Source organism: Bos taurus, chromosome 2, assembly GCF_002263795.3.
Source record: "Bos taurus isolate L1 Dominette 01449 registration number 42190680 breed Hereford chromosome 2, ARS-UCD2.0, whole genome shotgun sequence".
Taxonomy (NCBI): domain Eukaryota; kingdom Metazoa; phylum Chordata; class Mammalia; order Artiodactyla; family Bovidae; genus Bos; species Bos taurus.
This window is the reverse complement of record NC_037329.1, coordinates 130,269,589-130,412,693: the sequence shown is the minus strand read 5'-3', so window position 1 is coordinate 130,412,693 and position 143,105 is coordinate 130,269,589. Positions and strand designations below refer to the sequence as shown.

Here is a 143,105-nt window from a genome sequence, read left to right as displayed (position 1 = left end):
AACAGAGACTGTAAGGCCTGCAAGGTCTAAGACATTTATCATCTATCCATTTACCAAAAAAAGGTGGCCAGCTCCTGCCACTGAGCAGGGATTCCCAGGTCTCAGCTGCACAGATTTCTCCCCCATTCTTGGGAACTTGTTAGAAGCATACTCTCAGGCCCGCCTCAAGGCTGCCATTCAGTAGCTCTCGGGCTCGGCCTGCGTAACTCCTTTTTGACAGGTGTTTCTAGTGATTCTGATAAAGGGAGGTTCCCAGTCCAGATTTTGAAACAGACTGGGGTAGACAGAGCTGAGATCAAAACCCTACTTCTCTGCGTCCTGTCTGTATGACGGGGCACAAGTTATTTAAGTTCTCTGAGTCGGCATTCTCATCTACAAAATGGGGATGACAATGCCTGTCCCTTAGGGCCCCTGGGAAAGTTAAACACAAATCTCTATGAAGTGCTCAGTTGGGTCCGGGTCCTCAGTAATTGACAGTGTTCTTTTTCTTTGATGGGGACAACTTTTAAAGTGTTTGTTGAATTTGTTACAACCTTGCTTCGGTTTTATGTTTTGCTCTTTTGGCCCCAAGGCTTGTGGGATCTTAGCTCTCCCAACAGGGATCGAACCTGTAGCCTCTGCATTGGAAGCGGAAGTCTTAACCCCTGGACTGCCGGGGAGGTCCCGACAGTTTTCTTTCCTTCCTGCATCCCGATACCTTCTCTTTTAACCCCTGGGCAAGCTTCTTCTCAGTTCTCCCAGAACTCTCCTAGGGCCCGCCCCCCAGCCCTGCTGCAGCTTCGCTGAGGGATCCTACTCCCCCAGCATTTTGTAAGAGGCAGCATCAGGGGGCTGGTCTGCTAGAGCCTGGAGCTCTCGGCCTGTTTCTGACACTGAAACTGCTGCCAGCTGTGTGTTTACACATTTACTCTCATAATATTTGCTTTCCGTGGCCATTATTTGCCTGACGTCAGATGAAAATGATCAACTCCCCACGAGGGCTTTCAAAAAGCAAGGTCAGCACCTCCCTATCCCCCCTTCACCGTCCCATCCCTTCTCTCCGTTTCCTAAACTAACCACCCTCCAGGCAACGAGTAACTTAGCAAAATGTGTTGACACGAGACCAAGAGAACAGGTACATTCTGATCCCTGCCTATCACTGACTTTGGCAATCTTGGGCAAGTCTGGTTCTTTCCCTTAGCTTCGGTGCGTCATCTCTGCCCTGAGAGGTCTGGCTTATCTGGTCTCTCAGGAGCCTCCCCGCACCACGGTTCTGTGACTCAGGGACCCTAAGATCCTTCTAGGTGGGAAGATTTCAGAGTTTACCTGGCTCTTCCCTCCCAAGCTGATGGAAGGATAGGAAGAAAAGAGAACAGCGATTGTGAAAACAAAGCCACACTTCTCTTTATCTTCAACCTTGCAAACAGCACAATCTTTCTCTCATCAAGATAGAAAAGAAAAACAGAAAAACTACAAGCTCTCCTATTAGATCATCTCCTGGAGGCATGTTCCTCCATTACAGCAAATACTCCGCACCCCCAAATATCTTGGGGAGACTGGGGAGGGACCATAAGTTGAGCTTCTCCCACCCATCTGCCACTTACTCATGCTTGCTTAAGTCACAGGTGAAGCCAACTACTCCCCAGGGCCAGCTCTGTTTCCCAGGGAGGAGGAAGGGTTACACACAGGTTCAAGAGAAGAGAAAATTGCCAAAGTCAAGTCAGGGAGTCCCTGATCCCAATGACACGTCCGTCTGTATCAAGTACGCAGTGAGAGTGCAGTGAGGAGGGGACCCACACCTCCAGAGGACTAAACAAATCTTCACCTGAAACCTCAGCCTGAAACACTGTAGAAAGACGCGGGGAACCCCACGCGGCCGGGCACAAGGCAGGCGGGATCGGGCAGTGGTCGAAGGAGCTCCGTGAAGTCAGACAGACCCCGTGCAAGCTGCGTCATCCTGCCAGCATGGGCTCTGCCAACTGTGAAATGGAAATTGCTTAGGAGTTATCCCTCGTGGGGCCATTGGAATTTCAGGAAGGTAGTCAGGGGAAGGGCCCAAGCCAGTTCTAAGTTCACCTAGGGCTTTATCAAACGTTCTTCTCCTGCCTTAAGAAGTGTTGCTGAATGATGTTCTGAGGGTATTGTGTGTGTGTGTGTGTGTTAGTCGCTCAGTAGTGTCTGACGCTCTGTGACCTCATGGACTGCAGCCCGCCAGGCTCCTCTGTCCATGGAATTCTCCAGGCAAGAAGACTGGAGTGGGTTGCCATTTCTTTCTCCAATGTGAGTTTTAGTAGTAGTAGTTTAGTTGCTAAGTTGTGTCCAGCTCTTGCAACCCCACAGACTAGCCTGCCATGTTTCTCTGCCCATGGGATTCTCCAGGCAAGAATACTGGAGTGGGTTGCCATTTCCTTCTCCACTGAGGGTAATGATACCTTATTCAGGCATACAGAACGTCCGAGTTCAGAGAAGCACTCACACAAGCGCTCTCATTACAGCGTCGCTTACCACCGGCCCACAAAGCAGACACCATTGTTCCCATTTTACAGCTGCTGAAGCGGAGGCTCAAAGAGGCGAAGCCGTGTCGAGAGCTCACCGTGATTCAGCAGCAGGCTGAGGGCCACGGCCTGGCCTCCGGTCAGGGCTCTGGCACGTCCTCTCACAGGGCAGGGCCTGTGTGGCCTGAGAGGGTCTAGCTGTGCTCAGGGGCCCACCCCCAGGCACTAGCCCCCGGCCTCCCAGATCCTCTCCGGCCTCAAGTGGACGTTCTGGGCCGTCGGCGGGAGGCTCATGGAGAACTGTGAGGACACAGCGCCCTCAAGTGGCTGCTGTGCAGCAGTGAGAGAAGCTGAGGTCGCAAGTGCGTGCCTGCGCACTCAGGAGTCTGACGCTTTCAGAAAAACCTCAGTTTCAAAGGGCTGCAGCCCAGATCAGGCGCACAGCCCCATGACTGCCCGCACCTGTCCCAGCTGAGTCCCTGGGTCACTGGCTCCTTGACACCCAGTAGTCCCTCTATCCCAAGGCTCTTAGAATTTCATTATTTTAACCTGGGAAGAAACTTAATCACCACCTAAACGAACGATTTCTTTGCACAAAGGAAATTCTTTTTTTTTTTTTTTATGTATTTCATTTTTAAAATTTTATTTTGTTTTTTAGGCCTTGCCAGGAGGCACGCGGGATCTTGGTTTCCTGTTGTTGTTGTTCAGTCGCCTAATCGTGTCTGACTCTTTGCGACCCCATGGACTGCAGCATGCCAGGCCTCCCTGTCCCTCACCATCTCCCAGAGTTTGCCCAAGTTCATGTTCACTGCATCAGCGATGCCGTCCAGCTGTCTCATCCTCTGACGCCCTCTTCTCCTTCTGCCCTCACTCTTTCCCAGCACCAGGGTCTTTTCCAATGAGTAGGCGGTTCGCATCAAATGACCAGAATACTAGAATACTTGAGCGTCAGCTTCCGCATCAGTCCTTCCAGTGAATATTCAGGGTTGTCCTCCCTTAAGATTGACTGGTTTGATCTCTGCTGTCCAAGGGACTTTCAGGAGTCTCCTCCAGCACCACAGTTCGAAGGCATCAATTCTTTGGTGTTCTGCTTTCTTTATGGTCCAGCTCTCACAACCGTGCGTGACCACTGGGAAGACCATAGCCTTGACTTAGTTCCCTGGCCAGAGGTCAAACCAGCGCCCCCTGGGTTAGGAGCATGGAGTTTTAACCCCTGGACCTTCAGGGAAGATGCCAACACAGAGGAAATTATTGAACGCAGAGTGGAGATGGCACATCCAAGGTCACATAGGAAGTGAGTGGAGACCAGAGCCCAGATTGCCCGTCTTTTCATTCAGACCCGGCCGGAAGTTCAGAGAAGCTGGGCTCATCAACCCTGCACCTGCCTCCCACCTGCTTCCTTTCTCCCCTCTGCCCCCAGGGTTGCCAGACACACCAGGCAGAGTGGGGCAGGTCGAAGAGGCAAAGCGCCAGCAACAGGCACTCACACTCTTGATGACTGTGTGACCTTGTGCAGGTTACTTGACCTCTCTGCGCCCCAGTTTCCTCCTCGGTGAAATGAAGAAATAATAAAATAATAGCGCCCACGTCACAGGGTCGCTGTGAAGACCAAAAAGATGCCAAGCAGAAAAGACCAGCGGCACATTCCTGGTGGGTAGTGGCCAGCCCCCAAACATGGAACCCCTGCCACAATTTTTATTTTATATCGTTGGTGCCCTTAATTCACTGGCTTACTTCTAGGGGGCTAAAAGGTCTCCCAAGTACATCTCTCCTCCTCCCTTCTCTCGCTCATTTCTTCTCCTCAAACCTTAAAGTGGCAAAGGAGTCCCCAGCCCCTGAATTTCACATCTCTCCCATGTGGGGTGCTGCAGACGAGGTGGCCTGGGTGGGAACTGAAGCGTGCACACTGCTCCCTTGCGGGTCATCAGGCCACGGTGAGCTGGGCTGAATTTCAGAGATGGGCTGAAACCCCTCAGGGTTCCTCTGGGGCCAAGAAGACACGAGCACGAGCAACACCTTCCAGGGCTTCTGGAATGATTCGAAAGGGCCCAGCTCTATCAGTCAGATGTCACCAGGCTCCGCTTTCATGATGGAGCCTTGAAAATCCCTCCTTGTTTTTTTTTTTTTTGCTTCCCAACAGGCTTGGAGGCAGGCAGATGTAGGGTCAAATCCTGGCCCTACTGGTCACAGAGCTGTGTGATGTTGGGAAGAGACTTGACACCTCTAAGCCTCAGTTTCCTCATCTGTAAAGTGGGGTGATGACAGGATTGCACAGAGCTGTTGGATCTGGAAGAAGGTGGACAGCGCAGTACACAAAGTGTGGCCCTTCGACTCGCTTTTGAACAGCAACTCAGGATAAAGTCAGCATTTTGCCCCCAAAGTCTCATCTTTCTCTTGGAGTCCCTGTCCTGGTAGGTGGCAGCATCTACCCAGTGACCCAAGGACACGAGACTCATGTCCTCCTACCTCGCGTCAGCTCGGTGAGTGAGGAGGTCAGTTCATCACGCCTTCCTTGCCGGCCGACCCTGTTCAGCCTCTTCAGCCACGGCTCTTGATCCAGAATTAGGTTCTGACGGTTCCTCCTTCCACATAGCATGAACAGTAGCTACTCAACAGATGGAAGTGGTTCTTTTTATTCCCACGCCCCGCCCCCCGCACAAGATGCAAATTCTCCGAAGGCAAGATAGATCTTATTTGGGCTTCTCAGGTGGCGCTGGTGGTACAGAGCCTGCGTGCCCATGCAGGAGACATAACAGACATGGGTTCGACCCCTGGGTTGGGAAGATCCCCTGGAGGAGGGCATGGCAACCCACCCCAGTTTTCTTGCCCAGAGAATCCCATGGACAGAGCAGCCTGGAAGGCTATGATCCATAGGGTCTCAAAGAGTCAGACACGACTGAAGCAACTTAATACGTACATGTCTTATTTATCTTTGTATCCCCAGAAAAAATCATGGGCCCTGGCCATAGCAGAAGTTAGTAGACTTTTTTAACAGAAGGATGAATGGATGTGACTGAAAGAAGAGAAAAAATATGTAAGAACTGCCATTTATCTGATAATGAGGCAGTGACAGAAACATGCAGGGCACTTTACAGAGTGATGTCTTTGAATTCTCACCCCAACCATGGAAACAATTTCTTTCTCCCTAGTTTACAGGAGAGGAACCTGGCTCAGAGAGGTGAAGACACCTGCCAGAAACCATGGTGATGATGTTGGTGACACAGCCCAGATCCAGGGTCACTCCTCTCTGGCTGTAAACCCCATGTGATATCCACTTCTCCACACTTCTTCCTAAGAGGGGGGCAAGTCAGAATAGCAGCCAGCACCTGAAGGAAATAATAACTGCATTTATTTAGAGCTTGTTAAAGTTGTCAGGGGACTTCCCTGGCCATCAGGTAGTTTATACTCCACCCTTCCAATGTAGGGAGCACGGGTTTTATCCCTGGTCAGGGAAGTTCCATGGGGTGTGGCCAAAATATGAATTAATTTTTAAAAGATTAATGAAAAAGAAAGCTTGTAGGTGCTTCACTTACTATCTCATTTAATCCTCACAAGAAGGGAGGCTGCTATTTATCACCCCCATTATACAGATGAGAAAACTGAGGCAGAGAGAGCTTGGGTAACTGCCAGCAGATGCCTGACTCTTTACTGCTACATAAGCCATTCTGTCCCCCAGATGCTCGGGGTACCTGTTGCAGCACAGAAGGACAGACCTGGAAGGGGAGTCTTGGGTCTGAAAGTCAGAAGCAGTATAGACAAGGATGCACAAATGTCTCCAGGCGTTCAGGACCAGGGTATTAGGACGCCCAGGAGATGCTGCTGTTATTACTGGTATTAGTAACATACTCTGTTATTACAGATGCTATGTAGGAATATACTATCAAATTACTTACACTGTCCTGGCAGGTTACAGTCTTCACAGCCCTTTCGCATGCACAAGCAATTTTTCCTCACCAAAGTCCTTCAAGATATACAAGGCAGGGGATAGTATCACAATCTTACAAAGCAAATAGCTTCTGGTAAAGAGTCCACCCGCAATGTGGGAGACCTGGGTTCAATCCCTGGGTTGGGAAGATCCCCTGGAGAAGGGAAAAGCTACTCACTCCAGTATTTCGGCCTGGAGAATTCCATGGACTGTATAGTCCATGGGGTCACAAAGACAGACACGACTGAGTGACTTTCACTTTCAGAGGAGTAAGGCGAACACCTTAAGGTCATGCAGCGAGGAGGTAGTCATATGGATCCGGACCTACGGTGTTCTAACTCATCTGTGTGGTTTCTCACGTACCTGCAGCCTCTCTGAGACCCTACATGGTATGGCACAGGTCTTGTTTAGAAAGTTGATGGCGTGTCAGCAGAGGAGGATGGGAGGAGAGAAAGCAGGACCATTAGGGATCTCAGGAGGGCAGCTCTGCCCTGCACTGCGGCAACTGGACAAGACAGAACAGGAAAAGACAATCCGGGCCTCCCGGGGCCCCCTCCCGGGGTCTTAACCTTTGCTCTGCGTTGCACGCCATCCTGGCAACCCAGAGGCTGACGCAAGGTGGCGCCCTTGGCCAGGGAGCTGACTGGAGTGAGCCGAGGCCCACGGTGTTTCCGCCCAGCGTCTGATGAGCCAGCTTTCCATTCGAAAGGCTCTTCCAAGCCTCCTCTACTGAAATCCTAGGTCAGTCCTCTCGAATCCACTGATAACCGAGCCACATGCTTAATCAGGGGTGGTGCACAGTTACGGCTAGCCCGGTGCATCCAAACAAGGGCGGATGCAGATTTTAAGGACCGTCCAGTGGGTTTCAGCAGATAAATCTTTCTAACGTTTATTGTGCACTTCCAATGGGACAGGCATGATGCTTCCTCTGCATGTAAGGTTGTCAGATAAAATTCAGGGGCCCCACTTAAATTTGAATTCCAGATAAACAAGGAATCATTTATTAGGATAAGTATTTCCCATTTACTGCACAGGGCATATTTGTACTAAAAAAAAAAAAAAAATCCCTGCTTATCTGGAATTCAGATTTCACTGAGCATCCTGTATTTCTCTTCGCCAAATCTGACAACCCTATCTGTATTATTTCATCCTTACAGCCACTGAGAAGGAAGATTCTGGAACCATCTTCACCTCAACCTGCATCGTAACCAAGGTTCCAAGTCACTTCTGACTTGCCCAGATTGCTGTGCAGCAGGTGAAGTGTGGGGCTGTGGTTCCAGCTCTGCCTGATGTCCAAATCTGCACCAGTTTCCTCTCTGATCAACACAAGGGGCAGAGGGGGGAAAAAAGACTGCATTCCTCTGTTCTGTCCAGGAAGTGACCAGTTAACATGGTCTTTGAAGGCGCCAAATGGAAATGTTCTCCATGTGATAATAATAGAGGTTCCATTGTAAAACGAGAAAGGGTCTTAGAAAGCATCCAGCTGAGTAGGCAGCTGAGATTTGGGGCTAAAACGTGGGCTCTGGAAACAGACTGGTAAAAGCCAAGCTCTATTCGTCATCAGCTGGGAGACTTGGAGCAAATGACCTTGCTTTGCTTTGCTTTCACTGTTAAGAATATGAGGAAATGCTATCATGGTAGGGTTGTTTAAGGATTAAATGAGCTAATACATATACAGCACTTATTTTTTGTTTTCATTTTTTAAAATTGGAGAATAATTGCTTTACAATGGGGTGTTAGTTTCTGCTGCGCAACAAGGCAAATCAGGCATATGTGTACGTATACCTGCTCCCTCCCGAGCCTCCCACCCTACTCCCATCCCCCCAGGTCATCACAGAGCACCGGGCTGTGCTCCCTGTGCTGCACAGCAGCCTCCCACCAGCTGGATATCTGCACTTAGAACAGTGCCTTGTGCTTGTGAAAGTCGCTCAGTCACGTCCAGCCTTTTGTGACCCCATGGACTATACAGTCCATGGGATTCTCCAGGCCAGGAGACTGGAATGGGTTAGCCTTTCCCTTCTCCAAGGGATCTTTTCAACCCAAGGATCGAACCCAGGTCTCCCGCATTGCAGGGGGATTCTTTACCAGCTGAGCCACCAGGGAAGCCCAGCCAGGCACTTGCAAACACCCTTATATGTATATATACACACTTACATAAATATAAGCTCTGTATATATGTAGCCCACCCACTTTACTTCACAAAGGGGATCACTGGAGCACCGAGAGGGGGCAGTCTCGCTGGGGCCACACAGCAGGTAAGTGGCGAAGCCAACCCTCAGTCCCAGGTCTCCACACGGAAGGTGAGGATGTCCGTCTCAAAGGAAGGAGAGGAATCAACATCGCGCAGCAGGGAAGAGTCCATTTCTCGACCTTCCAACCCTGGTTTCTCCCATGACAGCTGGTACAATGGGATCATTGACACATCTGAGATCATTGACACAGCTGAAATCTTCTGGTTCTTTTTCTCCAATACAGTAGCGTAAATTCACTTTATTCCCTCCACGAACATTTACTGGAGAGGGGGCGTTGGGGTAGCGGGGGTGGGGCGGCCACATGCCAGACACTGGGTTAGGCACACAGGACAGAAAAGCGAGTATATACTAAGAGACCCTGGTGTGATTAGTAGCAGGAGTGGGGACCCCAAGGCCTGTGGAAGCCAGAGGAGGGCCATGTGGCCAGCAGATGAGAGTGATGGAGAGGCAAGTGAGAGCTGATCTGAGCCCCTCAGGACAAAGGTGGCTGGCCAGGTAAAGAAGGGGCAGGAAAGACCTTCTAGGTTGAAGGGACAGCACAGGTGAAAGCCTAGTGAAGTGAAAGTGAAATTCGCCCAGTCGTGTCTGACTCTTGGCCACCCCATGCAGCATACAGTCCATGGAATCTCCAGGCCGGAATACTGGAGTGGGTTGCCATTCCCTTCTCCAGGGGATCTTCTCAATCCAGCAATCGAACCCAGGTCTCCCACGTTGCAGGCAGATTCTTTACCAGCTGAGCCACAAGGGAAGCCCAAGACTACTGGAGTGGGTAGCCTATCCCTTCTCCAGCGGATCTTCCCAACCCAGGAATTGAACCGGGGTCTCCTGCATTGCAGGAGGATTCTTTACCAACTGAGCTATCAGGGAAGCCCTGGTGAAACCCTAGAGGCAAACCCCAAAACATGCCATCCTCTGCTGGGCCCATCACAAAGAGACTGGGGTTATATGCAAGTGAACCAAATGCTCCCCACAGTGCCCTGAGCGGGCAGGGTAGCAAGCTCCCTCCAGTGGGATGGCTGCCCCATGGTTAAGAAAAAAAAGGCCAAAAAAGCTTTCATGTCATAAGGAAACCACTGTTCGCCCAAACTGCCAAGCAGGACCCAAATCAATACACTTAAGGAGGGCTCTGCCTTGGAGACAGGCTTGGGTTTGCCCTTGGTGCTGTTTTGAATATAAATTCATCCACCATGGAATGGAGGCCAGGTATCACAGCACATCCTGAGAGCCACCAGAATCAAAGCTGGGTGAGGGAGGAAGGCAGAGCTTCGGCAAATCTCCATCTGTCTCATCCTGACTTGTTCGACTGACACAGAAGCACAGTTCTGATTGCTACCAGGTCGGAGAAGCAGGCAGCTTTGCCCTTTGCAGTTGGTGTGGCTACAGCCCCTGGGTTCCGGACTTTCCCCCCAGATGGCCTTGTGCTCACTTGGACCTTCCTCTGAATGTCATCGACACCAGGGTCATTGGCAGCACTGCATCTCTGAGGGGCCAGGGGTATTTGCTGGTTATTGGATGATATTTCTTCCTGGGTCCTAAGGGAGCCTCCATTGTGTGAATGCCAGGAAGTCTGAAATCCTGCATTGCTAAAACCATTGACATCATCTATGCCCAGCAGCTCCCTCTCCTGCAGGTGCTCGCCGTTCTGCTACTGGGCACGAGTCTTTAGTCAGCGTCTCCTGGCCTCACCAGGGCGACCCCAACATCATTCTCACAGGCTTGAGGTTTCGTCTCTGGCTGAAGGCAGGTCACAGCCACAGGCCGTAAATGGCCACAACCCACCAGCTGTCCGAGTCAAAATGATGGGGGACCATCTCTGACTCTTGCCTGTCCCTCAGCACCCCCTTGGCCATCAAGTCCTGCAGCTCCTTCCCTCCCAAGCCTCTCCCTGCCCACTTTCTCCACCACCCCTCATGACCACTCTGGTCAAAGCCACCATGATCGCAAGCCTGGGCACTCTTAGCCACCTAGTAGCCTGTCCGGCAGCCTATGGTCCTAGGTGATCTATTTGCTGTTCTGCTGCTAGAGTGACAATTCTAAAATTAGAATTGGATCTTCCTGCTTAAAACCCTTCCAGTCACTCATTCATTCAGTCAGCCAGTTATTCACCTCTTCAATAAATATTTTGGTCTACCACATGCCAAACATTATTTATTATATGGTTAGGAATACGTCAAGACGGACGAAACCCCTGCCTTCATAGATTTACCGTCTAGTGCCTGTGTATTGAGAAATATATATGGAAACGGGTGAAAGTTGTCAAGTAGTGGTAAGCGCTAGGAATAAAAATAAACCAGAAAAGGAGATTTATTGATGGAGGAAAACGCCACGCTCTCTAGGGTGGTCAGGAAGGCCCCTCTGAGGATTGTTTGAATAGAAACCTGAACGCAGTAGGGGCCCAGAGCAACATGAGATGTGTCCTGGGCAATAACAGGATACTTCATTCCATAAAAAACAATATCCCATAGCAAACAGTATGATATTTTCTGAGCGCATAAAACTTAGCCAAAGAGAACTGGTTGGTCATCTTTGCAAAAACCTAGGAGATGTTTAGAAAAGCTTTCATTAGCTATATAACCTTCAGTAACTGACTTACCAGGCTTCTCTGGTGGCTCAGATGGTTAAAAAATCAGCCTGCAATGTGCAAGACCTGGGTTCAATTACTGGGTTGGGAAGATCCCCTGGAGAAGGAACAGCTCAGTATTCTGGCCTGAAGAATTCCATGGACAGAAGAGCCTGGCAGGCTACAGTCCATGGGGTCGCAAAGAGTCAGACATGACTGAACGACTTTCACACAACTGACTTTCCATGCCATTTCTGTTTTTCATCTATAAAATGGAGATTCTATCATTAATACCCACTCATCAGGTTGTTCTAAAGATGAAATGAGTTAATGCATATGACGTGCTTTAGCATGGCTCCTGGTACTTGTCAGCTATGATTCGGATCGTCATGTCATCACTTGTTAATGGGGATCAGGATCCCTTTGAGATTATGAAAATGCACACGTATACACACACAATTCAACCTACCATTTTGGATGTTTACAGATTCCCTGAGGTCCATCCACAACTCTCCCCAGTGGTGGGGGAGGACCACGTGTCCAGAACTCCAACTCCAGATTCAACCAGAGAAGCTCCATGTTAACACGTTTTACATATTTGCATATTGTGTTTCTACATGTGATTTCATTGGAAGGAAAATATGAAAAGGGCTCTTTTCCATCTCATTTTGCAGATGAGGAAACTGAAGGCCAGTGATGGGTAGAAACACAACCCAAAGTCACAGAGTAAATTAGAGGCAGAGTCAGAAGGGAATCTAGATCTCTTGTCTTCCAAGTTAGTGGGGAATATGAAAGGGAAATTGGCAGAGGCGTCACTGGGTAAAAATGGTCCCGCTGGACTGGGCATAGCTTAGTGGACGAGAGCATGGGTTTGGAAGACAGGCCTGGGTAATGAATCCTGAACTGGCCACTTATTCACCTTGAGTAAGGTTCTTAACCTCTCTGACCATCAGTTTGTCCTAAAATGATATAAAAAAATACTCAAAAGTCTTTATATTGTGAAGGGGTAGTGCTGAATGTGGGATGGAAAAGCAGTTTATGTAAACATGTTTGACATCAGGTTCAGATATGTCTCAAAGTCCTTCTGACCACGCATGCCTGCATTTATTCTGGATGAAAGTGATAAGATAGTCACTAAAAGAATCTGTGAGGTGGAAGGGAACGAGCCTTTGCCGTGCAGAGAGCATCAGGCCTGGGTGTGGGTCAGGGAACTGGAGAGGCTCTCCGCGGGGCTCGGCACCTGTTCCAAGTGCAGTCCTCAGTGGTGGCCAACTCTGTGACCCCGTGGACGGTAGCCCGCCAGGCTCCTCTGTCTATGAAAGTCTCCAGGCAAGGATACTGGAGTGGGTTACCGTTTCATTCTCCAGGCGATCTTCCCCACCCAGGGATCAAACCCAGGTCTCCGGCATTGCAGGCAGATTCTTTACTGTCTGAGCTACGACATGTAGCTGTGCCCTGTATGCTACTTCCTGGAAAATTCTACCTGGGACAAGATGGTTCTGTTGTTGCATTTACTGCTCCTCAACTGCATGCTTAGGGGAAAGAAATTTTGAGACACACTAATAATACCCACGTCATAGAACTGTTGTGACATTTGGAAAAGACAATGGATGTAACAAGTTTCACTCTGTGCTTGGCACGGAGTAAACTTCTGATGAGCGTGTGCTGATTTTAGAAACGTGAGGTCACTGTCACTGTTGAAAGCAAGAACAAAAAGTGATGGGGTGTGGTCCGTGTCATTTATCACAGAATCCCTCAGACTTGGCACAGTGCCTGGAACACAGTAGGTGCTCAATAAATTTGGGAAGAATGACTATAGACTGGGTGGAAGGATGAACAGCAAAATGGAAAAATGCTTGTTGGATTCATTACAAAAAATATAGAAGCATAATGGAGAAGCCTTTACAAAACTCTTGAGAAAATTCCTTCCACGCAGTCAGTGCACATTTAGCGAGCATGTTCTCTGTTCCAGGCACTGTTGCCCGTGTGGGGACTGAACCATGAACAAAGCGGGCTGTTTTGTTCCTTTGGGGTCTCTGTTCTCATGGAGCTCACATTTAAGTGTGTGGAGATAGCTAATAAATGAATAAACGTGATTTAATAATTGGGGCCATGAAGAAAAATAAAGCGAAAGAAAGGATCTAGGGAGTAATGGAGATGCTGTTATAAATAGTGAAAATCTCTCCAAGAAATGACATTTGAGCAGACACATGAGTGAAGCCATGTGGATATCTGAGGGAAGAGCTTTCCACACTTGAAAACAGTTGAAAAGAGAACACATGCGTTTTATCCAGTACCTAGGCCTCATTCTCAATCGACTTAAGCAAAATAAAGACTCTTTGTAGTGCACTGCCTAAAAGTTGAACAGAAATCTACTCCACATGAAAGGCAAACCTTTAGTTAATCTGTTTTTGTTGTTATTGAAATCTTAAGTACCTCCTTTATCGCAGATGGCTCAAAACCTGCAGGGAAAGAGATGCTTTAGAAACACAATTCCAAATGAAAAACAAAAGAACCCAGCAATGATAATGGCCTCACAAGAAATAACTTCAAATTGTGAGTGCGCTGCTTGATGAGATTAAACAGTTGGAGGCAAATGATGCAAGCCCCAAAAAGGAAAATATTCCTATGAATCACTTCACAAATCCCGTGCTGGAGCACATCAAACTCAGCAATTTTCTGTTTGGGGAATAGTCATCCACTTACTCAAGAAACATTACAGAACATCCAATTATTGTGCTTCATGGCTTGAAAGATTACTTGAACCCAGATTTAGTTTATAGAGCTTTCATCTTGCCCCAGGTTGGCACATATTTATTATTTTTATTTTATTTACTATTATTTTATTTTTCAATTTAATTTTTGCTTTTATTTCCAGTCCATTCACCTTTCCCCCGTAGGCCCTGTTCTCAGGTTCTCGGTCCCTTTTATTTATATGTATAAATTCATTCACATAAACAAGATGTGATGTTGCTATGTGTGCATATTAATGTACGTAAGTGATATGTTGCTACATATCTGACTCTGCTTCTTTGAGATCTATTCATGTTGATTAACGTAGAGCTAGTCTTCTTTTTGATGGTAGCCTTATATTCCATCATTGACATGTGTTTTATTCAGTTATCCCTTACCAGGGCTTCCCTGGTGGCTCAGAAGGCAAAGAGTCTGCCTGCAGTGCAGGAGACCTGCGTTCAGTCCCTGGGTCGAAAAGATCCCCTGGAGAAGGGAATGGCTACCCATTCCAGTATTCTTGCCTGGACAACTCCATGAACATAGGAGCCTGGCAGGCTACAGTCCATGAGGTTGCCAAGAGTTGGACACGACTGAGTGACGAACACATACTTGGGAGTTTAACACATACACACTGCCATAGTTAAAATAGATAACCATCAAGGACCTACTGCATAGGCAGGCTTTAACAGAGATTTAACAGAGAACTCTGCTAAAATTCTGCAATAACCTAAATGGGAAAAGAATTTGAAAAAGAAGAGATACATGTATATGTATAACTGAATCACTTTGCTGCACACTTGAAACCACCACAACTTTGTTATTCAATGATACGCCAACATAATACAACATTTTTAAAAGACAAAAAAGAACATTTAAGTTATTTCTAATTCTGTTAGTATAAACTAGTGCTGCAATAAACATCCTTGAATATTTATATCTCGTAATGTACTTAATCAAGAATTTCTCTGGTGTTTACACTCAAGACAGGATTTTCAGTGTACAGTGATATGCATTGTGTCCATATCACTAAATATCCCCCAAATTTCTCTCCTAAAGACTGTACCAATGTTCACTCCCTGAACAGTGCCTAAAAGTTGCATTTTCCCCACATCTTTGGCACTTTGATATTATCCCATATTTTCCCTTTGGCTGTAAAGTGGCATCCATTTCTTTTTGGCTTTCTTTGATCATTAATAAGGTTAAACACCTGTATCTGTATATTAGCCATTCTAGTCTCTGGTTTCCTTTTCTATGAATTGCTTACCCATACTTTCTTCTTTTCACATTTTTATATAAAATTCTCCTCCTCCTTTTTTTTTTCCTATGTTGTACATTTAGGATATTAAAGTCAGTCATATATGTTGAAAACATATTCTCCCAGTCTGTTAATTGCCAGTTAACTCTGTCTCTGGTGCTCAGTTTTTTCCGTTCTTAATTCAAAAAACAAACTCTGATTTTAATTGGACACCAGGCCTCCTGGCATAAAGACTACACTTTCCAGCATACCTCGATGTAAGAGAAGGTATTATGGGAAATATGCAGGAAATATTCTTAAAGAAGAAGAGCTCCATTCTGTCCTTTTCTCCTTCTCACCAGTTGGAGTACCGGGTCATGAGTTGGGAGCCACCTGCTAAGGATGGAAAAACTGTGATGGAAGGACCCAGATTCATGATGCCAGGCCCTGGACTGCTTACACATCTCAGAGCTAAACCTAAATCTAACTGATACAAGCAAAGTCTCCTTCGTCAAATCCATCTGTTTCCTCCTTCAAGATATTCTTGCTGATTTCAAAGTCATGGTGATATTTGCCTACACTTTTCTTCTAATAGTTTTTGTAGCGTTCTTTTTCACACGGTTCTTAATCCATCTGGAAATATTCTGATTTGTTTCAGGAGGCTACCTTCATTTTCTTTACAATATGAGCCAATTCTCCCCCCACCACTTATTCAACAGTAATTGTTTCCTCACTGAGCTGTGATACCATCTCCACCATTTACCAAGACAGGATTTTCAGTGTACGGTGATACGCATTATCACTGGTTCTCAGCTCTACTTTGAACAATAGTGATATTGGGAAGTATATGTCGCATACATGTGGTATACAGAAGTAAATGTGTGGTTTCCATGTTAAGTGGATATCTATTTTTTTTTTTTAATATAGTGTCTGCTGGCTCAGTGGTAAAGAATTTGCCTTCCAATGTAGGAGATGTGGATTCAATCCCTAGGTTGGGAAGATCCCCTTGAGAAGGAAATGGCAACCCAATTCAGTATTCTTGCCTGGGAAATCCCACAGACAGAGGAGCCTGGTTGGCTACAGTCCATGGGGTTGCAAAGACTCAGACAGAACTTAGTGACAGAACAACATCTTTAACATTAGATCTTAGTTTCTCTTGTCACGTCATCTTTATCCCATGGATTATTTAGAGAGATGATTTTTAATTTTCAGACACACGTTCATTTTGTTAGTGATTTCTGGTTCTATTGCATTTGATTTAGATAGTTGTTCAATATGATGTCACTTCTTAAAATTTATTAATCATTCCTTTGTAGCTTAATATATGATCCCTTTTTACACATTTCATGTGATTTTGAGAATAATTTGTATTCTGGCTGTGTGGGTATATATAAAAGCTTAAACTCATAATTGTTCAAAAATCCTTTGAACTTTTTAACAAACTCTGCCCTCCTTATCAGTTTCTGAAAAGTATATGTTAAAATCACCAGCTACTGTTGGAAATTCACCTACTTTGCCTTGTAAGTCTATCAGATAAAAATATTTCTAAGGTATATTATTAGGTGCATATATGGTTATACTTGTTATGTTTCCTCAGTGTAAAGTTCTTTTTACTGATATTTGTGGCCCATTTTAGTCCGTATAGATGCCTTGTTGGTCTAGCTTTCTTCTAACTTGTATTTGCTTGGTATATACTTCTGATCATCTAGGTTTTAACTTGCTGAGTAAGGAGCATGTTTACATGAAATGATGTTTAAAGGCGTACAGTGAATAGTTTTGCTCGTACCCAGTTTCCATCCACCGTATGCCAGTCATCAATCCATTGTCTCTCGGCTCTAAATGCATTCTTTTTTGTGTTGCTTTGTGATACTAGAAGTAGACCCTGTAAACATTTCTCCTTTGGCAGATGGTATCACGCTACACCTTGTCAAGCAGAGAGGGCTGAGGGAAACTGCAAGAGGAAAGGGCTTATCTTCTGTTTCTGATGCTTTTCTTTCTGGCTTTTATAGCGTGGCTGCCAGCAGATGGCTTCCTTGCTAGCCAGTGGCTTCTCTGTCAGAGATGTGCAGGAAACAGTGGTGCACACGCTCCAGCATCCCATGGCCCTTAGAGGCAGCAGCTTACTCTCTACACCTGTGTCCTATATGGTAGCCAGTGTCCAAATGTGGGAACTTAGAGTCAAATATAATTAAACTAAAATCGATTTTAAAATTCAGTTCTGCAGCCTCCCTAGCTACATTTCAAGTCTTTCACAGCTGCACGTGGCTGGTTGACTATTGCACTGGACAGTGCAGATGTGGAACATGTCCATCGTCGCAGAATGTTCACCTGGTTGGTGATGCTTTAGCAGCTTCTCTATTTCTCTTAGGAGTTAGTTTCCTTTATTAGCTAGTAATTCTTTACATTGTTCAAATCAATTTTATGCTAGTCACATTGCTGTGCTGTGCTTAGTCGCTCAGTCGTCTGAGTGACTCTTTGCAACCCCATGGACTGTAGCCGGCCAGGCTCCTCTGTCCATGGGGATTCTCCAGGCAAGAATACTGGAGTGGGTTGTCATGCCCTCCTCCAGGGGATCTTCCCAACCCAGGGATTGAACCCAGGTCTCCCGCATTGCAGGCCAACTTGTCACCATCTGAGCCACCAACATAGCCCAAGAATACTGGAGTGGTAGCCTATCCCTTCTCCAGGGGATCTTCCTGACCTAGGAATTAAACTGGTATCTCCTGCATTGCAGGCAGATTCATACTAGCTGAGCCACCAGGGAAGTCCACTAGTTGCATTACCAACTAATAATACTTTTTATTATTTCCTGTTCTGATTTCCCTGGTTTCTGGCTGCTGGTTGGCCCGTGAATGATACACATTCTATGTTTCATATGTAACTTACCAATATGTTTATGCAAATATGAGCAAATACAAATATATATTCCTTTTTTAAGCTTTTTATTTTGTATTGGGGTATAGCCAATTATGGGTTTCCCTGGTGGCTCAGAGGGTAAAGAATCTGCCTGCAATGCAGGAGACCTGGTTTTGGTCCCTGTGGTGGGAAGATCCCCTGGAGAAGGGAATGGCTACCCACTCCAGTATTCTTGCCTGGAGAACTCCATGGACAGAGGAGCCTGGTGGGTTACGGTCCATGGGGTTGCAAAGAGTCAGACACAACTGAGCAACTAATACATACACATAGCCGATTAACATTGTGATAGTTTCAAGTGAACAGCAAAGGGATTCAGCCATACAAATATATATATCCTTTCTTCCCCAAACTCCCCTGCCATCCAGGGTGTTACATAACATTGAGCAGAGTTCCATGTGCTATACCGTAGGTCCTTGTTGGTTATCCATTTTAAATATAGTAGTGTGTACATGTCCACCCCAAAGTCCCTAAGTAATGCTTCCCCTCATCCTTCCCCCAACCCCGCAACCATAAGTCCATTCTCTAAGACTGTGAGTCTTTTTCTGTTTTGTAAGTTCATCTGTATTAACAAATATATGTTCCTATCTCTATCCACTCCAACACATACACTTATTTACACAAAGACAGCAAACTACGTATATAGAGCAGAAGTCTGACAAACGACTGCCAGCAGGCCAAATCTAGCTAAATCTGTCCACACCCATATGTATTATCTGATTGCTTCCAGGCTACAAATGGCAAGTTGAAAGTCAAGCAGCTGCGACAGAGATTGCATGGCTCGCAAAGTCAAAAATATTTACTGTCTGGTCTTTTACCAAAAAAAAAAAAAGTTTGTTGATCTCTGTTCTTCGTCTTGCTTTTTAAATTTAGTAATATATATAGGAGTTCTTTCTCTGTGAGAATGTTAGTGCTTCCTCACTCTTTTTGAAGCTGTATACTATTCAACTGAGTGGACACATCACAACATACTTAAGTTTGTTCCTTTGGTTTAAATCCCATCTTTTTTTCCTATTTCAAGGGTAATTTCAGTGAATAACTTTGTATATGCATCATTTTGTACATCTGTAGGTACATAGACAAAATAAGCACCTGGAAGCGAAATTATTGATCAAAGGGAAAATGCATTTGTGAAGTTTGATAAAATTTGTTAGTCTTGGGACTTGTCTGGTGGCCCAGGGATTGAGTCCACCTGCCAATGCAGGGGATGTGGATTTGCCCCCTGAGCCGGGAAGATTCCACATTAGCTACATAGTGACTAAGCCCATGTGCTAGAGCCCACAAGCCTCAGCTACTGAAACTCGCACGCCCTCGAGGGCTGTGATCCACCGCAGGAGAAGCCCCGCAGTGAGAAGTCTGCACACGGCAACTAGAGAGCAGCCCCCACCTGCCACAGCTGGAGAAAGCCCGTGAGCAGCGACAAGGGCCCGGGGCAGCCCAGATAAGTAAATAAATAAAAGTCTTAAGTCCACACAGGAATGGTACTAATCTACATTCCAATCAGCGATGGAGTGCCTGTTTCCCATCTCATTGTCAAATTTCCAGAATTTTTTGAAATTTGATAGGTTAAAAAAAAAAAGATATTTCAGAGTAGTTTTACTTTGCATTGTTCGTATCATGAATGGGTTGAGCACATTTTTGTGTTTATAGGCCATCTTCATGTCTTTTTGTCTGAACTATCTCTTGATGTCTTTTTTTTTTTTCCTTTGATTTTTAGAAGACTTTCAGTCTTGTTCTTATTAATTTCTAGAAGCTCCTTTAGGGAAATTAGATCTTCATCTATACTATCTGTGGCAAATAAATCCTCCCAGGTTGCCATTTTTGTTTAAATTTTATTTATGAGCCTTTTAAAAACTCTGGCTAAATTGATCAATCTTTTCTTTTTCAGTTTTTAGATTTTGAATCAATTAGAAAGTCCTGCAGTACCTCAAGGTTATAAGGAAATTTGCTCATTTTTTCCTCTAGTACTTTAATGTCTACAATTACATAGCCTTAGTTCTTTGATCTATTTTTAGTTTATCCCAGCATAACATGTGAGGTATAGATAAAACTCTTTTTTCAAATGATTATCCAGTTATCCTCAAACCATTAATTATAAAGTTTAGAATCTGTATGAATTTTGGTCTAATCTTGGACTTTCTATTTTATTCCATTGGTCTGTCTGTTTATGTGCTAATTATTCACTGTTTTAATTGTTGAGGCTTTACAATGCAATTTAATATGATAGGTCTGGTTCTTCATATTCTTTGTTGTTTATTTTTTCCATAAGTAATTTAAAATCACCTTGTCCACTTGCAGAAAAAAAAATATGTTGTTGTGTTTGCTGAGAATTAACATTTTTATATTTAGTCTTCTTGATATTTAAGAAATGATGTATCTTTCCTCTCAAGTTTTCTGTTGTATTCTGCATCAATATTTGAAGTTTATACTTAAAATTAATTGATAATTTATTTTTTGTTACTATTGTATGTATGGTCTTTTCTTCTATTATCTCCTCTAAGTAGTTTCTGTATAAAGTTTATTCATCGGTATATCAGTCAGAGTTCTTCAGAGAAACAGAATCAAAAGGATACATATAGACATGAAAGAGTTTTATTTTGGGAATTCAGTTCAGCTCAGCTCAGTCGCTCAGTCATGTCCGACTCTTTGCGACCCCATGGACTGCAGCATGCCAGGCTTCCTGTTCATCACCAACTGCTGGAGCTTGCTCAAACTCATGTCCATTGAGTCAGCGATGCCATCCAACCATCTTATCCTCTGTAGTCCCCTTCTCCTCCTGCCTTCAATCTTTCCTAGCATCAGGGTCTTTTCTAATCAGTCAGCTTTCACATAGCTCACCTGGAATTCCATCACCTCCACTAGCTTTGTTCCCATAGTGATGCTTCCTAAGGCCCATTTGACTTCCATTCCAGGATGTCTGGCTGTAGATGAATGATCACACCACCATGGTTATCTGGGTCACGAAGATCTTTCTTGTATAGTTCTTTTGTGTATTCTTGCCACCTCTTCTTAATATCTTTTGCTTCTGATAGGTCCATACCATTTCTGCCCTTTATTGTGCCCATCTTTGCAAGAAATATTCCCTTGGTATCTCGAATTTTCTTGAGGAGATCTCTAATCTTTCCCATTCTATTGTTTCCCTCTATTTCTTTGCATTGATCACTGAGGAAGGCTTTCTTATCTCTCCTTGCTATTCTTTGGAACTCTGCATTCAAATGGGTATATCTTTCCTTTTCTCCTCTGCTTTTTGCTTCTCTTCTTTCCTCAGCTATTTGTAAGGCCTCCTCAAACAACCATTTTGTCTTTTTGCATTTCTTTTCTTGGGGATGGTCTTGATCACTGCCTCCTGTACAATGTCACAAACCTCCATCCATAGTTCATCAGGCACTCTATCAGATCTAATCCCTTAAATCTATTTGTCACTTCCACCCTATAATTGTAAGGGATTTGATTTAGGTCATAACTGAGTGGTCTAGTGGTTTTCCCTACTTTCTTCAATTTAAGTCTGAATTTGGCAATAAGGAGTTCATGATCTGAGCCACAGTCAGCTCCTGGTCTTGTTTTTGCTGACTGTATAGAGCTTCTCCATCTTTGGCTGCATAGAATATAATCAATCTGATTTTGGTGCTAGCCATCTGGTGATGTCCATGTGTAGAGTCTTCCCTTGTGTTGTTGAAAGAGGGTGTTTGCTATGACCAGTGCATTCTCTTGGCAAAACTCTATTAGCCTTTGCCCTGCTTCATTCTGTACTCCAAGGCCAAATTTGCCTGTTACTCCAAGTATCTCTTAACTTCCTACTTTTGCATTCCAGTCCCCTATGATGAAAAGGACATCATTTTGTTAGTTTTAGAAGGTCTTATAGGTCTTCATAGAAACATTCAACTTCAGCTTCTTCAGCATTACTGGTTGGGGCATAGACTTGGATTACTGTGATATTTGGTTTGCCTTGGAAGCAAACAGAGATCATTCTGTCATTTTTGAGATTGCCCCCAAGTACTGTATTTTGGACTCTTTATTGACTATGAAGGCTATTACATTTCTTCTAAGGTATTCTTGCCCACAGTAGTAGATACAATGGTCATCTGAATTAAATTTGCCAATTCCAGTCTATTTTAGTTTTCTGATTCCTAAAATGTCAATGTTCACTCTTGCCATCTCTTGCTTGACCACTTCCAATTTACCTTGATTCACGGACCTAACATTCCATGTTTCTATGTAATATTGTTCTTTACAGCATCGGACTTTACTTCCATCACCAGTCATATCCACAAATGGGTGTTGTTTTCACTTTGGCTCTTTCTCTTGATTCTTTCTGGAGTTATTTCTCCACTCTTCTCCAGTAGCATAATTGGGCACCTACCGACCTAGGGCATTTATCTTTCAGTGTTCTATCTTTCTGCCTTTTTATACTGTTCATGGGGTTCTCAAGGCGAGAACACTGAAGTGGTTTGCTATTCCCTTCTCCAGTGGACCATGTTTTGTCATAACTCTTCACCAGGACCTGTTCATCTTTGGTGGCCCTGCACGGCATGGTTCATAGTTTCATTCAGTTAGACAAGGCTGTGGTCCATGTGATCAGTTTGATTAGTTTTCTGTGATTGTGGTTTTCATTCTGTCTGCCCTCTGACTGATAAGGATAAGAAGTTTATGGAAGCTTCCTGATGGGAGAGACTGACTGTAGGACAAACTGGGTTTTGTTCTGCTGGGTGGGGCCATGCTCAGTAAATCTTTAACTCAGTTTTCAGTTGATGGGAGGGGCTGTGTTCCCTCCCTGTTGTTTGACCTGAGGCCAAACTATGGTGAAGTTAATGAAGATAATGGTGACCTCCTTCAAAAGGTCCTGTGCATGCACTGCTGTACTCAGTGCCCCAGACCCTGCAGCAGGCCACCGCCTCTGCACCCTGTACCCACACCTCTGCTGGAGACTCCTGGACACTCACAGGCAAGTCTGGGTCAGTTTCTTGTGGGATCACTGCTTCTTTCTCCTGGGTCCTGGTGCACATGAAGTTTTCTTTGTGCCCTCCAAGAGTCTGTTTCCCCAGTCCTGTGTAAGTTCTGTAATCAAATCCCACTGGCCTCCAAAGTCAAATTCTCTGGGGGTTCTCAATCCCTTTGTCAGATCCCTAGGTTGGAAAATCTGTTGTGGGTCACAGAACTTTCTTACCAGTGCGAGAATTTATTTGGTGTAATTGTTCTGCAGTTTGTGGAAACAGTGAGAGATTCTATTTGGGGGCGGGGGGTGGGCTCCAAAATCACTGCAGGTGGTGACTGCAGCCATGAAATTAAAAGACGCTTACTCCTTGGAAGAAAAGTTATGACCAACCTAGATAGCATATTCAAAAGCAGAGACATTACTTTGCTAACAAAGGTTCGTCTAGTCAAGGCTATGGTTTTTCCTGTGATCATGTATGGATGTGACAGTTGGACTGTGAAGAAGGCTGAGCACTGAAGAATTGATGCTTTTGAACTGTGGTGTTGGAGAAGACTCTTGAGAATCCCTTGGACTGCAAGGAGATCCAACCAGTCCATTCTGAAGGAGATCAGTCCTGGGATTTCTTTGGAAGGAATGATGCTAAAGCTGAAACTCCAGTAGTTTGGCCACCTCATGTGAAGAGTTGACTCATTGGAAAAGACTCTGATGCTGGGAGGGATTGGGGGCAGGAGGAGAAGGGGACGACAGAGGATGAGATGGCTGGATGGCATCGCTGACTCGATGGACGTGAGTCTGGGTGAACTCTGGGAGTTGGTGATGGACAGGGAGGGCTGGCGTGCTGCGATTCATGGGGTCGCAAAGAGTCGGACATGACTGAGTGACTGAACTGAACTGAACTGAACTGAAGTGTGGTGAAGTCGCTCAGTCATGTTCTGACCCATGGACTGTAGGCTACAAGGCTCCTCCATCCATGAGATTTTCCAGGCAAGAGTACTGGAGTGGGTTGCCATTTCCTTGTCCAGTGGATCTTCCCAACCCTGGGATCGAACCCACGTCTCCCGCATTGTAGGCACCTGCTTTTACCATCTGAGCCACCAGGGAAGTCACACGATACACTAATTAAAAGAGATCATAATAACATACAAAAATCAGTATGCTTCTAAACACTAACAAGAAACTATTAAAAAAGATAATTAAGAAAACAATCTTATTTACAATGGCATCACAAAAATAAAATGTGTAGGAATAACTTTAACCAAAAAGATGAAAGGCTTATACACTGAAAACTAAAACATTGATGAAAGAAAATAGACAGAAATAAAGAAACACATCTTGTGTACATGGATTGGAAGAATTCATGTTTTTAAAATGTCCATATTATTCAAGATAATCTACAGGTTCAGTGCAAACTTTTTCAAAATTTCAATGGCATTTTTTTTTTTCAGGAATATAGAAACAATCCTAAAGTTCATATAGAGCCACAAAAGTCCTCAAAGACCCAAAGCAATTTTGAGCAAGAAGAACAAAACTGGAGGCCTTACACTTCTTGATTTCAAAATTTCAATGTATTACAAAGCTACAGTAATCAAGCAGGATGGTAGTGGCATTAAGAAAGACATATAGACAAATGAAACAGAATTGAGAGTCCAGAAATGATAACCTCTTCTAATAAGTGATGTTGGACAAACTGGATATTCACATGCAAAAGAATGAAACTGAATCCTGTCTTATACCATACACAAAATCCAACTAAAAATAAATTCAAGACTTAAATACAAGACCCCAAACCATGAAACTCCTAGAAGAAAAGAAAAACATAGGAAAATTCTTTTCTTGAAATTGATCTTAGTGATGATTTCTTGGGTATGACAACAAAAGTGAAAGCACACATGTGGGATTATGCCAAACTACGAAGCTCTGAAGAGCACAAGAAATACTAACAGTGAAAGACAACCAATTCTACAGAATGGGAGAAAACACTTGCAAACTATATATATAATAAAGGGTTAATAACTGAGCTATTGGGGAAGCCCATACAACTTAGTAGCAAAATAATAATAACAACTACGTGATGTTAAAATGAGATGCGAGAATTTTGTCAAAGAAAGAGATACTGCTGCTGCTGCTGCTAAGTCGCTTCAGTCACGTCCGACTCTGTGCGACCCCATAGACGGCAGCCCACCAGGCTCCCCTGTCCCTGGGATTCTCCAGGCAAGAACACTGGAGTGGGTTGCCATTTCCTTCTCCAATGCAGGAAAGTGAAAAGTCAAAGTGAAGTCGCTCAGTCGTGTCCAACTCCTAGCGACCCCATGGACTGCAGCCCACCAGGCTCCTCCGTCCATGGGATTTGCCAGGCAAGAGTACTGGAGTGGGGTGCCATTGCCTTCTCTGGAGAAACTCTGAAAGTATAAACCAATAAAAACTTCCTAGAACTAATAATTATATTAAGGTTGCAGGATACAAAGTTAACATTAAAATGTCAATACTTTACAACATGCCGTCAATGAAAAGTAAATTTTGAAATTAAAAATACAATACTACTTAACAGCCCACAAGATTAAATACTTAAGTATAGACCAAACAGAATGTTTAAGATCTTTATGAAGAAAACTACAAGATTCTGGTAAAACATAAAAGTAAATAAATGGAGGACTATGGGGCTTCCTGGATGGCTCAGACGGTAAAGAATCTGCCTGCAATGCAGGAGACCCAGGTTCGATCCCTGGGTTGTGAAGAAACCCTAGAGAAGGGAATGGCAATCCACTCCAGTATCCTTGCTTGGAGAATTCCAAGAACAGAGGAACCTGGTGGGCTACAGTCCACGGGGTGGCAAAGAGTGGGACGTGACTGAGCAACCAACACTTTCACTTTCATTCCATGTTCATGGATATGAAGACCAAACACTGTCAAGATATCAGTTCTTTCAAACTAGATCTATGTACCCTATGCAATCTCAAGGAAAATCTCAGTAAATAATTTTGTGGATTTTGACAAACTGATTCTAAAGTTTTTATGGAGAGACAAGAGACCCAATGGCCAACACAATATTGAAGGAGAAGGACAAAGTTGGACACTACCCAACTTCAATACTTACTATAAAACCATGGAAAACAAGACTGTGGTATAAGCAAAAGAATAAATCAGTAGAACAGAATAAAGAGCCCAGAAATAAACCCATATAAAGTCAACTAATACTTGACAAAAGTAGCAAAGGTAATACAACGGAGTGAAGATGGTTTCAACAAATGACACTGGAACAACTGGACATCCACATGCAAATAAATGAAGCTGGACACAGACTTTACTTTTCACAAAATCAATTCAAAATGGATCACAGACAGAAATGTAAAATGCAAAGCTCCTAGACAATAACATAGGAGAAAATCTAGATAATCTTGGCTATAGTGATGACTTTTTTGGATACAAACCAAAGGCAGAATCCATGAAAGAAAGAATCAAGCTGGGCTCTGGCTCTGCAAAACACTATGTTAAGAGAATGAGAAGACAAGCCACAGACTGGGAGAAAATATTTGCACAAGACATGCCTGAAAAGAACTATTATTCAAATTATACAAAGAACTCTTAAAACTCAATGATAAGAAAACAAACAACCTGATTTTAAAATAGACCAAAGACCTTAATAGATCCCTCTCCAAAGAGGATAAACAGATGGCAAGTAAGCATATCAAAAGATACTCCACAACATGTATCATCAGGGAAATGCACATTAAAACAACGAGATACTGCTCTATACCTCCTAGAATGGCCAAAATTCAGAACACTGACAACACTAAATGCTGGTAAGACTGTGGAGCTGTGGGAACTCGCACGCCCTGCTGGTGGAATTCAAAATGGTACCGCTACTTCGGAAAATAATTTGGCAGTTTCTTACAAAACTAAACAGATTTTTCTTATATGATCCAATAATTGTGCTCCTTGGTATTAACCCAAACAAACTGAAAAGCTATGGCCACACAAGAACCTGCACACAGATGTGTATAATACCTCTATTCATAATTGTCAAAACTTGGAAGCAACCAAGACGTCTTTCAATGGGTGAATGGATGAGTAAACTGTGGTACATTCAGAAGATGGAATATTACTCAGTGCTAAAAAAAAATAAGATACCGAGCCATGAAAAGACATAAAAGAAACTTAAATGTATATTACCAAGTGAAAGAAAGTAAAAGTGAAAGTTGCTCAGTCGTGTCTGCCTTTTTGCGACCCCTTGGACTATACGGTCCATGGACTTCTCCAGGGCAGAATACTGGAGTGCGTAGCCTTTCCCTTCTTCTCCAGGGGATCTTCCCAACCCAGGGATTGAACCCAAGGCTCCTGTATTGTGGGTAGATTCTTTACAAGCTGAGCCACAAAGGAAACCCTAAGTGAAAGAAGCCAATCTTAAGAGGTTATATACTGTATGATTCCAGCTATGCAACATTCTGGAGAAGGAGCAACTATGGAGACTGTAAAGGCCAGTGACCTTTAGGGGTCTGGGGGCAGGGAGGATGAATAGAGAGAACACAGAGGACTTATTTATTTTTCAAGTTTTTTTTTAGCTTTAATTTTTACTTTTTTATTTTTTAGTTTTTATTTTATTTTTTAACTTTACAATATTGTATTGGTTTTGCCATATATCAAAATGAATCCGCCACAGGTATACATGTGTTCCCCATCCCGATACCTCCTCCCTCCTCCCTCCCCGTACCATCCCTCTGGGTCGTCCCAGTGCACCAGCCCCAAGCATCCAGTATCGTGCATCGAACCTCGACTGGTGACTCGTTTCATATATGATATTATACGTGTTTCAATGCCATTCTCTCAAGTCATCCCACCCTGTCCCTCTCCCACAGAGTCCAAAAGACTGTTCTATACATCAGTGTCTCTTTTGCTGTCTCGTATACAGGGTTATTGTTACCATCTTTCTAAATTCCATATATATGCGTTAGTATACTGTATTGGTGTTTTTCTTTCTGGCTTACTTCACTCTGTATAATAGGCTCCAGTTTCATCCACCTCATTAGAACTGATTCAAATGTATTCTTTTTAATGGCTAAGTAATACTCCATTGTGTATATGTACCATAGCTTGATGAATATAATTTTTAAATTATAAACATAGCATATGAACACATTTATTAGAAAAAATCAATCATTACCAAATACATAGCAGAAAAGTGAAAAGCCATCTGCAAGTCTCAGGCTCTGCCTTATATACAGATGTCAAGCAGTTAGGTGGGTTTACAAATTTTCATTTTTACAATAATTTTTGAACAGGAAATATATGCTAATAGTTCAAAATTCAAAAGTTACCAAGTAGTTTATAGGAAAAATTGTCTCTTTCCCTGTTTTCAGCAATTAAATTCCCTCCCTTGAAGAAAATCCTATTAACAGTATATATATTTGTGGGATTTTTTAAAACTGTTTATTTTATAATGGGGTAGTGATCTCTGGAGAAGGCAATGGCACCCCACTCCAGTACTCTTGCCTGGAAAATCCCACGGACGGGGGAGCCTGGTGGGCTGCCATCTGTGGGGTTGCACAGAGTCGGACACTACTGAGCGACTTCACTTTCGCTTTTCACTTCACGTATTGGAGAAGGCAATGGCAACCCACTCCAGTATTCTTGCCTGGAGAATCCCAAGGATGGGGGAGCCTGGTGGGCTGCCATCTATGGGGTCCCACAGAGTCGGACACGACTGAAGTGATGCAGAAGCAGCATAGTGATCCCCGGTGGCTCCGTGGTAAAGAACCTGCCTGCCTGCCAATGTAGGAGACCCAGATTCAATCCCTGGGTCACTGAGATCCAGTGGAGGAGGAAAGATCCCCTGGAGGAGGGAATGGCAACCCACTCCAGTATTCTTGACCGGGAAATCCCATGGACAGGGGAGCCTGGCTGGTTACAGTCCATGGGGTCTCAAAAGAGTCGGGTACGACTTAGCGACTAAGCAACATTTGTGTTTTTTTAACACTTTTTATTTTATATTGAAGTATAGGTAATTAACAATACTGTGTTAGTTTCAAGAGTACAGCAAAGGGGTTTTAGAGCAGTGAAACTACTCTGCATAATGCTACAGTGGTGAATACATGTTATGTTGTTGTCGTTCAGTCCCTAAGTCATGTCTGACTCTTTGGGACCTCATGGATTATAGCTTGCCAGGCTCTTCTGTTCATGGGATTTTCTAGGCAAGAGTACTGGGGTAGTCAATCCCTGGGTCAGGAAGATCCCCTGGAGTAGGATACATATTATGCATTTGACCAAACCCACAGAATGTACAACACCAAGAGTGAACCCTAATATAAACTTTGGGTGATAAGGGTCTGTGAATGTAGGTATACCAAGTGTCACAGATGCGCTGTTCTGGTGGGAGATGCTAATGGTAGGAAAGGCTATGCATGCGTGGGGATAGGGGAACACCGGAAATTTATATATTTTCCTCTCAATTTTGCTGTGAACCTAAAACTGCTCTTAAAAATAAAAATATTCTATATCTTGATATAGTGATGGTTACATGAGTGTATGTACTTGCCAAAATGCCACTTTAAATGTGGAGAAGGAAATGGCAACCCACTCCAGTATTCTTGCCTGAAGAATCCCATGCAGGGTATAGTCCATGGGGTCGCAAAGAGTTGGACACAACTGAAGCAACTTAACAGGCACACATACAGGCATTTTAAGTGAGTACACTTTTTCTTTTATGTAAATTATATTTAATAAAGTCCATTCTCGATGAGATGACAGAATACACTGGCCTCTGTCTGCAGAACAAAGTAAAGGATAATTTTATTTTAATAAAACTGCAGGAGGAGGATAGGTGAGAGATAAAATTCATTCAAACTCTGGCCATGGAAACAGAGTATATTTAGAGGTAAAATCAACAAGACTTGGTGACTAGTTGAGGGTGAATGACAATCGTGTCAAGGACAATTCCCAGCTGTCTTACCCAAGCGATCAGGTAGAGAGTGGTGGGTGGGCTGTTCTCGCTGAGCTCAGGAGCTGCAGGGGAGAAGCAGACTGGGCTGGAAAATTACAGCTTCTGTTTTGGATTAGATGGATACGATGGGCCTGTGAGCCATCTCCAAAGATGTTGATTCCGTGAGGCTGAATACAATACAGCCTCTTGTCTCAGGAGAAATTGAGATTCACGATATAAGACATAAGCAGACCAGACCCCACAGAAGTACCCTCGACTCTTACTGGCTGGGAGCCCCTTTGGATCGAGGTAGTCTCTCCCTTCTCTTGGTTTTTTTGTCATCTCGGATGGATGAGCAAGCTGACCTTTCTGAGTCATTTGGCAAATTCCAACAGCATCCTCATCTGAGACTCTCTGGCCTCCACTGGGCAAGATCTGAAGACAAGCTTCGTTTGGATTGAAGAAAAGGGTAGTGGAATTCTAACACTTAGAAAGCCAGGGAAAAGAAGGCTAAGGCCCAGATACCTACTCTAGCAGATAAAAAGCATATGCTGAGCCTCTAGCAAACTTCACTTCTACAAATAACACCACCGCCTTGGGGAACAGCAGAGACATTTGACCAGGCGGCAGCTGTGCAGAGAGTGCTATTTAAAGACACAGCTTTTGCAGCCCAAGGACTCTGGGCTTAAGATTTGATTGGAAGGCGGAGAGAAGACTGAGGAAAGAACCAGATTTTGGGAAAAACATCACCAGGTGGTTGGCTGCTGATATGAACTCTGAATATGTTAAATGAGCTCATTTTAATAAAATTATGTCTATCCATCTCTTTCTGAGTAAATTAAATGTGTTAATTCACAGAAAGCAGTCGAAACAGTGTCCAGCTCATGGTGCTTATTGAAAGGAAACTGTCCTTATTACCGTCATTATCTCCCCATCTACGTACCTACATATATTTGCTCAGAGATGGAGAAATACTCATCTATAATGATATGTTACTGCTAAGTGGTAGGATTTAGAGTGATTCTGTTTCTAACTCTCTTCTTTATATGTTTCTCTAATCCTTGAACTCTTTATAACAAACATATATATTTTGTAAAACCCACATGTCATTATTCTGGGGGCTGAGGGAAGTGAAGGCTCTGGAGTCAGACTTGCTAGGTTTTAACCTCAACTCCACTGATTAATCGCTGTGTAACCTTGAGCAAATGATTTACCTCCTCTGAGTCTGGTTTCTCCTCTTTAAAGGAGGTAACAATATTACTTACCTCATTTGGTGGCTATGGGAATGAAATGAGATAATCTAGGTAGAACGTGGCATGGCACCTGGCAGCAAATAAGAGGGAGATAAATAGTGACTGTATCACTAGTGGTAGCAGTGGCCCTGGCTGTGTTATCTCCTACCGGGGCAAGGCTGACGTTCTACTTACCTCAGTGTTCTTGGCCTGAAGTAGTCATTCTGGAGACAGTTGGCAGTTGAACTGGGGCAACCTCAGGCATCGGCCTGGGAACATTTTCTGTTAAGGTAGAAAAGAGAGTGAAGAAACCTCAAGCACCTTCCCCCTGATGGTCAAGAGCTAGGTCCTTTTTGGTGATTGAGAAGTACAATTTCTCAAAGTTATTTCTCCAAAACTCTTGAGACTCTCCCAAGAGAGGAGGTCCTTAGAGAATCCACCTTTGGCTTCTTATTCTCCCATATGATGGCTGGCCAGAAGCCAGGAACACTGCTCTCCATCTCTTTATGCTATTCTTCATGGGCTGTAGGCAAGTCATTTTCATGAGAATTTCTAATAATACAAAACATCAAGGGAACAATTATGGGGGAACTGCTGCCATTTTCCATTGACCATGTGTGAGTATGTTGGGGAATTGCATTCATTGTTATGTCTAAAGCAATCCTTCAATATACAGATGACCAATGGGCACATGAATTCCAGCTGATCTATTTAAAATCCTGAATGATGATGCTGTTGAAGTGCTGCACTCAATATGTCAGCAAATTTGGAAAACTCAGCAATGGCCACAGGACTAAAAAGGTCAGTTTCCATTTCAATCCCAAAGAAAGGCAGTTCCAAACAATGTTCAAACTGTCATACAATTGTGTTCATTACAAATGCTAGCAGGGTCATGCTCAAAATCCTTCAAGCCAGGCTTCAACAATATGTGAACTGAGAACTTCCAGATGTACAAACTGGATTTAAAAAAGGTAGAAGAACCAGAGAGCAAATTGCCAGGATCTACTGGATCATAGCAAAAGCAATGGAATTCCAGAAGAACATCTACTTTTGCTTCATTGAATACTCAAAAGCCTTTAAATTGGTGGATCATGGCAAACTGTGGAAAATTCTTAAAGACATGGGAACACCAGACCACCTCACCTGCCTCCTGAGAAACCTGTATGCAGGACAAGAACCATCAGTTAGAACTGGACATGGAACAACAGACTGGTTCAAAATTGGGAAAAGAGTCTGTCAAGGCTGTATATTGTCACCTCCCTTATTTAACATATATGCAGAGTACATTATGCAAAATGCTGGGCTGGATGAATCACAAGCTGGAATCAAGATTGCTGGGAGAAATATCAAAACCCCAGATATGCAGATAATACCACTCCAATGACAGAAAGTGAAGAGGAACTAAAGAGCCTCTTGATGAAAGTGAAAGAGGAGAGTGAAAAAGCTGGCTTAAAACTCAACATTCAAAAAACCATGATCATGGCATCTGGTCCCATCACTTCATGGCAAACAGACAATAAAGAAGTGGAAACAGTGACAGATTTTACTTTCTTGGCCTCCAAAATCACTGCAGATGGTGACTGCAGGCACAAAATTAAAAGGCACTTACTTCTTGGAAGAAAAGCCATGACCAACCTAGACGGCGTTTTAAAAAGCAGAGACATCACTTAGCAGACAAAGGTCCATATCATCAAAACTTTTTTTTCCCCATTTTTTTTTTTACACTTTTCCTGTGAGCATCCCTTGTGGCTCAGCTGGTAAAGAATTTGCCTGCAATATGGGAGACCTGAGTTTGATTCCTGGGTTGGGAAGATCCCTTGGAGAAGGGAAAGGCTACCCACCCCAGTAGTGGGGTCACAAAGAGTCGGACACAACTCAGTGACTTTCACTTTCACACTTTTCCTGTAGTCATGAACAGATGTGAGAGTTGGACCATAAAGAAGGCTGAGTACTGAAGAATTGATGCTTTTGAACTATAGTGCTGGAGAAAACTCTTGAGAGTCCCTTGGACTGCAAAGAGATCAAACCAGTCATTACTAAAGGAAATCAACCCTGAATATTCATTCATTGGAAGGACTGATGTTGAAGCTCCAATATTCTGGCCACCTGATATAAAGTGCTGACTCATTGGAAAAGATCCTGATGCCAGGAAAAATGGAAGGCAGGAGGAGAAGGGGGCAACAGAGGATAAGATGGTTGGATGGCATTAGTATCAGTTATCAGTTCAGTCGATCAGTTTAGTTCAGTTCAGTTCAGTTGCTCAGTCGTGTCCAATTCTTTGCGACCCCATGAACCGCAGCATGCCAGGCCTCCCTGTCCATTACCAACTCTTGGAGTTCACTCAGACTCACCTCCATTGAGTCAGTGATGCCATCCAGCCATCTCATCCTCTGTCGTCCCCTTCTCCTCCTACCCCCAATCCCTCCCAGCATCAGAGTCTTTTCCAATGAGTCAACTCTTCGCATGAGGTGGCCAAACTACTGGAGTTTCAGCTTTAACATCATTCCTTCCAAAGAAATCCCAGGGCTGATCTCCTTCAGAATGGACTGGTCGGATCTCCTTGCAGTCCAAGGGACTCTCAAGAGTCTTCTCCAACACCACAGTTCAAAAGCATCAATTCTTCAGTGCTCAGCCTTCTTCACAGTCCAACTCTCAATCCATACATGACCACTGGAAAAACCATAGCCCTGACTAGATAGACCTTTGTTGGCAAAGTAATGTCTCTGCTTTTGAATATGCTATCTAGGTTGGTCATAACTTTTCTTCCAAGGAGTAAGCGTCTTTTAATTTCATGGCTGCAGTCACCATCTGCAGTGATTTTGGAGCCCAAGAAAATAAACTCTGACACTGTTTCCCCATCTATTTCTCATGAAGTGATGGGACCAGATACCATGATCTTCGTTTTCTGAATGTTGAGCTTTAAGCCAACTTTTTCACTCTCCTCTTTCACCTTCATCAAGAGGCTTTTTAGTTCCTCTTCACTTTCTGCCATAAGGGTGGTGTCATCTGCATATCTGAGGTTATTGATATTTCTCCTGGCAATCTTGATTCCAGCTTGTGCTTCTTCCAGCCCAGCGTTTCTCATGATGTCCTCTGCATATAAGTTAAATAAGCAGGGTGACAATATACAGCCTTGATGTACTCCTTTTCCTATTTGGAACCAGTCTGTTGTTCCATGTCCAGTTCTAACTGTTGCTTCCTGACCTGCATACAAATTTCTCAAGAGGCAGGTCAGGTGGTGTGGTATTCCCATCTCTTGAAGAATTTTCCACAGTTGATTGTGATCCACACAGTCAAAGGCTTTGGCATAGTCAATAAAGCAGAAATAGATGTTTTTCTGGAACTCTCTTGCGTTTTGCATGATCCAGCAGATGTTGGCAATTTGGTCTCTGGTTCCTCTGCCTTTTCTAAAACCAGCTTGAACATCTGGAAGTTCACGGTTCACGTATTGCTGAACTATGGACTGAGGTTCATGACATTGTACAGGCGACAGGGATCAAGACCATCCCCATGGAAAAGAAATGCAAAAAACCAAAATGGCTGTCTGGGGAGGCCTTACAAATAGCTGTGAAAAGAAGAGAAGCGAAAAGCAAAGGAGAAAAGGAAAGATATAAGCATCTGAATGCAGAGTTCCAAAGAATAGCAAGAAGAGATAAGAAAGCCTTCCTCAGCGATCAACACAAAGAAATAGAGGAAAACAATAGAATGGGAAAGACTAGAGATCTCTTCAAGAATATTAGAGATACCAAGGGAACATTTCATGCAAAGATGGGTTCGATAAAGGACAGAAATGGTATGGACCTAACAGAAGCAGAAGATATTAAGAAGAGGTGGCAAGAAGAACTGTACAAAAAAGATGTTCACAACCCAGATAATCACGATGGTGTGATCACTCACCTAGAGCCAGACATCCTGGAATGTGAAGTCAAGTGGGCCTTAGAAAGCATCACTACGAACAAAGCTAGTGGAGGTGATGGAATTCCAGCTGAGCTATTTCAAATCCTGAAAGATGATGCTGTGAAAGTGCTGCACTCAATATGCCAGCAAATTTGGAAAACTCAGCAGTGGCCACAGGACTGGAAAAGGTCAGTTTTCATTCCAATCCCAAAGGCAATGCCAAAGAATGCTCAGTCACTCAGTCGTGTCTAACTCTTTGTGACCCCATGGACCGCAGCATGCTAGGCTTCCCTGTCCATCACCAACTCCTGGAGCTTACTCAAACTCACGTCCATCAGGTTGGTGATGCCACCCAGCCATCTCATCCTCTGATGGGGTCACAAAGAATAAGACATGACTGAGCAACTAAGCACACATACTTGCACTCCTATGTTCACAGGAGCAGCATTTACAATAACCAAACATGGAAATGTCCATTGACAGATGAATGGATAAAGATGTGGTGTATGTGTGTATACACACCACACACACACACACACACACACACACACAAGTACCAATGGAATACTGAAAGAAAGTGAAAGTGTTATTCACTCAGTCGTGTCCAGCTTTTTGCCACTCCATGGACTGTAGCCTACCACGCTCCTCTATCCATAGAATTCTCCAGGCAAGAATACTGGAGCGGGTTCCCATGTCCTTCTATATCCAATTGAATACTTGCTTGCTTGCTAAGTTGCTTCAGTCATTTCCGACTCTGTGCGACCCCATAGACGGCAGCCCACCAGGCTTCCCCGTCCCTGGGATTCTCCAGGCAAGAACACTGGAGTGGGTTGCCATTTCCTTCTCCAATATATGAAAGTGGAAAGTGAAAGTGAAGTTGGTCAGTCGTGTCTGACTCTTAGCAACCCATGGACTGTAGCCCACCAGGCTCCTCCGTCCATGGGATTTTCCAGGCAAGAGTACTGGAGTCAGTTGCCATCGCCTTCTCCAAATTGAATACTACTTCACTATAAATAAGAATGAAATAATGCCTTTTGCAGCAACATGGATGGATCTAGAGATTATCATACTAAGCAGAGTAAGTCAGAAAGAGAAAGACAAATACTATATGCTATCAGTTGCATGTGAAATCTAAAATATGACACGGAGGAACTTTCTATGACACAGAAGCAGAAAGAGAGTCACAGACTCATGGACATAGAGAACAGACTCGTGGTTGCCAAGCAGTGGAGTGGGGGTAGGGGTAGGCATTGGGAGTTTGGGATTAGCAGATGCAAACTATTACATATAGACTGGATAAACAACAAGGTCCTACTGTAACGCATGCGAAACTGTACTCATTATCCTATAATAAACCATAATGGAAAAGAACATGAAAAAGAATATACATCAGTATTTATAACTGAATCTCTCTGCTGTACAGCAGAAATTAAGACCACATTGTAAATCAACTATTCTTCAATAAAATTTTAAAAAATAAACAAACCTTTAGGTGGAAAGAATTCTTTCTGTATTTTCTATACTTTACAACAAACGTATAGTCCTTAAAATAAGAAACAAAAACTTATTTAAAATCTCATCCTATTCTGTATAACCATAATCCCAGGAATTCAACATATCCACATTTCTCTTGCTTTCTCCTTCTTGTCTCTGCAGGATTCAATCTTAAATAGGGAGCATAGATTGTGTCTGCACTTATTTCTGTTGCTTGAGAATAATAAACCTCAAGCCATCCACATTTCCATACAGTAACTCGGGAATAACACTGCTCTTTAACAATTTGACTGATTGGATAAATATTTTGACAGCACCTACTATGTGCCAAGCAGCACTCTACGTGTTTGTTAAATCTGACAATGTGGTATTGAGTGCTCCCACCAAAGGAGAATGCAGAGATCGTGAAAATAAGCGATTAGGAGACACAATAGCTATAGGTGTGAGTCTAGTGACTACAAAAGTGACTGTCATCTCCATTAAATTTGACTCTTAATGTGACAGTTCCACATGACTATACTAGTGAAAGTGACTAAGTGGGCAGGAACGAGGACCCTGCACACCCAGTTGTGTGTGTTGGTCTCTCCGTCGGGTCCAACACTTAGCAACCCCACGGACTGTAGCCACCCAGGCTCCTCTGTCTATGGAGTTCTCCAGGAAGAATACTGGAATGGGTAGCCATTCCCTTCTCCAGGGGGGATCTTCCCGACCCAGGGATCTAACCGGGGTCTCCTGCACTGCAAGCAGATTCCTTACTGTCTGAGCCACCAGGGAAGCCCACCTATCCAGTTGGGGTCTGTAATTGTTGACTGTGTGGCAGTGAAAGTAGCTGAGTGATAATGATGCTGAAAACAGCTGAAAGGGTGACAGCTGAGCACACATTCCAATTGCTGCAGTGCACAGGAACTGTTACAAGTTTGTGGTCACAGAGAGGGGAGGCCGCATACTGGACAGTGACTGTAGAAGATGATGAACTGGGTGGTAGCAACAATGCAAATGACAGTTTTGCCCAGTAGATTGAATTTATGATTAAAAAGGTGACGGGAGTGGGTCCAACAATGACATCCTTCAGAACGACTGAATTTTGACACTGGGGATGGAACAGCTGTAACCGAAGAGGGAACTCGGCCTTGTACTGAGACAACTAGATTCGAGCAGCATGACTGGCAGAAAGAAAAATCTGCTGCCTGTCAGGGACAGAATGACATTGTGGGGTTCAGTGGGCCGGCATCGATGTGACTTAATTTATCTGACACTGTTTGGATATGATTTCATCTGTCCAGCTGGCACCCCACTCCAGCACTCTCGCCTGGAGAATCCCATGGACGGAGGAGCCAGTTGGGCTGCAGTCCATGGGGTCGCTAAGAGTCGAACACGACTCAGCGACTTCACTTTCACTTTTCACTTTCATGCATTGGAGAAGGCAATGGCAACCCACTCCAGTGTTCTTGCCTGGAGAATCCCAGGGACTGGGGGAGCCTGGTGGGCTGCCGTCTATGGGGTCACACACAGTCGGACACGACTGAAGCGACTTAGCAGCAGCGGTTTGGATATGATTTCATCTGTCCAGCTGTGTGAAGGTGGCAAGAGGAGCCCCCAACTGGAATGCATAGGGTGCGACAGCATGTTAACAGAAAAACAGAGCAAAAGCAAAGTTATCACTTCACCCCCAAACCCATGGATCCTAAAATGGCCTCTTAACGTCCGAGCCAAGCTTCTCCACCAACAACGAGGCGTTTGGGGACTCGGCTTGGGTCACGTCTCTGTCTTGCAAGTGAACTTGTCTTTGGAAAAGTGGAAAGAAACCTTTGGTGCCTAATTCTCTCCGTGGTTTGAAATGAGAGAACCTTAGCGCGGCCTCACCCAGGCTGGTGGAAACCCGTTAGAATTTCCTCAGAGAGTGTGGGGAGGGGGGCGAGGGGTCAAGGGTCAGAGGTCGGAGAAGGAGTTAGCAACCGGCGGGTCCGAGCGAGTTTGTATTGGTAGAGTGCACGCGCGCGCGCGCGCGCGACGCAGGCCACGCCCCCCGTAAGGCCCGCCCCTCCCCCAGCACGTGACTGTGGCGCGCGAGGCAGGCCGGGCCGCCCCTTCCCCCTCTTCATACGCCTTCAGCGCCGGCCTCAAGATGGCCGCCCTCTGGCGTCTCTGGCGCTGTTGAATGGAGAAAGCTTTATTGTTCCCTTCGGGTAGGAGTGTTCGTGTCCTCTATGGCGCTGTCAATAAAGAACGGCAGTTTGAATCGGTCCTGAACAGGTAACCATAGAAACGGGGCCGGGACTCCGCGTTGGAGACCCCTTTTGCCGCTGAGGGCCGGGAGGCTCCCCAAACGAGGGGCGCGCAGAGACCCTTCGGCCTGGCGAAGCCCGCTGCGCCCTGCCGAGTTTCCCAGCCGCCTGTTCCCGCCCCGGGGGGAACTTGGAACTCCCCTACCGCACCCCCGGAGCGGCCCACACTCCTGAGCGCAGGCCCCGCTCTCGTCTCAGGCCGAGGGGTTTGCCCCGGGGTCCCGGCCGGAATGCTCGGCCGGGCCTAGGCCCCGCTTGGGGCCCGCCCTCCGCCGGGGACTTGCCCTCGCCCCGCATCGCCGACTGCTCGGCGTGATCCGAGGCCTCCTCGCAGCTGCTCCTCGCACTTTTTCCCCCCGCCCCCCTAAAATCCCTACCCTTCTCCGGGCCTCGGCAAACTGTGCCCTTGGCCCAAAGCCGCCGCTCCCCTCCCTTCCCTTTTTTTTTTTTTTGTCTGCCGGGAGCTAAGAAGGTTTTACTTTTTTCTTTTGTACTGGTTGAAGGAGAAAGTATTTCGCATAACTTGTGACAGTTAACAGGAAATCAAATTCCGGTGTCCATCAGTGAAGTTTTCTTGGAACACAGCCGTGTTCGTGGTTTCTATATTTGTCCATGGCCGCTTTCCTCGTGCAAGAGCGAATTTGAGTAGTTGCAAGAATTAAATCTGATGCCTTGATCCCCAAAGCCGACGCTGTCTTTGGCCTTTTCGCAGCAGTGTGGCAGGACCAGCTGTAGACACAAGTAGGCTGGGTTAGTGTTGTCCTTCAGGCTTCAGGGACTCCTCAGGCCCCTTCCCACCCGAGTGGGAAACTCGAGTTACAACTGCCCTGTGCACCCCAGAGCTCTGTAGTTAACCACACACTCTGGCTCCCATTACTTCTGGCTTTATTGGTTTATTATTCAAAATGGAATTGTTTCCCCTCCTTTGAATAACAGTATCATCTACTGAGCACCTGCAGCAAGCCAGATACTTATTTATATTAATGCACAGCGCTTTTGTGCCAGCAACTTTTGTCCGTCCATGTGTCCGTTTTGCGTGGGTTGAAAGCCCAGGTTCTGAGAGGTTAAGCTGTTTTAGAGCGTCATAGATTACGGCTCTGGCAAGTTGCTCCTGGGTGCCACTTGCCTGGGGACCCATCTCATTCTGTTCAGATTTTATTCTTTTAGATCTGTCAACCTGGCACTATTGATTCTTCCTTGGAATGGAAGCCAAATCTTTGTATGGTTTGTGGATTTTAATTACAACCTCAAAATGAAAATTTCCTCTTACTTGGCTAAATCATCAAACTTCTGCTGCACCCCCACTTTCTAATTTAGACTTTGTTCTTTTATAGGAGTTGTTCCCAAACCCAACTATTCATCACTAGTTTAACTAACAAGTAGACTCAGAGTACCCAATGCTTGTATGCATGCATTAGTTAAGCATTCAGTATTTGTGGAGTGCCTACAAAATACTAGCAATGATTCAGACTCCTGGAAATAGAAATACAATGGTGAACAAGATCAATGTCATCTCTGCCCTTCCGTGGAACTAAATTCTGTAGAGGCTTGGACAGATGGCATACAGGTAATCAAAGATAATTTCATATACAGCTGTCATAGCGTCTTTATAGTCAAATTAATAGTTAATTTTTATTGACTGATTCCTGTGTGCCAAGGACTGCATTATGTGCTTTATTTCCATAGCCTGTCATTTACTCCTCACACCAACACTATGGCATAGGTTGTATTGATAGTCCTATTTTAAAGATGAGGAAGCAGTTGGAAGAGATGCCCAAGGTTCCATAGCTAATGCCTAAGGGAGCTGGGGTCTGAACCTAAACTGATCACACTAACCACCCTGCATTACCCATCTGTTTACTAAATCTTTCCTACTGCTTGGGAGGTCTTCAAGGGCAGGTGCCACACCTTGCTTGTTTTTACATCAGCTGCTAGCCAGTGCCCACAACCTGGCATTTGGTAAATATTAAATAAACACAGGTCATTCATTGAGCAAATATTTGCGTGGCTGCTGTTTACCAGACAGCAGTGTGCCTGGGATTACCAGGATGAAACATGGACTTAAAACCAGTGTCTTAACACATTAAAAGAATAGCCAAGTCATTCCAGGTTGTGGCAGCTGCTGTAAAGGAAGCGAAGCAGTGCTGACTTGGGAGACCGCCTGTCCCCAGAGGCCTCTCTTCTGGGTAGTTTAGGCTGAAACTTGTGCAGTGACTAGGATCCAGTTCAGAAGAAGGGAAAGGGGAAGGAGTTGAGGAGGAAGAACTTATCAGCAGTTCAAGCACTGTGAGACGGCACCAACTTGGAGAGCACAGGGCTGAAAGAAGCCGGTGACTGTGCTGGGTCTCACAGTTCTGTGCTCTGAGTCCTGGCCCTGTTCCCAGCGTTATTGCTGAAAAAGGGGCATCTCTTGGGCCAGTTACAAGTCATCATCTTATCTGATACATGTGGATAATGGATAATGGTACCAGAGGACTCTTGTGTGTGTTTTGTTACATATGTTGCTGAATTCCAGTTAGAACAGCCAAGTTTGGCCCCAAATGGAAACTTACTTAAAATGCTGGAAAGTGAAAGTGTTAGTGGCTCAGTCCTGTCCAACTCTGTAACCCCATGGGCTGTACTCCACTGGCCCTTCTATCCATGGAATTCTCCAGGCAAGAATACTGGAGTGGTTAGCCATTCCCTTCTCCAGGGGATCTTCCTGACCCAGGGATCAAAGCTGGGTCTCCTGCATTGCAGGCAGATTCTTTACAGTCTGAGCCACCAGAGAAGCTCACTCAAAGTGCTAAAATAATAACAAAAATTTAGAAGTGCGTTACAGTTGAATTTGAGGGTGTGTTTGTGCATGGGTATATGTGTGTATGTTTTTATCTTTGCGGGAGGGGACAGGTCTCATTTTTTTCTTTATGTTAAGAGGGGAACATTTCCAAATGGGGTTTAATTTTTTTAATAAAATTGCACAAGTGTCTGTAGAGTGTATTTCATCGTTTTGGTGTTTTAAGCTTGAAAATATTTGCATTCCTTCATTCTAAGCAAATGATAGGCTTATTCTAGTTGGTAGTAATTTTAGAATTTGTTTGCAAATGATTTGGGGTTTCCTCTAAAAGTTTTCAAAATAATGTTGCATACTATAAGCAGAATGTTGAATGCTTTGAAGCAGGTAGATTTTTTGCACAGGTAAAGACACATGATGATGTTTGGGCTCATAAACAGGAAAATTCACAGAGGCAGTAATACACCAAGCAGAGTATATAGGAAGGTCAGCAGTGTCAAGTTTTACTTTTACTTTCACTCTCTCCAGTAAGCGTGCTGCGTAAGTCACCAGAAGATGGGATCCAGCCCAGCAAATGGAGCAGGGAACCCAACAGAGAGTGGCGTGTTAATGCAGTGTTAACCAGCAAGCCCTGAATTAAATTGCTATTTTAGGTTTGGGTGGGACTTTCGCATTTAAACTCTTGCAGTTTTACTCTGTGAGTTGGGTCTGTTGGGTTTCAGTAAAGAGTAGGTGGTAACACTATTTGAAGGATAATATAAAACTGCAGGAAAAGCCAGGGTATACCAATTTGTTTTTCAATCTATTTTATTTCAGTTCAAAGCATCATTGCAGACAGGCAGTGCAGGGAACCACGCCACACTTGGGCAGTCCTCACCTGCTTTTGGAGATTGAGGAAGACTGAGTATAACCACAGTGTGGCTTGTTTTCTTGGACTATCTGTCTGCAAAGATGCTTTGAACTGAAATAAAATAGATTGAAAAACAAATTGGTGTGCCCTGTTGCCTCGTACTGAGTATTTACATTACCCTTCTGGAGTACTGCCTGTGCCAGCACCCTGGGGGGAGGCGGTGACCCTTCAGCCTCTTTCAACTCTTCAAGAGCGTGAGCTCTTTGATTTTCACGAGGAAATCGAATTGGGATATGTGGTTTTTCTGGATCTCCAATAGCCTGCCTTCTAAAGCCGTCATCCTAATAACGTGGAGAAAGCAAGCTATAACCACAGAGAGGAAAGACTTAAGTATTAAGGGCATTTAAATTCAGAGATGAGGCTGTCACTTGCTTTAAGTTGCGCAGTGGGTGTGGTATTCCACTCACACAGGGCAGTTTTAAGACTCCTACAGCTCTCAAGGGAGAGAGGGGTAGGGAGAGAAAACTATCTTTCCCAACATTGCCCTAATAGTGTTATGTAACTGCGTATCCTCAAAATCATGACATCAAGTATTTCATTTCCATAGGTAAAGTAAATATGTTACTGCTGATCCGCATCAACTTGTTAATCTGGGGTATCTGGTCAGGTTGTAGGGGACCTATGAAGCCTTTGAATTTGCCTGCAGACTTGTGTAAATGCCATTTTTAATTCTGGGAAAAGAGCCCATTACAGGCATAGCGTGGAGATACGGCAGGTTCAGTTCTAGGCCATTGCAATAAAGTGAGTCACATATATTGTTTGATTTCTCAGTTTCTCAATTTTGATTTCTTAATTTCTCAAACATGACATGTAAAGGCTATGTTCACACTATACTAGTCTGTTAAGTGTGTAATAGCATTATGTCTAAAAAAAACAATGTACATACCTTAATTTTTTAAAAAACTTAGTAAAAAAATGCTAACCATCATCTGACAATGCGTGATTACCACAAACCTTCAATTTGTAAAAAATGCACTGTCTTTGAACCACAATAAAATGAGGTATGCTTGTACTTTAGTCAGATCTCAGAGGGGTGGGTCCTAGACCCCTCCAACGGTACAGAGCCGACAATGAACATACAATACACCACTGAACTGAAACAGCGAGGAGAGTCCCCCTAAAACCAGTACTTTCTGTTTTTCTTTGCCCTTGACCTCAAAGATGGAAAAGTATCTTTTCTGGCTTTGTTTCCTGTCTAAACCGGTTGAGCATAGTTGAATGTTTGTGCAGAAGCCTTTACCCAGTGAAGTGCTTCAGAGATGCTTTAGAGATCCTTGCTGTTGTTTCACGCGAGGCTGGTGAGTGGGGACACGTTGTCTCGGCTGCCTGGTAAGCAGATAAAACAGTCATTTCTTCCGACAGGTAAAGGGAAGAGCATAGAAGCCCAGTACTTTGGCTCTAGGCATCAACTTTCTGAAGATAGAATCAGTTTCTCAGGATTAGAAAGCAGGGATAAAGGGGAGAGAGGAGGAGAAGGGTAGATTCAGAGGGGCAGCACAGGGGGAGAGGGCACTGCCCTGCATTTGTCTTGGGGCCCCCCTGTGACAGCAGAGCTGCTCTCTGAAACCAGACTCATCTCAGACTTTGTGGCTCAGACGGTAAAGCGTCTGCCTGCAATATGGGAGACCCAGGTTCGATTCCTGGGTCGGGAAGATCCCCTGGAGAAGGAAATGGCAATCCACTCCAGCACTCTTGCCTGGAAAATCCCATGGATGGAGGAGCCTGATAGGCTACAGTCCATGGGGTCGCAAAGAGTCGGACACGACTGAGCGACTTCACTTTCATCTTTCACTTTTCATCTCAGACTTTAGCTAGTGTTAGGACCTCTGAAAAAGCCAATTTGTGGACATGTTTTCTGGTTTTATTAGTACCCAAAGCGGGGTGGGGAACAGGGAAGAAGGAAATATCTTTTACATCTTTATGTTCTGTGTGTGCATGCTCAGTCGTGATGACTCTTTTCGACCCCATGGACTGCAGCCGGCCAGGCTCCTCTGTCCGTGGGATTCTCCAGGCCTGAATGCTGGAGTGGGTTGCCATTTCCTCCTCCAGGGGATCTTCCCGACCCGGAGATCAAACCCGCATCTCCTGCATTGGCAGGTGGAATCTTTTACCACTGAGCCTCCTGGGAAAGCCCATCTGTATGTTAGGATATATATTTATTTAATGGGACCTTAGTAGAAAACAGTTTAAGCCAGAGTTTGGCCCATGTAGCATTTACCAATTAGTTGCTTACTTTTAAACATCAGAGATTTTACGTCTGTGACCCCTGAAGGTGTTTGCATGGGTGACCTCTGCTGTAACTAGAATCTGATTCTGGGACATACCATAGAGTATGTTTTGTGAAGGAAAAGACCCAGGAATGTTGAGGGAGATGAGAAACAAAGGATCACAAGGCTAAATAGCTTTTTAGGCTCCAAATACTGGTTGGTTGACTTTTTAAAAAATATAAAATCATAAGTGAACAGTATATGGTTCTGTTTCTAACTTTGAGAAAATTTTACTACAGGTAATCTAACTCTCCAGTTCCACCTGTTTCCCATCTTTCTAGGACTGTGGCCTGACAGTTGGGTCTTTCTTCTTGACTTCCTTAGCTCCCTGCCCCCACAAGGGGCTCCATTCTCCTTGCCATTCTTTCATCTGCCACTTCTCTTGGGCTCCTCGTCTCCGTGGATGGCGCCACAGTGTTGCCAGAGGTAGAAACCCGGGAGTTGTCCAGTGTTCTTCCCCTTCTCTTCAACTCTCCTTCCCCTTCTACTCCCCATCTACAAATGGCACCCACTTATTTAGACTACAAGCCCATTGAAATCCCCTTTCTCTTTTGGCCAAAGCTGCTGTACTCTCTTGTCTTGAATTACTGCCACAACAGTCTTCTAGCTGGCTGGCCAACTTCCCAGCTTTGTTTCTCTCCAGTCTATTTGTACATTGTTGCTTGTGATCTTTATAAAGCACAGATCTGAACATGTTACTCTCCAGGCTAATCCTCTGCACGGTTCCTTGGCATGGCTTGGGCTGCCCTCAAACCCTGGCTGTGCCTGTCTCAAGCCTCAACTCTTAGCACTGTCTCCACTCACCTCTCACCCTTCTACTTGAGCATTAGTCATTAACACTCAGTGGGCCATGCTCTGGGGCTTTGGGGCTGTTCGTTCACTCTGGATTTCTCTGGTCACGTTATTAACCAGGCAAGTAGCAATGCTGTTATCTGTACTGACCATTAGATTGCTGAATGTTTTAGTTTTTTATATGGTTTCTTTTGTCCTTCAAATATACACTATTTGAGAAGGCAATGGCACCCCACTCCAGTACTCTTGCTGGGAAAATCCCATGGACGGAGGAGCCTGGTAGGCTGCAGTCCATGGGGTCACTGAGGGTTAGACACGACTGAGCGACTTCACTTTCACTTTGCACTTTAATGCATTGGAGAAGGAAATGGCAACCCACTCCAGTGTTCTTGCCTGGAGAATCCCAGGGATGGGGGAGCCTGGTGGGCTGCTGTCTATGGGGTCACACAGAGTCGGACACGACTGAAGTGACTTAGCAGCAGTAGCATCAAACACTGTCCCAAAGTCTCTTGATATAATTATTTTCTCTACGTGGTTATGCCACCAACTTGATAATCAGACTGATTTTTGTTTTAAAATTTAAGAATTGCCTTGTAAAATTTAATTTTGTCTTTTTAACTATGAAAACCATGTACATGGTTCCAAAATCAGAACTGTGTAATAGGGGACATTCACTGAAGTTTTTATTTCCTGCCTGACCCTTCTTTTCTTTTTCTCTTAAGTCTTGCTGCCAGAGTTTTTGGGGTTCTGTCAATCTGATAGGTAAGAAATAATATTTCAGTGTACTTTTAATTTGTTTTCTCCTTTTATGAGTTCAGAATATCCGCCCAATGTCTGTGGTATAAGTTACAAAGGTATTTTTTCCGGTTTGTCACGTGCCTGACTTTTACATATGTTGTGTTATTGCTGTGAAGTTTTACATCTTTATATAGTGCTAATTATCAGCCCTACAGCGTATTACTTTAGATTTTGAGTCAGAGTTAGGAAGTTTGCACCATTCTCAATTTATGAGGAATTCATTAATGTTTTCTTCTAGAAGAATATATGGTTTCACCTTTTTTAAAAAAAATCTAAGAGTCTGATCCATTTGGAATTTATCTTGGCATTTGGTTTGAGGAAGGATCGAGTCCTATATTCTTTCCAGTGGCCAGCCATTTATTGTAACACTACTTATTAAAGGCTCTTATCCTTTCTTCACTGGTTTGAGATGCTGTCTTTAGCAGATACTACTAAACTCTTATGTGCGTTTGGGTTTCCTACCGGATTTCCAGTTTTGTTCCATTGGTTTGATTGTCAATTAATACGCCATTACAAAACTATCTCAATTTTAGTGGCTTGTAATTTGTTTTGCTATCTGGAGGGATTAGTTTTTCCTTGTCAGAGTTTTCCTGGCTGTTTTGCTTGTTTATTCTGCCATATGAGCTTCATAATAAGTTTGTCTAATTTCCAGATGAAACACTCGGTGGTATTTTTATTGAGATTATGTTTTAATTTATAAAGTAGCTTAGGGAGTACTGCCATCTTTATGAGGTTGAAATTTTCTATCCAAGGATCATGGTCCATATTTCTATTTCCTCAAGACTAATTTTGTGATTTTTCAAGAGTATTTTATGTTTTTGCTTATATAAATTTTGTTTGCTTCTTGCTCAGTTTATTATACTTTTCATTCTTTAAAAAAAAAAAAATTCATTTTAGAATCCCTCCAGAACTTCTCAGAGAAGTTGTATACACCCACATACTCAAAAAATTTTGCATATCATTTCTGATGGTTCATAGATACCCTCCTCCAAAAGCCCATCTGATTATATTGTCCCCTCAGAATCCCTCCTCTTCTCTCTCTTTCCCATTCTCAGTACTTAGCTCTGTGTCCTACATACTGTAGGCAGTCAGTGCATGTTTGTTGAATGGAATGAATAAAGCAGTAAGGGGAAAGGAAAGAGAATAAAAGAGTGGGAAGGAAGCCTGTAAGACCTACTCTAGGGAGGTTTTCCTTCTACAGATGCTAGATGTCCCTAACATTCAAAAAACAAAGATCATGGCATCCGCTCCCATCTCTTCATGGCAAACAGATGAGAAAATAATGGATACAGTGACAGACTTTGTTTTCTTGGGCTCCAGAATCACTGCAGGTGGTGACTGCAGCCATGAAATTAAAAGGTGCTTGCTCCTTGGAAGAAAAGCTATGACCATCCTAGACAGCATATTAAAAAGCAGAGACATAACTTTGCCGACAAAGGTCCACCTAGTCAAAGCTATGGTTTTTCCACTAGTCATGTATGGATGTGAGAATTGGACCATAAAGAAGGCTGAGTGCCAAAGAATTGATGCTTTTGAACTTATGGTGTTGGAGAAGACTCTTGAGAGTCCCTTGGACTGCAAGAAGATCCAACCAGTCTATCCTAAAGGAAATCAACCCTGAATATTTATTGGAAGGACTGATGCTGAATCTGAAGCTTCAGTATTTTGGCCACCTGATGCGAAGAACTGACTCATTAGAAAAGACTCTGATGCTAGGAAAGATAGAAGGCAGGAGGAGAAGGGGACGACAGAGGATGAGATGGCTGGATGGCATCACTGACTCAATGGACATGAGTCTGAGTAAATTCCGGGAGTTGGTGATGGACAGGGAGGCCTGGCGTGCTGCAGTCCATAGGGTCGCTGTGAGTTGGACATGACTGGGCAACTGAACTGAAGTCCAGTCTTAATTCACTGGTTCTCATTTTGTTCTCCTCTAATCCCCATCCCAGAACTTAAAAAGTACAACAGAATACCATGTTGGTGACGAGAGCTTCCGCTCACTGAACAGCTAGAAAGCGCCAGGCACCGCGTGAGGTGCTTCACCCAATCACTTCCTGTGATCCTCGCAGGGACTGAGCAATAGATGCCGCTATCCCAATTTAAAAATTATGATGGAACTTTCAACCTTAAAAGTCAGCTCCCATATACATGTTCACTCATTTTGCACTTGAGAAAACAGATTGTGAACGGTTAAGTAACTCATGGTTTCAGAGCTAAGGTCAGGCTTAGAACCCAACTCATTTATTTCCTTATTAAGATTGTTTTTTATATTTTCAACTGCAACCAGCCAGGGAAAAGCAGAAGCGAGGGAGACGGTCAAGAGCCACGCTTCTAAACGCCTGCTGGTTGTCGTCTGGTCCCTAAATCATGTCCGACTCTTAATACCTGAGGGACTGTAGCCCACCAGGCTCCTCTGTTTATGGGATTTCCCAGGCAAGAGGTTGGAGTGGGTTGCCATCTTCTTCTCCAGGGGATCTTCCCAACCCACAGATTGAAGCCCTGTCTCCTGCACTGGCAGGTAGATTCTTTCCCACTGAGAGCTGATACTGAGGTGGGTTCTGTACCACTTTACATTCTAATTCACATCACAATATTTCAATCAATCCACTGTTTGCCAACGGTAAGCCCCCCTCTCTCTCCCTCTTTACCGCTTCTCTTATGTTCTCTGCTTTTGCCCTGCCTTCTCTTTATCTGGTCTTATTAGTGCAGTCGATACTAGTTGATTTTTAAAGACCTGTCACTGTTTTGAGTACCTAGCTGCTAGCATGATGTTGGGAACATAGTAAAAACTTATAAATTTAAATAACAGTGAAACTTGCTGTTCTTACTCATTTAGCCCATACCCATAAGTTCGGTGCGGTGCTATAACTTTTGAGTGATGCTCCGAAGCCCTGGTAGTCATTAAATCTGACCACCTAGACTCAAGTTGCTCTTCTAGCTGGTACTTATAGCTGCTGTCAGCTGCCCTCAGTTCCAGTCAGATTTAAACCAGAGGGAGATTTTCTAAGGTCAGAGTCCAAGACAGCAGAATAATTGGCCCCTAGAGTTCTGGGTTTTGTTTTTTTTTATCCTGGGCAGCAAAATGTTGAGGATGAAATTTTCCATGTATTTCTTTGAACATTTTTGAGAAAATATTATGGAATCCCATAGGCTCTTTACAAAAGTTAAAGGCAAGAGAGAAGTTACCTTTTTTTTTTTTGAGTTAGCTCCTTAAGTTAACCCTCTTGTCATAATCCTTGGTGATGAGTGAGAGAAAGATTGAGGCGAAAATAATCGCCACTTCTTAAAAGACAAGAGAAAAGGCTTCCAGCACTGAGAGGAGAGGCAAATGGAGTTCATCTATGAAATAGACACAGGGGTGTCAGGTCACAGGGTGGCCTGAGTAGCGGAATAGGACAGTCTTGCAGGAAGTTAGGGCTCCACAGTCTGCCGGGGTCCAGCCTCAGCAGAGTCCAGGGATACCCTCAGGATGAACGGTGTCGGCGAAAGATGACACGGGGAGACCAAGCTTAGGTGAAGCGGTGTCTGCAGCTTTATTTTCAAAAGGAGCTTTTATACCCTGAGTTACACATTTCCAGAAGTGAAAGATGCAGAGTCAGCTCAACATTCCATCAGTTTTGACCTTTATCGAAACCAGAATGTTTTCTGCATACCTTTCCATTTACAAGGGTCTTATGTTATGTACATTATCTTCTGACCTGGAGGCCTATTGACATTTTATGACCCTTTTCTGATAAAGGTTCGTCAACCAGAAAACTTGTTTTCCCTTAAAGTGTTTTTTCTTTATTTTTCCAATCTGTGTCACCCTCAGAAAGTACTAAAGTTACATTCTTCTGGAGCAAAGGTGCAGTGGGTTACAACAAAGAAAGAACTTATTAAGGCAAAGGTTCAATGTTGCTAATGCCAAGGCTACTACTTGTTTTTCCTGCATTCCAACTATATTAACTAATGCACTCCCATGCACACAATGGATAAGGGATATGGAGACTTGGCAGCAAGCGTTGGCTCAACAATGAAACCCTTCACCAGTACTATTCTAATAATTTTTCACCCCTCGAAGGGCTCTATGCCCGTTAGGACTTTTAGAATGCTTAGGCTTCCTGTGCCTTTCATGGTTGGGAAGTTGTGAACAATCATGTGGGTTAGTTGCAAGAGTATGAATAAACCTGCCAAGCAAGCTAGAATGCCAACAGAGGGGTTAGAATTGAAATACTCCTTTCAATACTCCTTTCATGCCCAGGAGACTTATTCACTAGAGCCCTAAGTTGATTTTCTTCAGAGAAAGGTGGTCGGGGATAGCCCCCTGTTAATGTCAGAAGAGTTGGTGAAAGGCATAATATAGTAAACAGTAGACAGACTGACTGGTTTCAGGGTCAATGCTGAGCAGGTCCAGGGAGCCCCTCGAGTCCTAATCCGCCTTGCCTGTCAGGTCTCCTCTGCATGACCTTGTCATGGGTGGGATCTCCTGTGCTGGCTCCCAGCACATAGTCTCTTCAGTGTTTCTGCTGCTTAACTACAAAGTAGAAGAAAAGAAGGATCTTAAGCCGAAAGTGGTGTCTCCTTCCCAGCTTTGCCATAAACTCCTTGAGAGCAAGGAGTGTGCTGAACTTCTTACTCTGTGTAGTTCCAAGCCAGTTAAGGGCCTTTGGCTGAGCTCAGTGAAGATCTCCTGGACAGACAAGCACACACTGTCCACTGACGAGTCCAGGAAATGGGTCTTGGAGCTTCGCTGGGGCGGCATGGGGTTCGCATCCTCCAGTGGCACTTTTACCAGCTATGTGGCCTTGAACAAGTCAGGGGACTAGAGTGATGTGTGTATGGCGCTTCTTCAAATAACAGGGAATAAGGGCTTCCCTCATGGTTCAGCTGGTAAAGAATCTGCCTGCAATGCAGGAGACCTGGGTTCAATCCCTGGGTTTGGAAGATCCCCTGGAGAAGGGAACAGCTACCCATTCCAGTATTATGGCCTGGAGAATACCATGGACGCTATAGACCATGGGATCACAAAGAGTTGGACACGACTGAGCGACTTTTACTTCACGTAGGCTCTAAATCAAGGTCATCTGTTCTTCCTTAAAAAACCACTTCATTTGCTGTCTGTCTCTGCACTGCCTCTGAACAGAGAAGTTACTAAAAAAAAGTAGGAGAAGGACTCAAGGATCAAGAGCTTCCATGCTTTTTAAATTCTCAAGCTTGGGCAATATCCAGTGGAAAAGGTTCTGGCTCCAGAGTCAGACAGCATGGGTTCATTTACTGACTCTCCCTCTCACTGGCTTTGTGATTTGGGGCCAGTCATTTTATCTCTCTAGGCCTCCACTTTCTCAGTTAAAAGGGGAGTTAATAATAGTAACTACCTCGCAGGTTTTGCAAAAATTATATAAGGCCACCCATGCAAAATGCTTGTCACAGTGCCTGGGCTATAATCCTCATAAAACGTTAGCTCCCGTTGTTAGGTTGCTGCCTTAACCCTTCCAAACTACATCAGTCTTCTCCCTTTTCCATCATGTCTTCCTTGTTGCTTTCCACTTAAAAAATACGTATCTGAGTCAGAGGAAACACAAGTGTCTGATTTCTAACATTAGTGAACTGGAAGATCTTGAAACACTTCTCAGGGCCTCAGTTTCTTCATCTACAGATGAGAGAATTGGAGCAGGTGGTTTCAGTTCTTTGTATCTGCTATTAATTTTCAGTGAATTAAGGGCTTTCTGTGAAATCTCTAGGATTACAGTCCAGCATGCTGTTATGAGAGGCCCAACTCTCTCCCTTTCTTAGCTGATTCAGCTGTGAAACTAGCAATGTGATTGTCTAGAAAATCTTTTTTAGAAATAATGTAATATTTGACATATAGCATATAGAAGATACTGATAACATGTGATTTATGTAAGTGATGAGGCAAAGTGATTAAAAACAAGTAAATCTGTGAACTGACCACACAACCAAAAACTGTAAAAAGAATATTTGGCAGGTATATTTTTATGCTTCCTTTTAACATTTACTAAATGTTTACAATGTTACGGGAAAGGCTTTCATGTCTGTTGACTCATTAACAGTGACTTATTAATGCTTGGGCTTCCCTGGTGGCTCAGATGGTAAAGAATCTGCCTGTAGTCAAGGAGACCTGGGTTCTGTTCCTGGGTTGGGAAGATCCCCTGGAGAAGGGCATAGCTACCCACTCCAGTATTCTTGCCTGGAGGATTCCATGAAATGAGGAGCCTGGCAGTGTATAGTCCATGCTTACAGCTACCCCATGAGATATGACTAATATTATCCCCATTTTACATATGAGGAAACTGAGGCCCAGAGGGTTAGGCAACTGGCCTAAATTTGTATAGCTGGTAAGAGAGACTGGGCTGTGATGAATGCCCTGGGCAAGCTGTCTGTCTGTACAGCCTGTGCGCCAAACCTTTGCTGGTAAACACACAGCCTCTGGAGTCACACGGCCTGTTTTGGTGTTCTTTAGCTGCCTGAGCTCTCTTACATTAGATGGGTATCTTTGAATTTGAAATTTGTTCCTGAGTGGTCCGGACTTACTCCCTACTGCAGAAAAGTGTATTCTCATAATCAGATTGACAAAAACCTCAGAACTCATCCACATTTTCAGATCAAGGTAGAAGCACAGTGACAAAGCCGAGGGTCCTCTGTAACACCTAAGAGGTTGGCTGTGAAAGCGCTGAAGTGGTGATTGCTTGTTGAGACTCTGCAGGCTGGGAGGGTCGGCATTAGATGTAATGCAGTCACAATCCCCAGTCACTCATTCGATGGCCATGTTGCTCGGGAGATTTTGCAGTTTGGCCTGTGAAGAGTCATCTTGGGTGAACGACTGGATCAGAGCAGCATGGCCCAGAAAGGCAGGGGAAAGGCAGATAAGCCTCTCAAAGCTGCCTTCCATTACAATAGCCTTGAAAAAAATCACTTGTTTCTATGAATTAGACAAAAGATAAGAGGACACAAGCAGTTTGTTATGCCGAACAGTTGGATGTTGTATTTTACAGAACATCTCAAAAATAGAGTTTCATTAGAGATTGAGAGAATCTGGAAAAAGAAATTAGTTGAATGTAATAGTTACTATAGGCTTTAAGAAGCAGATGCTAGCCGCCAGTTTGAGATGTAGAAAACAGCCTTTCCAGTGGTCCTTAGTCTTCTGTGTCTCTGCCTCCTTGAGAGTATGCTGGTGAGGTGGTGGTAGTGATGCTGACAGGGAGGCTGATGCTGGCAGCTAATTTATTGAGCACCTACTATGTCCCGAGCGTATAATGCTGGTGCTTTAGCTGTGTTAATTCTTTTGATCTTCCAACAGCCCAGTGAGAGAGGTACTGTTATCACCGCTATTTTGTAGATGAGGAAACTATGCTGCATGGAGTTTAGGTGATTTTCCCAAGATCACACAGCTTGTAACTGGGTGTTCAGGCTTCACACCTAGGTAGTCTGGCTCTGCTTCCAGCCTGTAAGCAGTGAGCTACGCTGCTGCTCGTGACTGTCTCCCAGAAAGTGTGCAGCTGAGCGGTGTCGTGTGTCCGGTGATGTAAAGACCCTATGGATGCCTCTTCGCCTTCCTTGTCCCTGGACTTGGGCTCAAACCCCACACTAGACATATGTCCCTTCCTGTGGGCCCTGACGTCATCTCATTTAACTTGCCTGGTACACGGTGGTGGTGGTTGCAGTTGTTTAGTCGCTCAGTCATGTCTGACTCTTGGCAGCCCCATAGACTATAGCTTGCCGGGCTCCTCTATCCATGGGATTTCCCAGGCAAGAATACTGGCATGGGTTGCCATTTCCTTCTCCAGGGGGATCTTCCCAACCCAGGGATTGAACCCATGTCTCCTGCATTGACATGGGAACTCTTTACCACTGAGCCACCAGGAAAGTCCTGGTGCCTGGTAGGAGATAAATAAATATCTAATGAGTGTATAGTGTGTCAGAAGTGACACTAGCTTTGAAGCCAGGCAAATATACCTGGGTTTTTTTATTTGCAGATTATAAAAATAATTCATGTTTTTTGTAGAAAAATTTGAACTATGTGAAGAAGAAAATAAGTCCCCCATAGTGACACTACCTAGGGATAACCACTGTTAGCATTTTAATGTATTTTCTGTCTTTTTTAATGCATATGTATATATGCATTTACATATATTTTAAAACCACATTGCAATTATATATACAGTTGCATGCTGCTTTTTTTCCTTTTAGTATGTTGAAAGCATTTCACCATGTTATTAAAAATCTTCAAGAGCCTAATTTAAAAAATTTATTTAGATATAATTCACATACCATACAATTTACTGTTTTAAAGTATACAATTCAAAGCCTGTGTAAGTATCACCACTTTCTAATTCTAGATCATTTTCATCACTCCAAAAGAACCCCCACACCCATTAGCATTCCCTTCCCAATCCTTCCTCCTCCCAGCCTCCAGCAATCTCTGATCTACTTTCTGTCTCTGTGGATTTGCCTATTCTAGACATTATATAGAAAAGGGATCATGCTCTGGCCTCTTGTGTCTGGCTTCTTCAACTTAGCATAATGTTTTCAAGGTTTTCCCCTGTTGGTAGCACTATGAGTATTCCATTCCTTTTAATGACTGAATAATATTCCACTGTATAACTATACACAATTTTATTTGGTTATCAGTTGGTGGACGTTTGAGTTGTCTCCACTTTTTGGCTGTTTTACATTCTGCTACAGTGAAAATTAGTGTGCGAGTTTTTGTATAGACATATATTTTCGTTTCTCTTGGGTATATACCTAGGAGTGGGATTGCTAGGTCATTTGGGAACTCTGTCTTTAACTTTTTGAGGAGCTGTCAAACTATCCTTCACAGTGGCAGCACCGCCGGACGTTCCTGCCAGCAGCGTGCAAGGTTTGCAGTTGCTTCATGTCCTCAGCGATGCTTAGCTTTTCTGTCTGTTTTATCACAGCATCCCAGCAGGTGTGCAGTGATGTCTCGTTGTGGTTTGATTGGCATTTCCTCTGTGACTACTGATGTGGGGCATCTTGTCATGTGCTTCTTTGCTATTTTGTATGTCTTCTTTGGAGAGATATCTATGCAAATCCTTTGCCCATTTAAAAATTGGCTTATTTGTCCTCTTATTGTTGAGTTGTTATGACTTCTGGATACTTTGTTCTGATATGCTATGTTTATATATTCTGGGTACTAGACCCTTATCAGATATATGATTTGAGAATATTTGTGCCTATTTTGTGGGTTGTCTTTTTACTTTCATGATCATGCCCTTTGATCCACAGAAGTTTTTAAATTTGATGAAGTCCAATTTACTTTTCCTTTGATTACTTATGCTATCTATAGGTATCATATACTGAGCCTGATTTTTAATGGCTGCATACTATTCCATAGTATGCCTGTATACCATATTTACTTTAAAAATCTCATACATCTAAGTTTCTAGTTTCTTTACCATTAAATCTATTGCTCTGCATAAATATTTTATTATATCTCCAATTGTTAAGTATGTCGTTATAGATAGATTCCTAGAAGTAGGTCTAAAGGAATAAACATTAAAAAAAAAAAACCTTTTTTCTTCTAATATCATGGGACTCATTCTTTTTTTTAATCTGTAATTATATAGCTGATTTATATTACAGATATATTCTGTAATATATCCTGGTAAAACATTCCCAGTAAAACATTCAAACAATGCATGTAAAGTATATTCTCCCCAGTCTACCCAGATTCTCATGGCTCTCTCCAAGGACATTTTTTATAGCTTTAGATGAGCAGATTACTTACTAGATTACATCCCTAAAAGATTTTTACCAGTTTAAACTTCCATCAGCACTGTATGGGTACCTGCCTCATTGCTCCTTCCCTCTGTTACACGTGCAAATATTATTTTTATCATAATAGGTAACACATATTGAGCGTTTACTGTTGACAGGCACTTTGTTAAAACATTTCAGATGCATTGTCTCATTTCGTCTTCACACCAAAACTGTAGGGATGTTGAGGCTCACAGTGATTGAAGTGAGTTGCCCAGGATCACTGATTGAGTGTCCAAGTTAGGCTTCAAACTGAAGTCTAAATCAGTCCATGGTCTAAAACCACTGCTTCACACTGAAATACTATCATCGCAAAACTTTTCCAAATTGATTGCCCCTAAATAGTATTAATGTTTTAATTTGTATTTCTTTGTTCATCAGGGTGAACTTGTCTGTTGGGTTGTTAACTGTTTATTTCTTTAGTGAATTATCTGTTTTTCTTTGTCCATTAAGAAATATAAATGTTGAGATTTTTCTTATTTTTGTATCATCTTTCTATTCTAATATTAACTGCTTAGTTTTCACTTCATGTGATATGAAGTGTTTATTTATGTTTTAATTTTGCTAGTGCTGATTTTCTTGGAAGTTTTCATTTATATGTAGTCAAACCTATTGATCATTTTTTATTGTTTCTTGTATGCATAGAAAGGCCTTCTCCACCCTGACCTTAGTTAAGTATTCATTAATATATCTTTTAAATATCTTAGTCACTTAAAATTTTTTTGTTTTTTGTTTTTTCTTGTTTTTGTTAAGTCACAAATCCACCCTACTACAGCTCTCCCTTGGGCAGTAGATTGGGAAATTTGCAGTTATGTATCCCCTGAGATACTTTTGGACAGTTCTGTGGCTTGAGAATAATTATTTTCTCATTGTTAGAGCTGTCAATGATTGATATTTAAATCAACATTCGAAGAAAAAAAACAGTAAACCAAATAACGTACCTACTACTAGCAGCTGCCAGTCTGTCAGATACACAGAAAGCCCCCCCACCACCCCGCCCAATGAGGGCCTGTCTGTATACACTTAGGAGTCTGGTACTTGGTTCATGTGCTAGCTTGAAAACCCAGAAACCTAGATCCTGGCTCTAACCCTACCATTGCCTGGATAACATGACTTGGCAGGTCACTGAATTTCTATCCATTTCTTCACCTGGAACATGAGAGGGCTGAATTACATAGTCTGTACAGATAATTCTCATTGTAAAATTCTCTGATTTTTTATTATCCTTCTGATCAGGAATCATTCGTGTTTGTTATATATATATATATATATTTTTTTTTTTTTTTTTAAGTTTTAGTGGTTTGTGGCAGAGTGGTCTGAAAGAATGCAGAATAATAGGTGAACGAAGTGCATGGGAGGAAGGAGGAGGTGAGTGGACCAAGGGAAAGGGAGTAAGGACTGAATCTGGTTCAGCGGTGTAAGGCAGATGACCCAGATAGAAGTTAGAAGGTGGGTGAGTTCGAAGTTGAGCACTTCCTTGGGAATAGCCTCCTTGAAGGAGGAGTAGTTCTGATCTGCTACGGATAGAGGTTTGGAGCATCAGAAGAGAAGCCTGTGGGTGGGAGCAACCAGAGGGCACTCCCTATGTTCTACAAGACTGAAAAATTAGCCCATGGTCAGTGCTATTAGATACCTGCACAGGGTCACCTCAAAGGCAAAGCTGAGCTCAACTGTATCGGAACAGAGGCTAGAGCCACAGTAGAAACCAGGAACTTGATAGTGGAAGGGACAAGCCAGAATGTCAGTGGCCATGCAGTGGACTCTGACCCCCAGACTCTACCTGCCTGGTCTGGGGGCCACACATTTACTTCATCGCAAAGACAGATAGGCCAGGCCACCACTGGATGTTGAGAGATACAGTGTCTTCTGGGATTTCTCATTGTACTTGACCTTACTGCTGTAATTCTTTCACAGATGACTGCAAAGAGTAGGCATATTTCACTAATAAGTGAACTAATAAATTGACTTTCTGATTTATATTTCTTCTCTTGTAAGTTTAGACAGTGCTATCCAAATTCTCAGATGCCTTTGAACTGTGGTATTGGAGAAGACTCTTGAGAGTTCCTTGGACTGCAAGGAGATCCAACCAGTCCATCCTAAAGGAAATCAGTCCTGAATATTCATTGGAAGGACTGATGCTGAAGCTGAAACTCCATTACTTTGGCCACCTGATGCGAAGAACTGACTCATTGGAAAAGACCCTGATGCTGGGAAGGACTGAAGGCAGGAGGAGAAGGGGACGATAGAGGATGAGAAGGCAGGAGAAGAAGGGGACGATAGAGGATGAGAGTAAACTCTCAGAGTTTACTCAAACTCACGTCCACTGAGTTGGTGATAGACAGGGAAGCCTGGCGTGCTGCAGTCCATGGGGTTGCAAAGAGTCAGACATGACAGAGCGATTGAACTGAACTAAACTGAACTGATCCAAACTCCCCAAGTCTGATTAACTTTGAGACCTAGGGTGTTTGTATCTGTGCGGTTGATAGTCAGACTAGACCTTTGGTAAATGAAATTCAAACCATCGAGGGGAAGTCCCTTGTCAGTCTCTTCCTGGCAAGCCAGCTGGTCTGTTCCAACCTCACTTTTTCCCAGATACGAATTTCCATCCATCTTTTAGCAGAGATCACCAAAAGACAAGACGTCTCAAATTCAGGTGATCCTGTTGGACCTTCCAGCCTGTGGGAGGGGTTGAGGAACAGTGTCATTGAGCCCAGAAATCCTCTCAAGACTAAGGTAGTAATTAAGAACAGGTGGGTCTGCGTTTGAGCTCTGCTCGGACCTGTATGGTCTTGGACAAGGTCTTGCATAACCTTGTTGGGTAGTTTAGTTTCCTCTGTGTGTTAGGAATAATAATGAGATCTACCTCATCGGGATGTTAGGGGGATTAAGTGGGAAAGCCTGTGGACAGAGCTTAGAACAAATGCTGGGTGTCCTTATCGTCATAGAGCAGTTGATGACCTTGCCAATTAAGAGGTTCAGGGGTAGAGAAAAGGGCAAAGACCAGTGGATTGGGTAAAAAATAAATAAATACATAAAATGGTTTAATCACTTCCTCTTCACCCTGTTGAGGAGGGAGGGATTCCTACCCTAGGGTTGTGTGGATGGCTGAGCGCACAGCAGTGGACACTGGCAGATGAGACTGACGGCATGTAGAAGTCACTTATACTAACAGCCCAGGGAGGACACAGTGGGTATACTCAGGAGCAGAGTGAGCAACCAAGGCTGTGGGAGGCAGGCTTGTAAGTATCAAAAAAAAAAAAAAAAAAAAAAATTGATTGCTTTTCGGTTATGCCAGAGGATGTGATTGGCTTGTTTGAGTAATTTTGGGGGCTGGCAGGGAACTGAAACCCACTGCCCAGGAATAAACAGAAACAGTACCTGCCCTCTTTGATAAGGAAGATTGTTTGGCTAGGGGACTGTGTCCACGGGAGCAAAGTGGGTATTGGAATTTATGGTTAGGACATTTGAGGCCCTCCTGATTTTACCAGATGTCAAGGCAGCACAGATTTTTAAGCCTTGATCTTTAGACTTGATACCATAAAAGAGAATATAGGCCTTGAAATGTTGTTTGATACAGCTTTCAGGGGATTTGAGTAGAAGGCTGTGGAAGACAAGCACAGTTGTCTGGTTCAGTGGGGAAGACAGATGGGCAAAGTAGTCAGAATGGAAATGTCACAGTAGGTCACACATGGTGTCATGAGCCCAGAACTGTTCACTCTGTCCCGTTCAGCCTGCATTTATGGATTGGCTGTACCATCCCAGGACATGACAAGGCTTAGCCAGGTTCAGTTAATCACTTCACTCTAGATCAGGAGCAATTTGACTTCCATTTACTTTGGCAGCAGCCAAGGAAGCTTGTCTATCCCTGAAAGTCCAGGTCACTAGAATGCATTCTAAAGGAGTTTGGGTTGGTTCCAGGCCACAGAGCTGTTCTCCTAAGGTTATTAGAATCCTCCATGTTTTGCAGGTTTTATTCTTAGAGCTGTCCTGACTGGAGAAAAGGGCAGGTGCAGAAGGGAAGGTTTTGAGGATGACTTAGAACTCTTTAAGGATGAAGGGTTGCATTAACATATTTGATAATTAGATGTGAAAAAATGTGATGTGAGAAAAATGTAGTATAGTGTTTTGCTAGTCAGAGAAGATTCCTTGGGCAAACAACATCTGAATCAATTCAGAGCTTATGAGAAATTCAGAATTCAGATCCCATCCTAGGCCTTCTGGATCAGAATCTTTTTTTTTCTTTGCAAGATCCCAGCTGATTCTTACGTACATTGAAGTTTGAGAGACTGTTCTAATGGGTAGAAGGGCACGAGCTTTAAAAGGCTCAGGCAGACTGGATTAAAATGTCAGTTCTTCCACTGACTTGGCCCTGTTGCTTGACCTCTCAGCTCTTGCAACTGAATTGTAAATTGGCTTTAGCTATCTTGCTGGGTTATTAGTTATTAAAGAGGGTAACATGTAAAACATGCTTAGAAGCATAGTAAGGTACTTTATTAGCAGCTCTTGTTTGTGGTTATTTGATAAATAATATCCTTGTGAAATTTGGTAAAATATGAAAAGAGAGAGCAGGTACCATCAGAGCTAACTCTGTTCATGAGACATGCATTGGCAGTTTAGAGAACACGGTCTCCTGAGCTGACAGGCCAGTGGCTGTGGTGGGCTCACTAACCAGTTCCCCTCAGGGCGCTGCAAGTGTCCTTGTTAAGTAACCAAGAGTTGATAGCTATACTTCTTAATGGCCACTGAGCTCTTAGAAGGGAGAATAATCTGCAGAAGTGGTAGCTAAGTCTTGGCCTCCAGAGAGGCCTTCACATTATAGAGAAAAGAGCTATGTCTTGAGAATAGTTTTTCTGAAGAGACCTGGGCTCGTTTATGCCCCTTGTTAGCTGTGTGGCCTTCAACAAGCCATTTGACACCCCTGAGCCTTAGTCTGCATCTGTAAAACAAAGATAAATGGAGTGTCGAGGTTCCCAGTAGACAGCAAGATCCTATCCCTGCTTGGTATGTACCATAGAGCTCACTCGACAGCCTCCCAAATCCCCGAAGGTGAATCTTAGGCCTGATTCAGCTGCTTTAGAATCTTCCATACAGTAAATCCCCTACACGCAAACCTTCAAGGTGCAAACTTTCAAAGATGCAAACGTATGCCCCTGTATGCCAGCTGTTGTACAGTACTACTGCACTTTTCAAGATACTGTACTGTATGATTAAAATGTTTTATTTTTTGTGTTTGTTGTGTATTATTTGTATGAGAAGTATTATAAACCTGTTAGAGTACAGTTCTATTATAGCCAATTGTGTTAGTTGGGTACCTGGGCTAACTTTGTTGGACTTACAAATTGGACTTGTGAACATGCTCTTGGAATGGAACTCATTCAACTGTAGGGGACTTGCTGTACTGCAGTTCTTCAGAGCTGTTCCAAATCCACACCCGGATCTCCCAGTAACCAGATTGTGCCTTAGGAAAGCACACAGGCCATTCAGGCATTGCCACAAAGCTGAAAGGTTGGAATAGTAGTAGACTAGCATTTGGGATGGATTGATGATGGTAGTGATGATAATATTAGAAACAGCAATGACAATATGTATAAAAAGATACTGTCATGAACCCAGGAGTGTCAAATATAAAATCTCCATCCTTTACACTATATATTGCTGCCTTTCAGGCCCTCAGTGTAAGAAGAGACCAAATGACAGCTGCTTTTGAACTCGAGAAATGTGGGCCCGCTAAAAGCTACAGTCACCCTTCTGTAACCTCACCAATCCTACTTGCGTTCTCAGAAATAATTGCTAGTGGTTTTCTTTTAACTTAGCTGATTCCTTAGATACCTTACATTTTAAATCGTCTTTTTGTGTGTAGCAAATGCCCCATTTCTTGTCTCTGAATGTGTGATCTTTGCTCTAATTATGTTGAGAGTGCCTGTTATTTCACCTGACTCTGGTTGTTTGTGAGATACTAAATAGCCATGGGGTTCAAGCTGACTTGGATCAAAGAGCAGCTCAGCCTCCCAGGACCTCAGTTTCCTCCATTAGAAAGGGGAGGGATTGAACTAAGGTCATTTGGGCGTGCAACAAGAGTACGTGAAAGATAAAGTAATGAACTTGTGTTTGCTGAAAGCAATAAATAGGGCTCTCCAAGGTCCCTTTCCAGCTCTCTGGTTCCAGCAGAGCCCAGAAATTGAGACAGAAATAAAGATTTTATTCTGGAGATGGGATTATCAATAGCAACAGTAAAAGCAGAACTTTAGGCAGATAAGGTTGCTTTGAGCCAGACCAGAGAGAGAGATCTCAGACCGTGAGAAAGGTGTTCCCCAAAGAGAGTGCAGAATGGTTAGGAGAACCAGAATATAGGACCTTGACCAAGTCTTAGAATGGCTTTTCTTTCTTGGGTATTGGGGATACAGAAATCCAGGCAGAGATGGGTCCAACTTGTGTTCCATGGAACTTTCTTTACTGTTAGACAATATATATAGCATCCGTGTTCTTCCTTCCCGTTGCTAGTCACTTTTCCCTCTTAGACCGTGCCGTCTGTCGCTGGAAAAGCTCTGCTTTAGTTGTGCTGTTTCTCTTTCAGAAGCTTCTCCCTCAGTGCAGGTTAAGTTCGCCTGCTCCTTTTCTGGCCTCCCTAGCCTAGGCAGTCTGGTGCTCCACATTTCCTCTTACATATGGAGACCCACCGCAGCTCGTGTCCTAATGACGACGAGTCCCTGGAGGCCTTTCCTGGGGGTGCAGTACCAGTTGCCTGTACGCACACATGATCCCAGAATATTCTCCGTCCCTTCTCACCCTTGCCTGGTGAAATTGTACTTAACTTGCATTTACCAACTCCAGGCCTTCCCTTTTCCTTTTCATTCACTGAGATCAATCTGTTTTTTCCCCCTCTTCTCTCTTTCCCTCTTCTGTGTCTGGTGGATTGAGTCTTTTTAAGGCTTCCGTTTTCAGTCATTCCAGTTGAAATAAGCTGTCAACTTTATTATAAACTCCCTGTGGACAAGGACCTTGTTTTATATTTCACTTGGCTTCCACATGGCACCTAACAGTGGCCTGAGTAAATGGTAGGCAGTTGACCCATAAATAGTTGTTGGTTGACACGTGTATTGCTGGCTGAAGACCTACTGAGAAATAAGTGCAGTGAATTGGGGAATGGCATGTCCGGTTCCTGAGGCCACAGAAGAGTCTTCCCCTCCAGCAGTGGCAGCGGAGGCCTTGGTTTGAGCCTCACGAAGGACGTTGCCATCAGTTGTGGATTTCAGAACATCTACTTTAATTAAATGATGTGTATCGAGACTATAAGTCTTTAGTGTTATATTCTTTTTTTTTTTTTTTTTTAGTGTTTGTTTAGTTGGCTGCACTGGGTCTTAGTTGCGGCATATGGGCTCTAATTTCCTGACCAGGGATTGAACCCATGGGCCCCTGCACTGAGAGACTGGAGTCTTAGCCGCAGGACCACCAGGGAACTCCCTTTAGTGTTGTATTCTTTCTTGTTCACTGAAGGGGTTCCATGTTTCTTACCAGCTCTAACTTGGCTCTCACTTGTGTTTTTTCAGTTGTCATTTTTTTTTTTTTTCCCTGTGTGTGTGACTGTTGTTTCTTTGTAACTTGAAGAATTCTCAAACTTTGAAATCCTTTTTTTGGAAGTAGACAGAATAAAAATTGAAATAAATAAATAAATATTCTTTGTGCTTCTTTTAGAAAGCTGGCCTAGTTTCTACTTTGTGTTGAATTCCCATTTGTGTTTTGGGTCATTATGCAGCACTTGGTTCAGCCAATTAAGTGTTTTCTTTCCAAGTATCTTCTATATCAGGAGTCTTTTCTTGAGGCTTTAGTATTGTTCCTTTGAGTAACATCCATCTCTCTGGTGCTTTTTTGTTGCTTAAGTGTTCTTCCCTTGGGACCTCTGACAATTTTCCAAAGCCCAGCAATTTCAGTAAGTACTTAATAACATACCCGAGGTTGCCTCTATACAGGGATCTATAAGACTTCACTCACACAGTTCAGCGTTCTGTGTTCCACTGTAGTTTCTTAACTCCGAAAAGCACACTTTGATGGCATTATATTTAGTGCTGTATTCTCTCCCCTCCATTTGACTTCCTTGCAAGCGGAGGCAGGAGGAAACAGTGAAATACATGTTAAAGGCTTTTACATTTTACTTGTGAGGTTGGCAGTATAGTTCAGCCTCTCCCTATATACACGTCAGTAGCCCCTAGTGTATCCCTGATGACTATATATTACATTATTTAATAACAGTATTCTGTACTTGAAAGTGATCTACAAAGATTATATAGTTTAATTGTTTATGTACAGATATGTACTTTAGCTGTCATGTCAGATGGGTAGTTTCAAAACTATTTAATGAGGAAAGTTCAGTCTGTCTTGCTAGTAATAACGCAGCTAACACATGTAGTCTTTACTGTGTGCTAGGCACTGTTTTAAGTGTAAACACACCCACACATTAATTCTCTGATAAGCAACGTATGCCTGTGTTTTTTTTTAAAGACTCCAATCAGAGAGTTTCTGCCTTAAGAAGGAAGTTTAATCTGCTTCTTCACTGTGATCACTAATACATTTGGGCTTATTTCTGCCATCGTAAGTTGCTGTCTGTTTACCACACTTGCTTTGCCATTCTTTCCCCCTTCTCTACTCGCCATTGTGTCTAATCAGTCGTTTCGGTCATGTCTGACTCTTCGAGACCCCATGGACTGTAGCCCACTGGGCTCCTCTGTCCATGGGATTCTCCAGGCAAGAATAATGGAGTGGGATGCCATTCCCTCCTCCAGGGGAATCTTCCCAACCCGGGGATCAAAACTGGGTCTCCTGCATTGCAGGCGGATACTCTACCACTGAGCCACCAAGGAAGCCCACTTACTATTGTAGTAATCACATTTTCTTAATTCATTTTTACGTCTCTTATTTGCAAATATTTGTTCAGGTTTTATTCCCTTATTTCCTTACCTATTAACATCCATCCTTCACTTAAGCCTAGGGCTAAAGTTAATCATTGTTTTTGTCATCCCCTTGGCCCTTAGAGAGTTCTAACTCTCATTCTTCTTCTCTGATCTTCCATGTTCTTACTGATTTTTCATTTCAGAGAGACTGTGGATTTTTGTGAATGTAGACCGTGGAGCCAGACTGCCTGAGTTTGGAGCCCAGATCTGCCACGTGCTAGTTGTGTGACCTTAGGTAAGTTATATAACCTCCCTGGGCTACAGTTTCTTACATATAAAATGAGGATGATAAAGAGTACCAACTTTACAGAGTTGTTGAAAAGACTAAATGAATTAACAGATGCAAAGCATTCAGAACAGCACCTGGCACATGAGAAGCATGTAGAAAGTGGTGGCTCCTGTGGTTGTCATTATTCTACTTCATTTTTAACCTCCCCTTCCCTATCTGTTTTTAAATAGCTGGTGTATTTTAGGTATGCCAACACATTTCTTAATTTCTTTTTTATTGAGATAGAATTAACACACAGTATCATGAATTCTACTTGAAGAGTTTTTGACCAATACCTACTCTTTAACCACCACCCAAAATAAGACATAGAACATTTCCATTCCCTGGGAAAGTTTCCTCGTGTCTCTTTCTGTTTAATTCCCTTCCCCCACACCAGCCCCACAACCTCTGCAGCTGCTCTCTGGTTTCTGTCACTGTCGATCAGTTTTGCCTCTATGTCTGTTTCCTATAGATTGGGTCATATATATGTACCCTTTTATGTCTGGCTTCTTTGATTTAACTTACTATTTTTAGGGTTTATCCATGTCATTACTTGTATCAGTGGTTAATTCTTTATTATAAGAAACCTCCACACAGTTCTTCAATGCAGTTGTAACATTTTTTACCTTCACCTGTAATGTATACGAGTTCTAGGCATTCCACATCCTAGCATATTCGGTGTTATCAGTCTTTCTGGTTTTAACTTTTAGCAGCTAAAGAATTGGAGAAGGAACCGGCAACCCACTCCAGTGTTCTTGCCTGGAGAATCCCAGGGATGGTGGGCTGCCGTCTATGGGGTCGCACAGAGTCGGACACAACTGGAGTGACTTAGCAGCTAAAGAATATGTTGAGCAGTTTCTTTGCTTCTTGGTGTTTTGTCTTAAATTCAGTACCTCCTTTCCCGTGCAGTATCCTTCTTACCGTAATTCTTTCTCTGAGCCTCTTACCTTTGAAGGTGATTTTAGTTCGATCTGTATATAGATACATGGTTAATTTTATTTTCCGTAATATTTGAAACTGTTAACTCCATTTTATTCTGATATCTGTTGTTATTAATGAGAAGTCTGTATCAGCCAACTTGTCACTCTCCTGTTAATAATCTTTTCTTTTGGTTTGCTTACAATTTCCTTTTCTCCGTGTTGTTGATATTTTCAAGTTTTTATTCTAAAGACTCACATCTGACTTTAATTCTTGAACAGTCTCAGGAATTACACATTCAGATCGCTTCTCCCACACGTTCCTCTGTATTCCTGCCAGGAACTTCTGTTTAGATGCATGTGACACCTTCCTATTCACTTTCCATGTCCTTTAACCTCTTTCGTATTTCTGTTTTTTGGTTGTTGGATTTTTTTTTTAACTTTGCTACCTTCTGAGTCATTTTCTCACACTTCTTTTCCTAATCAGTAATTTTCTCTTTCAGTTCAGTTCAGTCGCTCAGTCGTGTCTGATGCTTTGCGACCCCATGAATCGCAGCATGCCAGGCCTCCCTGTCCATCACCAACTCCCGGAGTTCACCCAAACTCACGTCCATGGAGTCAGTGATGCCATCCAGCCATCTCATCCTCTGTCGTCCCCTTCTCCTCCTGCCCCCAATCCCCCCCAGCATCAGGGTCTTTTCCAATGAGTCAACTCTTCACATGAGGTGGCCAAAATACTGGAGTTTCAGCTTCAACATCAGTCCTTCCAAAAAACACCCAGGACTGATCTCCTTTAGGATGGACTGGTTGGATCTCCTTGCAGTCCAAGGGATTCTCAAGAGTCTTCTCCAACACCACAGTTCATAAGCATCAGTTCTTCAGTGCTAGGCTTTCTTCACAGTCCACCTTTCACATCCATACATGACTACTGGAAAAACCATAGCCTTGACTAGATGGACCTTTGTTGGCAAAGTAATGTCTCTGCTTTTGAATATGCTATCTAAGTTGGTCATAACTTTCCTTCCAAGGAGTAAGCGTCTTTTAATTTCATGGCTGCAGTCACCATCTGCAGTGATTTTGGAGCCCAGAAAAATAAAGTCTGACACTGTTTCCACTGTTTCCGCATCTATTTGCCATGAAGTGATGGGACCAGATGCCATGATCTTCGTTTTCTGAATGTTGAGCTTTAAGCCAACTTTTTCACTCTCCTCTTTCACTTTCCTCAAGAGGCTTTTTAGTTCCTCTTCACTTTCTGCCATAAGGGTGGTGTCATCTGCATAGCTGAGGTTATTGATATTTCTAGTAATCTTGATTCCAGCTTGTGCTTCTTCCAGTCCAGCGTTTCTCATGATGTCCTCTGCATATAAGTTAAATAAGCAGGGTGACAATATACAGCCTTGACGTACTCCTTTTCCTATTTGGAACCAGTCTGTTGTTCCATGTCTAGTTCTAACCGTTGCTTCCAGACCTGCATATAGGTTTTTCAAGAGGCAGGTCAGGTTGTCTGGTATTCCCGTCTCTTTCAGAATTTTCCACAGTTGATTGTGATCCACACAGTCAAAGGCTTTGGCGTAGTCAATAAAGCAGAAATACACAGTCAAAGGCTTTGGCATAGTCAATAAAGCAGAAATAGATGTTTTTCTGGAACTCTCTTGCTTTTTCCATGACCTAGCAGATGTTGGCAATTTTCTGTTTAGCTTTATCTAATCTGTTTAATTCATTGATGGGTGAATTTCAGTGACTTAACTTCCGTTCCTAGAAGTTCTTTTGGTTCTTTTTCACATCTGCCTTTTCTTTTTTCATATTATCTTTTTCTTTCTTTATGACTTCCCTTCATTTTGCCTGTTTATTAAAACTAAACAGTTGATGGTGTTTCCATAGTGTTGTGTAGTTTTTAGGGTTTTCCGTTCTTGGGGTGCCGTTTGGGCTCTTTCCCGCATCTCACGTCTTTCCATATGGCAGTTCATTTCCTCATGTGACTTGTTGTTTTTACTGTTTGCCTTTTAGGGGTGTACAGAAATCCTCCTCATCTGTGACACTCTACATCTGTCTGTCTTGGTAAGGCTCTTCGTGTTTGATTTTTTTTTCCCTCCCTAACCTCCAACCCCTACTCCCATTTCCCTCCCGTTTTCAGCAGCCCCTCTAATGTATTTGAAATAATGTCTTTGGCTGCAGTGCAACTTTATCTCATTTATTGTTTTGATTATGTGTTTTTGACTCACATACATGGTATTACGCTCTAGGTCTTGTTCTGTTTGTAATTTTTTCCACTCACCTGGGTATTTATTCTGTCTAATAGCTAGTTGTTTGCTTCTTTCTAATGCTGTCTATTGTGTAGTATATATTCTGCATGTGTGTGCATGCTCAGTCAGTCATGTCCGACTCTTTGTGGCCCATGGACTGTAGCCTGCCAGGCTCCTCTCTCTCCATGGAATTTTCCAGCCAAGCATACTGGAATGGATTGCCATTTCAGGGATCAAATTCAGGGATCCCAATTCAAGGATCAAATCTACATCTCTTATGTCTCCTGTGTTGGCAGGCAGGTTTTTTAGCACTAGCACCACCTGGAAATCCCATACATTCTACATATCTATCTGCATATCACTAAATTCTTTTAATGATTGACGTCTAAATTACCTCCTGTTTCCCTGCTACCAAAAACAATGGCTCAGTGGTCTTTCTGGCAATGTTTTCTTATGGACCTGTGTGAGAATTTTTGAAGAAAATGTATCCAGGGATATGATTCTTAGGGCACAGGGCATACATGCACAGTAAATTTCACTAAATATTAGCAGCAGTTTTTTCCAGAAGAGCTATATGAATTTATATACCACCAGTTTTACCCTGGGTTCAATTCTGTGTTCTACTATTTGTTACTGTAAGACCTTAGAGAGATTACTTACTGTCTCTGGGCCTTAGTCTCCTCATGAGTAAGAGGGAATAATAATAGCATCTGCATCATTAGGTTGTTAAGAGGATAAAATGAGTTAATATATGTAAAGCATATTCCTGAATATAATAAGTACTCCCTGAATGTATAATAAATATTACTGCCTTTACTGCTATTACAGCAACTACTATTACTTGTTAGCCAGTTAAGTAAGCTTCTCTTCTGAATTGCTCAGTTACATCATTTGGCCATCTTTCTCCCCATTGAATTTTTTTTACTCAAGGTTTCCAGGAATTTCTTGTATATTGTAGTAATTAATTCCTTGTTGTCTTTAAGCTTTGCGAACATCTCCTGGTTCTACCATTTGTCTCTTGTCTGTTCATCATGTCTATAGACGAGAGTTCTTTGACAAAAACCTTTAATATCAATATAGTCAAATTCATTTTTTTTTTAAAGCTTTTGGGGCAGTGTTTAAGAAGTTTCCCTACTCCTGCTTCAAAGATACCGTTTGATATCTTTTACTGTAGCTTTTATAAATCTACCTTTCACATTCAGGTCTTCCTCATATGGTTTGTCATCTTTTCTGTCTGTTTTTCTTTTTCCCTGTGTATCTCTGTGCTCTGGGTTATGAAAGTATTCTGGTTTTTTTCTCCCACATGTCAAAGACCAGATTTTGTGTAAATTTCTCAGCTCAAGACTCTTGTGTGATACAGAATGTAAATTTGGATCCTTCACCCTTTCTGTCATAGGCCTACATTTTAGATTTCTTGTGAGTGCCTTTTCCACTATTCAAGACCAGATAATTAGCAACTTTTATTGCCATTTCCCTGAGCCAGTGAGACTTTTCAGACTGCAAATCAAGGAGGAATAGGTATTTGAGGCTCTGGGCTTTGTGCGAGGGTCTCAGTTCCGACTCCCCTAAATTCCACCTGCCTGAAGCTGCATTTCCGACCTCCACGTGAGCGTTAGTGCTTTCTCCTCCAAGCCTGAGTTCTGATTTGGAGTTTAAAACCCTACGGGCCACCATGGTCTCAAATCCCCCTTACTGTTCCAGCTTTGATTTTGATGTTACTTTCATTTCAGGTGCCTGGGGATTTCCTTTTTTTTTTTTTTAAGTTTGACTATATATGTTAAAAGCATTTTTGTTATGTTTTATCTAGCGTTTCTGTGTGTGAAGTGGGAGGAAAAGGTCCATTTACATCAGCTCAGTGTGCCATTTGGCCAAAAGTCTTTCCTTAATTAGTATTCCTATTAATCTCAGTAAACTTTCAACTTTACCAACTCATATTCATTAAGTAACCTTTGATCACCCTTGAATTCATTCTGCCTTAACTATCCCCATTCTCCTTTTCTTGCTCAAGTTTATAACCATGTTTTTAGTGTCTACTGAAATAGACATAAATTGGTTCAATTTTTTAAACCCTGCTCAGTTCCTTTTTCTATTACAGTTATTTTATTATTTTCTTATCTAATTCAGTTGTTTACAAAAATATGAAATAACTGACCACAAAAATCCTGTAGTTCATGCTCAAAATACCTCCCTCTGGATCATTGGTGGCTCTCTGTATTTTTTAATCTAATGAAAGACTGACCAAAAATGACCAGAAGAATGACTTCCAAAGCAACATTTTAAATAAGTTTTAGTTTATCCTAAAAATATAATCCTAGTAACTTGTTCTTTATTAATATGTTTGTTTAAACAGATTTATGTCTGTATTACTTTCGATGTATTATAATCCATAGAGCCTATTTCTTGCCTTAGGAAGAAAATCACATTCTCTTAATATCATTTGTTCTTTAGAAAAACCACATCATGTTTGGTAGTTTTTACTTTGTTTTATTTGCAAATCAAATTCTGTTTTGACTTTTTTTCTCAGATATTAAAATAATTTAAAGATTTTCAGAATTAGCTCCCTTTTTTTTTCTCTAAAGATAGCTCCTACTTTTGCCTGTTCTAAGTCTTACAAATTTTTTTTTTTTCTGTTTTCCTCAAGAATCAGGAGATATTCCGGACCTATTCCTGCTGCTACTACTATTTCAGCAAGTCAGTTAGCTCCTATGCCACAGTTTATCTGTCTTTACAAAGTATGTGTTCCTATAATACAGATGTTCAGACACGCTGTACACAAGCAGTATGGCTAGATGTTCTCAAGATGCTCTTTGAATAAACTTTTTAAAAAAATTATATGAATTCATGAATGTTCTACAGTGTTAGATACAACATAAAGTTTGGGGTGATTAATACTGAAAAATTTACATTCCTAACTGGAAATTATTTTTTAAATAAAAGAGCTTTATTTTTTAGAGCAGTTCTTGGTTCACAGCAAAATTGAGAGTAAAGTACAGAGAGTTCCCAAATAACCCTGTCCCCACACAACTTCTCCCACTATCCTGAAACAGGGTGATGCATTTGTTACAATCAGTGAACCTACATGGATGCATGATTATTACCAGAAGTCCTTAGTTTGCATTCAGTTCAGTTGCTCAGTCGTGTCCGACTCTTTACAACCCCATGAATCGCAGCACGCCAGGCCTCCTTGTCCATCACCAACTCCCAGAGTTCACTTAAGCTCACATCCATCGAGTCGGTGATGCCATCCAGCCATCTCATCCTCTGTTGTCCCCTTCTCCTCCTGCCCCCAATCCCTCCCAGCATCAGGGTCTTTTCCAATGAGTCAACTCTTCGCATGAGGTGGCCAGAGTACTGGAGTTTCAGCCTCAGCATCATTCCTTCCAAAGAACACCCAGGACTGATCTCCTTTAGAATGGACTGGCTGGATCTCCTTGCAGTCCAAGGGACTCTCAAGAGTCTTCTCCAACACCACAGTTCAAAAGCATCAATTCTTCAGCGCTCCGCTTTCTTCATAGTCCAACTCTCACATCCATACATGACCACTGGAAAAACCATAGCCTTGACTAGACGGACCTTTGTTGGCAAAGTAATGTCTCTGCTTTTGAATATGCTTTCTGGGTTGGTCATAACTTTCCTTCCAAGGAGTAAGCGTCTTTTAATTTCATGGCTGCAGTCACCATCTGCAGTGATTTTGGAGCCCCCCAAAATAAAGTCTGACACTGTTTCCACTGTTTCCGCATCTACTTGCCATGAAGTGATGGGACCAGATGCCATGATTTTCGTTTTCTGAATGTTGAGCTTTAAGCCAACTTTTTCACTCTCCTCTTTCACTTTCATCAAGAGGCTTTTTAGTTCCTCTTCACTTTCTGCCATAACAGTGGTGTCATCTGCATAGCTGAGGTTATTGATATTTCTCCCGGCAATCTTGATTCCAGCTTGTGCTTCTTCCAGCCCAGCGTTTATTATGATGTCCTCTGCATATAAGTTAAATAAGCAGGGTGACAATATACAGCCTTGACGTACTCCTTTTCCTATTTGGAACCAGTCTGTTGTTCCATATCCAGTTCTAACTGTTGCTTCCAGACCTGCATATAGGTTTTTCAAGAGGCAGGTCAGGTTGTCTGGTATTCCCGTCTCTTTCAGAATTTTCCACAGTTGATTGTGATCCACACAGTCAAAGGCTTTGGCATAGTCAATAAAGCAGAAATAGGTGTTTTTTTGGAACTCTCTTGCTTTTTCCATGATCCAGCAGATGTTGGCAATTTGATCTCTGGTTACTCTGCCTTTTCTAAAACCAGTTTGAACATCTGGAAGTTCATGGTTCACGTATTGCTGAAGCCTGGCTTGGAGAATTTTGAGCATTACTTTACTAGTGTGTTAGATGAGTGCAATTGTGTGGTAGTTTGAGCATTCTTTGGCATTGCCTTTGTTTGGGATTGGAATGAAAACTGACCTTTTCCAGTCCTGTGGCCACTGCTGAGTTTTCCAAATTTGCTGGCATATTGAGTGCAGCACTTTCACAGCATCATCTTTCAGGATTTGAAATAGCTCAGCTGGAATTCCATCACCCCCACTAGCTTTGTTCGTAGTGATGCTTTCTAAGGCCCACTTGACTTCACATTCCAGGATGTCTGGCTCTAGGTGAGTGATCACACCATGGTGATTATCTTGGTCATGAAGATCTTTTTGTACAGTTCTTCTGTGTATTCTTGCCACCTCTTCTTAATATCTTCTGCTTCTGTTAGGTCCATACCATTTCTGTCCTTTATCGAGCCCATCTTTGCATGAAATGTTCCTTGGTATCTCTAATTTTCTTGAAGAGATCTCTAGTCTTTCTCATTCTATTGTTTTCCTCTATTTCTTTGCATTGATCGCTGAGGAAGGGTTTCTTATCTCTCCTTGCTATTCTTTGGAAGTCTGCATTCAGATGCTTATCTTTCCTCCTTTGCTTTTTGCTTCTCTTCTGTTTTTTTTTTTTTTAATTTTATTTTATTTTTAAACTTTACATAATTGTATTAGTTTTGCCAATTATCAAAATGAATCCGCCACAGGTATACATGTGTTCCCCATCCTGAACCCTCCTCCCTCCTCCCTCCCCATACCATCCCTCTGGGTCGTCCCAGTGCACCAGCCCCAAGCATCCAGTATCGTGCATCGAACCTGGACTGGCATCTCATTTCATACATGATATTTTACATGTTTCAATGCCATTCTCCCAAATCTTCCCACCCTCTCCCTCTCCCATAGAGTCCATAAGACTGTTCTATACATCAGTGTCTCTTTTGCTGTCTTGTACACAGGGTTATTGTTACCATCTTTCTAAATTCCATATATATGCATTATTATACTGTATTGGTGTTTTTCCTTCTGGCTTACTTCACTCTGTATAATAGGCTCCAGTTTCATCCACCTCATTAGAACTGATTCAAATGTTTTCTTTTTAATGGCTGAGTAATACTCCATTGTGTATATGTACCATAGCTTTCTTATCCATTCATCTGCTGATGGACATCTAGATTGCTTCCATGTCCTGACTATTATAAACAGTGCTGTTATGAACATTGGGGTACACGTGCTTCTCTTCTTTTGACAGCTATTTGTAAGGCCTCACCAGACAGCCATTTTGGTTTTTTGCATTTCTTTTCCATGGGGATGGTCTTGATCCCTGTCTCCTGTGCATTAGGGTACAGTTTTGGTTTCATGCATTCTATGGATTTTGGCATGTGTCTGATACTTGAAGTCACCACAGTTCCATAGAGGATAGTTTCTCTGCCCTAAAGACCCTCCGTACTTCCCCCGTTTATCCCTCCCTGCTCCTAACCACTGGCAACCACTGATCTTCTGCGATCTCCATCATTTTACGTTTTCCAGAGTATCGTATGGTTGTATACATATAGTAGCCTTTTTCTGTTGGATTCTTTCACTTATGCATTTTAAGTTTCCTCCACGTCTTTCCATTGCTTGATAGCTCATTTCTCTTTGCATGGAATCATATTCCATTGTTGCGATGTACCACCGTTTATCCATTTACCTGATAAAAGATGTTTTGATTGCTTCCAAGTTTTGGCAATTACGAATAAAGCTGCCGTAAACATCTGCACGCAGGTGTTTGTGTGGACGTAAGTTTTCAGTTTGTTAAATACCAAGGAGCACAACTGTAGGATCGTATGATAAGAGTATGTTTAATTTTATAAGAAACTCCTAAAGCGTTTTACAAAGTGCTGTACCGTTTTGTATTCTTGCCAGCAGTGAATAGCGCTTCCTGTTGCCGTCCATCCTCACCTGCATTTGGTGTTGTCAGTGATCTGGGTTTTGGTGTTTCTAATAGGTTTTCTTTGCAATTCCCTTATAACATATGAAGTTAGACACCTTTTTATAGTCTTAGTTGCTATCTGTAGCTCTTTCTTGGTGGGATGTCTGTTAAGGTCTTTGATCTATTTTTTAATCAGGTTGGGTTTTGTTATTGTTGAGTTTTAAGAATCCTTTGTATGTTTTGGATAACAGCCTTTTAACAGATGTGTCTTTTGCAGATATTTTTTCCTAGACTGTTGCTCTGTGGCTTGTCTTCTCTTTCTCTTAACATAATCATTCACAGAGCAGAAGTGCTTTAAGTTTAATGAAATCCATCCTATCTGTTATTTCTTTCAGGGATCATGGCTTAGGAGGTATATCTAAAAAGTCATTGCCATACTTGAGTTCGTCTAGGTTTTCTGCTGTGCTAGTTTCTGGGGGTTTTATAGTATCGTGTTTTTGCTTTTAAGTCTGTGATCCATTTTGAGTTAAATTTGTGAAGGCTATGAGGTCTGTGTCTATTTAATAGATTCTTCTTCTTTTTTTTTTTCACATATGGATGTCCAGTTGTTCCCGCCACATTTGTTGCAAACGCTGTGTGTTTTCCATCACACTGTCTTTGCTCCATTGTCACAGAGCAGCTGGCTGTACTTTCGTGGGTCTCTTTGTTCTTGCGCTGGTCACACACCGTTTAGGTTGCTGTGGCTGAGGATTGAAGTTGGTACTGAGGGGTGTTAGTCCTCCTACTTTGTCCTTCTACCCTGACGTTGAGCTGGCTATTCTCGATCTTTTGCCTCTCCATATAAACTTTAGAATCCGTTTGTCAGTATCCACAAGATAACTTGATGAGATTTTGATTAGGATTGTTTTGAATTTATAGATCAAGTTAAGAAGCACTGAAATCTTGACACTGAGTCTTCCTGTCTGTGAACATGGAATATCTCTCCATTTACTCAGTTTTTCTCTGATATCTTTCCTCAGAGTTTTGTAGTTTTTCTCATATACATGTTATATATATTTTGTTAGACTTATTCTTAAGTATTTCACTTTTTAAATTTTGCTTTTTGGGGGTGCAACTGAAATGGGAATGTTTTAGCTTCCAATTCCACTTATTCATTGCTGATGAGGAAAGCAATTAACTTTTATATTTATCTTGTATCCTGCAGTCTTGCTATTATTAGTATTTTTTGTCAGTTCCTTCAGATTTTCTATATATCCTCTAATCAGACAGTCGTATCATCTGTGAACAGGCTGTTTTGTGCCTTCCTTCCTGTATGTATACCTTTACTCTCTCCAGAATGATATTGAAAAGCGATGGTGAAATGAGACATCCCTGCCTTGTGACCATTCTTGGGTAGAAAGCTTTGACTGTAATCTATGTGCATCTTTAAGTGGGTTTCTTGTAGACAACGTGAGATGGGTCTTGTCTTTTGGTCCACTCTGACAGTCTGTTTTTAATTGGTGTATTTAGAGCATTGAGGTGGTGAGGCGTGAGGAGGAGGAAGTGTGTTTTACAGACAGTCGGTCTCCGTCTTTTGGCGCCTGCGCCCCCGGCCTGTGAGCCTCCCCAGCGCTTTTACCCGCCCCTGCCACACCTTTGAGTGGTTCAGGATGACTGGAGTGGGCTGAAGTTGAAATTGGGTATTTCCCCTCCTCCAATTAGGTTAGACTCTGGTGAAATATTTTCTGATTCTACACCTTGTTGAGAAGAACAGAATGCTTTGTCATATTTTAGAATGGTTACTTTCTCCTTCCTCCTGCCAGAACAGAAGGGAATTTTTCTCCAGGATATGCTATTAGAACTCAGTAGAACTCTTGGAGTTAACACTCACAAAATTATGACTCCACCCCTCTGGGGTTTTTAACTCTCAGGCTTGTCCACCCTGAGCCTCTAGCAGTTTGTCAACTTAAGCTCAATTTTCCTGTTCTGGTGCTGTTTCCCATGGACTTGTGTTGGTGGCTTTCTCTCTGAGAAGCTGTGAGTCTCTGCCTGTCTCTCCAATTTTGGGGGCAGTGCTTTTGCCCCGTGACTTCACTTCTCTGACAGAGCTCAGAAGCGTTGTTGATTTTTCCATTTACCTTTTCACTTGTTGTCAGGGTAGAATGGTGACTTTTAATCTCCTTACATGCCAGACGAGAAACCTGCAAACCAGAAGTTGGAAATATTTTCATTTCTATTTGTCAATTTTAAATGTGGGAAAATATGGAAATAGTTGTAGAGTGATAAAGTAGTCATAATCCTTCTAACAAAGGCAACCGTTGTTATTTTGATAAATGTCTTTCCATCCTTTTTGTAGCTTTTAAAAAATTTATACAAGTGAGATTATATAGTTTTGCTATCATCATAACATCCTCAGACCCAAAACAGAAGTAGATGTCTCGTTCCCTAAACTCTTTCGTGTTATCTGGATCATTTCGGATAACTCACTCACCAAACCAGGAACCTGGGAATTGTCTCTGACTTCCCTCACATCTCTTCAGATACTAAGTCATGACGTTACACTTTCTAAATTATTTTTTGCTACCTCTCTCTCTCCCTTCTGTTACCACTTCTCCTGGTCAAAGCCCTCAATGACTTACCCCTGAACTTCTGCAGTAATAGAGCCCGACTCTAGCATTATCCCCTTCATATTCTGCACAAGTGTCGCTTGGATGGTACATTCCCAAATGCATATCTGACATGCGACTGTCCTAGTTAAAGTCCCTCAAAGCTGTCATTGATTCCACTGCCGTTAGGCTAAATCCAAGCCCCTGAGCGTGGTCTGTGTGCCTCTCTGCGGGCGGAGCCTTGGCCTGCCTCTCCAGATTCGTGTCCGGGCGCTCCCTGTCCCCTTCTTTATGTCCCACTATCACTGATCTCCTGTGCTCCCCCCTCCTAAACTCCTTCCTGCCACCGTGTGACGTGTTCTTATCTGTGCGTTTCCCGCGGGCTTCCCTGCTTGGAATGCCTTTTTCCCCTCATCAGTGCCTACTCATTTCTTAAGGCAGGTTAGCTGTTAGCTCCTCTGCAGAAACCTCACTCTGACTTTTGGATATCCCTGTTCCCCAAGCTGGGCTTCCAGGTACAAATCTCTATCATTACATTTCCTCCCATTCATTTATTCATTCCACCAACTAACCAGCAGTGTTCGTGTTGGGCAGAATTTTAAGCACTGGGATACAGCAGACAATGAGGGGAACAAAGCTCGTCTTCTAACGGAGTTTATGTCCTAGTGAAGGGAGGTACATAATAAGTAAGTAATAAAAACGTGTCAGTAGCTATGATGAAAAATAGAATAAGAGGGACGGAATGTTCTGAGGTTGGAGAGGAGGCTACTGTTTAAAGAACATGGTCAGGGAAGGCCTCGTTGATCATGTGGCTTTGAGCAGAGCCCTGATGGGGGCGGGAGTGAGCCACACACACATGTGAAGAAACCTGTGCACAAGTGTGCTTCATGTGTTCCATGAGCAGCCCATAAGGCCTGGGGCTTTCAGCACATGGGTGAGGGGGAACAGGGGGAAGATGAGTTCTAGAGCTAATGACAGCCAGGGTCAAATTCTGGCATTTGGCTTTTACTCTGAGATCAGGAACCACGGATTCTTTTGTACAAAGGGACGGTACCTGTCTTTGTGCTAAAAGATGATGCTGACTCCTGGGTTGAAGACAGAGAGAGTAGGGTAGAGAGAGGTAGGGCTCAGAAGGGGCGGAGGCATGGAGACCAGTTAGGATGTCGTTGCAGTAACCCGGATAAAAGGTGATGGTGGCGTGGGCTGACCGAAGTAGAGCCAGGGGAAGTGGTGATTAGTGATTAGAGTTGGGATGTATTTTGAAGATAGAGCCAACAGGATTTATAAAGCCTTGGATAAGGGACATGAGAAAAGCAGGAGTCCAGAATGATTTCCAGGTTTTGTATCTGAGCAACAAGAAGGGACAGAGTTGCTGTGAAGTGGGGGGAAGGTGGCAGGGGAGTTCGGATTTAAGTTTAAGAAGCTGATTGGGCCTCCAGTTGGAGGTGTTCAGTAGGTAGTTCCAAGTGTGCGTCTGGAGTTCAGAGGAAGGGTCTGAGCAAAAGATATAAATCTGAAAGCTCTGAGCATTAGATGTTTCAAAGGTGTGGAATCAGATGAGAGAGAAGATAAGATGTGAGATGACAGTCCTGGAGCAAAGAAAACTTTGGAGGCCAAAGTGGTGCAGAGGACCCTGCAGAGGAACCAGAGAGTGCAGGCGCAAGCGAGAAATGCATCTTGGAGGGCGGGGAATGGTGACCTGTGTCCAGTGCTCCAGGCAGGTCAGGGTTGTATTGTAGACCTGTTCATATGTGTTTGTCTCCTTCAGTTGGCTGAGAACTCGGGAGCAGACACATTTAGCAGTGTTGTTACTTACAGCTTTGAAATAGTGAGACATGGGCATGCCATTTAATGGCTATTTTTCCTTAGGCTGGTTCTCTCAGTCTCTTTGAGCTTCAGTCTCATCTGTGAAATGGGAAGGTTAGAGTATCTCGTAAGGATCAAATGAGATCGTCCAGATGGCACACAAGCAGACTCCCTTTCATGCAGTCAGACCCATGCCAGTTATCTTCATGATTAATTCAGTGCACCCACCCCTTGCTATTCAGCAGCATTTGCTGAATGAACCAGTGAATTGCATGTGCATTTTAATATTTCATTCAGGGCATTTCCCTGTGTGCTTGTGAAGCGTTAACGTGGCATTTCTGGGGGTTCCTCTAGGATCGTGTGCTGACCCTCACCAAGCGTTTCTGGAAGAAGAGAGGAAGGGGAGTCCTCGGACAGAGCTGAAGTGATGGAGCTCCCCAACTACAGCCGGCAGCTGCTGCAGCAGCTCTACACGCTGTGCAAGGAGCAGCAGTTCTGTGACTGCACCATCTCCATCGGGACCATTTACTTCAGGGCCCACAAGCTGGTCCTGGCTGCTGCCAGCCTCCTGTTCAAAACCCTGCTGGACAACACAGACACCATCTCCATCGACGCATCCGTCGTGAGCCCCGAGGAGTTTGCCCTCTTGTTGGAAATGATGTACACAGGCAAACTGCCTGTGGGCAAGCACAACTTCTCCAAAATCATCTCCTTAGCCGACAGCCTACAGATGTTCGACGTGGCCGTTAGTTGTAAAAACCTTCTGGCCAGCCTCGTAAACTGCTCTGTCCAGGGTCAGGTGGTGAGGGACGTCTCCACACCATCAGAGCCGTCCAGGAAGGAGTCGGAGAAGCCTGAAACGGAAATCCTTTCCTCTGAGGGTGCTGGAGAGCATCACACTTCCCCGGAGGTCTCCACTCCTCCAGGGGGCCCCGTGAAAGTGGAGGTGAAGCACGGGGTCCATACGGCAGTGCAAGAGATGAGAGTGGATCCTCCTGCTGCCCAGGAGATTCAGGGGCACACAGACACCCCGGGGTCTCATTCAGCTGAAGTTTGTCCCTCCGCCCCTGTTGTACAAACCTTTAGGGAGGCCAAGGAAGCAAGCACAGAACAAGGTAATACTCACTTAATCGTTGTTTTGTAACCTGTCCTTCTATTACTGGACTCAGTGACCTTTATGAGTTTTTTTGTTTCATTGATAAACTTGTCAAAGACCACTGTTAGATTGGAAACCAAGATCCAATAACCGTACTAGGGCATTCGTCTTTTAAGCACGTCTGTGGTTTTAAGCGTTGGAAGCCTGAAGGTGAACCACAAAGCAGAAAGCAGTATTGTATTGGAATAACCGTGTACTGGTTTTATTTTTACCCGTTATCTTAACTAGGATGAAGATGACACAGAGGAGGAAGCTGTGAGACATGGTGTTTCTGCTGCTCATAATTGATATGTTAGACACCATTTATAAATGCAGTGCATGACCTAAAAGTTCTCAGCTTACACTTGTAAAAATCATTTCAAGTAATCAGCCACTGATTTTTTAAATTTTGTTTTGTTTTACATTCAGAGTATGAGGGGAAACATTACCAGCTGAATTTTCTTCTAGAAAATGAAAAAATCTTTTCAGACGCACTCTTGATTACCCAGGATGTTTTAAAAAGACTGGAAGAGTGTTCAGAAATTAAAGATGTGCAGAAGCAGGTAGGTACCATGAGTTTTATTTGTTTGCTGGTTTCATATTCTCAGGATAGATCAGGTATCAGGGTCTCAATTTTTTTCAAACCTTAAGCTTTTTTTGGGTGGGGGGACATTTACCCCCTAAAAGGACAATCTTGCAAAAGTGCTAGGCAAGGTATTTTCAAAGCAAAAACACGTTTTGATCACTAGGTGAATCCCCAGTTTTGAACCAGGATACTTAACTGAGGTTACCATTTCCTCCTGATTAATCAGGAATAAAATGAGGCAGAAGGCAGTCACAGATAACCCCAAATCATAGATCAAATAATAGAAACAAAAAACAAAATAACCATAAATACTGAAAACATGATACAAAAAGGATTTAATATAAACTTACATAGTAAATTGCATCCAGTTTTTAGGAATACAGTTGCTATTTTCAGACAATAATGGGGAACTTGTATTAAATACTTTACCTGTGCTATGCTTGGTACATATGTTAGTTATCTCATTTAATCCTCACAAAAATCATTGAAGTGGATACTATTTTATTATTTTATATCCCTGTTTTACGGATGAGAAGAAGTATCTCAAAGAAGTGATATAGCTTGGCCAAGGTTGCGGAGGTCATGAAACTAAACTCTGAGCAAGAAGTCAAACCTGAGCGTTCTGATGTTAGAGCTCTTCTCTTGCACTGAGTTATTGCCTCCCAACGGGGTAGAAATGATACGTGTATGTCAGGGTGTATAACTGTTCAGTGTTGTCTACAGAAAACTGGCAAATGCTTATCATCTCTGTTACTTGGTTGATGTTTTCTGTTTTTCTGTCATCTCAATGACATGCGTCCCCACCAGTGGGCTCCCTCACTACCCAGCTCCTCACGCCTGACGGTGCAGGGCTGACCACACGGCCACTCTAGGACTCCCTCGCTTCCCCTTTCTCGTGGCCTCGCCTCTTATTCTGAGGGCTGCTGGCAGAGTGAGCGGGCGCTGCCCTGTAGGCTTGCTCATCTGACTGGCAGGTCCGGTGGGGAGGCCTCTGGTGCTGTAGGCAGTTTAATGGCTGTTAGTTACTACTGGTGACTGAGTTGGTAAAGAATCCGCCTGCAGTGCAGGAGACCCCGCTTCGATCCCTGGATCGGGAAGATCCCCTGGAGAAGGAAATGGCAACCCACCCCAGTATTCTTGCCTGGAAAATCCCATGGACAGAGGAACTTGGTGGGCTACCGTCCATGAGGTCGCAAGAGTCGAACATGACTTAGCAACTAAATCACCAGTTACTATTAATCCGAGCAATGCATGCCTTCTACTATTTAAATAGTTCCCTAATTCATAGCAAGTTACTTTTTATTTTATTGTTTAATTTTTAATTGGAGGATAGTTGCTTTACAGTGTTGTGTTGATTTCTACTGAAGAACCCAAATCGGCCGTAAGTGTGTATGTATGTGTGTATCCCCTTCATCTTGAGCCTCTCTCGCTCTGCCCCACAACAAGTTACTTTTTTGAAAAAATAAATTCAAGGTCAAGTGTTTACCGCAACCATAGTTTACTGACAATTGCTGTAAGTTGTTTTCTTGAGAGAGAAACTGTTTACAAGACGGCGTGGACCCTGATGGCTCTCTTAGGGGAGGTTTCAGACTGTAAATCCTGGCACTCTTGGCGCTGATTATGCAGAAGGACATGATGGTTTTATATTTTTGCACTTGGATGTTCTCTTAACGGTCCAGTCCATCATGTCTGTCACTAGGTTGTTACCTCGATAGCTTACAGACACCCCTCTTCGTTTTCTCTCTTACGACTTCCTGCCCACTTAACTTGGGCTGCAGAGGGGCATCGTCACTCCTTAGACCGGCAGTCCTCGGATTACCAGTGTCACGTGTGTACTCACCCACACTGTGTCTGACGCGTTTTCTTCTCTTAACACTGGTACCTAAAAGTGTCTGGCACATAACAGGTGCTCAAAAAATATTTGCTGTATAAGGATTCATTTAGCATTTCCCCCCTTCTCCTTGCCCTAATCCTTTGATGGCAACAACAGTAATAGTACTTTGCAACAACACTGATTCTCCGTGGGTGATCTTTATAGGATTATGTTATTTCTTCCTCGGTTTTAGAGGTCAGAGTAAGAGCTCTACAAAATACTTGGTGGCTACATTTAACACTGATTCTGTTTTATTCTATAATAAATTGTTCAGCTACAGAAAGAAAAAGGCAAGAATACTGTAAGAACATAAGATTAAATTAAACATAGAGTTGGAGGAGGAATTCCTTGGTGGACTTGCCGCTTCCACTGCAGGGGTCCCAGGTTCAGTCCTTGGTTGGGGAGCTAAGATCTGGCAAACTGTTTGGCAGGGCCAAAAAAATATGTGTGTATATGTAGAGCGAGCAAGCAGGAGAGAGTTAGGAGTCCCTGCCTTGTGCATAGGCCCTGTATACTTCTTTCTCTCACTTTCCCTCACGCTCTCACTTTATTTTAGACAGCTTGAGGTATGATTGACATATAGCAAACTGCACATATTTAAAGGTTGCAGTTTGCTAAGTTTCAAAACCTGAAATCATCATCACAGTCAAGATAGTGACCATGTCCATCCCCCCCTAAAAATATTTTCACATCCCTTGGCAATCCATCCATCCTCCCCCTTTCCACTCGCCCTTCCCCAGGTGACGCTGGTCTGCTTTCTGTCTTGATGAATGTGCATCTTCTCGAGTATTACATAAATGGAGTCCTACAGTCTGTGTTCCTTTTGGTTTGGCTTCTTGCATTCAGCATAACTATTTTGAGGTTCACCCAGATTGTTGCATATTCACTCCTTTTTATTGCTGAGCGGCGTTCCATTGTATGTATATACCATTTATTTATCCAGCTCTACTATTTACTAGCTCTGGAGTAGAAAATGGGACCCCACTCCAGTATTCTTGGCTGGAAATTTCCGTGGGCAGAGGAGCCTGGTGGACTATAGTCCGTGGGGCCGCAAAGAATTAGACAGGACTGAGTGACTGAGCATGCGCACACACCCCCCCCCATTTACTAGCCTTGTGACCTTCATCGGCTTAATTTCTATAAGTCTTAATTTCCTAATTTGTAAAATTTGGGAGAGTTATCACCTACATCATAGGGTCATTGTGAATTAATTAAGATTTATGTAAAACTCATACTAAGATGCCAGGCACATAGAAGGAGCCCAACAGGGGATGACTGCTGCTGTTTGCTGATACATTAACTCGGTGTTTTTGGACTCAGTCAGCCTTGAAACTCCTTTTTCACTTAATGCCTTATAATATCCTAGTACTGTGGTCACTTCCTTTGACACGAGATGGTTTACTGTTGATGTTTAAGCTTAATTTGCAAGTCATGCTTTCAAATGGGTGCCATTACCCTTGAAAGTAGTTTTCTGAACTGCCAGTGTAGTGTCTCACACGAAGCCATCAGTCTCTAGAGTAACAATTCAGTGTATATAAAAATGATCTTGTTAAAATGTACGCCTCCAGACCACATTTCCGGAGTCTGAATCTTACATTCTGGTAGAGCTTGGGAATCTCCATCTTGAACGAGTTCCCCGTGGATGGCTTTTTTGGTACCTCTAGACTACATTTTGAGAAGCATTGCTGGAGAAGTTAACGGCCTACAAAATTCTTAATGTGTGATGGCAGATGTCACAGCATCTATGCTGACAGCTCTCAGTGTTTTGAGGAGTTGCTGAATGCCCATTTTCCCAAGTGTTATTCTTTGCTTTCCTCTTGATTCAGCAAATATTTACTGAGCAACTGGTATGTGCCAGGCATTGAGCTGGTTGCTAGGGGAAAAAAAAAAAAAAAAACATAAATAAGGCTGGATCCCTATCCTTATAGAATGTCTTGACAGCAAAGAAACCCTGGCACATAGGCACTCTACATTTCAGCTACAGTTTTAAAGGTTGTTTGGGGAGTTTGTTTGGTGGTGTTGTTTTATTTATACATTTCTAGCTCCCAGATAGCTTTGACTGTTTTTGGTAGTAGTGGTGGTTGACTTTGGTTAATCATCATCACATTAAAAAAAAAAAAAAAATTAGCTTGGGCTTCCCTGGTGGCTCAGTGGTAAAGAATCCGCCTGCCAGTTCGGGGGACACAGGTTCGATCCTTGGTCCGGGAAGATCCCACATGCTGCAGAGCGTGTAACCCTGTACGCCGCACACTCGGTAGTGTGTGCTCCAGAGCCCAGGAGTTGCAACTCCTGAAGCCTGTGCACCCTAGAGCCCATGTTCCACAAGAGAAGTCACTGTAATGAAAAGCCCACACACCACAGCTGGAGAGTGGCCCCTGCTCGTCACAACTAGAGAAAAGCCCACTCAGCAACAAAGAGCCAACACAGCCAAAAATAAATTAATAAAATTATATAAAAAGAGATAGCTCAATGTTAAAAATAATTTACACTTAGATGTGTAATTTTGAGGCCTCTTAAGGCTTATAGTGATATTCTGATTGAGATGGACTAGTCGGTTCCTTTTTTTTTCCCCTAAAAAACGGATATGAGATAGGCAGTTGGCCTGGATTGAGTTAAGGAGGACACATGAGCCAGTGTCCTGACTGTTTTATTTCCTGAGATGAGTGATGAAAGGTGGCAAAGCCAATGCCTGAGCAGCGATTGCAGCAACATGAGAAGAGGCTGGGCGGCTTGAATTGTGTGAAACCAAAGCCAAAACTGATTACGGAGAAATCTCTGGGGTGTTGGGATGGAACAGTGTCTTCCGCTTGTCTTCATCTCAGTGTAGTATCTCTGACCCATTAGAAAAAGCAGGTACTGACCTAAAGGGCTTTCTGGCTGAGCTGAGTAAAAGAAAAGTGTGAAAGTGTTAGTTGCTCAGTTGTGTCTGACGCTTTGCGACCTCAGGGACTGTAGCCCCCCAGGCTCCTCTGTCTATGGGATTTCCCAGGCAAGAATACTGGAGTGGTAGCTATTTCCTTCTCCAGGGGATCTTCCCAAACAAGGGATCAAACCTCCGTCTCCTGCAAGGCAGGCAGATTCTTTACCACCTGGAACCACCAGAAACTTATACTTTTTTTCAGCTTTTATGCTAAAACTTTTAATTTATTCCTAGCCATGGCCCTGCTTTTTAAATCATTGTGTATATAGCAAAGTGAGTCTGACTAGAATAAGGAGATATCTCTTTCCACTATTGATTTCCTTGCTGTTTGATCTACTTTTCACCTAAAGTTCTAGAAAGACTTCCCAAACCAAAGGCCTGGTAGCATCCTTTTTTCCTTCACCTTTGTTTCAAAGGCAAATAACATTGAAGGCTCTTATGTGAACCTGATGTTTTCAACTGTGTCATGACCTCAAGGGTTTGTTAAGAAGTGCAGGTCTGTGTTTTGTGGGCTGTGCTCACTGACAAAGTAGGGTAACTTTCTTGAGAAGTGAAGGGGTAGGATTCACTTTACAGATCTATGAGAGATAAACAAGTTGGTTTTTCAAGTCTCTTCTAATTATCAAGTCTAAGATATGCAGCTATAGCTCAAAGGGCTGGTGGTCTTATGGGAAGGGAATTTCATTCAGTTGAACAAACATTTATTAAGCACCTATTGTATACTGGTCTCCGCACTAATCATTGAGACCAGGAGGAATGGTATAGATTGTCTGGAGGCTAACCAGTGTTCCATCTGATGTTGATTCTAAGAAGTCCAGTAAAATCCAGTGAAATGGATTTGGTTACACTCAAAGTCTGGAAGATGAACCTCGCAAAAGAGGCGCCAGGAGCCGGCGTTTCATCCTGGTATTCTGCTCACCAGCCATGCAACCTTGGGCCAGTTACTGTGCCTCTCTGACTCTCCTTTAGGTGGTCGTGGTAGCGCCTGCAGGGTCTGGCGTGGGGGGTGAAGTAGACGGCACGTATGCACAGCGTCTGGGGTGGCGCTGAGCTGTCGTGGTCCGTCTCGTTGTCACCCTTGTCTGGCCCTCAGCGTTCAGGGAAGGTATGAGCAAACAAGAGCGTGGTGTGACCCAGACAAGTCCAAAGGCCGTAGGCGGGCAGTTGGGAAAATAAGTAAATGCCATTAAAAGATCTGAGTGTAAAGGAAAGATGGAGTCATTTTTTTCACAGACAACAGAGGGAAAGAAAACTGTTCCGTCTTGAAATATATTGACCCATATTTCACTCATGGATAAAAGTACTTTGAGTATTTGTGTGACCATGAATTGGTACGAATTTATTGAAGTACTTTTAACTCTAAGAATCAAAGGGGTTCTAAATGTCTGGTTGAAGAATAAAAGTCTGTTTTGGTTCATTTCCCTAAAGTTCTGTTCCGTGATAGCAATCAGTGAGTTCCAGCCTGTTGCAATATGTGACACCCTTCTGTTTAGGCAGATTCCCTATTTCCAGAAAAGGGCTTACTCCGCTGTGGAGCCCCAGGCAGCCTAGGGCGCTGATGGAGCTAACAGTTAACTGCGCTGGCTCTGATGCAGATCCGCAGTAGGTTCTGGAAGAAAGAGCAGGGCGCAGGGCCGTCCCGGCAGCTGATTGCTCACTCCTGGCCCTTTCATCAGCCCAGCCCCGCTTCTCTTCCCAGATGGCCACCCTGGTGTCACTGCTGAGCAATGAAGTTAACAAATGTTTTAATTTCACTGCTGAGCAGTTCGGCAGAGGAGGAGACGGCGGTGAGGATAATGAGCAGCACATCAGATCCCACCGTTGATGAAAGCTCCCCTCCCCACCGGCTCAAATGATAATGCAGACAAATTGGATACTGAGAGTGGCGGACCTGGGATATCCGGAGAGCTTCGGTGAACGAAAAGTGGCCTAGGATACAATGAGATAGCTGTAGACTGTTATCTACTAAGTGCACAAGACGGTCGGAGGGAGGGAGGGAGGGAGGAAATGGAAAATAAAGAGGAAGAAGCAAGTTTAAAACTAAGGGTATGAGCAATCATGGGTCTTTAGGAGATACCTATTCCCATGGTCCTACGTTGAACGGATTTCTCTTAAATTTTAGCAGCTTTAAAGAACAGGCATCTATGCTCTCACGGTTTTTGGGGGTCAGAAATCCAGGCACAGTTCAGCTGAGTCCCTGGCTCAGTGTCCCTCACGGAGCTGCACTCAGGGTGTGAGCCTGGGCTGCAGACACGCCAAGGCTCAGCTGGGGACGTCTCTTCCTAAGCTCACTCATCTGTTTGTTGGCCAGGGACTGACTTCCTTGCCACGAGGGCCTCTCTCTTGGGCCCCTCCTAGCATGGCAGCTTGCATCCTCTAGAGCAAAGACGCTGAGAGAGTCCACACAGGGGTGAGATGGCAGCCACGGTGACTCAGCCTCACACTTGCCGGCCCGCTACCTGTCCCCTATTCTTTTTCTTAGAAGCGAGTCACGAGGCTCAGCCCAAGGGCGTGAAAACCTGGAGGCGGGCATGCTAGGAGCTGTTTCACAGGCTGCCTGCCGCAGGTCCCTACTGCTGTCAAAGAAGAGGCATTCTAAGGAGACTATAGGCCAACTGCTGAAAGCCAGAAAGCCCGAATAAATGAGACCAAAGAGAATTAGGCGTTCAACTGATATCTTTATCTTATTTATTATTTTTAAAATAGAGACAAAACGATTTATCTTTTGTTCATGAAAGTTACTTATTCCAGTAAAAGCTTAGTGTGGATTATGTATTTTATCTCTGTTTACTTTTGGAGATGGCCGAAAAACATAGGAACCTTTTTTTTTTTTTTTTTTAAGTTAGCTTTATACAGTCCTTTCTGATCAGGAAACAAGCTCGAGCAAACTCAAGAAACACAGAGTCTGACTCATTTATAATCCTGTTTATTTGGGAGGCAAGGAGATCAAGTCTCTCTAAACAATAATTTTAAACATGTAATTACTGTCAGAATATGTAATAACTGGGTGAACTTTGCAAGTGTACATATTCATGAGATCCTTTTGTGTTGTGTATATTGCTGTGAGTGTGTGTGTGTCTAGAAAACCTTAGATTTTTGTTCTCTAAAGACTCTCCTTAGAAAACTATTTTCTTTTGTAGTATCAATACTAAAAAGCATCAGAGGTAGGTTGTAGTTTTGCCAAGTAGGAATATAAAGATTATATATAATGCTATCCACATGAAGTTAAGTTTTGATTACCAGATTTTTCATTACTGCTGAGATAGAAATATTAATTCTGCCTTCCAGTTGGCCTTCCTCCCATCTGCATGAGACACTCAGTTGAATGCTAACATTGTTTATCTTCCCCCTGGAGTTGTTGGCATTTTAGTGCTCTAGGTTTAAACAGTCATGGAGGTGAGTTGGGTGTTAGGCATGTGGTGCTGAGACCCCTGGAGGATCAGGTACATCCCACAGACACTGTGACTCTTGATTGAAACAGAGTTCAGGATGAGCATGCTGGTTTTCAGGGCTGTCTTCATAAAGCGACGTGTGTGAGAGCTTTTCAAAAGGAGAGTGTATAAGGGAGAAAAAACAGAGTTGAGACCAGTCTCAGGGACTGCTTTTGGTTACCGATTTGAAAGAAGAGCCATCGAGGAAGGCAGAGAAAGAGTGGCCAGAAAGGCACTGGACTTTGGACTTCCCTGGTGGCCCAGGCGGTAAAGCGTCTGCCTGCAATGAGGGAGACCCGGGTTCGATCCCTGGGTTGGGAAGATCCTCTGGAGAAGGATATGGCAACCCACTTCAGTATTCTTGCCTGGAAAACCCCATGGACAGAGGAACCTGGTAGGCTACAGTCCACGGGGTCGCAAAGAGTCGGACACAACTGAGAGACTTCACTTCAGTTCAGAAAGGCAAGTTCTTACCAAAACACTTCCGTGTCAGGAAGTCAGAGAATTGTGTTGCAGAAGCGATAATACCATCAAGTGTCATAGAAAGGTCATGTCAGCAGGGACCATACTGTTGAGGGCCTGCTTGTCCAATCCAGGGAGCATGGGATCCCTGACTCGTCTCTTTCTGGGCACTTGTGTTCCGCAGACCATAATGGGATGCCTTGAGGGTGAAGGACAATCAGCATTTCAGAGAATCCTGGATAAAGTAAGAAGTGAGAGCCTGGGTGTTCAGACCGTTGTGTCCCTGTTGCGGCTGTACCAGGATTCCAATCCTGCAGTCAAGACAGCACTGTCAGACAGAAAGCTGGAGGCTGTAGAAGCAGTGCAGCCAAAAGGTAGGAGAAACCCCATCCACCTGAGTGACTGCGTTTTGTTCTGGGAAGATGCTACAAAGCTTGCTCGAGTGATCCCATTTTTTTCAGTGGTTTAGTTATTATTAAGTGATTTGCACATAAATTTCTACCTATAGTTCCAGAGGCTGCGTGTTAACATATACAAACTGAATTTGAGTCTTCATTTCTGCCCCCTAGTTAGCTAAATCTGACACCTTGAAGTTGCAGAATATCATCCGTGTTCTCCTGCCCTTCAGAAGCCACACGTCCAGATCAGTGTTTGGCGTGCCCAGGGTGGACTGGTTGCTGACAGCACGTAAGGGCTGAGCTTTTTCTCGTTTGGGCACAAAGCGGTGGCCTTGCCACGCAGACGCTAACCTCTGCTGGCTCGACTGCTTTGTGTTTCGACAGATAAATGAAGCACTTTCCCTTTCATAGAAGAGTTTAAACGGAATGATAAAGTATTTTCCTCTCCAAAAAGAGATTCTGCGTTCGGGTGCTCAGAATAGGCTGAGAATCACTTTACTATTCTGTTAGATCTCTCTTGACAAACCACACTGTCATTTTCTTCAAATTGACTAGCTTCTCTTGTCTGTCTCCAGCTCTTTCTCCCCCAGGGAGCACAGAGGAGGGAAAGACCTTGTCTGTTCTGTTACTGGAACACAAAGAGGACCTGATCCGGTGTGTAACACAGCTGAGACCCATTTTGGAGTTCCTGGAAACAGTGGAGGAGGAATTCCTGCCTGGCTCTGAGAAAAGGGTAACTGTCCAGTGTCTCTTGCTCCCTCCTGAACTCATGTGACACTTATTTTTAAGCCTCTCTTGTGGCACAGAGCACCTTTCCCCTTGCAGTATTTCTTCACATGCTACACGGAAAGCGCCTTGAAGCTCGGGTTCTTACTTCATGCCTCCTGTATCCCCTGCATCCTTAGATGCACGGACGGATGGCTCTCCCTGCTCTGACTCTGTAAGATTCTGACTCTGTAACTCTTGCCCCCAAAAAAGTTAGATGTGTGTGTGTTTAGGCGCATTTCTAATTATTATGACACTTTTTACAGAAATGATAACACTGTTCATCTTTAGTGATGAAGTCACTAAAGTAAGTAGTCACTTCCTAAAGTAAGTAAGTACTAAAGTAAAGAAGTCACAATTGGGAAAGTAAGCAGAGAGGAAAAAACCTAAACCTCCCAGCATCTCGGCACTCAGAGATCGTCACTGCTAACATTTTGGAGCCTGTGCTCCCACTTTCCTCGTCTAAATCACCCTGGGACGGGAGTATCACATAGTTTTGTGAGTTTATTTTTTAATTGGATATATTGTGCATGTATTTCCATACCTGCAGTATGGATTATGGTAGCTGTATTCTGTTCTAATGGCTGTACCATGATTCTTTAATGCTTTCCTGTTGGGCATTCTTTTCTTATTTTTTGCTTATTCCAGTATTTTGCTATCATAAATGATGCTGCAGGGATCATTTTGCACATAGATCTTTGCATACATCTCAGGTTATTTTCTCAGAGGAATTTCTAAGAAGTGAGAATTTGGAAGAGAGAGTGTCAAGTTTTCCAAGTGTTTGATATATATTGCCAAATTGCCCTTCAGGAAGGTTGTACCAATTTACTCTCCCTCCAGCCAGCTGCTAAAGTCCTCATAAAACTGCTAGCATGACTTCTCAAGCCAACTAGATAACTGTATTTGTTGGTGTTATGGATTTCAACTTTGTGCTAAAAATATTTTGATATTGGGAAGGAAGAAATAGGGAGATAGAACTTTCGTGCCATCAAACTGTGGGAAGTGGTTTAACTGTTCAGGAGAGAAAATGTTTACGAACCATGGGTGTGATGGCTGAGTATTGGACTCACAGTGAGGGAATGGATCCTAGATTTTCTTATTCTTGATGATATTGCGTTGCCATTTTTTTCATATAAAATGGGAAAACTTTTCATCTCAAAATTGTATTTTTAAAATTATATTTTTAAAAATTTAACTCCTTTGAACTTCTTGAGAAAGATGATATACTCACAGGATAAGATTAAACCCCTATTTTCTCCTTAGACTTGAGATTAAGTGTAATTTTAGGCATTCAGTTTAAGTGAGCTGCTTCTAGCTCTAGAGGTACCCCGTCCTTGTTTAGTGATTTCATTCAGTTACTCATTCAGACCTTTTCCTTATTAGCTAGATTGAATGTGTCCTCTGAACTGCTTCATTATCTTGGTGAAATAGCCCTTATAGGAAGAGCCCAGACTCAGCCTCGTTCCCCGCAGCCCGGCAGACCCCACCGTCATTTTCCTCTGTCACTTTCGGTTTGCTTGACAGAAAGGGCTGAAGCAGAAGAACTTAAATTAGTTGTAAATCACAAAAGCACTTCTTAGGACTGGGGTTCCACCAGAGCTTCATTAAGCTACTCTTTCTCACGAAAATTGGAGGAGCATAATAAGGCAGGAGTGCAGAGAGGGATGTCGAGCGCATAGGCACAGTGTTTTCATACCATCTGGAGCGTGCCGTCTCGGGCCTTTGGAACTTTCTCTCCTCTGGCATGATGCTAATCACAAGTACCACAGTCTGTAAACATACCTTGGGTGCTGTAAGAAGTGGTAAATAGGCATTTCTTTACTTCAGGATTGGAAACAGATACAGAAATAGTAATTACTATAGCTGCCACTTATTTATTGCTTTCTGTGTGCCAAGCAGTGTGCTGAGGACCTTTTAAGCCTTACTAAATTCTACCCTTGTAGTAACTTTATGGGGGGAAAAAAGTGAAAGTGAAGTTGCTCAGTTGTGTCCGACTCTTTGCGACCCCATGGACTATAGCCTACCAGGCTCCTCCACCCGTAGGATTTTCCAGGCGAGAGAACTGGAGTGGGTTGCCATTTCCTCTATTACCCTAATTTAAAGATGGAGAAACAGAAGCTTTAGAAGTGTGAGCAGTGCACCCAAAGGCACGGTTGCCTGGGCCAGCACTGGAACCCAGACTTCTGAACACAGCACATCTGGGACTTCCCTGGTGGTCCAGGGGTTAGCATTTCACCTTCCAGTGAAGGGGTGCTGGTTCGATACCTGCTTGGGGAGCTAAGATCCTACATGCCCCGTGGCCAAGAAACCAAAGCATAAAACAGAAACAAGATTGTAGCAAATTCAATAAAGACTTTAAAAATGGTCCACATTTTTAAAAAAAAAGATCTTTTAATGAATAAGTGAACAAAGCACATGTCTTAACCCCTGTGCATCTTGGTTCCTATTAATATTGGTAACCAGTGTCATTTACTAGCAATCACTTGTCCTAGGAGTTAGGCTTAGCTCTACAAATGGGAACTTCATTTTAGAGAATCCGCATAACAACTGTGCAAGAGTTGGTATTGTTATTTTCCTTTGCAGATGAGGAGATTAAGGTTTAAAGACTTAAATAACTTGCCCAAGGTCACAGAGGCCATACATTTTAGAACTTGGTTTCAAACTAGGCCTGTCTGGCTTAGCAGTTCCTTCTCACTCTTAACAGTATCCACCTGCTTCATTTTGGATCAGGTTATCGCTTAGGATCTGAGAGGTAACGTGGAAATCAGAATAGCTTTTAGGTATAAGTCCTTATTTTAAATTATGTCTCATTTAGTTGATAGAAATCTGATATGTATGAGACATGCATATTTTAAGGAAATATACATACTTTAAGGAAAGAGAATGACTGTGTTCTGTATGGACAAGAAATATGACAACTTAATTTATTAATATATATACATGCCTTTAATAGATATAATACTCCTTTTACATATATAAAACCAATTTGGTTTTATACCTGATTTTATTATTTTTTAAATGGGAGTAATTTGAGAGTGGCATCCTCTGACATGCAACAATGACTGATCTGCCTAACTCTTTCCCCTGAGAGCTGGCTTTTTCCCAAGGGAAGCCTCAGGATTCAGTTACTGTGAACCTATAGACTACATGTACTGAAATAATCCCCAGAGTTATCCACAAGAACCAAGTTATATAGAGTGAGTTGCAGCCCATGAAGAATTAGTTCTACTATAATAGGAAAATAGCTATAAAGTAACTAACTGTCAGGGATTTGACTTTTCAACCTTTGGAGTCCTGTGCCCTGTTGACTCAGAGAACCCTCTAGCATGCCAGGGAAGAACCAGTGGGTAGAACTGTGGGCTGATAGCTGGAACTGGTATCTGTGGCCACTGGGGAGGAGAGGGGTAATGAGGAACGCACAGGGAAAATAATCTGAAAGTGCACTTTGAATCTGGTTGTTTTGGAGACCACAGACAAACGGAGTATCTGGATATTCAAATTGCTGTATCAATAAAGGAAGGAAAATAATAGCGTTGCCCTGAACTCGCAACTTCTGGCCACTTTTTGGATAAAATGGGAAAACACTGTAACCGTATTTATTAATTGCTGGTCGATTTCTCAATCTTAGTGTCTGAACAGACTCAATCTAAAGCTTTGATGTAAACTGCTCGCTCTGTCACATAGGCCTAGCGTAAGAATATTTTCGCAAAATGCAGTGAGGTAAAGAATATGCACAGACCTGAAGTTGAAAGAGAAAGATTTTCATAGAACTGTTTGTTTGGAGAATGCTTTGGATTTTATTGAAACAGAATAAGGAAGAGACTGTGACAGCTAGCTCTAGAGATGAGCAGAGAAGACTTGGAGACGGGGCAGTTGGTAATGCAGTCTTGCTGGGCTTTCCAGTGGTGTGTCAGATACTCTCAGAATTGCCAGTAACTGGTGTCGGGTTGATTGCTCGCCACTGCAGGTGATTCTGAATTGCTGTGAGGGCAGCACGCCCAAGGAGACGATAGAAAAGTTGTTGCACAGGATGTCTGAAGAGAAGACCCTGAGTGCTGAGAGTCTGGTAAAACTGCTGCAGGCTGTGAAGATGACGTTCCCAGACTTGGGCCTTCTGCTGGAGAATTTGCAGAAATTAGCCACTTTGCCGAGCACCACAGGTATAAGTTAATTATTGACTCTCTGGACTGGGATCACTGTTACAGAAAGTGATAACTAAAAACTCCCCATCTGGCTTCTCACTGGGGAGATAAGACAGTGTTAGGAAAGGCCATTGTGAAAGAGAAACTTGCTGTCTCCCATCAGTGATTCTCAGCGTTTCTGGAGTTAGGATTGGAAATCGGAGAATTTCTCCTCCATTAAACTCCCCTGTGATGTGCCCCTGGTTCAGGGTTTACGAAAGTACAGCTTTCCTGGGGCTGGACGCCTGTGGAGCAGAGGGGCTCACAAACATGAGCAGCAGGAGCTCACTTCCTGACGCCCTCACGCCCACTGGAGTGCCATCTGCTTCCAGCAGTGCCCAGAGTGGACCACCCCTCCTGTCCAGTCAGTTTGGGTTAATGGGTCCACATCACATCCCTTAGAAAAACAACCCAGCTCTAGCCAATCCCACTCCCACCCCACTCCCCCCACCCACCCCATCCCAGAGCATTTGAAACTGAGGTGGGTTTCAGAAAAAGGTATTTGGGAAGTGAGACAACATTTTTACTAGCTGATAGAAATAACATATCCTTCTACAAACCTGAACTGTTCAAAAAATAAAGAAGGAAAGAACCTCAAATCCCACTTGGTTATGTCAGTGTTAGCACATTCTGTCACATTAGTTTTACAGTGTTGAGATACTCTACTACATTTTATCATTTCCCCCACTTAACAGTGTAACCTAAACATTCTCCAGATTTCAGAACACTCCCTAGAGTTCTGGATTTGTTTTTTAAGGCTGCATAGTTTCCACCATCAGGATACATAGGCTGTTTTGCTTGTGCCCGTATCCGGGGGCACGTGTAGCCTATCAGTGAAGTCTCTCACGATTCCCAGGGTTTGCATCCTGCCTTCTTTGGTAGCTGTGTGACCCTGAGTAAGTGACGTAACCCTTCTGATCCTCATTCTTTCCTCCATGAGACAGGGGTAAGAATGGTACCTGCTCCTTCGTTTTCATGGCCACTATGCGATAGGATGTAAACACTGAGCACAGAGCTCAGCACAGATTTTGTCCTTGTCTAGTCGCCAAGTCGTGTCAGACTCTTTGTAACCCCATGGACTGCAGCTTGCCAGGCTTCCCTGTCCCTCACCATGTCCCGGAGTTTGCCCAAGTTCATGTCCGTTGAGTCGGTGATGCCATCCAACCATCTCATCCTCTGTTGCCCTCGTCTCCTTCTGCCAGCGTCAGGGTCTTTTCCAATGAGTTAGCTGTTTGCTATCAGGTGGCCAAAGTATTGGAGCTTCAGCTTCAGCATCAGTCCTTCCAAAGAGTATTCAGGGTTGATTTCCTTTAAGGTTGACTGATTGGATCTCCTTGCTTTCCAAAGGACTCTCAAGAGTCTTCTCCAACACCACAGTTTGAACACGTCAGTTCATCAGCGCTCCACCTTCTTTATGGTCCAGTTCTCACACCCGTACATGGCTACTGGAAAAACCATAGGCTTCACTATACACAGGATAGGCACTCAGTAAATGTTAGTTATCTTCTTCATCGTCGTCATCTCAAGCTTCTTAGTGGCAAGTATCTTTCTTTAATTGGAGGGTAATTGCTTCCCAGCGTTGTCCTGGTTTTGCCAACACGGGCCAGCCATAGGTATACGTAGTGGCAGAAATCTGTGTACGCAGATTTTTTTTTTTTTGCCTTCAGATCATTTCTTAAGGCTAGATTCCCAGAAGTGGAGTTACTGGGCCAGAGAGGAGACTAAATTTTTAAATATCTGCAGAGCTAAAGGGAATGCCTGATAGTTTTGATTTTTCTTTGCTTTCAAATAAATATGACCTCTTGAAAGAGAGCCACTAACAGATTGGCTCCGAGGGCATCTAAACAGAAGGATGGGTCAGCTTCGCTACTGCACTCGCGACTCGTGCATGCCTGTACTTGGGATCACCACGTGGATGCTTTACCTCGGGCTTGATGGATAATATCCCTTGAATCTGTACATCTGAATCTCTTACAAGTGCAGCCTTCTAATTACCCCCCTGTTGAGCAATCACTAGCTTCTCCCACTGGGCGCTAACTTTCAAAGTGCTGGTGGGTTTCGTGGCCCTGCAGCAGTGAGTGATTAAGTGTAGCCCAGAGGAGACGTGAGCACATGTGTGTGAGGCCCCATGCCAGGAGCTGCAGTTGTGCTCCAAAGGAGGCCACGCTCCCACACCGATCTGCTCCTCCACCCGCATTTGTAACTCCCCTCACGTCACCTGGAAGAAGCCCTTAAGGAGGCTTTGTCGCATCAAACATTGTTGTTTTGCTAATATCCTTACAGCCCAAGCAAACCCTGATGATTATGGGATTGAACTATTGAGACGGTATCATGAGAACCTCTCTGAGATTTTCACAGACAACCAGGTGTTACTAAGAATGATCCCACACGTGAAGAGTATAGTCCCTGGAGAAAAAGAGGTAAGAGAGAAGGAGGAAGGGTGGGCATAATGAGACAGAAGGGAAAAGATGAACATATATATATTTTTTTTGTTTAATATATATTCTATATAAGCACCACAGCCATGTTGAGAAATGATAGGCTAGGAAGTCAGCAGAGAAGGAGAAATAGAAGGCGATTCCATTGCTAAGGCAGAGTGACAAGTAGGGTAGTTGTAATGTCTGCAATGATGTGAGGAAGGGCTTTCCAAAGAAGGAATGGAAACCCTTCTCATGCATCAACATCTCTCAGGTTGAAGGAGGTGAAGGATGTTTAAAAACTCCCCAGAAATATGTTCACTGTGACTCAACTCCCAGACTCGCAGTTCTGTAGCTGGACCGCCAGCTAGAAAGTGCCTCACGTGTGTGTTTGTGCTGCGTCCTGAAGGTCATGGAGAAGCTCGTGAGATAGAAAGTGCCTCACGTGTGTGTTTGTGCTGCGTCCTGAAGGTCATGGAGAAGCTCGTGAGACGTGCTGCTGGTTCTCGTGCTGTCCATGCTCTGATGTCAGCAGTTCTAGAGAAGCACACGGTGTCTGCAGCGGCCATCTGGCAACTGCTTCTGGTGGCTCAGGAGACGAAGCCCTGCCCATTGAGTCTGCTCATGGAGGAGATACGAAGGGAGCCCGGCGCTAACGCTTTCTTCCGGGCAGGTAGGGTGCCAGGGACCCTGTGCTCGCTTTGCCCCTCCAGAGGTTATTGTCAGTCTTGCCAGAAAATAGAGCTCTCTTTCAGTCTTGCACATCCCAACCCATAGAAGTAAGGACTGGCAGTTTTGTTCAAGGAAATGGGAGTTTGTAAACCTTTTAAAGTAAAATATGGGCAGTTATTCTACAGTTCTATTAATAATATCATTTCTCCAGTGCTGTTTGGCATTCCCCCCGGCCCCTGCCAAGGTGGGAGCCAGATAAAATAGATTCTCATGCTGAAGAATTGAGTTGAGAAAAGGTGAAAGGGAAAAATGGAGCTCAGAGTTCTGCTCATGAGTTTTCAATCCTTCTCTGTTCAGTGATGACCCCAGAAAGTGCTGCCTTCGAGACCATCCTGAGGTATCACCGGTCGATCCTAGAGGCCATCCAGCAAACGGCTCAGCTCAAGTGCCTGGCCTCAGAGGAGGAGCGGCTGGCGGAGACTGCGAAGGAGGTGCGCTGGGGATGACAACGCAGCTTCCAGGGGAGTCTCCTAGGGGAGGAGCCAGCTCCGGTTCAGCGACTGCTGTGGGCGGCCCCGGGGCCAAACGGCATCTGGCATGCTTTCGCTCTTTTAATCCTCCCCACTCTGCGTGGCGGGTGGTGTCACCCACATCTTACAGATAAGGGACCTGGAGCTCCGAGGGGTCAGTGGCAGATCGAGGATGTGCCAGCCGGTCAGAGAAGCAGCCAGGATTGGAACGCGGGTTCAAGTGACTCAGATGCAGAGTCTGTTCGTCTGAACCTAGGAAAACTCAGAGGGAACCATGATATTCTCCTGTCACACGTTCTAAGAAGCAACTTTTTTCAGAGGAAGAAAAGTAAAATTGGTCTTATTACACGCTCTATTCTGGCTTCTAGAAAGAGCCAAAATAAACATAGAAAGAACAAAGCTTTTGCCCATATGGGGTAGCAAATAGTGCCAACTCATTTTCTGTAAGGCTTCTCGCAATGTGGCCAGCGTCCCAGAAAAACCAGGTGGGGATGGCGGGGGGAATTCACGGATGTTCATCCCAGGATCATGTGCATCTCGAGTGCGAAAGCATCATAAAGGAACATGAAATTTAGCTACAGATTCACCTGTGGTGCTTTTTGCTCCAGATGGGCGTGGCTGTGGTGTGTAGAAGGGCGGTTTCTAACCCTCTACACAGGTGACAGCCCCACCTTGGTCTGGCTCTCAGATGGGCAGAAGATGGCACACGTTTCTGTGGGGCTTCAGAGGAGAGATGCATCTGCTAGACTCTCCAGCATGCCTCGCACTTCAGAGATGGGGCTTCTGCCGTTGATCAGTTTTAGCCTCACTAATTGGTCTCATGCCTGCCTCCAGGGACATCAGGTTTATTTAGATAGACTTGAAAAGAGCAGAAATAAAATATCCCCCAAAATGAAAATTCCATTTGGCCATCTGCGGATGGTTTAGTTTTATTTCTCAGCATACCGATTCTTTCTGCTGATAGCTCTAACATTCTGAGAGGGTGGCTTTGAAATAATATTCTTGGCCTCTTTAAAGCCCCTATTTGAACCTTCTTTAAAAAGCTGAGTTTCTTTATGAAAGAAAATGATGTTTAAAAGGGTACATCTAAGTATCTAAAAATGTGAAGCCTGCACTGATCATGCAGAATTGCTTCCCGACACTGAGACCGTTATATACAATGAAAAATTATCTCAATCTTCGAGACAGAAATGCCAGCAGCCATGTCCTATAGCTCTCCCCAAGCATTTGATACTGAGATCTAGAAAAGTTCTTTATGAGACTCCTGCTTTCTGAGAAGATTTCTCGTAGAAAATCCTCAACGATTCCTTGCTTGCACCTTTGTATTTGCACAGTGGTCTTCACATGTGTCTCCTTGTTTAAATTTTGTGAATTTCCCTGCGCTTGGAGAAAAGGGGGGGCCCTCCGCTATATGTATAGCGAGAAACGTGTTATTTATTATAGATGGGGCAATGCCTCTCTGAAATTAGCTTTGTTTTCTAAGTTGAAAACCATAGAAAAAATCTGCTGATGTTAACCACAAACCTTGGTCTCGTGGTATTCATTTAGATTCTGAGCAGCTCCTCTGAGACAGCCAGCCCCGAAGCTTCCCTGGGAGCACTGCTGAGCAGAGCTGCGGAAAAATCCATCTCAGCCACTGAAATATGTCAGCTTCTGTGCAGCATCCACAGATCCTCCCCAGGCCTGCAGCCCGTCATGCGGGAGTTAGCGTGCGCTGGTAAGAAACGGCTGGTGGGGTCCTGTTAGGCCCCAGCTTGTCTCCTTGTTGGAGAGAAGAGGCAGCAGTTCATAGAAGAGTTCATCCATCACTACCTTATTTATTTTGTGTGCTCGCGAATACTTAGAGATATCATAGACCACAGATGTGATTTGTGTTTGTCAGAGAGAAGAGATGATGATGATATTTCATTAGAGTTTGATGAGGGTCCTAAGTAGTTTCCAGTCTCCCCCAAAGAAGGAAAGTTAGAAAGCAAAGTAGAAGCCAGGAGAATTCCCAGAGCCATGCGATCTCTCTCTCCTGCACAGGTTTCCTTACTCAGGAAAAGGGAGAGAAGGAAAGGTGGACAGTGAGTGGTAAATTTTACTCTGAAGGCAAGGACAAAGCAGGTGAAAAGCCAGCTGGAGAAGACTGCCAGCCTGGAAACCAGGACAGTCAAGGCGAGACGGCTGCCTTGCCCGAACAACAGGAGAAAGACGCGTCCACCTCCCCAGACTCTGCCAAGAAGAGCTTCGTCTGTAAGGCCTGCGACAAGAGCTTCCACTTCTACTGCCGCCTCAAGGTGCACACGAAGCGCTGCCGGGTGGCCAGGAGCAGGCAGGTGCAGTGTACGGAGTGTAACGAGACCAAGGACTCCAAGAAGGAGCTGGAGAAGCATCAGCTGGAGGCCCACGGCGCAGGTGGAGAGCCCAGCATCCCCAAGAAGAAGAAGAAGAGGCTCCCAGTGACGTGTGACCTCTGCGGACGGGAATTTGCTCATGCCTCAGGTATGTTCAGGAAGGCGTGGTCACGGAGGATGATAATTCAAACACAGTGAGTCCCCTACATACGAACGACTCCTGTTCTGAGAGCGCGTGCATTAAGTCCAGCCCAGTTAGCCTAGGTGCCCCGCTAACAGGATCAGCTGTGTAGTACTGTATTATAATGGGTTTATAATACTTCTCACAAAAACAGTACATAAAAAACAAACACAGAAAACCTTTTAAATCTTACAGTACAGTACCTTGAAAAATACAGTGGTCCAGTTCAGCAGCTGGCATACAGGGGCACGTTCGCATCTTTGAAAGTTCGCAACCCGAAGATTCATACGTAAGGCACTTACTGTGTTGTAGTTTGGATTCCAGGCCTTGCCTCCAGGATACGGGAAGGACTATGTAAGTGCTTAGAAAATAAAGCAGAGGCAGGGGACTGTTTTGAGAAGAGCAGGAGCTTGGGAATCGGCATCCTGAGCTTTCATTTCCCCCTCTGTCAAATAGGTACCCTGATTAACACCCATTGTTTTGGACGTTATGACGATTTAGGGCTTCCCTGGTGGCTCAGCTGGTAAAGAATCTGCCTGCAATGCGGGAGACCTGGGTTTATTCCCTGCATTGGGAAGATCCCCTGGAAAAGGGAAAGGCTCCCAACTCCAGTATTCTGGCCTGGAAAATCCCACGGACTGTACAGTCCCATGGGGTCGCAAAGAGTCAGACGTGACTGAGCGACATTTCGCTTTCATGAAGATTTGAGACAATGTAGCTGAGACATCTGGTGCAGTGCCTTCAGCAGAGTTAGTGCTCAGTAAACTGTGGCTGTTGTTATTCATAACGATAGCCAGCTCTTTCTTACCTGATACTCTGGTTTCCAAGTATCGCTGGTTTCTGGAGAGTAAACAAGCGTCCTAGAAACCAGCAGAAGTAGATTGTTTTCCCTTGCCTAAGACCTAATGAAACAGAAAAGTGAGTTCATGCCGTGCTCTCTCTCGAGGCCTGGCCTGGCAGTGCTCAGGTGTGTCTTCCTGCTGGATTCATAGCTCTGATCACTCGTATCTCCGGTCCCTGGCACGGCTTCCCTAGGCATGCAGTATCACAAACTGACGGAGCATTTTGACGAGAAGCCATTCTCCTGTGAAGAGTGTGGGGCAAAGTTTGCGGCCAATTCCACCCTGAAGAACCACCTTCGCCTTCACACGGGGGACCGGCCGTTCATGTGCAAGCACTGCCTGATGACCTTCACCCAGGCCTCTGCCCTGGCCTACCACACCAAGAAGAAGCACTCAGAAGGTAAGGCGTGGAGGACGTCTTCATTCTTCCTGCAAGCATTAAGTGTGAGCTGCCTAGAAACCCACTGGAAATTAGGCATGATAAAAAGTCTCAGGTAGATCAAAAGCAGACAGAATCTCTAGGCCCACAGACGATGGGAAAACCTTTGTGCACAGACATGTAAGATGCTTATGGTGAGAGTCTAAAGAGTGGCCAGCTGACATAATATGGTGACTTACGGTTACAGAATTTACATAAAGCCAGGAATCCCATGGGCTTCGAGGTGGAGGTCAAGCATAAGAAAACTGTGGTTGAGCACACGCTGTGGATCAGGCAGTGGCGGGTGCTAAGTGTCTTACCTGGAATCCCTGTGAGCACGGAGCTGATGGTCTCGAGTGTCTCTAGCGACAGAGACCTCAGTGGTGTGAGGTGGAATAAAATCATTACAGGGACACACGGAAGGCGGGTGTAAGGGCTTCTAGTCCAGTGGGAAGGGAGGAGGTGTGTGGTCAGGAAAGGCTTCCCAGAGGAGGCTGCGCATCTTTTGGAGCAGATACACATGAGCACAGATGCCGCCATCATCTCCCCTGGATCACTGTTGTCGCGTCCTAACTGGTCTCCGCCTCTCGCCCCCTTTCTCTGGGCAGCTTTCTCTGTGCTCAACGCGCAGGCCCAAGTGAGCCTCTGAAGGCTAAACCGTAGCAGGTCACTTCTCTGCTCAAAGCCCCACAAAGGTATATCACCTCAGTTAGTGTGAACTCTGAAGGTAGCCTGCTAGTCTCCTGATCAAGCCCCCTGATGCCCCTCCAACCTTATCCCTCACTGCTTGCCCTGGCTCGCCCTGTTCCACCTGTTGCAGTCTCCCTGCGAGGCCTCTGACCGGCGGGGCACCTCCTGCTGACCTGTGCTCTGGCTGTTCCTCTGCTTGGAAGGCCTTCCCTTCAGACGCCTCCAGGCTTCACTTCGTCCCCACCTGCAAGTCCTCGCGCATGCCTCACCTTTACCGTGAGGCCTCTCCTGCCCTCCCTGTGTGAAGTCTCAGCACTCCAGCCCCCCTGCGCTGGTCTTCTCCATCGAGCTTACCATAGGGTCAGTCTGTCATCTCCCGTCTTAATTTATTTTGTTTATAGTTGATTTTCCCCCTGTTAGAATGCAAGCTGCACGAGGGTAGAGCACTCAGTCTTTTTTTCCCCTCCTTCCGCTGTATCTGTGGAACTTAGAATAGTGCTCAGCGAGAGGAGGCCCTCAATAAACATTTACAGAGTGAATGAGTTTCTTGAGCATCATTCCAGGCACTAGAGATAGTGCAACTATACACACCCTCGTGGAACTTACCTTCCAGTGGGTAAAACTGACCGTATATCAATGCCTAATATAAAGTCAGATAGTAGCCATTTCAGTGAGGGAAAATAAAGCCAAGCAAGCAGTAGCGGTGGGGGTCGGGCCTGTGTGCTTGTGTCAACAGTGAGGGCAGATGAGATCTGAGTAGAAACCTGAACACAGTGAAGATGGAACCAGTGGAAGATCTGGGAGAAGAACATCATGATGCGGACCACACCCCCCACATCCCACATGGGTGTGAAAGAGGGGCCCGAGAGAACTAGAAGGGGCTGAAGCACAGTCCACAAGGGTCCAGTGTTGAGAAATAAGGTCAGAGAGGTTACCAAAGGCTGGCTCTTACAGGATCTTAGGAGCCAAGGTGAGGACTTGACTTTTAATGTGAGGAGTGTTAGTTTCTATTGCTGCTGTAAAAAATTTCCAGAAACAGTGGCTTGAAACAGCATCAGTGTATTATCTTTTACCATTTTGAAGGTTAAAAATCCAAAACGGGCCTTTCTCGCAGCTGCCGGAGGGGGTTCCGTAGCTGCAGTCTCTGCCTCGTCATCGTGCCCCGCCTTGCCTGTCCTCCCTGCCTCTTCGAAGGACCTTTGAGATTCCAGCTGGGCCTACTGGGGTAACCCAGGGTGCCGTCATCTCAAGATCCTTAGTCGCATCTACCAAGTCCCTTTTGCCATGTAAGGTGACATGCACCAGCCTTAGGGGCGAGGGTGTGGACCTCTTTGGGACCTTTGTTCTGTCCACCACAAGGAGGGATAGGATCTGACGCACAGTTTTTCAGGTTAACTGTGACCACTCTGGACAATAAGGCTTAACAAGGCAGGCGTATAGTGTAAACAAAGAGACAGTTAATCCGTCGTGGAGGTGCTGGGCTTTAAAGAGATGGTTAGTCCATTGTGGAGGTGATGGGCTTTTTGATGAGAGCTGTGTTGGGAGAGGTGTAAAAAAACGTTCAAGTTGGGGGCTGTATTGTTGAAAGTGGAAGTGACAGGATGGAGAATGGATTAGATGTGGGATGTGAGGGAATGAGAGGCATTAAGGATGGCTTAGGGGTTTGGACAGGAGCAACCAGGCAAGTGATGCTGCCCTTTAAGGAAATGGGGGAAACTGGAGGGAGAAGGAGAGTGTGTGTGTGTGTGTGTGTGTGTGTGTGTGTGTGTGTGTGGTAGAGAATCTGGAGCTCTGATTGGTACATGATAATTGGAGATACCTCTTAGACTTCCAAGTGGAGAAGGAGACTGGTAGGCAGTGACTGTAAGTCTGGAGCTGATGATCTAAATGTGGGAGCTGTGAGTGTACAGATGGAATGCAAGGCTCTGAGATGAGATCATCCAGAAGGTGGAGGTGGAGAAGAAGGCCAAAGGCTGAGTCCTGGGCTTCTCAATAATTTCAGTTCTTGGTTCTAGAAACCCTTTTCTTTCCTAACAAAATTTTATTCCAAAGGGTAAACATACAAAAAATGACAATGAGGTTGACCCCCGAGTTAAGGTCGACCCTGCGATCTGGGGGATCTGACCGTAACCTTACAGGTCTTCCCCCTTTGCTGTTGGCCCTTGAGGGAGATTGGAGGTACAGTTGTTTTCTAGCTTTTTTTTTTTTAACAAGTACCAGGTTTCCTGACACGCTCTTTACCAGTGTTTTCTAATACTCTTTGGCAGTCTAGTCTGGTCATTGTATTTTCATCCCATGCGTGAGAAAATAGAGAAGGCAGGAGAATCTTTAGAGCAAGTTGCTGGCAGAAAACTTTGATTCTTCTCTGAAGCCGCGTCTGTCATTTCTATATGCGTTTCTCCCCTACGTGTTTGCGAAGGGCTCCAGACTCAGGTGTTCCTGGGCTCAAGAATATATCCGTTTCCTGGGAATGGAATAAGCTCTTCCACACTTGCAGTGGCCCGATTAACAGACGGCTGGTTGTGTGGGGAGAACTCTGTCCTTCCCCTCAGGGCAGGGGGACCACACTGCTGCCCTCTCTGCGGTCAGCTGCGTTGGTGAGGTGCCATCTGATCGGATGGCCCAGACCTCGCACCCAGTGCCTTGCACATTCCTGGTGTTTCCCTGTCACCTCCCAGGTTCTCTTTCCCTGCCGTGTGCCTTAGAACGTGAGCGTGTTTTTATGAATGCCCTACGCGTGTACTGCTGGCTCTGATAGACTCCCATGTATCTCCAGGGAAGATGTACGCCTGTCAGTACTGCGATGCTGTGTTTGCCCAGTCCATCGAGCTGTCCCGCCACGTGAGGACCCACACCGGCGACAAGCCGTATGTCTGCAGAGACTGTGGCAAGGGCTTCCGGCAGGCCAACGGCCTTTCCATCCACCTGCACACCTTTCACAGTATGTACTGAGGCTGCGGACGTCAGGCCCTGGGAAGGCACGCAGCAGTCCTCACAGCGCCTGTCTCTCCACCCTCCTGGGCCCCTGCTCAGCACCTTCCCCTCCCCTGTCCTCCTGCAAAAAGCTGGAGTCCCTGTTTGCTATTTCCAGAAGAATCCCATTTTAACGTGTCTCTGTGTGATGCCTCATTTCCCCGTCTGGGCTATTTCCTTGTCTTCTGGTTTAGCCCACCTGGCTCTGCTTGGCTGACAGAGGCCAATTATGTTTGAAGGAAAGAGCCTCTGTGACAGACAGGCTCACAGGGCCTCAGAATATTTCCCATTTGTCCACTGAGCTGCTTTCTTCTCCTCCCACCCCGCCTCTCCCCACTCTCCTCCTGTTCATAACCTGCCTTTCCCCCAGGAGCAGCCCAGACACTGTGAATTAATGTGTAATGTGTGGCCCCTCGCCCTGCTCCTTAAAAGCCTGCTGCCAGCATCCTCTTCACTCAGTTAGTGGGGTCTGCCCCGTCTTTGTCCCCTTTGACTAGAACTGCTACAGGTAGAGACACACATCCGTTCTACACACGCGGCAGGGAGGGAGAGGAGATTTTATGATCCCCCATCATCAAGAAAGGGTTTCTTCCCCTGTGCTCAGTGGGTAAAGAATCCGCCTGCAATGCAGGAGACACAGGAGATGCAGGAGATGCAGGTTCAGTACCCAGGTTGGGAAGATCCCCTGCAGACGGGCAGGGCAACCCACTCCAGTATTCTTGCCTGGAGAATCCCATGGACAGAGGAGCCTGGTGGGCTACAGCCCATGGGGTCACCAAGAGTCGGACGTAACTGAAGCAACTGAGCACGCACGCACTCATTGTCAAGAGACCATCAAGGAGACATCCTCGGTCACCCCGTCTCCAGCTGCTCTAGTTGTAGCAGGCGCGTGATCAGCACAGTCCGGCAGGGGCTTAAGAGCCCAGGTCTGAAATCACACGGGCCTGGGTTTGAATCTTGACTACTCTGCCATTTACTTCCTCGAGGCCTTAAACAGATTTCCTTATCTCGCTAAGCTCCGCCCCGTCTGTAAGCTGGAGGAAGTGGTCATGCTGCCACACTGGGCTGCTGTGAGAGCAGCAGCGATCTCACACCCAGAGCGTGACGCCCCACGCCTGATGCACAGAAGCGCAGTGAGCGCCACACTGGGATGCTGTGAGAGCAGAAGCGATCTCACATGCAGAGCGTGACGCCCCACGCCTGACGCACAGGAAGTGCAGTGAACACCACACTGGGCTGCTGTGAGAGCAGCAGCGATCTCACACCCAGAGCGTGACGCCCCACACCTGACGCACAGAAGCGCAGTGAGCGCCACACTGGGATGCTGTGAGAGCAGAAGCGATCTCACATGCAGAGCGTGACGCCCCACGCCTGACGCACAGGAAGTGCAGTGAACACCACACTGGGCTGCTGTGAGAGCAGCAGCGATCTCACACCCAGAGCGTGACGCCCCACGCCTGACGCACAGGAGTGCAGTGAACGCCAGGTCGCGTTGGTGACGAGCAGCCGTCTCCGGCGCCATCTGTCAGACCGTCAGAGCCCGTCTCCTTTCTCACGCCCTGCACCTTGCACTCCCTTCTTCCCTTTTCCCTCCCTGCCTGTGTTGCCCACTCACCAGTTTCTAGCTGTTGGCAAATACAGTATCTCACAAACATGTGCTTTCTGTCAACACATTCAGGCCTGTTGTCAGCTGGCCAGCAAGGCACTTGGCCAGAGCCTGCATGTACCCAGCATGTGGCTGGACACTGGGCAGTGCAGGAAAACGTAAAGTGCCTCCCACCCCGACCCCCCGTTCCCCGCAAGGAGTTTACAAGGTTGCCCAGCAGATCTAGTTGCCGTAGACTTGCAGATGGGTGAGATCTGGCTTGGAGCCAGTGCCACAACTTGGAAGTCCTCTCAGCCTCTCTCAGTGGCATTCTGCTCCAGTCACAGTGTCCCAGTAGCGTTACGTGGGGTCAGGAGAGGGGCAGACTTCATTGATTTCCAGAATAGAGTAGACCCTGAACACTCTGCCATGACTTGGCGCGCGTCACCTGCAGCCGGTCCAGCATCCAGGCCCGTCTCTCGTCGACTGTTCTTGCCTGTTTCATGGTCTCCTCGCTGCTTCTGGAGAATTCCGTCAGGTGTCTTAGAAGACAGTGTGAATCTGAGATCTCACGAGCTCATATCCGCAGGGAAACTAGTTAACGATCCCGAGTGCTGCTGCATGTCGGAATTCCCAAGCTAATCTGAATCAGCAGAGCACACAGGAGATTGGCTTGTGGGCTGGGCCTTTCTTGTGGGCAAAGGATTTTATTATTAAAATATCTTACTTTCTGTTCAGAGAATGGACTGAAGTCTCCTGCCACAGGGCTGGCAAATGTAGCCTTCGTCAGTGCCAGTTCTCATTCTTGAGGTTCCCCCGAGGAGTTGCCTTGTCCAGTTAAGCACGCAGTGCAGAGGGTGGCCTTGTTACCCAGCTCCGAGGCATCCTACTCATGCCATTCTCTAAAGCTCAATTTTCCTAATCGGTAAAGTAGGACTGGTCATAGCATCTGCACATAGGGTTACTGGAAGGGTTGAGTGAATGAGGGCATGGAGGGCACTTAAAACTCACCCGTCATTTGGCACTTAGCAGACACGGCTCAGGAAAATGTTTCTGTCGTTGAATCTAAAGTGGGGATCAAGGACGCATTCCTCCTCTTGAGTCATCCTACTGACCGCAAAGGAAGTAGTGATGCTTCAGGAGTGACGTGCAGGTAGTCTCTGTAGAGAGATGCTTCAGGAGTGATGTGCGGGTAGTCTCTGTAGAGAGATGCTTCAGGAGTGACGTGCAGGTAGTCTCTGTAGAGAATTAGAAAACTTCACAACGCCCGCCACCATCCGGGGAAGGGAAGAGCCATGCTTTCTGGAAAATAGTAAAACGAAGTTTGACTTGTAAGATTCGAAGTGAGGAATCGAGGTTAAACTGCTTAATGCTCCGTTCAGTTCAGTCGCTCAGTTGTGTCCAACTCTTTGCGACCCCATGGACTGCAGCACGCCAGGCCTCCCTGTCCATCACCAACTCCCGGAGTTTGCTCAAACTCATGTGCATTGGGCAGTGATGCCATCCAACCATCTCATCCTCTGTCATCCCCTTCTCCTCCTGCCTTCAATCTTTCCCAGCATCAGGGTCTTTTCAGATGAGTCAGTTCTTTGCATCAGGTGGCCAGAGTGTTGGAGCTTCAGCTTCAGCATCAGTCCTTAAATGCTCAGTCTTTAAATGGTGCTTAATCCAGAAGCCGCAGAAGAGCCTCCCCACCGACCCAGGACGGAGGTGGAAGGTGCTTGGGTGGCAGATGCAGTGGCTCCCGGCCCTTGGACCCGTGGCCCCGCGTGACCTCTGAGCAGCCTTGCCTCTGGAACTGCACACAGCCAGCCGCTTCTCACTGACTGTTGCCTGTGGTGTCTCCCCCGCCCACCAGACATCGAAGACCCATACGACTGCAAGAAGTGCAGGATGAGCTTCCCCACCCTGCAGGACCACCGCAAGCACATCCACGAGGTGCACTCCAAGGAGTACCACCCCTGCCCGACGTGCGGCAAGATCTTCAGCGCCCCGTCCATGCTGGAGCGACACATGGTGACCCACGTCGGGGGGAAGCCCTTCAGCTGCGGGATCTGCAACAAGGCCTACCAGGTGAGCCTGGCCCCTGCGGGAGCCTGCCCAGCCCGCCCCCCCACCTCCGCCCTCCCTCTGGTCTCCCTCGGCCCCCCGGGGCTGGCGGCTTGTGGGACATTCCTCGTCTCCAGGATATGACCGGGCGGCTGGTTCTCACGAAGCACGCAGCTCATGGCTTACTCGCTCCTCTGCCGTGACTGGTCAGAGTGGGGTTGCGGGGAGCTTAATTGGAGCCAAGACTCCTTGCCCTCCTTCTCTTAGAGTTCAGCCTTGTCCTGAACTGAATGCTGCTTTTCCCCTGGATACTCAACATTCTTTGGAACCTATTGATCCATGTGTCAAGGGATGTGAGGATGACAATAGCTGGAATTATCTTGTTTAGTGGAATTACTGGTGTTTTCTGGGTTTCTTTTTTTTTTCCCTTAACTCCTAGGGAAGAGCTCTGTCTCTGTTTTTGTTTTTTTACCTTAGAGTTCGCTGTGTAATTAAGTGAAACCCCATATGGATCTAAAAAGAAACCACATCTATGAAAAGCTCTCTGAGACCACAGAGCAGAGGATGGCCCTTGCTGGCGTCTGTAACATTTGGGTACAGAGAAATGCCCAGCAGCTCATTTCAGCTCAACTGAAATGGACAGCTAGCTTTGTTCTGAGCCTTGTGCTGAGACGTTGGATTTGCAGAGCCGGGTGAGACCTGGGCTGAGTCTCTAGGAAACCCTGGAACTGTGGGAAGAGTGTCACAGCGCCGCTCTGGCACCCGAGAAGAAGGGACACTGGCTTTCGGAGCTGGCACAGCAGCCTCTCTCCAGGTTTCCCTGCTGCACCCTGGGCCTCTGAGAGACAGCTGGATGGTGAAGGACAGTTTCTCCAGTCGGCAGGCCAGGGTGTGACTCCTGGTGTTTCTGTTTGCTAATCGTGTGACCTTGGGCACTGCAGAGAGCCTAGCGCCTCCCTCCTAGGCTTACTGTGAGGCTGCGTTTCTGAAGGGCCCAGCCCTGCCCTGTAGTGGCCTCAGTAAATACACGGGCGCCTTGTTCCCATGAACAAGCCTTCCCTCGCCTGTCAGCTTTCACGGTGATGGGTAAGAGTGAGACTCCGGTTGACTAAATGGGCTCCCCACTCCTCAGAGCTCCTTTCTGTCTGCTAAGATTGGCTGCTGCCTTATTCAAATCAATTTTTGCTCAGGTAGACTCCTTAAAAAAAAAAGAGAGTGGGACTCCAGATCGTAAGCTTCCCTGGAAGCGCTTGTCTCTCCTGAGTCTTTGTGAACTCTCTGGCTTGCCAGAACATTTAAGACCTGACGCTTGCCACATTCCTTTCAGCAACTGTCGGGCTTGTGGTACCACAATCGGACCCACCACCCGGATGTGTTTGCTGCTCAGAACCATCGATCTTCCAAGTTCTCGTCCCTCCAGTGCAGCTCCTGTGACAAAACCTTCTCCAACACGCTAGAACACAAGAAGCACATCAAAACGGAGCATGCAGGTGGAGCTGGGGTGCCCGGACGGGGAGTGGGGGCTGGCGAGTGGGAGGGACTTGTGGCTTAGCGCCCTGGGCTCCAGCCCTGAATCGCTCCTCCCCGTGCTGGAGCGCGGGGTGCTTCGGTGGCTCCCCGTCGTGCCCCGGCACGCCCGCGGGTGCCACGTCAGTCAGTCTACCCATGACACTGGCTTGAGTGGCAGAGGTTGTGGAACCTCGAGCAGCGTGAGTCCCACCGTCCCTGGGTGGCACGCAGGCCGGGGTGGGAATCCTGACTCTGCTGTGTGACCTTGGAAAGTGACCCCTCGCTCTGAACCCGTTACCTGCTCTTCAGAAGGTCGATTATTCACACCTGTGTGGCCGGTAAATGGGGCCAGAATGACAGCAGCTCGCACTCAGGGAGGGTTTCCTGAGCACGTGGCATGTTGCTAAGCACCAGTGTTTCCTCCTCTGATTCTGCAGTAATCCCCTTTACATCCAGGCATTCTGGCGCTCTTTACCACACATTTCGCTGGTGTTTTGGGTTGGCCAGCAGCCAACATTGGGCAGAAAAACCGAACGAACTTTTGGGCCAGCCCCTAGCGTACGTGTCGGGCTCCTAGCAGTTGGCAGATGCCCACCACTGTGCACCCTCGCCCCAGCCCCGTTACTCCCCAGACTGCGAGCGTCTTCCTTTCGCTCTCTCCGCCATGCCTCTGCTCGTGCGCCACGCAGACGTGAAGTTCCATGAGTGTGACCAGTGCAAGGAGCTCTTCCCCACGCCCGCGCTGCTGCAGGTCCACGTCAAGTGCCAGCATTCAGGTCGGTGCCCGCGAGGCGCCCCAGGGCAGGGCGGCCCGGGCTGTGCCCCTCCCCGTCGCCTTACAGCTGCGCAGCCCAGGCCAAGCGACAGCCGAGTTGTCCTCATCCACAACACGGGGCCGACGGTACTGCCTACCTCACAGGGTAACTGTGAGCTGAACACGCTAGTGCAGGCCCCGCGCAGGGAGGCATCTCAGCATCACCTGTGATTAGCCTTGTTCCTGCTGTGTCCCATCAAACCTAAATGCCAGTTATTTAAGAGGCACCATTTTTAATGAACCATTAGAAAAACTGGTTATCCTGAGTCCTGCTCTGAGCTCACTTTGACGTAGATTTGTATGCACTCTCATCTGCCGTTAAGTAAGTTGATTAACATAAGAACTCGGCTTCCCAGAGTAGCACTCAGGTGAGATTGTTGCCATGCGTGTTATTCCGCACGGGGTTGTCCTCTGCCGTCAAGGGTGCCAGTCAGGGGGCGCATGGTAACGCCTGCGGTTCTGGTCTCCTGAGCATTAGTAGACCTAGTCTCTTCTGATTCCTCTTTGGGAATGCAGCTGACCGTCCAACCCTGACCTCTCATTTAGCACACATTTGGTTCCTGTGAGTTAGAATCACGCGCCGCTCCCGTCTCGGGGCTTTTCTTTGAGGCAGTGGACAGGCGTCCTGCGGGCCTCCATGCTGCCCCTTAGGCGTGCGCTCGCAGTGCCGGTTGACACTTACACCCGACCTCCACGGCTTGCAGCAGCGCAGCTGTCATTGATCCCGTTTCAGAGATGTTAAAAGTGACAAAACAGCGTCATTACCACTGAATCGATGAATAATGGGCTTTGGCAGACGCAGGTTTAGCCTGAATCAGATGCTAAGGAAGCTGGACTTGGGGCCTCTCTCTGGCGGGACTTTTCCAAAGCTCTGCCCCCAGTCCTGTGTGTGTAAATTTGTACTCATTTTCCTAAAGAGGGCTCCCCAAGTTGTTCAAGCTCCAGGCCCCACACAAGCTGAAGAGTTGCCTCTGGACGCCCTGCCCCTTCCCGGCCCCGCCCCAGCCATGCCTCCGTCCCCCTCCCGCAGGGTCGCAGCCCTTCCGCTGCCTGTACTGTGCGGCCACCTTCCGCTTCCCGGGGGCCCTTCAGCACCACGTCACCACCGAGCACTTCAAGCAGTCGGAGAGCACCTTCCCCTGTGAGCTCTGCGGGGAGCTCTTCACCTCCCAGGCCCAGCTGGACTGTCACCTGGAGTCTGAACACCCGAAGGTGCTGGGCGCGGAAACCCAGTCGCAGATGGTGCAGGTGACTGTGGGGCCTTGGGTGCGGGGTTTCGGGCCCAGGGGTCTTGAGGCTTCTCCGGAGGCAGCCCCTTCAGACAACTAGCCTTTCTCCCTGGGACTCTCAAGGGGCCCCGTGAGTGATGACTTCATGGCCAGGAGGATCTTGCAGAAATCTCTGTGGACCACCTGGTGGCTACCTGTGAAACGGCCCCTGGGTCTAGAGAGGCTGGAAAAAGAATTCTAAAAGCAGAATGACCTGGGCCTCTCCTTCCCATTCACATCCTCGCTCACCCTCTGCGACCACCATGGGGTGTGGTCAGGGTTGCAGGAACCCTCGGAGGAGGTGGGTGAGCTCTTTGTTGGGATCACCTTCGGTTGAAAGCCCTAAGCTTGATAGCCCCTGTGGGCTGGGCTCGGAGCATGTTTGAATGTCTGGGCTTTTCTGGGGGAAGCCCCACCTCTTCTCAGGTCTCAAGGCTGTGTTTGCTCCCGCCCCTCTGTGTGTCTCTGGGACTCTTAACCGCTCGTCCCATCTTTTCCAGAGAGGGTGGGCAGAAGAGGAAATGAAGCTCCATTCTGTTGATTGACAGTAAATTGCAGATGGACCAGAGAGGGACTGAGCTGGCCGGGCTGCGCCCCATCCTGTCCCATTGAGCAGTCCCTTTGGCCGAGTTCCTGCAGGCCCCTGTGCAGAGCAGAGGGCAGGGCAGGTGCCAGGCCTCCGGGTGCTGCTCCTGCTGCCATTTCAAGAACGGCTCTGCTTTTATTTATTTTTTAATATATATATGTATATATATATGTATTAGGATTCTTGGTAAGATGTCCTTTGCAGGGGAAAACAGAAAAGAGTCCGTTGCTAAAAGAAAACGGCAGTTTGAAAGCTGCTGTCCTAGATGATTTTTTATTGAACGTCACAGTCAGCCTCTCCCCTCTCACAGCAGAGACGTGGCGGAGCTTGGCGTCCCTGTCTCTCCACTCCTGTCTAGAGGAGGACACTCTCCGCTCTCGGCCGCCCCTCAGGAATCAGGGTGGCTGAGCCATCTGTGGGCGCTCCGCATTGACGGCGTCAGCTATTCCGAGCTCCGTGGCTCAGAAGGTTGAGGTTCAGGCAGGAAGCAGGTGTTCTTAAGCAGACTGGTTCTCCCGGTGATGGGGGCGTCATCTCTAAGAGCTGGTGCACATTTGAAAGGGGTGCGTGTGGCCTGTAGACGCCTGTGCCTCAGCCGGGTGAGCTGTGCGGGGGAGCTGACAGAAGCCACATTTTGCCCGCCTGTTCTTCCTCCTGTAGCCACCCAGCCTCCCAAGTGAGGCCTCCTGCCTGATCAAGGCCCAGACACGCCACCTACGGCAAGCCGAGGCTTCTGGCCAGCCATCCCCGTTTCCCTGGTCCAAGCACGGCATGAACCACCTTCATTCAGTAGCATCTTTCACATGGCACTTAGCTCTGTGGTGTAACCCTTGAGACAGGAAAACCAGTGTGAGAAACTGAGCCCACGTTCACTGGTGTGTAATCATAGAGTCCGGGCGCCCTGAGATGGCGTACTGAGCTAAATTATAGCAATTTAGCACACAGAGTTATTTAAATTGTTTGCCTGCCTTCTCTTTTGCATCACGGGTGTGTTAGACTTGCCTCTTCCCATTAGGCACATGTAATTGCTCTCCTCAGGTGAAAACATAAATACCATCATTACAGTGTGAGAGAAAGACCATGTAAATTCTGGGGAGCCAGCTGTGGACACTGCCCAGCCCTGCCTCACGGTCTTTCCCTTGCAGGTGATCCAGACCCCAGAGCCAGTGGCCCCGATGGAGCAGGTGGTCACGCTGGAGGAGACCCAGCTTGCCGGCTCACAGGTGTTCGTGACGTTGCCGGATTCACAGACAGCCCAGACCAGCTCTGAGCTCGTGGCCGTGACCGTGGAGGACTTGCTGGACGGGACCGTGACCCTGATCTGTGGGGAGGCCAAATGAGTGGCTGCTCATGGCTAGGGGAGGGGGGTCCTGCGTGTGCAGTGGAGGAAAAGCTGCACACTTGCCTGTTGCCCCTCCTCCCTGGCACAGTACTGAGCATCTTAGCTTCACACCAACCTAAGCGGTCTCCCTTGGGAAGGGGCAGAAGCATGGCTGTTCTCATAAAACCAGCTTCTGAGTCATCGGCAGCCATCACAACCGCCCCCTGTGGCTGGCAGGCCTGTTCCCCACAGGCCTCCTGCGGCGGCCTCTGTGACCCTGTCCACCCACAAGCGGAGTGTGGCTTCTGAAACAGAGGCTGAAGGAGCAGTGGGGCAAGGGCCGGTGATCAGAGGGACAGGTGTGATGCGCCGGCAGCCCTCAGTATGCGGAGGGGCAGTTCCAGGCGGGACTGTGGCCCGCGGAGTGGGCCAGCACACGCTGCAGGGCCTTCTGGCCATTGAAAAGCAAGAGAACCGCACCGTCAGGCCGTGCAGGATCCCTTTCCTCGCGTCTGGCATCCTCCCAGCCCCTGCACGGCAGCGGTAGGCCTGGTAGCAGCGTGCCCATCAGGAAGCCCTCGTTTCCAGGCCGAGGCCCACCCTGTCGACTCCATCGGCCCTTCCCATAGCCGTGCGGGTGTCCAGTGTGAGGCCACGTGGCTGCAAACCACCCCTGCCCTCCCGGAAACTCCTCATGGTGTTCTGCACTGGAGGCTGGTTCCCACAGTGTTTCCGTGGTGCCCTTATCCCCTGTCCTTAATCAAAGCCTCACGCTTCCACCCAGCCTGGAGGCCTCGGCCCCTCCCCTGGTGCCCAAGGCCCCCGACTCCTCCTGCTGCCCCGGGCTCCGCTGCCCTGTGTGTAGCCCCACTGGCAGCGCCCTCCTCGGCCGCCACGGGGAGTGCTGGCCAGCGGGCCTCTGGAGTCTGAATTTCACAGAGCTTTTTTTTCTCTTCAGTTCCCAAAATATAATCTGATAATTAATGGTTTATGGAATCCATTATGAAGTGCAATTAGATGGATATAGGTTCCTGCCGTTCAGAGGGAATAGCTAGCATTTATCTTCCTTTCCTTGATGCCAGAAGGTTGATGTCTGCGAGGGCAGCGTGTCCACGCCCAGCACGGCTCCCTGCCAGCTTGTGCGGCTGACCCCCTGTCTGATCCCTCACCCTCACGATACAGGCCGCCCAGAGACAAGGCCACCCCTTCTCTCTAAGCGCATTTCACATCACCAGGCACCAGCAGGGGAGGGGGTCGATTCGGGTCGTGGTCAGTCCGTTTATCGCCATCACACTTTGCCGGAAGGGCCACGGTATGGCCCTTGCCACCGGCCCACTCTCTGCAGGCAGCTCAGCAGCTCCCTCCCACCTCCAGCCTCGTGCTCGTTTTCTGTGCTCGTTTTCTGTGCAAATCGCTTGAGCTTGTCAATTCAGGGATCTTCCCGTTAGGAAGTAAATGAAGTTTTCAAAGGCCAATGACTGACCAGAAGATGGTGCTCAAACCTTTAAGACTTGGCCTCCCTGTGAGGCCCTCACTGCTTCTGCCAGGGCTGTCTCTGTCTTCTTAAGGTTGCTCAGCCCCGTGAGCTGTCAGACCAGGACTGCTCTTGATCAGCAAGTGACGAGATGACACCGAACCTCCGCTTGGCACCAGATAAAACCCCACTGAGATTACGGAGCTGCCCAACCCGCAGGGCGTGGAGGCCGAGCCTAGCAGATAAGAAGGCACGGGTACTTGGGAATCGCAGCATCATCAAAACTTCTTCCAGCCAAAAAAAGAAAAAATTTAAAAATTAATGACTGCGGACCTGTAGGGGAAAGTGATTTTTTTCTTCTTAAAAAAAGTTCTCTGAATAAAGAAAGCTGTAAACTTTCAACCCAACTTTCCGATCCTTTTCGAGTACCGAGACAGCCTTTTCTCAGGTTTCAGACGGAGACCCGGGTGGAGGCAGGACACTGCTTCGCCTCAGAATCACTGGACCTGCAGCTCGCTGTGCCGAGAGCAGGCAGGGAAGCAGGCCTTGCTGCCAGCTGCACTCTGAGCCCCGGCACGGCCGGCCATTGGGAGCACCAGGCCTATGCTGGTTCTGGTCAGCGCGAGGGGAAGGTCCAGCCGGAGTCTCGTTTCTGCTCCGAGTGGACCTCTGCAAGATGCTGCATCAACAGTGATTTTTACATCATTGCTCCCTGGAGACCCCCAAGCATGGATTACATTGTAGGAAGACTTTCCTAGTTCTGTCTGCGCAAGAGACTCTCTGGATTGCCACCAGGGAGGATGCTGTTACCCAGGTCCCTTTGTCCACGTCACTGGCTCTCATGTGGCCTTTGCTGCTGGGTTGCTGCCCGGACACTCTCGGGGCTGAACCTTGGGGCACTGGCCATGGTACCCAGGAGTCTGTGGGCTTTCTTGGAACCCTTGGATTTATTCATGAGACCCCCACCCCCCTTCTCTAATCCAATCCCAGAGCTCGTGAAACACCTGGTGAGGAAGAAGGCAGGCAGATTCCAGGCTGGAGTCTGACTCCATGGGAACAGTGGGGGATCCGTGATGGAAAGGCATTTGCTCATCACAGGTGAGTGAGGCAGACAGCAAATAGATGCTGAGGAGCGAGGCCCACCCTGGGAAGATGGGCCCAGGCAAGTGTGTGAACAGAGCCTGAAAGGGAGTGAAGCACAGACAATGGTCTGTACTTGTTTATTTGATAAAACCTGTCTCTTCCGTCTCAGAATGTTTGTATGTTTGGGAAACTCTGAGCCCAGAAAGTACCACAATGTACAGTGTGAAAGCAGGTTCCCCTGGGGGTTCAAGTCCTCTCTGAGGAAGCTGTCTGATTCTCCCTGCCCACCCCCCCCCCACCCCCCCCGCCCAACCACGGTGTGTTCTTCAGCTTCATCACCTGCGGAAGAGCCCTGAGGGCCGAGGGCCGAGGGCGAAGGAGACCCAGTCAAACAAGGGCACACAGGGAGACCGGGAGCCCGTTCTCTGCCCATGGTATAACCAGCACCAAGGAGAAAGGACGGGCCCAGAGTTTCTCTATCCCAGGCGACGTTGCAGCCACCATACCATAGGCTAACTATATATTAGTATGGGTGGGAGGGGTGTTTTATTTCTCATTCCTGAGATCTACGAATGGACCAAGGGTTGGAGGAACTGCCAGCCTTACACAGAACGGTTCCAGGGGACGAGTGGTATCTCTGTGAAGTTGGGGTAGATAGCTGGGCAGCAGCGGAGAAAATCCGGGGGTGCTCTCATCACAGGAGGGCTTGAGCAGCCTCTGCCCAGCTCCACTGCGCCCAGCGTGTTCCAGGGTTCTGAGGAGTCAGGGAGAAAGTGGGCATGAAAGAAGGAGATCTAGGGTCGAAGGGAGTGTCTTGTGGCCATGGAAAACATGGGGGCTGGTAGGACTTGGGCCCAAAGCTCAGCAGCACAGCCAGAAAGAAGTCGGAAAGTTGCTCCCCTCTGACTCGGCCTGGGAGGAAAGGAGAAGACGTTGTGCTTTGGAGATGACATTGTTGGAAAAAAGAAAAAAAAAATTATCCCCGGGCTAATTTAGATTTCTTCCCAATCGGGGAAATGTTTAATCACATCCCTTACGAAGGCCAGCCACACCGGCCAACACCCGTGGTGAGGGCAGCTAGCCAGCACAGGATGCTGTTGAAACTGGATTACAGACCGTTAATTCGCATTCAACTTGCACTACTCTATATAAATAAAATACGTACTTTGGAAAGAATTATGCTGTGTGAGTTTCAAATGGACTGTGATAATAGACCCGTGTTCTCTGTGGTTGTGGGCAGCTGTCAGATGGGACCAGGCTGGACAGGCCTGCTTTCCTAGGGGCTCTTGAACCCGCGGACGTGTGAGCGCGTCCTGGGGGTGGCTAGGAGCTCGCCTGTTGGGTGGAGCCTGCTTTTCCTGAGCCCTCGCTCCCAGAGAGCAGGCGTGGTGTCGCTTTCAGAGACCAGCCTCGGCGCATCCCGGTGCTGTCACTGTGACTCTGTGACCTTGGTGAGATCCTTATCCTCTTCTAAGCTCCCTCCTCCCAGTGCTCATTCACAAATAGAGGAAATTATTGTATTCACCCCACAGAATTGTAGTTCTAATTAAAAGCCTGGATTTAATGAATTTGGTGTTGGAAATTGTAGTTGTTATTAATAAGTCCTTCACATACAGGTCAGCCCTTCCCTACATTTTCCAGCACTGGGGAGAGCATTCATTCCTGCCGTCTCACCTCTCCCTCTCTCTCTCTGCACCCTTGGGGATCTTGAGAACACCCACCACTTGCCATTTATCTCTTGAACCTCAACTGCCCCCAAAGCGCAAAGTGCTGAGCAGATAACTGTGAAATAAGCAGAAACCTTTCGTGGTGAACAGCTGAAAATGTCACGTTGCTGGCAGCCAACATGGGAACGAGAGGTAGACACGCGGACAGGATGTTCATAATTTCTGCAGTGAGAGTCCTGCGGGGAAGGTGGGGGCATTGTACCCTGTACCCACCAAAGCTCAGGTCTGCCCCGAGGCAGGGGTGGGGGTGGCTGTGCTCAAGTCTGGGGCAGTCCTGACCTTGGCCCAGAGCCCATGAGGCCTCTAGGACGTAGGCCCTTCTGCCTGAGCAGTGTGTTTGGGGAGAGGGGCTGGAGCCGTCAGTCGTATCTGGAGCTGAGATCCTGGGGTGTCCCCGGGAGCTGGGCTCTGGCTGTGGAGGTGAGTGTGTACAGAGATGAAGTGCTGCTCTGGATCAGGAGTGGCTGAGCAGAGGTAGGAGAGGGGCCCAGCGATTCCCCGGAGGTGGTGTTACCTTCAGTCTGGGCCAGGGGGTCGGCTGCTGGAGGCAGAGTCGTGGTGCAGCTTCCCATCCCCAGCTCCCAGCTGACCGTGACCTTGGGTGAGTCATTCCTGATGACGGCTGTGAGGGGGAGAGTCAACATCTGTAAAATGCCCAAATGGTACAGATGCTTCGTAGATGACGTCTGTTCCTGATTCTAGTACTTGAACCTGAGGGAAGAAGGCAGAGAAGGGCAGGAAATGCCCTAAGATGGAGGGCCTGGAGCAGAGGGCAGGGGAGACCCAGAACCAGATCCCAGACCCCAGACCCCAGACCCAGACCCGAGACCCCAGATCCAGACCCGAGACCCCAGATCCAGACCCAGACCCCAGACCCCAGACCCAGACCCCAAGACCCCAGACCCAAGACCCAGACCCAGATCCCAGACCCAGACCTGGACCCAGACCCCAGACCCAGAAGGCCCCGTGGAGCTCCCCAGGCCACACTATATACAACAATCCAGAGCCTCTGTCTCAGGCCAGGGTGGACAGCGATAAGAGGGGGACAGGAGCTCCCAGGAAGGAGCCGGGATTCTCGGAGCTCCTTGGCACCGCAGCCTAAGGGTCCCGTCCGAGGAAGGGCACAGATTGGAGCTCTGGTGGTCACGCGTCCAGTGAGAGGGCGGGAAGCGGAAACACCGAGGATGCGATGGTGTCCGGCCATCCCGCCTTGCCTCTGGAGCTCTCAGATTCATTGTTCATCTTCCCTTGCACGAGCTGGTACTCAGGCACGTGTTTGGGTAAAACAGAAAGAACTTACAGCTCCACGTGCCTTGTCCTAGACCCTTGTTGGGAAGCACTCCAGGACTCACGGTTTTACCGAGAAGAGAGGATCTAGGACACGGCTGGGGGGGTTGGTGCGGGGGGCGAGCCCAGCTTCCTGTGAATGCTCGCCAGGCCTTTCTCGTGCGTCTGTCCTGCCTTCTGCTCTGCCACCCGGTGCTACCAGAGCGTTGGTCCCACGTCCACTGGACACTTGTATTTCCCACACGCCTGGCACCAGACATCGAGCTTTGGGAGTTTGGCGGGTGCCCCTCCTGCCCAGCCAGGGACCCACAGAGCTCCTCCAGTTGGCCTCACACCCTCAGGCAGGACCCACCTTCCACCTCTCCCCACCGCCAGCGACTGGGTCCCCCGCCTCACTTACCTATGGGCGGGTCCATCAGGACATCCTCCTCTCTCTGTCCTCCGAGAAGAACCGGGCAGAAGGCTGACAGCAGCTCGCCCAGCCCGGAGCTCCCCAGCTGCTCTGATCAAACACCACTCCTGCCGGCTCTGCGTGCACCGGTTCCCCCAGCGCAGGCCAGAAACAGCTGATCAAACACATCAGGACAAGGTCAGTCCAGGGACCCACAGTCCCCCTCCAGGAGAGATTTCACAGACCTGCCATCAGGAGGGTCTGATAAAAACGGACGGGGTGGGGAAGCGGACCCACGGGGCCGGCCCAGGACCAAAGAGCTTCTCACTCTATTTTGAAACCTCTGTGCTCCACGCAGAGTTCAGGCCAAAGCCCACATTTCCAGACAGGCCAGGGCCAGAGCTGCCTGTGAGCCCAGGGAGCCAAGGGGACGTGTGTGTGCACACAGGACTGTGGGGGTGAGAGAGATGTCAGGTAGGAACGCGTGGGCTTGGGAGCGTGGGACTGTTAGATTGTCACAGGATGACTTGAGATCCTCCCTTGCTAAACTGTGACCCTTTCAAGGGCAAGAACTGCATTATCCTTTTTGTTCACACACACAGTGTTAGGCTGGCAGAGCAGGTGTCCTTTCGAGCTGAAGTTCTGGAGCCCGTGGGGTCCTACTGTGTACACGGCCCCATGCCCGACGCTGTGGAGGTTGAGGATGGATCAGGCTAATACAGCAAGGAGATCAAACCAGTCCATCCTAAAGGAAATTAACCCTGAATATTCATTGGAAGGACTGATGCTGAAGCTGAAGCTCCAATACTTTGGCCACCTGATGGGAAGAACCAGGACCCAGACCTCGATGCTGGGAAAGATTGAGGGCAGGAGGAGAAGGGGGGTGGCAGAGGATGAGATGGTTAAATAACATCACTGACTCAGTGGACCGTGAGTTTGAGCAAACTCCGGGGGTAGTGAAGGACAGGGGAGCCTGGTGAGCTGCAGCCCTTGGGGTCGCAAAGAGTCAGGCATGACTTAGTTAACACGACTGGACAACAGCAACAACAGGCTAAGACAGTGTGCGATGCCTGCTCCAATGGGACTGCTAACCTGGTCAGCAAGGGTTGCGTATGACAAACAGGTATGAAGAACAGCAAGCCAGTGCAGATGGGCAACCTGCTGCTGCTAAGTTGCTTCAGTTGTGTCCGACTCTGTGCAACCCCATAGACGGCAGCCCACCAGGCTCCCCCGTCCCTGGGATTCTCCAGGCAAGAACACTGGAGTGGGTTGCCATTTCCTTCTCCAATGCATGAAAGTGAAAAGTGAAAGGGAAGTCGCTCAGTCGTGTCCGACTCTTCTCGACCCCATGGACTGTAGCCCACCAGGCTCCTCCGTCCATGGGATTCTCCAGGCAAGAACACTGGAGTGGGTTGCCATTTCCTTCTCCAGTGCATGAAAGTGAAAAGTGAAAGGGAAGTCGCTCAGTCGTGTCTGACTCTTCTCGACCCCATGGACTGCAGCCTACCAGGCTCCTCTGTCCATAGGATTTTCCAAGCAAGAGTACTGGAGTGGGGTGCCATTGCCTTCTCCGGATGAGCAACCTAAATGCCTATAAATGCTATGGTCCTTTGTCTCCTTTTTTTTTTTAGTTTTGTCTTTTTCACTGGTGGCAGGGGGGATTAATATTTTCCAGAAATGCTCTCATAATTAATAATTGGTGTTAGTAAGTGCTTAGCACATGATGGACACTGGATGGAGAGCTTTATGTAATTTTTACTTCCCCAGCACCATGATGTAGGGGCTGTTGTTGCCCCACATTTCAGGCAAGGACACCTACACCAGGAAAGCCACCTGACGGGTACATGGCCATCGAGCAGCTCGGCTGGGATGTGATCCAGGCCACCTGACTCCAGAGCTCAATCCTCCTTTTAACTTTTTATCTTGTATTGGGCTTTAGCCGATTAACCACGTTGTGACAGCTCAGGTGAACAAACAACGGACTCAGCCACACATATACGTGTGTCCATTCTCCCCCAAACCCGCTCCCATCCAGGCCGCCCAGAGTTCACTCTTAAACACCAGGCTACATCCGAGCATTTCTTGCTTGATACCCAGTTAGCAGAAGATACCTGGGCCACCAACTTCTCAGTCCTTGGGCCACTGGTCAGGGCCACCTGGACGGTCATAGACCTACCACATCCCCTGACCTGCTTTCTCCTTGACCTCCCCCTCCGTCTCTCCTGCCTGAGACAGCCAACCAGGCCGGAAACTCTGCTTTTATCAGCTGGAAACGTGTCCAGTAGCAACAGGAGTCATGCCCTTTGCCTTGTTTGGGGACTAGATCGTTTGTGGTCTAGGAGCTGTCACTTTGAGGGGCCCCTGCTGCCTCTCACAGAGTCACCAGTCCTCAGTGGACCCTTGATGGCTCAGCCGGGGCTCTTCCTTCAAATCAGAGGACCATTCAGGCCCTGTGTGAGCTCCCGCTGAGCCCAGCCTGGGGTCAGCACCAATGTGTGAGGGTGCTTCCCCCCCCAGACAGCTCAGGGAAGCATCACAGCCTCACTGCCTTCCCCATCTCTCCTCTTATCCTGGGATCCTGAAGGAAGCAGTGTTTCCTAGAACAGCAATCATTTTTTTGGAGAACTCAGGATCAGGAGACAATAGAGAATGTAGTGGTTCAGAGCCCGTTGTAGAGTTACTCAAATCTGAGTTCAGATTCCTGCTGTGTCCCTTGATAGGTGTGTGCTTTGGGCATGTTTGCATGTCTTTTCCTGATTGTTTTTCTTCTCTGTAAACTGGAGGTAATGAAAATCTCAAGGTAATCGTGGAGATTAAAAGGAACACCTTTGAGATTCTGGTATAGGTCATCCGGGTGTCACTAGTGGTAAAGAACCTGCCTGCCAATGCAGGAGACCTAAGAGACACCGGTTCGATCCCTGCGTTTGATAAGATCCCCTGGAGGAGGGCGTGGCAATCCACTCCAGTATTCTTGCCTGGAGAATCCCATGGACAGAGGAGCCTGGTGGGCTCCATTCCACATGGTCGAGAAGAGGCAGATATGACTGGAGCAGCTTTGCATGCACGCATAGGTCATGGTATGTAGGAAGAGCTCCATAAAAATGGTACCATTCATCAAGGGACCCAAAGCCTCGGGCAGTCCTTGTCCCAGTGCAGAGAGCCCACGGGGTGCTTCCAAAGCTCAAGTAGGGTAGACTTCTGTAGGGGAGTGGAAGGTGAAAAAGAGGGCCAGCCGGACAGAGTCCCTGGAGGTCAGGGCCCGGCCTTGGCATCTCTCTGTCCCCCGTTTCCTTGATGTCTGGCATCCAGGGAGCACCTTATGTAAGACTGGAGAGCGGCAAGCCCAGGGCTGGGGTCTGCATGCCTGGAACCGTGCTCCTGATGCTCCTCCTTGCTGTACCTCGGGGCCACCTGGAGCGAGATCCTACAGCCCAAGGGATGGGTCACAGGGGCAAGCAGACTTCCTGGGTAGAACCTGGCCCTGAGGCCCCAGTGGGCTCGCTGTCTTGTCCTGGCATCAGCAGAATAGGTCATCTCGACCCATTTCTGTGCCAACCTGGTCTCTCGGCTTGGAGCAGGAGAGCCCTGGGGTCGGGGGTGGGTAGAGGGGAGGGGGCGTGGAGCACAGAAAGGAGAGGAGGTGGCAGGTGCTTGGCCCAGAGACTGGGTCGCCCTCGTGTTGTGCAGGAGCAGCGGATCCGTAACGCCTTACACTTGAGGAGCACTCTGCTGCTCTCAGATCACTTCCATTTGCGTCACCCATCCTCAGGGTAACGTCAAAGTGTAGAGTCAGTATCTTCACGGTTACCCTTTTCCAGTGAAGGAATTCAGATGCAGCCTCCTCTGAGGACCTAAGGGTCCTCAGCTAGTGAGATGGTTTGGATACCAGATGGAGTCTTTCCCCACCTCGCCTTGCTGCCCTGTGACGCTCTGGTCCCCCCAGTGACATCATGACTTGGAGTCATTTGCTTGCTTGACTCTGGGCAGCATCGCCCTGAGGCTGGAAGGGCTTGAATGATTATTTTGCAGATGAAGAAATTGAGGTTCCAGGAGGTGACGTCACTCGGTCCCGTGGGAAGTCAGTAGCAGAGGTGCAGTCAGAGCAGCTGGACCCGGCATTACCTTCACTTTGCCAGGAAGAGCACACCTGAGCCCAGGTGAGGGCGGGGACTCGGGGCTCAGCCGGAGGCCCCCAGGAGGGACAGGCTGAGCGTCAGTTACCGCCCTCTGCCCTGGCCCGGCCAGGCGTGCGCCCCCCACCCGGTGCCGGTCACAGGGAGCCCCCTCCAACAGGACTCTCTCTGATGACAGAGGCGGTCTATCCTGCACCACCCCATGTGGGGCCACCGTCAGATGTGGCTTTGAGCACTTGAAACGTGGCCAGCGTGGCCGAGAAGCCGGATTTTAAATTTTAAATGGTCGTGTGTGGCTAGTGGCTGTCGTCTAGATGGCAGAGAAAGGGGTGGAGGCTCAGAGGTGATCACTGCACAGGAACTGGCTGAGTCTGTATTCAAACCCAGGTCCGTCAGGCTCCAAAACCCACCACCTTTCCCCTCCTGTCAGGAGGGAAGTGCAGTCAGCGAGTGGTGAGCATTGGCCTCGAGGTTCGGAACACCTCGCTCCCTGAAACCTTCATGCTTACACGCTCGGTGTCTCCCCTGCTCTGGGCCCGCCCCGTCTTCATCCTCATCCTAGTCGGCACCCTTTGTACCAGGGGCTCTACCCCCCTGCGGACTGACCCTGATACGTTCTCTACAGTGACAGTCCTGCCATCCCATTTTACCTACGTGTAAGTACGTGGAGAAGGATGGAGAAGGCAATGGCACCCCACTCCAGTCCTCTTGCCTGGAAAATCCCACGGACAGAGGAGCCTGGTGGGCTGCAGTCCATGGGGTCGCTAGGAGTCGGACACGACTGAGCGACTTCACTTTCACTTTTCACTTTCATGCATTGGAGAAGGAAATGGCAACCCACTCCAGTGTTCTTGCCTGGAGAATCCCAGGGACGAGGGAGCCTGGTGGGCTGCTGTCTATGGGGTCGCACAGAGTCGGACATGACTGAAGCGACTTAGCAGCAGCAGCAGCAAGTACGTGGATGCTCCAAAGGGTGGAGAAACTCGTCCAAGCTGGGTGATCTCTTGCTGGAAGAGTTACGCTGGTATGAATACACAATGCCCAATTCTTGCTCCTGTTTCTTTCCAGCTCCACACCAGAGCTGAACTGAACTTAGAGGGTGCCACGGAGGCAGCCAAGAAGCCCCCTGCCCTTCCCGTCTTGAAACCATGGCACTGAGCTCGCCGCCTGGGCACCAGCCACTGTGCCCCGGAGGGGGCGGCAGGGGCTTCAGTGTGCATACCCTTTGCATGTCTCCTATTGCAGTAGAAGCCACTTGCCTCAAACACGTGTTTTTTTTTTTGTTTTTTTTTTTAAGCCTACCACATCTCAAATGCGAGTTTTGTTTATCTTGGAACTAGCAGGATTTGCGGCAGCAGGCCAGCACATTTATAATGAGAGTTGTGGGAAAACTAAACTCATTGTCACTCACGAGCCGCGTGACCTTGGACAGGTCTCCTCCGCCCCACCCCAGCGAGCGGGTTAAATGACCGCTAAGGGCCCTTCTCCAATATTCTGTGACTCCTCACAGAGCACAGGTGGTGGAGAAATCAGGATTCAGGGCCCGACTCTGCTACTTCCACATCGTGTGACTTGTCTCTGAGCCTCCGGCTCCTCACCTGGGCTGGTGCTGCCCCTGCAGAGCGGAGGCCTGGGTCAGGCACGGGGCTGCCACGTGGCGAGGGGGCTGGGGTGCTGCTGGTGGGCTTCGGGGGGCTCACACAAAGCCCAACAGTACCTCATCGCCCCACTCTCCAGGAAGAGACAATGGAGGAACTCCCGGTCCTCAGAGGGGAGGGGAATGGGTCCCCTTCTGGCCAAGATGCTGCCACAGGTGCTCAGAGCTGTGCCAAAGAGAGGCTCCCAAGGCGCCCTCCATCCGGGCCAGCCCCGTCTACTCCCTCCCCAGTGGGGCCGCACCTGCCGCCTGCACAGCTGGGAGGAGCTGGCCGGACAGGTGACAACAGGCTCCAGGCCTTCCTGGAGCTTGTGGGGAGGAGCTGCCCTGGAGAGGAGGGGATTTTAGCACAGCAGCCCTGCAAGCCAGGGTCTGAAGCAAACCCCGGGCCGGGGGTCGCCCCAGGGCTGAGTGGTCAGGGCTATGGGGTCACGTGGTCAAAGATCAGCCCTGCCACTGCCCAGTTCTCTGGCTCTGGGCAAACCACATAATCTCTCGGGCCTTATTCTCCTCATCTATGAAATGGGGGCTTCCCTGATAGCTCAGTTGGTAAAGAATCCACCTGCAAAGCAAGAGACCCTGGTTTGATTCCTGGGTCGGGAAGATCCGCTGGAGAAGGGATAGGCTACCCACTCCAGTATACTTGGGCTTCCCTTGCGGCTCAGCTGGTAAAGAATCTGTCTGCACTGCGGGAGACCTGTGTTCAATCCCTGGATTGGGAAGATTCCCTGGAGAAGGGAAGGCTACCCATTCCAATATTGTGGCCTAGAGTATTCCAGGGACTGTATAGTCCATGGGGTCTCAAAGAGTCGGACATGACTGAGCGACTTTTTCACTTCACTTCACTTCAGTTCACATGAAATGGGGAGGATAATAGTCCTTGCCTGCCTCTTAGGATTATAAAATAACCCCCGTGAAGGCCCTGACCTACCCTGCAGAGCAGGGACTCAGTGAGTGGTTATTAGCTTCCCTGGCCCCTGACCGCAGAAAGGTCAGCTGTTGCAGGACGAGGCTGTGATTCACAGCCGGGACTCTGAGGCCCACGGAGTAAGAGCAGAGGAAGTGCCTGCTAGGAGTTCCACCCCCGACCTCGGTTAGTCTGCGGCTTCTGCAGTGACAGGGAGAGGCCTGAGGGGCTGGGCAGTGGAGACCAGAACCCCAGGTTTATGACGGGCTTCCTTACACCAGCCATCAGGCAGCCTGAGGAGAGGATCCCTGGCTCCCACAGACTGCCCCCATCTCCTGGTCAGAGGCTTCCCACAGGCCTTCTTGGGGGCTGACGCCCAGGCCCTGAGAGGGGACAGGGATTCAAGGCTCCCAGCATGGGGCCCATGGACCCCAGCCAAGCAGATACTCTGGGCCAAACTCACCTCCGGCCCAAGCTGGCCCCATGGTCCACCCAAGCCCTCTGCTGGCCTTTTCCACCCGGCTTCTCCCCATCCTTCAAGGGTCAGCCCAAGTGACCCCACTCTAGAAAGCCTCCACCAGTCACCCCAGCCAGAAGGGTCCTCTGGACTTCTCTGATCCCTTATATGACCCACAATATTAAAGCACTTGATAATATGTGTTCACACCTTCTCTTTTCACTTTTTCTTTTTTTTTGGTGGCGAAATAAATATAACATTTACCCTTGTGGCCGTTTGTGAAACTTCAGTGGCAATAACTGCTATACTCACATTGCTGCATAGCCATCACCGCTGTCCGTCTCCAGAACTTTCTTGCCTCTTCATACTGAAACTCTGTTCCCACTGAATGTTTCCATCACCGTTGAAGGCGGCCCATTCCTGTGAGCACCAGCCCTTGGCCCCCTCCTCCTGGACACCACCGTCCACTCCCTGTCTCTGACTGTGAGCACCAGCCCTTGGCCCCTGCTCCTGGACACCACCGTCCACTCCCTGTCTCTGACTGGCTAGTCTAGGGTTATCATCAGTTCAGTCGCTCTGTCATGTCCAACTCTTGGCGACCCCACGGACTGCAGCACGCCAGGCTTCCCTCTCCATCACCAACTGGAAGTGGAATTAGTGAAATTATGTAGTATCTGTGTTCATGGCTTAACCCTCCATGGAGCCCTGTGCCTCTGCTGAGTGACTGGGGAAGAGGGGCAAGTGAAGGAGCAAAAGAACAAGGTGATGATGCCTAAGGCTTCCAAGACAGGCCTGGGCCCCTGCCACGCCCCTCACACCACGTACCTAGAATCCATTCATTCAACGATGGGCATCTATTAAACTCAGTGTGGCCAAGGCAGGGTTCTCGGTGCCACAGACACCACAGTGAACAGAACAGAACAAAATCCCTGCTCTCACGGAGCTCATATTTTAGTAGGAGAGACTATACATGAGTCAATAGTCTGCTGGATAATGTTGAGTGTCCAAGAGAACAATTAACAAAATAAAATTTTTTAAAAAGAGAGAACGATTATATCGATAGGGGACAGAGGGGCCTGGCAGAGGTGTGGATAGGAGGCTGGGAAAAGCCTCACTTATTAAGTGACTCCAGCAAAGACCTGATGACTTCCACGGCCTGGCTATGTGAATGTCAGTGTCTACAGAAGAGCTTCCCCAGCAGTGGGAACAGCTTGTGCAAGAACCCTGAGGCGTGGGCCTGTGGCTGGTGCGAGGAGTATGGAGAAGGCCAGTGTGGCTGGAGCAGGGTGAGCCAGGGAAAGCCTAGGAGGAGATGCAGTTAGAGAAGTAGTCAGGGGGACCTCCCTGGTGGCACAGTGTCTGAGACTCCACGCTCCCAGTGCAGGGGGCCCTGGCTCAATCCCCAGTCAGGGAACTAGATCCCACGTGCCCCAGTGAAGATCGAAAATCCCGTGTGCCACAGCTAAGACCCTCGCAGCCCGATAAAAAATAAAAATAACTAGTCAAAGAAAGAAAAGTAGCCAGGCCAGATTACCTAAGACCTTCCACGGCCTTGTAAGGGTTTGGCCAGTGGCGGGTTTTGAGTGAGTGCTGCGGTTGCTGTGTAGAGAATAAATATAGGGAGAGAGAGTGGGTGCTGGGAGATTACTTAGGGGTTATTGCAGTATCTCATCACAGAAGAATTTCATAAAGATTAAAAATTAAAATGAGGCTGCAACCTAAATAAGTTTCTGAGTGGCTCATTTGTTAGCTGAGCAGGGAAATGATGAGGGCCTGGACCAGGGCACTGGTGAGGGGTGGTCAGATGCTGACAGCAGGGCAGACAGGGTTTGCTGATGGATTAGACGTGGGTTGTGAGAAAAAAGAGAAGACTCAAGAATGATTCCCAAGCTTGGTCTGAAAGTGGGAGCATGAAGTCGCCACAGGCTGGGGAAGCGAGCAGAGCGAGGGCAGGTTTTGGAGGAAAGAAAAGGAACACAACTGGGGGCATGTTAAGCTTGACGTTTCAGTTAAACACCCAAGGAGGCACCTGAAACATGAGTCTGGAGTCAGGGACCTTATGATCACCCTGCCCAGCGTTCCTATTTTGTTTTCTGAGGCCCAACTGGCACCTGGCATCAAGAGAGCTTTCTAGAAACCCAGGTGTCACAATCTGCCATCCTTTGCACATCTGTCCATCTGCCCGTCCATCTATCCATCTATTTATCCACCCACTCATCCATCCATCCATCCATTCATCCACCCACTCATCCATCCATCCATCCACTCATTCATCCACCCATTCATCCACCCACTCATCCATCCATCCATTCATCCACCCATCAATTCATCCACCCACTCATCCATCCATTCATCCACCCACTCATCCATCCATCCATTCATCCACCCACTCATCCATCCACCCATCCATTCATCCACCCACTCATCCATCCATTCATTCATCCATCCATCCACTCACTCATCCATCCATCCATCCATTCACCCATCCATTCATCCACCCACTCATCCATCCATTCATCCATCCATTCATCCACCCACTCATCCATCCATCCATCCACTCATCCATCCATTCATCCACCCACTCATCCATCCATCCATTCATCCACCCATCAATTCATCCACCCACTCATCCATCCATTCATCCACCCACTCATCCATCCATCCATCCACCCACTCATCCATCCATCCATTCATCCACCCACTCACCCATCCATCCATCCACTCATCCATCCATTCATCCACTTACTCATCCATCCATCCATCCATTCACCCATCCATTCATCCACCCACTCATCTATCCATTCATCCATCCATTCATCCACCCACTCATCCATCCATCCATTCATCCACCCACTCATCCATCCATCCATTCATCCACCCACTCATCCATCCACCCATCCATTCATCCACCCACTCATCCATCCACTCATCCATCCATTCATCCACTCACTCATCCATCCATCCATCCATTCACCCACCCACTCATCCATCCATTCATCCATCCATTCATCCATCCACTCATCCATCCATTCATCCACCCACTCATCCATCCATCCATTCATCCATCCACTCATTCATCCATCCATTCATCCACCCACTCATCCATCCATTCATTCATCCATCCATCCACTCACTCATCCATCCATCCATCCATTCACCCATCCATTCATCTACCCACTCATCCATCCATTCATCCATCCATCCATCCACCCACTCATCCATCCATCCATTTATCCATCCATTCATCCACCCACTCATCCATCCACCCACCCATTCATCCACCACTCATCCATCCATTCATTCATCCATCCATCCACTCACTCATCCATCCATCCATCCATTCACCCATCCATTCATCTACCCACTCATCCATCCATTCATCCACCCACTCATCCATCCATCCATTCATTCACCCACTCATCCATCCATCCATTTATCCATCCATTCATCCACCCACTCATCCATCCACCCACCCATTCATCCACCACTCATCCATCCATTCATTCATCTATCCATTCATCCATCCACCCATCCATTCATCCACCCACTCATCCATCCATCCATTCATCCATCCACTCACTCATCCATCCATCCATCCATTCACCCATCCATTCATCCACCCACTCATCCATCCATCCATTCATCCATCCACTCACTCATCCATCCATCCATTCATCCATCCACTCACTCATCCATCCATCCATTCATCCATCCACTCACTCATCCATCCATCCATTCATCCACCCACTCATCCATCCATTCATCCATTCATTCATTCATCCATTCATCCACCCACTCATCCACCCATCTGCCCATCTGTCTGTCCATCCACTCATCCACCCATCCATCTATTCATCTGTTGATCCACCATGCCCTGTACATCTAACCTGTGTCAGACATGGTGTCAGGTGCTGGGAATACAGGAATTAGGAAGACACGTCTTCCCCTCAACAGGCTCACAGTCTTGTTACAAATTCTCTAGGCCTTCCACTCTTCCCTTGGCCTCAATCTCTCCATTAGTAAAATGAGTTTGGGCCAGACAATCTTGAAGGGCTCTGCCAACTCAGATCTCCCATAACCACACGAGGCCAACTTGCCCTCGCCCTCCTCTGAGCTGGGCCCCCCAGCTGGGGTGGATGGATCTAGGCCAGGGTCCATGTTGCCTTCCTGCTCCCATTACACCCACCTGACCTAGCAAAATTGCCCTAACCTCGGTTTTGCCATGTTCATCTTCTACCGAGAAGTGATTAACTCTTGGTGAAGCAATTAAGTCAATCGAGCAAGTGTGGTTTACAGGCCACGGGACTCACAAGTGACGTGGGTTAAGGTTAAGGGGGATGTGCTCAGTCACTAAGTCATGTCTGACTCTTTGTGACCCCATGGACTGTAGCCTGCTAAGTTCCTCCTTCCTTAGGATTTTCCCAGCAATAACACCGGAGTGGGTTGCCATTTCCTTCTCCAAGGGATCTTCCCAACCCAGGGATCAAACCCACATCTCCTGCATCTCCTATATTGCAGGCAGATTTTTTTTACTGCTGAGACAACAGAAAAGCCCAATTAAGGGGGATGATATTTGGCAATTGGAGGGTGAAAAAATCTTACTCTTGTTATGTATAAAGTGCATAGATAGAGCACATACACAAACATACAGTGTATCTGTAGTATGAAAATTTCATGAGCATGGAGAGTTAGGGGAGAAGATGTCTTAAAAGGCTCCTTGGGGAGCAATCCTGGAAGAAGGAGTGAGAAGCACCAGGTTAAGAGAGGGAGGGAGGGTCAGAGTTTGGAGCAGACAATAATAGGGCTCAGTCCTCATGCTGGGGACAGAGGTGACCAAGCTCAGAGACTCTTCCCTGCAGCTACAATCTAGTGAGGGACAGGCGGGAAACTAGACAATCGTTATACACGATGACAAGAGCTGTGCGGGGCCGGGGTAGGGCTGGGGGTGGGGTTAGCACCAGGAAGGCTCCAGGGATGTTGCCGAGCAGGCAGGGCTGGATGGGAGACCAGGCAGCTCTGGGCAAGGGCAGCCTACTGACCCCAGCTCCCAGTCCCGGAGGGCGGAGAGAGCAGATGCCCACATAGACTGATTCCTCTGGGGAAATGGAGGTGCAGGCTGAGAATTTCCTGCTTTCAGAGCCTCTGCTCAAACATAACATCATTGGGAGACGCCCGGATTCCTCCCATTAGAGCTCCATCAGGGCAACTTGAAATATTACTCTTGATGGTACTGGAAAGCATTCCAGACCAGATACCAAAATACCTGACTCCTGGTCCCAGCTGTGCCCCTGCTGTACACGGAGTCAGTGTCCTTGGACAGGCCATCTCCCTCTCAGTCTCAGCTTCCTTGTCTCTAACACAGGAGCTAAGTACAGTCTCTCCCCGCACCTACTTCACGGGGTGTTAGATGAGGGAGGCACGCAGGAGCCATGAGTCACACTCCCCAGACACATGAACTCTTCTACTCACACGCACCCACTGCTCTGAGGAGGAGATTCCTCCCCATTGTACAGATGAGAAGACCGAGGCACAGAGGAGCTAGTCACCTGCCCAAGGCCACACGGAGAGTAAGTGAGGGAGCCAGGATTTGAACCCACTGGCTGAAAGCAGGCACGCATGTGGTGAGAAGACACAGACAGGGATAGGTTTAGGGAGCCAGACGCACCGGGTGTTCTGAGCTGTCAGTCTAAGAGCCACACTCCCTCACTCCCCTGGGCCCCGTTTGCAAGCAGGGCACATGCTGAAGAGATGGCCTCGGACGCAGCTGGAGATCCCAGGCTAGAAAAAGGAAGGCCCCAGGGGCCCTAGAGCTGTCTTCCCAGCCCCTCAACCGTCAGCAGTATCTGCTTACGACGGGGATGGGGTCACACTGTGCCCTGGCTCCAGACCCGCAGAGTGGCCGAGATGAAGTCCTGGCGGCTCAGCCGACAGACAGGGCGCTCCACGACTCATCACTCACAAGTCCCGGCCTCCAACCTCCCTCACCAGGCTACCAGACTGCCAGCAGCCCTCTAAATGCTGTGCCTGTCCTGTTCCTGCGGCAAGAAGGAAGCATGGCTCCCTGCGCCTCTGCTCGTGGTCCCAAAGCCCAGGGTGCCTGGCCTTCCCTTCTTCCTGGCCGACTCCTGCTTCTGCGGGAAGGCATCCTGAGCTGTGACCAGGATGTCGGCTTTTTCAGGAAACCCTCCTTCACGCCTCCGTTGCACCCTTGCGTTGCCCTGACCCCAGGGGCCACTGTCTTGGGGTCAGCCTTGCTGGACAGGCCTGGGCCAGAGTTGTCATCTGCAGGTGGACCAAGCCCCCCACCGGCCGTCCCGGGAGGCCAGCACAACCTTGTCCTGTGTTATCATCCTCATGGCAGAGAGGACAGAATAGGAACTCAGCCAATGTCACTTGGCTACTAGGAGGTGGAACTGGGATTGAAACCCGGAAGTCCAACGTCAAAGCTGTCGTCTCAGCCTTGCAGGAGGAGTGGGCCCCTGGGAGGCGGAGGGCCGGAGCTGTAGAGCCTTTGTAGAACTTTCCAGCACCAGGGCTCTCAGATTCTAATAATATCCACAGCAGCTGAGTATCACTGTGCCGCGAACCACCCATCCACACGGCCTAAAACAATGTGCCCAGGTCACTCTCTGTCCCTTCACCCTCAGGTTAGCTGTTTTCACCGCACCTGTCACCATCTACATGTGTATGCAGCCTCTCCTCACTGGTCTGTCTCCTCACCTACACGGGAAGCACCGTAGCGGGGTGGGCCCCTGGCCTTCCCGGTTCACTGTTGGGTTCCCGGCGCCTAAGACAGGGCAGGTGCTGAACGAATGAACACTTCCCATGCCTGTGTGCCCACAGGGCCCGAGCCCTTCACATCTCTCACCCACCCACCCTCCCAGCCGTCCTTGGACGTAGGAGGTTTTTTCAAAGAGGAAGGGGGGCCCCAGAGTTGTCAAGTGATTTGCTCAGGGCCTCTGATAGGTGACAGAGCCAGCCAGGGGTCAGGCCCACTGGGTTCCAAAGCCTACCCTTTCGGACTTGCTGTTGTCGTTCAGCTGCTAAGTCGTGTCCAACTCTGCGACCCCATGGACTGTAGCCCGCCAGGCTCCATGGGGTTCTCCAGGCAGGAATACTGTAGCGGGTTGCCATTTCCTTCTCCAGGAGATCATCCCGGACCAGGGATCAAATCACGCCTCCTGCACTGACAGGCAGGCTCTGTACCACTGACCCATTGGACACTAGGCCACTGACAGGGAAGCGGGCACCAGAGGGGCTGACGGACTGGCCTCACCCCCAGCCAGCTTCGCCTTTGTCCTCTACACAGCCCGCTGGTGGGTCTCTGAGGTCCTGAGGCCCAGACCTGGGCCTGTTTGTAACACTTCTGCTCTGCCTTTTATGAAGCGTGTAAGGCCTGTAGCCTTCACCACTGAAGGCTGAGTCCAGAGCTCAGCTTTGCCTTTTTCTCCTTTTTAAATGAGCGCATCCTTCCGCAGCTGTGGTGTCCTTAATTCACTGGCCTGCCCCCATCCTTGGTGAGTTCTGGATACTCCTTTTAGGCTGTGTGACCTGGAGCAAGCCCCAGCCCCCGCCCCCAACCTATACCACGAGAGCTAATGATTCTTCCAGCTCAGATGTTCTGAGACCAGGAGAAACAGAACACAAGCCACACGTGTCACCCTTATAAAAATATCTGCATTATTTATCTATTTCCGCACTGGTCTTAGTTCTGGCTCGCTGGATCTCTAGTCATGGCATGTGGGATCTAGCTCCCTGACCAGGGGTGGGACCCGAGCCCCCTGCTTTGGGAGTTTGGAGTCTTAGCCACCGGACCACCAGGGCAGTCCCCACAGGTGCCATTTTAAATTTTACAATAGCTGTGTTAAAAGAATCAGAAGAAACAGAAGAAATTACTTTAACTACATATATATTTTTTGGGGGGGAGTGTGTGCTGGGTTTTCATTGCAGTGCATTGGCTCCTCTAGTTACGGCGACTAGGGGCTGCTCTCCAGTTGCTGCGTGCAGGGCTGCCACTGCAGTGGCTTTTCTTCTTGCAGAGATGGGCTCCAGGTTCAAGATCCTCAGCAGCTGCAGGCACATGGGCTTAGTCACATGTGGAATCTTCCTGGGCCAGGGGTCAAACCCATGTTCCCTGCATTGGCAGGCAGATTCTTTACCACTGGACAACCAGGGAAATCTCAATTTAACCATATATTTTATTTCACCCAGAACATCGAAATTATTCTCATTTTAACGTGTAATCAATATAAAAATACTAACGAAATAGTTGACATTTTCTTCATGCTAAATCATCTCAATTCAAACTACTTGCTTTTCACGGGCTCTGTAGCCACACGGGGCTAGTGGCTGCCTGCGCGACCCATGCCGGGCTGGAGTTCTCATCTCATCCTGCCCCCAGCCTCTGCTCTCACTGACTCCCCAGAGCCCAGTTGGATGACAGCTATACAGGGCCTGTGACACCCAGAGCTCTGCTCTGAGGCTGGGGGATGGTCCTTGTGGCCTTGAAGGTCACGCAGGGGAGAGGGGCACTGCCTTCCTCTCCCCCAGGAGGGGAGACATCACGAGGAAGACAGATCTCAGAACCCAGGGTCTCTTCCCAAGGGCATGGGTCCCCTTCAGCTCAGATCCAATTGAGCCAGGTGCTAAACCCGTTACACGACTCATCTCATTTACCCTGGCAAGAGCCCAGTGAGAGGTGGGAATTTGGATCCTGGTTTTGCCCAGAGGAGGAAACTGAGGCTCAGAGAGAAGAAGGGACTCTTTCCCTTGCACCTCGATTCCTCTTTCATTCTGCCTCTCCCTTTCTGGCTCCCTCTCACCCATCGTGCGTGTCTGTGTGTGGGTACGTGGGGCGGTGGGGAGGGTGGGTTGGCTACAATGCACTCGGGACCCACACACAGCCTTGGCACCAGGCGTTATCATCCTGCTCACGAGCTGCCCCACGGCTGGGGGTCAGGACAGTGGAGAGAGGTTGGGTTCAGAGCTGGACTCTGGGACCCAGAGACACAGGACCTAAGACCCTCAGCTAAGGTGGGGGCAGGAGGGTGCTGGGGAAGGGAGGCTGGGAGACAGAACTTTCTTCTCCTGCCGCACCCAGCGCCCTGAGCCAAGTCTCACCCCCAACCCCCATTTCCCCTGTCTCGATCTCTGGGACCCCAGGGCCCCCGGGCCTGGCCCTGAGCACCCTCAGTGAAAGAGCGTCTGCCCATAATTCTCGTCCGTCTGTCCGTCCTCCCCGCTCCCTCTCCCACCCTCCTCCTGGCAGTTCTGTCTCCACCTCCCTGCTCTTTCTCTCGCTCACCCCCTGAGTCTGGCTCTTGGCTTGTCTCTCTGTTCCTTCCGTCTCTCTCTGTCTCTTTCTCTCTCCCTCCGCTCACCTGTTTTCCTCTGGGCCTTCCCGTCTTTCCCCGCATGTCTGGGGTGTCCTCCGGGGTCCCTGACCTCACCCTCAGCCCCTCCAGCCTCTCCGTCCTCTCTCTGTTCCTTGGTGTCTGCTCTCATCGCCCCCCAGCCCTCTCTCTCCCTGTCTCTTGTTTCTTCTCCTCCTCCCTGAGCTTCAGTGGAGCCCGGGCTGCCGGCTCCTCCTGTCCCTCCTCCCCGGGAAGGTGGGCGGCCAGCGAGAGGGCCCCAGCGGATGACAGCCAAGCCCCAGCCTCCCTCGGAGCTGTCACCGAGGAAATCACACACCAGCGCCTGAAATTCAAATTAGAGTTTTGCTGAAGCTGCTAAAACTCATCAAATACTATCTTTGAAGTCCCCGAGCAAGCTGGCCATTGCTCTTAAACGAATCTCTGTTGGAAACCGAGGGGCGGGCGGAGGGTTTGAGCCAGGCCACCCCAGACCTGCCCTGCCACATGGGTCCCCCCACCGACCCCCGGACACTCCCGGGGTCAGCCACCAGGCTCCGCTGGCTGAGATCCCACTGCCCCACAGGCTCCCCACCCCTCCCCAGGGGATCACCCATGCCACGGTGCAGGGAGGATGACGGAGAGCCGGAGGCAAGGGAATGGGGGGGCGTGACCTCGACTCTGCACAGACTCCACCTCCAGGTCCCTCATCTCCTCCCCAGCTCCCTGCTCCTCTGGCCCCCCAGGCGGGGTGAGAGTATTTACGCACACGGTGTGGCAAGGATTAAATGAGCCATCACATGACTAGGGCCAGCTCACGGCTCGATAAAGAACCACCATCACGATAACAGCAAGAGCAAAAGCGTGGGTAGCCAAGCAGCATCTCGATCACAGCAAACACGCACACGCCAGGCCTGCCTCTCAGACCTGGACCTCTGTGGCCTCAGAACTACCCTGGGAAGAGCTGCAGGGATCACCTCCACGTTCCAGAGGAGCACAGCAGCTCGCTCAGGCTCCTCCGCAGGGCTCTCCCCCACCCACCGCTGCTGGCCCCTCAGTGTCCCCGCCCCAGGGCCTAGCGCTCTTTCTTGAGCCTGCCCTTCACCCACGGTCAGAGCTCAGTTTCCCAGCAGCCTTTGGCCCGCCCCTGTGACCAGATGTCTGCAGACGAGGGCGCGTCACCCTTCCCTCCTCCGGCCTGGCCTCCCCTCCTCGCTCCGGGTCTGCCCGCTTTCCCACCATTACTGTCCCCCCACCCATCTGACCTTTCCCACTGCAGATAATCCTTTGCATCTGGTCTTGTCACAAGCTAGGACAGGGAGTTTTCTGCTCAGGAACTTTCAAAGTCCTTGGACTCTGCTTCCGGTTATCACTGAAAGATGCCTCCTGGAAAGGGCAAAAGTTATGAGGCTGAGATGGGGAGACAGAGCCCCGAAGACCTTGGGAGCATGAGAGAGGGGGCCCACTGTGTTTGGAAAAGGCATACCCACGAGGGCATGGCTGGCTTTTGTGCACCAGCCCTGTGCCCGGTGCTGTAGGACAGCCCTCAGTTGAGCTTGCCTATGGCACAGGGTTGGAGCCCTCTGGGCAGGCAGCCCGGGGAGGGGCCTTGGCCCCAGAAATGGCCATGTTTGGCAGGCGCTGAAGAGCCAGGTGGACGCTCAAATCATGAGGTGGGAACCAGTGAGAGGGTGGGAGGGCAGCCAGAACCCACCAACCCTGAGTTTCCCTTGAAGGGGACACCAGCCGGCTCTCCTAAGTCCTAGGTGGCTGGAAAAGGCACCTTGAGTGGACTCGTCACCGTGACGAGTGATGGCAGAAGTTCAGGACACTGTGAGTCTGAGGATGCACCCAACCCAGGTGCAGGGAGCCAAGGAAGGCTTTCTGGACGCCTGCAGTTGGAGTAGCTTGAAGTTGAGTTCACCAGGCAAAGGAGTGGGGCTAGGGGAAGAGGAGTGTACCCACTGAGGGACTGGCAGAGGGGAGCCGGGGAGACTGCGGCAGCCTGGGGACACTGAAGCTCAGAGTGGTTGTTGCTTAGCATGGGGAAGGAGGCGTGGTGAGACCCATGGCTGAAGAGGTAATCAAGAGCCAGGATGCAGAACTCTCTAGGTGGGGAATTGATACAGAAGAAGGGTTTTCCAAATGCTGCCTGAAAATTCACTCTTCCAGGATTTGATGGCTGAGTTCAGACTAGCCAGACTACCCTGAGTACCTACAATGTGCTCTAAATGCTATGTGAACAAAAATGACTGTCGACACAGGAACACCCCTAACAGAGCCTCCTTGGTCCTGCAGGCTCTGAGTGTCCACAGCGCCCAGGCCATCATCCCTGGTCAGGCTGCAGGGACCACAGGCCAAGCAACATTCACCACATGATTCAGGCAACCATCACAGATGCTCTGGCGACCAGGGCAGCCCGAGGACCTTTCAGTTAATGAAGCTGACACTACAGAGGAGGATGCCTTGGTCACACAAGAAGCCAAGGTCACACCCAAGTTAGTGTCAAGGCCAGAACTCAGAGCCCAGAGCACTCATCCAGCACTTTCAATGCGATCGAGTGAGCCTCAAAGCATGAGGGTCTCGGTTAGGAATCTCTGATGCTGCTGAAACCTAACGCATTCAGCCTACACACATCTCCTCTGCCAGCTGTGTGCTGGGCACTGTGCTGCACGTTTGGAGGCTGTGCTGTGGACAGGGGAGGGGCAGGGATCAGACAGCGTCTGAGCCACACCAAGGCCCTTTCAGAAGCATACAGGAGACAAGTGAGTGCTGTGCAAAGATAAAGTGTGATCTGAGAGGGGAAGAGGCCACGAGGGATGCAGACTATGAAAGGATGCCTGGACCCCCCACCCTGGACCCTGAGGCCAGGGGGACTGCCGAAACCATCTGCCAGGGTTTCCTATTCTCCCCTTCTGTGCTGTTCGCTGCGCCTGTGTGCGTGCATGCGTGTGCTCAGTTCACATGTGCACGTGTGACGAGCAGGAGCTGCTGACAAGTGCCCCAGGTGTATTTCGGGGGCCGTTAAAGCTCCGTGTTTAATGGCTGGAGCCACCGTGGTCACGGCTGTCATCAGAGATTTCACGGGCTCGTTTACATCTTTAGCTTCCTCCTTCCAAGACGACTTCATCATCCCCAGCTCCCCCAGCCCCTCGGCGGTGGTGCGGAGAGGAGGTGGGGTTCAAAGCTCTGGTGGGGGAACAGGCTGGCAGAACAAGCCTGAAGCCCAGGCTGAGGGCGGGGCAGGCCCTGGGGTGGGGTCCCAGGTCAGGCTTATCCCCAGCTGCCCCACACAGAGCCAGCGGGCTGGAGGGAGCGGGGGTTAGGGGCGGAGCCAAAGGCAGGATCTGCATATGGACATAGGGATGGGGGAGGAGCAAGAGCCAGGATCTGGAAACCAGGAGGTCATAGCTGGGTGAGGTCAGGAACTCCGGAGTCAGTTAAGGGGCTGCCGAAATGGAGCTGAGAGTCCCAGGAGTAGGCTGAGAATTCCTGGCTGCACTGGGAAGAGTGTATGCCCTTCCCTGGAAGTAGCTCAGAACTACTTCTGTCGGGTCCCCAGAGGCTCAGGGCTGCCGGGAGGGATGGTCCTGACTACAGTCAGACTGCCCAGGGCTGCTTCCAGCCAGAGCTCAGGACCCCTCAGAAGCTCCCAGAAGCCGAGATATCAAAGGTAAGATGTGCACTCAGTCTCCGGGGCAGAACTCCATGGAATTCTCCAGACCAGAATACTGGAATGGGTTAGCCTTCCCCCTTCTCCAGGGTATCTTCTCAACCCAGGGATCAAACCCAGGTCTCCCATATTGCAGGAGGATTCTTTACCAGCTGAGCCATCAAGGAAGCCCAAGAATACTGGAGTGGGTAGGCTATCCCTTCTCCAGTGGATCTTCCCAACCAGGGATCAATCCCAGGTCTCCCACACTGCAGGCAGATTCTTTACCAGCTGAGCCACAAGAGAAGCCCAGGATGTGCACTAGAAGTGGGTAATCAGGAGTTTTGAAGTCTTGATTCACATCAGCCACTTAGCCGCTGGTGCCTCTGAAGACATCATTCCCATCTGGAGCCCCCCATCCCCTCCTTTAAAAAGTGGGTGATCACAAGGCACTCAAGTATCGTAAGGTGCATGCCACAGACGAACAGGCATTTCGCACACTCTAGGGGGTGCCAGGGTGGAACGAGGCGACGTGAACACAACACTGAGCACAGGCCCTGCACAACTTGAGACTCCTCCCCGTGAGCTGCTGTAGGAGGTGAGGATGAGCAAAGGGGTAAATGCCAGGATGCTGGGGGAGGGGGCACCCTACCTAGCCTTCCGGACTGCAGTTCAGGGAAGGCTTCAGGGAGGAGGTGACGTCCAAGCTTAGACCTGCGGGAGAAGTAGAATTGGGCCCCGTGGGGAAATGGCAAGACAAGGGGAGGGTGCACAGAGGCCCAGGGCAGACAGGAGAAGAGGGCAGGGAAGGAGCAGGCGCCAGACTTCGAAGGGCTTCGCTTCTCAGGCCAAGGAGCAGGGCTTTCTCCTGGGACCGCGGGGTGCCTGCAGCGGTAAGCAGGGGAGAGTGGTGCTTGAGAAAGGTCACCCTGCCTGCGGTCAGAAGCGAGATTGGAGAGGGGAGAGGGGGCACCCAGGGCAGACACCCGCCCTGGTGGATTCACTGGGTGGTCCCAAACCAGAAGAGGGCGAATCCTGGGGCTCCTGGGGGGGAGGCTTCAGAGAGGCTGAGAGCCCCTGCCCATCACCGTCTCCAGGCGAGGGGCCAGGCTGTCTCCCTGTCATCAGCACTGCCTCCACAGCCCCGGGCCTGTCACCAGCAGCCCCCAGAAACATCCCCTCGGAGAGGAGACGCGAGCCGAGGCGCCTGATGGACCTGTCAGCACAGTGCCGCCCCGCCCTGCAGGCCCCGTGCCGGGTAATCTGCTTTCACCAGGAACATTGTCCTTCAGTCTCCGCCAGCTCCCCGCTCAGAGCCGCGAGGGCGGGGCACCCAGGGCGGAGAAGCTGCCTCTCTTCCCCGAACAAATGACCTTGGGCCAGGCTGGGAAGAGCTTGGCCGGAATTCAAACAGCCCAGGCCCCCACCCCGCCCCAACCCCTGGCAGCCCTGGGCTCTCGCTCCCTCCTCCAGCCACCTCCCCGAGAGTAAATCTGCATTTGGGACCATTTCAAACTAAACTGGACTCTTGGGAGCTCTGGCCACTGATGGGTCTCCAGCTCCCACTTGACTCTCTGTCTCTTACTCAAGAAGCCCTTCCCCCAGGGGTCGTCTGGCCAAGAGTGACACACGCCAGTGTGAGCATCAGGTATCCTGGGTTCACATCTCAGCTTGGCCGCTTGCTGGCTGGGTGACCTTGGACAGCTTACTCTCCCTCTCTGAGCCTCCAGGGAGACTGATGTACATGGTATGATACCCTTGGTGTGGGGTTCCTGGACAGGGGAGTTGCAGAGCTTCCCAGCAGACACCCCATAAACGATAACCCCCTTCCAGCTGCTGATCTCCCCTTCCCGTGGGGAAGCCTCCTGC

The 143,105-nt window shown here is 47.0% G+C and overlaps 1 protein-coding gene, 3 long non-coding RNA genes and 1 other non-coding gene across 16 annotated transcripts; 1 reads left to right on the top strand and 4 right to left on the bottom strand.

Moving 5' to 3' along the window:
- Positions 1-28,128: 28,128 nt before the first annotated feature.
- Positions 28,129-38,639, bottom strand: LOC112442449 (uncharacterized). 4 transcript variants are annotated; one of them, XR_009492292.1, is made up of 5 exons: positions 38,367-38,434; positions 31,365-31,451; positions 31,203-31,260; positions 29,968-30,143; positions 28,129-29,782 (listed from the first exon to the last, which is right to left on the bottom strand). It is a non-coding gene; the product is annotated as an uncharacterized lncRNA (long non-coding RNA). The 4 variants fall into 4 exon arrangements; XR_009492291.1 differs by having other exon boundaries at positions 36,553-38,414; XR_003030550.2 differs by having other exon boundaries at positions 28,130-29,782; positions 29,968-30,148; positions 38,424-38,639.
- A 23-nt stretch (positions 38,640-38,662) lies between these two features.
- On the top strand, positions 38,663-116,994 carry ZBTB40 (zinc finger and BTB domain containing 40). Of its 9 annotated transcripts, none has more exons than XM_005203209.5 (20): positions 38,663-38,813; positions 65,248-65,339; positions 68,297-68,347; positions 79,531-80,291; positions 80,741-80,874; positions 89,768-89,957; positions 90,557-90,714; positions 94,714-94,906; positions 97,211-97,347; positions 97,816-98,017; positions 98,374-98,507; positions 100,095-100,263; positions 100,572-101,030; positions 102,099-102,305; positions 105,790-105,954; positions 109,430-109,644; positions 110,948-111,110; positions 111,819-111,905; positions 112,974-113,191; positions 114,943-116,994. In XM_005203209.5, the coding sequence occupies exons 4-20, from the start codon at positions 79,604-79,606 to the stop codon at positions 115,135-115,137; spliced, it is 3,714 nt and encodes a 1,237-aa protein (XP_005203266.1). In that variant the 5' UTR covers positions 38,663-38,813; positions 65,248-65,339; positions 68,297-68,347; positions 79,531-79,603; the 3' UTR covers positions 115,138-116,994. The 9 variants fall into 9 exon arrangements, with proteins under 9 accessions (XP_005203266.1, XP_005203267.1, XP_024831585.1 ...); XM_024975803.2 differs by lacking the exon at positions 38,663-38,813 and adding an exon at positions 43,784-43,857; XM_024975805.2 differs by lacking the exon at positions 38,663-38,813 and adding an exon at positions 43,784-46,349.
- On the bottom strand, positions 111,639-111,714 carry MIR2284U (microRNA mir-2284u). Its single transcript, NR_031075.1, has one exon. It is a non-coding gene; the product is annotated as a microRNA mir-2284u (primary transcript).
- An 804-nt stretch (positions 116,995-117,798) lies between the features above and the next one.
- On the bottom strand, positions 117,799-121,701 carry LOC112443417 (uncharacterized). The gene is made up of 2 exons (XR_003031756.2): positions 121,090-121,701; positions 117,799-120,113 (listed from the first exon to the last, which is right to left on the bottom strand). It is a non-coding gene; the product is annotated as an uncharacterized lncRNA (long non-coding RNA).
- A 14,425-nt stretch (positions 121,702-136,126) lies between these two features.
- On the bottom strand, positions 136,127-138,047 carry LOC132343612 (uncharacterized). The gene is made up of 2 exons (XR_009492530.1): positions 137,615-138,047; positions 136,127-136,368 (listed from the first exon to the last, which is right to left on the bottom strand). It is a non-coding gene; the product is annotated as an uncharacterized lncRNA (long non-coding RNA).
- Positions 138,048-143,105: the final 5,058 nt, after the last annotated feature.

Excerpts from the sequence above, each read along its gene's own strand:
- ZBTB40 (XM_005203212.5), top strand. The coding sequence starts at position 79,604 with ATGGAGCTCCCCAACTACAGCCGGCAGCTGCTGCAGCAGCTCTACACG. Across the intron at positions 98,018-98,373 it reads TAACGCTTTCTTCCGGGCAG|TGATGACCCCAGAAAGTGCT; the intron begins GTAGGGTGCCAG and ends TTCTCTGTTCAG. Across the intron at positions 109,645-110,947 it reads TCTGCAACAAGGCCTACCAG|CAACTGTCGGGCTTGTGGTA; the intron begins GTGAGCCTGGCC and ends CATTCCTTTCAG.